This window comes from Macrobrachium nipponense, chromosome 19 (assembly GCF_015104395.2).
Source record: "Macrobrachium nipponense isolate FS-2020 chromosome 19, ASM1510439v2, whole genome shotgun sequence".
Classification (NCBI taxonomy): domain Eukaryota; kingdom Metazoa; phylum Arthropoda; class Malacostraca; order Decapoda; family Palaemonidae; genus Macrobrachium; species Macrobrachium nipponense.
In genome coordinates this window covers 60,962,275-61,106,453 of record NC_061088.1, presented here as the reverse complement: position 1 = coordinate 61,106,453, position 144,179 = coordinate 60,962,275, and positions in this window count along the sequence as shown.

Genomic DNA, 144,179 nt, shown 5'->3' with positions numbered 1-144,179 from the left:
CAAATTATGTTGACAATGGACTACCTACAGAAGACAGAAAAGTAAATGCAAAAACTTCACAATTCTACTTCGAACTTTTTGACAAAGCAATGAAGAACAAATTACTACAGCCTTAACCTTTATCTTGTTCCACTATCTAGAGTTAATAAGTTACTTTAGCAATGTATCGTTCTTCTTTAATGAAAAATTGGATACTTTCTTCAGATAACACGGTGAGCACGCGTGTGCTTGTGTATGGTTCTCGTTGCGGAATCCTGATGAAAACTTCTTCCGTTGACCTAAAGCAATGAAGTGTATTTAAGTGGTTGTCAGTCTGTTCGGAGTAGCATTTAAGAGAGATATAACGAGAATAACAACAAACTTCAATGATAAGGCCATCTTAATACAGTAAAATGACAAATTTTTAATCGGCAGTGTATTGACTAACGATGAGGGTACCCGGGTGGAGATGCGGGGGAGAGAGGATGCTCAGTTTCACCAATCTACACTACCCATTATTGTCCATAAATTTTTCGGTGCAACAACAGTAGTCAACGTTTAGATTTTGATCCGCTTCAATTTTCTATCATCTTTAATGATATGGGAGCACTCATTATAACGGAAAATAAGAGGGCTTCGGCAAAAAAAGATATATATATATATATATATATATATATATATATATATATATATATATATAATATATACAATATATACACACATATATATATACATATATATATAGTTTGGTACGTATGCCATCCCTTGTCGGCACTTGGTAGCATTCTTCGTTTCACCTGTTGTAACACTAGATCATAGCGGAAAATTAAACAAAGTGGATTCTATACTAATAGATCTGTAAAAATTTCATTTTCTGATATTTTCGAGTAGCAGGAAGGACTATTAAAACGCTAAATATTTTCCAGATAATCAAATTCCTAAATTAAGAATTAATCTTCGAAATTATTTATCAATCGACGACTAAATTCACCACTGACAATATAACGAACGATTTGATAGCTTCATAAATTAACAATTTCGAGCATAAACTAAAATCTAGAATTTACATAAAAAAAAGCAAACTTCAAAATCTCGAAGAGAAAAATTAATGTGAAAGGATTGTTTCTTTTCCTGTCAGTTAAGCGTTTGAAAATAAATTAATATTTCTTCGTCAGGCGATTCTGAATTTAAAACAAACTTTCTTCGAGGATAACAAGCAAAGTAAGTCTGTTTTTCCGGTGGCCGTTTGGCACTACATAAAAGAAATTAATGCATACTGCGAGACTACACTGCAATAATTTCATAACCATGAAACCCAAGCACAAATGAAAACTTATAATAAATAAAACTATAAACCCATAATAAAAAAACCAGATCCGCTCGTCTTCTGTCTTTGAAAGTCAACATTGCAGAGCAGAAGAAACATAGAAGCGTATAGCTGTTCTTTCGGAAACCGCACGAACAAGCCTGTTGAATGAATAAGCACAGTAAAATTGCCCGTCTTTTCCGTCTACATCATACGTCAACTGCAACCTTTAATAAAAATGTTCCCCCCTTTTGTTCGCTCTTTACAATACTAGGCAGATGTTGTCTACATTTCACATATTCGTTTTTTTTTTTTTTTACATAAAATCTCAATTTTATATTTCTGAGCCATGGTTACTTATGTCTCCTTCATATGAGACAAAATTTCACATTCAGAAAAACTGATCGAATGATGAAATCTGACTGTCTCTCTAAAATTATTTTGATGAATGAATTGTAAGTGATCATGCAAACATTCTTCTTCAACTGTCGTTGGATTTATATTCCATGAATTGAGAACAGATGAAGTATTGCTGAAATTTTTAAAACTTGAGCGTTGGGAGTTATATACATAAATATACTTATACGTACGTATATATGTGTGTCTCCCAAATTTTCAAAATATCAACAATTCTTACTCTAATAGGGAGGTAATAAGGAGCAAAATCTGACCAATGTTGCCCACGGAAGTGCCAGTGGTTTCAAACATAATATTAGGCTCCAAGGAGGAACAGGAGCACTTGGTGAAGGGTTGCAGACCCGTTGGTGGACGTGGCTCCTATAAGACACAATACCTCTTCTCTCGAGGCTATCAGCAACCCCGTTTTCAATGCTTTAGGATACCTGAAAAGGAAAAATAATAGCACTCTATCCACTCCAGATGGTTAGAAAATCATATACATATAGTATATATAGTGTGTGTGTGTTTATGTAATGTAAATACTTCCGCTGACAAAATTTTTCAAATTTTGTTCCTTAATACCACCTCATAGCAGTCATCAGTAAACATACAGTTCTGATAACTGGCGATAGCGCTAAGACAGCGCTTAAGCTTTCCTAAGCCACTTCCACCGACTCGTGTTATTACTGTCCAGGCAGCAATGACCTTTAGCTTACTGACATAACTGTTCACTGCAGAAGGGGTTCATCAATGATTCAAGGGGAAAGTATGTCTACAAAGCGACCACGGTCTTTTTTCCTCCAAGGTGCAATTAACCAAAGTCGCTGCCGAAAGTGAATGGAGCCGTGCTCGGTATGTATGCAAGGTCAGGAATCTCAGCTCGACAGCCACCAGTTTCCCGAGTTACAAATGGAAACCACTTTATTATGCATGCATGACTTGTTTATATTTACAAACAGTAAGCCACAAAAGGGATTTTGACGTAGGAAAAATCTATTTCTGGGTGATTGGCACGTGTCGCCCTATGAAATATCCTTAAGATCATTATTTCTAGGTAAAATTAATCTAAAATTACCAGAGAAAAATAAAATTAAGAAAATGTCAGTAAAACTGACCTCGCTACTCTATAAAAAGAAGTGTCGGTATGGGAATAGAGGCGAGTGGGATCACTACCACGAGTCATTTACCATTTAGACCTTCCAACATAAAATCCCCACCAGAGAGAGCTGATACTAAAGGGTGATGCGGCCGCTACTACTACTACTACCGACGCCACGGACAGCAGCGCCCCTAGCGGTCATCCTTAATCTATGAACATCTTGTCCTGTAGGGTGGGTAAAAGAAAACAGGGTGGGTTTCATAGGGCGACACGAGCCAATCACCCAGAAATAGATTTTTCCTACGTCAAAATCCCTTTTCTGGGCTCAGCTCGTGTCGGCCTATGAAATAGTAACAGAGAAACAGACAAGATGGGAATAAGGAAAAATGAAACCCAATAGTAAAAAAGGTAATATAATATAAGTGAATCAGGGACATTACAGTATACAAACAAAAGTACTTAAAGCTAACTTATACTAAACAATGGCATGGTAAAGAAAGCAATAAATACAAAGTACTTAAAATTAACTTATATTAGACATGGTGATACATAATAGTGTAATGGCAAGAACAATATAGAATGATTCACTTAATTAAGATATTTACAAAATATACAAACTCATTGTGTTCTACCCTAGCATAAAAATAAGGGTAGAAACACTGAAGTACATTATATGTACATAACGTGGATGTCCCTAGCAAAAAAATAAGGGACAATCCACCAATATGATTCTAGCGGCTAAGGCTAGAGTATCCCGAGTAGCATGGCAATAGGGTGAGGCATGTTGGACGAGGTAGGTAGAAAGGAGACCTGGATCTATACTACAACTACTGTGCAGTATCAGGAGAAACAATGTTTCCCGCTGCTACTGCAGAAAATTTTAAAGATTCCAAGGACTTCAGGTAATGACGTTTAAAGACTGTCGGTGATTTCCATCCAGTATACTTTTTAAGATCCTCAAAGTTCATATGTTGGAAGTAATTAATTGAGGTGGCTACTCCTCTGATGTCATGTGCTTTTGGAAATGAATCAGGGTTGGCTTGTTTAATGAAGTAAAGGATCTGTTGTCTGATTCCTTTCACTGATAAAGTGCCACCTTTTTCTCTCATAAAGAGAGAACCTGAGGATCTAGAGGATGTACGAGATAGAAAGGCTCTTAAAGTTGATACTGGGCAGAGAGAAGGATCTTGCGGAAGTGGGATGACTTTCCAAGGAGCCCACCTTGCAAGGGGATCCTCATTTTTTGCTAAAAAGCTACGATCCGGGGAAAGTAGAACTTCTCCTGAGGGGAGAAATTCCACATGACCCGCATCTCTGGATAGAGCCGACAGTTCTGAAATTCTGGCTCCTGAAGCCAGGCTTAACAAAAATAACGTCTTTCTAAGGAGCATCATGAATGTGCAAGACGAGTTGTCAGTATCTGAGGCTAGTTTGAGGACATCATTTAAGAACCATGAAACTGCAGTAGGCCTTTGAGAAGGTCTGAGTCTAGCACAGGCTTTGGGAATAGACGTAAAGTAAGATTCTGTTAGGTCTATTTGGAAACCCAACTGAAAGATTGGGAATCCGTTGAGGTCGGAGACCCAATTCCAGAAGCAGAGGATACCAGTTTGCTTTTTGGCCAGTCTGAGTCAATCAGAGCTACTAGTCCCTTGAAGTCCTCAGCTTGCTCAAGACTTTCAAAAGAAGATTCACTGGAGGAAATATATAGATTTTCCTCCATTGATTCCAGTCTAACGACAGGGCGTCCGTGGCATAGGCCAGAGGGTCCAGGTTGGGGGCCACATAGCAAGGGAGCTTGTGGTTCGCTTGTGAGGCGAAGAGATCTACTTGGAGGCCTGGGACTCTCTGGCATATCCACTGGAATGACCTGTCGTCTAGGGACCATTCTGATTCCAGAGGGACTGACCGGGACAAAGCGTCTGCTATCACATTTCTTACCCCTGCCAGGTGAGTGGCGGACAGATGCCATCTGTGCTTGTCTGCTAGCGCAAAGATGGCTATCATGACATGATTCACGTGTTTGGATTTGGACCCTCCCCTGTTGATGCAATGTACTACCACTGCACTGTCCAAAACTAGTCTTAGATGAGACTTCTTCGGGGGAAGGAGTCTCTTCAGGGTAAGAAATACTGCCATTGCTTCCAGGACGTTTATGTGGAGCTGGCGGAACTGAACTGACCAAGTCCCCTGAACTTGCTTGAATTGAGAATATCCCCCCCAACCGGACAGGGAGGCATCCATGTGAATGGTTAACACTGGAAGGGGATATTGAAGGGGTACCAACTTGGCAAGATTCTTCACTTTTGTCCATGGACGGAGCTGATTGCGAAGGATCTGTGGAATTACTGACAACTTGTCCCGAGATTTGACGTTTTGCTCTTGATCGCCAAACTCGATTTATATCTTTCAGCCTTGCTTTCAGGAGGATGTCTGTCACTGAGGCAAACTGAAGAGAACCCAGGATTCTTTCCTGGTTTCTCCTTGATGTTTGTTTGCATTTGAGAAATTGTCTCACAGACTTGGCTATTTCTTTTCTTTTGACCACTGGAATTGACAGATTGTGGGAAGACAAATCCCATTGGATTCCTAGCCACTGAAAACGAGACTCCGGAGTGAGTCTGGATTTTGTTTTGTTTATCTGAAACCCTAGATGTTCCAGAAATTGTACTACCTTCTTCGTGGCTTTGAGACATTCCTCGACCGTTGGTGCCCAGATCAACCAATCGTCGAGGTATGCTGCTACCATTATCCCCTGAGTTCTCAACTGTTGAACTACCACTTCTGCTACTTTCGTGAATACCCTGGGGGCTACATTCAGACCGAAGGGCATCACTTTGAATGAGAACTTCTGATTTCCTAGTTTGAAGCCTAGGAATGGACGGAAGTGTCTGGCTATAGGGATATGATAGTATGCGTCTGTAAGATCGATAGAGGTTGTGACGGCCCCACGGGGAAGTAAGGTCCGTACCTGCGAGATGGTGAGCATTTTGAACTTGTCGCAACGAATGAAAGAGTTTAGCTTTGACAAGTCTAAGATTACCCTTCTTTTTGTTGAGCCTTTCTTTGGCACGCTGAATAAGCGACCTTGAAATTTTAGATGCTTGACTCTCGCAATAGCTCCTTTCTGAAGGAGTTCCTCCGCATAATCTGTCAACTCCTTTGATGGTACTTGATAGAATGATTTGATTGGAGGAGGATCTTTGATCCAACTCCAACCCAATCCTTTGGACACGATGCTCTGTGCCCATTTGCTGAACCCCCCACCTGTGACGGAAGAGGAACAGACCTCCCTACCTACCTGGGAGCCTCAACTGTTGTTGAGCGGGTTGACCTCCGCTCCCTCCTCTGAAGTGCTTGCCTCTTGCAGCTCTTCCTGTGCCACGCTGGCAAAAGTGGCCCCTCGCCCTGCTACCCCTAGAGAACCTGTTAAAGGTTGGGTAGGCCTGGCTTTCATACATTGAATTGAAGGCCGGCGAGACTGCATAAGAGGTGGAAGGTTGACTTTGAGGAGACAACAGGAGAATGGGCTGTGTCTGCTTCGATGTTGACGGCTGTCCCTGTTGTGTAACTGGGACGGCCTGAACGAAATGCTGCTGCTGCTGTTGTTTCTGGTAAGGTTGGAACCTTCTACCTGTCTTCTTTAGTTTCTTACTAGCAGCAGGGGCGGTCTCTTGTTTCCTCTTGGAAGAGATGCCCCATCTGGCTCTAAGGCTCTGGTTAAGCCTAGCAGCCTCGTGGTGCACCTCATTCACGAGGCCTCTGGGAAGAGGTCCGCACCCCACATGCTGGAAGCTACGAGTCTATTAGGCTCAGGCCTGATAGTTGCCTCCTGCAAGACATGCTTTCGGCAGTTCCTTCAGGCTAAGAAGAAGTCAAAAGCATCGGCTTGGACCGTCTGGAGCTGGGATTTAGCCAGTATCTTGAACAACGGTTCTGTAGCGTAGGACAGGGCAGCCATCTCCGTAATGATAAGGGAGTTAAGAGACCTCCCAAATCTTGTACGGGCATCAAACTCTGCCTGAATAAGGGTATCAGAGCGGAGATGTAGATTCCGCTTCCCTCAACTGTGGCATGGGCTCGTCTTTAAGGACTGCCTGAAGAGTTGCTTCTACTACCTTAGTAGCGAACGGAAGAGAAGCCTCCTCCTCCGTAGCGAAGATAGTAAAGGGACTCTTGAATGCCTGGAGTTTGGTGTTGGTACAGTCCCAATCCTCCAGGCAGTGAACCCATTCCCGCTGTGCATGATCCCTACTATATAGCACAGTCTCTCGGGAGATCTTATCCTCTCTATTGAGAGCAGTGACGGTCAGCCTAGCATACCCTATGAAAGGCTGAGTCAGTCCGGGAGGGTAGAACTCGAAGTCCTCAATCCTTCGAGTTCCACACTCCGGGATAGAAATCATGCCGTCCTTGAAGGGGGCATAAGCGGCCACTCTCCATGGGTTATCCATAGAGAAGGCTGGTAGGGATTCATAAGGAGGTAACTGTAAAAGACCAGTACCTGCTACAGGGGAGCTTGGCTGAGGGGCCTGGTTGAGGCCAGCAAAGCGGTCGTCATGCTCTCTAACTCGGTTAGAGAGGTCTTGGATAGACTGACCAGACTGGTTAATTGTGTTTAACAGCTGTGCAAACATTTGCTCAAACTTGGAGCCAAGAGAGCCAACCATCTCTCCCACTTGCTGCATTACTACTGCTGTGAAAGTGGTGGGATCAAAAGAGCTCGGTCCCGCCACCCCAACAGGAGTTACCGGAGTAGATCCGGTAGATGCCGGAGAAGGCGTTGGCTCAGCCGGAGCGCGAGCCTTCTCCTTAGAAGCCTTGCTTCTAGAGCTCTTAGAATAGGAAGAGCTAGGCTTCGCTTTCACTGCGTCTGCGTAGGAAGTCGTAGACTTCCTAGCTGAAGAAGACGACGACTTCTTAGAAGTCGTCTTATGTAGGGTCTTCTGTTCTCTCTGTCCCTTCACCTTTGGGGGTACAGAGAGAGCGGGAGAGCGAGCAGGGATCTCAGATCCCGTGAAGCCTTGGAAGGAAGAGGAAGAAGGAACAGGGGAAGAAGATCCAGGAGCACCCAAGGAAAGACCTTGGGCGCCCGACACACCTACCTCAACCAACAAATCCTCTGCCCCTACCGCCATAGGTACGATATTCAGGTCCAGGTTGGCCACATCTGGGACCGGCTCCTGCGCAGAGACGGACCCGAACGCTTGCTGCACCTCCTGCTGAATAGAGGCTATGAGTGGGGCTGCCGAGATGGGGTCCACATATCCCGTCGCCTTGCCTCCGGGGAAGATCTGGACGGCCAGCTTCTTATCGAGCATATAAGGCTGGCCTTTGGCGGCGTTCTTCCCGAAGCCGCCCACCCAAGCCTTCAGGGTTGCAAGGGCGACTTCCTTCACGGCGGCAGCCTGGAAGAGAAGGCGATATGAAGCTTCTAGCGGCGGTAGCTTAAAACTAAGGGTTAGTGGATGATAAGACGAAGAAAAGTCCAGGAGTAAACTTACCCCACCCAAAAGCTGACTCACGAGGTCATAGCAGATGGTGCAAGCCTCCGGGTGCCAAACGATCAGTCCGTTGTGGTTGGTGGCACACGGGGCGTGGGTCCTACACTCTTCATGGGCGCAGGGGTCGTACAACGTCGCGTTGCAACCTGGGACCTGGCAGTTGGTAGCCTGTAAGTGGAGAGATACATGAGTATCAGGTGCACACTTACAGCCTAACAAATACTCCGCTGCATGCCGGAGCATGTAAGTTAGATTAAACCAGAGCCCTGCCGTAATATGTGTGGTTAACTAGGCGGTTGGAGGAGGTCGGAGGCTACGCGGAGACAGAACAAAAATTCCACCAGAGTGTGAGGAGCATGAAACCAACCACGACGGAGAACGACGGGGAGATAGTCATAAAAATAAACTAAAACTAAAAGTCACCGTAACAGTAAGGGTATATCCGTATATAATGAGGTATAAAACTTTCCGTCTACTAGAGGAGTGCCCGGGTAAGGAGCGAGCTCTCCTCCGGTAGCGAAAAACAGGATATAGTAGGCAAGCAACAGACCACTAGTAAATTCCCACCCCGCCCACTGGCGGAGCCAGGCGGACCTATAACCGAAGGGGCCCCCGGCTTCAGCGGAGGCTCCGTCCGTTAAGGTAGGGGAAGGGTAGGACTGAGGCAATGGTGGGGGGTTCCCGGCGAAAACACGGCGTTCACCAATTAGTTTAAATTTAGAGCCATCAGACAAAATAACTTTCATTTTTTCAAGATAATCAGCCTTGTCCAGAATCACTATTCCTTTCCAACTTTGTTGATATTTACAAAAACGAAGACAAGATCAATCGCTTTCTTAGGAAGCTTAAACAGGAAAAAGTTATTTCTGATGATGTCTACCAAGAACTATTTGTTACCGGGTCTTCCTTTGGCATTCTTTATGGGCTTCCAAAAATACACAAAGACGGTATACCATTGAGACCGATAATGTCCGCATACAATAGCCCGACATATAATATTTCCAAATTCTTGGTCAAAATACTCAATGAATATGCTTACTCTAAATATTCGTTAAAGAATGGTTATGTATTTCAGCAAGAAATTATTTTACAGGATGGTGATTTGTATATGGCTAGTTTGGACGTTGAATCATTGTTCACTAACGTCCCTGTTTCTCAGACAATTGAAATCATTTTGGATAAAGTTTTTAGTAATGATGAGACCTTCTGTGGTTTTAATAGGCAACTTTTTAAAACATTTTTGGAACTTGCTGTGCAAGATGCCACCTTTGTTTTTAATGGGCAGCTCTTTCTGCAGGCAGAGGGGGTTGCCATGGGTTCTCCTTTGGGACCGTTGTTTGCAAATTTTTTTATGGGACATTTGGAGGAGAATTTTCTTAATGATTGTCCTGGGAATTTTAAGCCACTTTTTTATAGACGATATGTTTGACGATACTTTGCCTTATTTAAATTTTCGTGGCAATGCCAGCTTTTTTTAGATTACATAAATGAAGCCCATCCTAACATTAAATTTACGTTGGAAAATGAGAAAGATGACTCCCTGGCCTTTTTGGATATAAAAATAACTAGAGATAACCACCTTTTCAACACAAGTGTTTTTAGAAAGAGTACCTTCACTGGCTCGGAAACAACTTTTTAAGCTCGTGTTTCCGTAATTTTAAGATTAATGCTATATCTACTTTGGTTTTTTAGGGCCCTTCGGTACACATCTGATTGGCTCTCCTTTCATCTTGAAATCGAGTTTCTTTTAGAATATTTTGTAAGAACTCGTTTCCCTTTCCCAAAAAGCTGGTTTTTAACATTATTAGTAAATTGCTAACGAGGTATCTGTCAGCACCCACCCTTAATTTTAATGTACCTAAATTAACTATGTATGCACCCATCCCATTTATTCATTCAGACATTTTACGTGTAAAAGTCAGAAATATTATTGAAAAGGAATTTGGTTTTTTGAAACTTAATCTTATTCCCATGAATCCACAAAAAAAATTGGTTGGAGGTTTTTTAATTACAAGGACAAATTACAGGATTTCATGAAGTCCAATATCATATATAAATTTGAATGCCCAAGATGTCTTGGTATTTATGTTGGTTCTTCACGGAGACTGTTACAAGTCCGTTATTAACAGCCATTTGGGATTATTAAGTTATAGAACTGGGTCCAGAATCTCTAATCCCGAGTTCTCTAATATAAGAATTCATGCAAAGAGTTGTAAGGTTACTATCGAAAAGAAACATTTTTCTATAATTGGCACCACAAAACAAACTACCCATCTAACTACCCTTGAGTCATTGTTTTATTAAGCACCTTTCACCTAGTTTAAACTCCAACACCTCGTCATCTCCTCTCTCTCTGGCGTGAGGTTTACGTTGTATGCAGACCTTACTGTTTTTTAGTCACTCAGCTCTTTCCTTATTTATGAATAGGTAGTTTTCTTCTCATTCCCTATTTTAGCGTTCTGATTATTTTTTAAATTTTTTAAAATTTTATTGTAATTTTAAGTTTATTTAATTTCTATTGTAATTTTTTTAAGTTTATTTTAATGTTGAATTTCAATTGCAGACTGATGATGTGTTGTTGACAACATGAAACGTTTCTTAATAATAAAACACGTGTACATGACTGTCGTCTGATTGGACACCTCTTCCCTTTATATTCATGGTTTTCCTGATGTGGATATATATATATATATATATATATATATATATATATATATCTATATAGATATAGATTTTATAGGATATATATATATCTATATATTTATATATATATATATATATAGCTATAATATAATTTAAAATTTATTTTATATTAATATCCTATAATATCTATGTACTATCTATATATAATATTATCTGATATATATATATATTATATATAATATATGTATATGATATTATATATATAATATATATAAATAAATAATATATATATATATATATATAATATATGAACAAGAATGGCAGGTATATATTACACAATTATTTATAGTGAATGAGTTCAACCATTAAGTACAGAAAACATGTAGCAAAATGGCAATTTACTACTGGTCTTTCACTGCAATCTTTACATTTTCGATTTACCCATTTTGTGCATGTAAGTTAAGTTAGATCTTTATTACAGAATATGCTCTAAGACTATGTCTGTCTTGGATACCTCTATTTGGCCAATAAGATATAAAAATACTATATGGCCACTATGATATAAAAAAAATATATAAATAGATTTTGGGGGTTATACAATTTCTTATTGAATAGAATTAAATTTAAGTTTTATTTCAGAGAATATCAAGTAATACGATCATGAAAGGTTAAAAAAATTTCTGAGCAATTAGTTCTATACAAAATATTTTTAGGATCATCCTCTTCACACCGTATACTTGTCTATGAGACCGGAACGGGACAATTGAATATGCAATATTGCACCCAAACTCACGTACACATCTTAGTAAAGACAGGGCAAATTCCAGATGAGGAATTCTCGAAATCGTGGATAAACACGCTCAGCGTATGCGACTCCGGGAGATGTTTACAGACATTATTTTGAGAGGCCAGTCAATATTTATTCTTGCAATCCTCACTTCATACATAAAATACTAAGAAAAATTGTTTCAAGAATACGCTTACAATTCCAGAAAATATGGAAAATTTGCAGGAAAGTAAAATGAAGTAAATAAAACCAACTGACACATTCCTGAAGAGCCAGACACATCCACGCGAGTAAGGCATTAACATACGCATTCCAGTATAAAAAACGGTCATCCTCTAAGTATCTTTCTTAACAATATAAATGTTAGTGAAGCCAGCTAACCCAAAGGCAAAAGACTTACTTTCTTTTTAATGTTTTCGGTCTCCGACAATATCGTTTTTTTTTCTCTACCATATATAATAGAAATTTATTTAACAATTTAATGACGAATCACACAAAAAAGATGATGCTTTCAAAGATCATGAATTTTACGTTTTTTTAACAATTCTTATCAAATTTCCCTTTCGTTAAAATGGGGAACGCAAAACTCTAACCTTGCTGTCGAAAAATATATAGAATTATATGTTCTAGTACCTTTTTCAATACCACAATATTATAATTCAAACAATCATTCTAGTTTAAAGCCCACAGTAAAACGTTAAAAATATCAAGGTAAACCTCACCACAGGATCAGTAATAGGGTTTCATTCGAAAAAAAATCCAGTAAATTGCTACCATTAGGAAGTTTGTCTATAAATACTTGAGGCAAGATTGATCATAAATTAAAGACAAGGATAAACTGAATTATAAAATTTCATACGAAGCATAATTAAGTAGAGGGTACAGAAAATGTTAGGCTTATCCAATTTTTCCTGGTTTCCCTTATATGTTCCGATCGGGCTCAAGTGATGGACTGACACTAGAGCCTTCCACAAAACACAGATGGAAAAGCAGAAACAATTTCAGTTGATGTACCAGAATTCTGGTTGCTACCTCTCGTCACCCCTTTATCTCTCTCTCTCTCTCTCTCTCTCTCTCTCTCTCTCTCTCTCTCTCTCTCCTGAGTCCGTGACCTAGGATCTATACAGTGCATCCAGTGAAGAGATAGGATATGCATCCAGTGCAGAGAGAGAGAGAGAGAGAGAGAGAGAGAGAGAGAGAGAGAGAGAGAGAGAGAGAGCCAATTAAGCGACCGAAATGGCAGGCACTGAAATAAAGACCATCAAATGGCTGCTTTTATTCTCTTCATTAAAACAAGAATGAGACAAACTTGCTTGCAATTCCACAAGAGATAAAGGTGTTGCATTCATGATTTTGAATACTTCTTGGAGCTTCCATTTCACTCGAGGTCTGTAATAACTGGTTTACATTCCCTTAAAAAAATATCAACACGTTAGACAATGGCTCCATTTAGAAAACCGGAGACTATGTCTTTTAGTGAAACAATGGAATAATCCGAAGACTGTTTGTTTGTTTGTTTGTTTGTATGGTGCTTTTACGTTGCATGGAACCAGCGGTTATTCAGCAACGGGACCAACGGCTTTACGTGACTTCCGAACCACGTCGAGAGTGAACTTCTATCACCAGAAATACACATCTCTCACTCCTCAATGGAATGGCCGAGAATCGAACCCTCGACCACTGAGGTGGGACGCCAACACCATACCAACCACGCAACTGAGAGTAAATTAGGACAGGTAACAAAAAATACATCTTTAATACGTGAACATCTTGCTAAGTTATCAATATAAAAAATATCTGGCCAGAGTTATAAAATGAATACAAACACAAGGTAAAGAAAGATTCTCAAAACTTACACAATATGCCCTTTCCAGCAGTCCTTTTTTATTTAATAGGAGTAGCCACAGAACTTAGGATACTCCCTTGTAGATGCATTTGATAAAAAGAATGAAACCGCCAGCTTCAGCTACGTCCCCCTAGAGCCCCGTCCACACGGTCGAACTTTTCCCGACAGACTTTGTTCGATGTGACGTCAGAAGCGGGAAAAGTTGTTTTCGAAATTCATTTTTCAAGCCCTTGTCATCTTTATTCAAACAGCGCCGAGAACCAATCCACATTTCATGTAGGAAATGTGAAGGGTGTCTGCCATTACCACTTGTATTCCTTTTGTCTCCCAACCAACCGAGTAGTAGTTGGTGTTCAACTGAAGATTACCAGCAAGAATTTCTACTGCTTCTGACACAATTCGCAGAAACTAACGAAATGAACAGTGGGTAAGAAATAAAGGAGTAAAAGGATTTGGGGGTTTTAAAAAAGAAGAAAAGACAGAAGAAGAAGGAAAAGATGTATGATTAAATAAATGAGTAGCAATGACAGGTCAATAAAAAATGAGCTAGAATACGAATTGGAGGGAAAAAAGAATGAAGAAAATGTGAGGACTGCTCGGGTACAAGGATGAAGACGAAATAGGGATTGACAAAGATATAGGAAATGAGGAAGAGTAGGTAGTAAGTCAAGAAAAGGAATAGTAAAGCGTGATAGAAAAAACAGAGCAAATGAAAAAGACGAGGAATTCTGACGTTTTTTAAGCATGTTTGAAGAATGAATAGAAGAAAGGAAAGGGAAGAGAACGTAAAGATAGAATGAGAATAGATCAAGAAAAAGTGGTAAAAGAGGGGGAGATGATAGAAAATGAGATGAAATGGGTTGAGGGATGGCGAAATGAGAAGAAAGAAAAACAATAGAACTAAAGGAGCGAAAGAAAAATCCCGTAATCAGAAAATGTGAAAATGAGAGTCGCAAGAAAGAGAGAAGGGAGTAATCAATAGAGAATGTAAAATAAAAAGCCTGAATATGGGAGGGAGGAGGAGGAGAAAGAAAAATAAGCGAAGTCGAAGAAAAAACAGGGATGAAAGAGAATAAAAGCGGGAAACGGAAGGAGGCGAAGGATGAAACGACGAAGAAAGAAGAGAGTGAGTTAAGTAGACAGAAATAGAGCGTGAATGGAAGAGGAAAAATTGAGTCATTGGCATTAATTCATAACAATGGTAGACTGCCCATCTGCTCTTCCATTCTTTATTCTCTATCGCTTCTTTTGTGCTATGTTCTTTTTCTTCTTTCTCTCTCCATTCATTTCTGCCTTCGCCTCCTCCCTTTCCCCATCTTTACTTTTATTAATTTCTTTCTTTTGGCGGTATTTCACGAGACAATTTTTGTGTGAACGATTTTTACTTTACTATTTAGTAACTGCTAAAACCTCCCAAATAACTTCCTTAATACAAGAGACTTACGGCAAAGACCAATAGTATAGTTAACTGTAGGCCACTCGTTGCTCTTACCACGGCAATGGGAAAATGCACTTGAATGTTGAAAAATGGTATTTGTGGATAACTTTTTTATCAAAAAGCTTAAAGCAGTTCAATTTTGCTGGCATCAACGGGGTTTGATAATGATAAATAGCTAACTAGCTCCTATATACCTAGTTTAAAATATCAAGACATACCTCGGGAAAATATCCAAACATAGTCTGCTCATTACCAACATGTTTTCCTTGCTGAGGGTAGGTAGAATAAGGCATTTATCAGCATTTTAGTTCACTTTCCTGTGTTTGCTGACGAGAAAGCAAAAGTTACTTGGTGGACTATCAGGGAAGTGCGGGCGTCTTTACCTAATCTTTTCCTTCCGAGTGTTTTATAATTTCTATAAATCCATCTTGACTGTCCTCCTCAAGTTGTTGCGCCCCACGGTGTTTTGGCAAACTGGCAGATTCTTTATTTGCTTTAAAAGGTGCCGGCCCCACCTTGCTAGTATGACTAGTTGCTTCCGTCGCTTCTTTCCATGACATACTGTCACGTTTATTTATTCTTTGAAAAGAATTTTTGTAAATAAAGTAAATACTGTTGTTAGTTTGTTTGTATGGTGTTTTTACGTCGCATGGAACCAGCGGTTATCCAGCAACGGGACCAACGGCTTTACGTGACTTCCGACCACGTCGAGAGTGAACTAAAATCACCAGAAATACACATTTCTCACTCCTCAATGGAATGGCCGAGAATCAAACTCGCGACCACCGAGGTGGCACGAAAACACCAATACCAACCACGCCACTGAGGCGCTAATACTGTTGTTGATGGTATTGTGGTTTATTGCCCTGTTGGTTTTTACAACTTACTGTTATTATGAGTATTTATTAGTTTTGCTATTAATTTTATGCTGCTAATTCTGAGTCTCTCAGGAAACATTGAGCTGAACATTGGGCCTGTTACTCATTGCAGTAATAAAAAATTGCAAAGTACTCCACTCAAATATTCGGGGCTTAAGATCAAATTCCCTTGATCTCTAGAGTTGTGCTCATAACTACAATTTGATGTTTTTATCTGAGTCTATTGTAAGTAGTAACAAGTCAAAAGTTGTGTTTTTAATTCAGGGGTTTGAATGCACTGACTTTATTGTCGTAACGTCCCATATGCGCAAGGTATGATTGGATATACTAAGTCTAGACAACCTATTATCATCAGAAAAATTTGTAGTGTAGTTGCCCTGAAGTTCTTGTTTTGAAATTTTCAGTAAGTTCTACAAAGTTTACATATTTGCTGTTTACTGCAATCCAGATCGACGATTCTATTTATGACTCTCATGGAAAAGATCAGTATGGTTCAGTGCCAGGATTCAAAAGCCTCATTTGTCATTTGCGGAAAGTGTAATGCAAAGCAGAGCGAGTGGCTAAATTCAAATTCCACACATCAACATGGCCTATTGAGTTCTGTGCATTTTCTAATGTTGTCCAGCCAGCTGAGAAACCCACCCATATTTCTGTAATAGATTAGACCTCATATTCACAGATGCTCCAACTGCTGTCAAGTCCAAGGTCTGCAAACATATAGGCACTTCTGACCGTTGTGCCACTGAGATGGACATATCTGTCAGTCAGTATATTCTTGATGCCGCCAATGAAAAAATGCTCTGGCTGAAATTTGAAGCCAATTGGGATGGCATTATTGAAGCTTGTCATACCTAATATTTCAAATGCCAGATGTTATATTGGATCCTGATCCCAAGAGGAAGTTAAATGAAATGGTGTTGGTTAATAAGGTATGCCCCTAGGAAGGTCATCATATTTAAGACAAATTACCAGCCATAGTTTGATAATACATGTAGAAGAGCTTACCATAACATACACCAAATTCAACACATAGATACAAAACCATTAACATAAAAATTACTCTAGATCTGACGAGTTTCGCCGTGCTGCAAACAGAACTTACCTACAGCCCATAGAAATTAAATAATTCTTTGAAGAGGAAACGTGAAGGAATTACTCAGCCTCATCTTTGGTGAACCAAATTGGCATAATCTATTTTTGGGTCAGGTTCATCTTCTATTCCACCACTAATAACTGATGATGGTAGACTGGGTATTGGCCCTAAGGAGAAAGGTGAACTGCTTCATCTAGTTTTTGAAGCTAGGTAGACTGGGTATTGGCCCTAGGGAGAAAGGTGAACTGCTTCATCGAGTTTTTGAAGCTAAGAGACCTGCTGAGGATGTACCTCTCCCTGATACTTCTCATCTGAACCAATTCTTACAAAATTTTCATTTCGCTCCAAGGATGTTAAAAAAAATTCTGGATAAACTTGATAGCTGGGGTGGAGAAGATCTTGAATTTTTTTCTAGTGTATTGTCTCCCAAGATTAGTTAGATTCCATTGATTTTTATGTCGATGTAGTATCTTTGTGGATGAGAGCAAGCTTAGTAATATAGTGTTTATGCCAAAGAGTAGAATATCTGCAGACTACAGTAACACAGGTCAATTTCTATGGTCCCTGTACTCTCCAAAGTTCCTGAAAAAATTTATCTTTAAGCCACTAAATAAGTATGGGGAATCTCAAGGATTGTTATCCGATAGCTAATATGCATATCTGAAGCAGTCAGGTACCTGCTCTTTTAAACTTGCCATGCCATTTGCAGGAGAACCTTCATAAATTTTTTCAGTGTAGAGTAATTCAAATAAATTTCAGTGCTGCTTTCGATTTAGTAAATCATATGATACTCATATAAAAACTTCAAAATCTTGGAGTGGGTGGATATGTTTTAGGCTTACTTCAAGGTTTCCTTAAAGGTAGGCAACAAGCAAGTTGCTGTTGATGTGATCTTTAGTGAACAAAGACCTATTGTGTCTGGCGTTCTGCAAGGTAATGTTCTTGGTCCAGTGTTATTCTTAACGTATACAATTGATATGGTTGTTGGCCTGGAAAACAAGATTGTTCAGTATGCCGATGAAGTATCACTTGTGGGTGTAGTGAAGGCTCCACAGAAATGAAGCTGCTCTCAGCCTTAATCGAGATATGGACCGGATCAGCGAATGGTGTAGTCGGTGGGGTATGAGGCTGAAGTCAGTAAAATGAAAACAATATTGATTAGCAGATTTCATACAGATTTTCCACCCCCAATCCTCCCATTCAGGTGGATGGGACTTTGCTGAATGTCCGAAGCTTTAACTACTCTAGATTAAATTCCATCTTACTTTTGCGAAACATCTAACGAAAGTTTCAGCAGATCCTGCACACGAAAGTTAAGTAAGGCTTCATATATTTATAACAGTGATAAAATTAATGCCACCTGTTTTAGGTCATTTGTCTGCTTCTGCCAGAGACTATCTCTTTTAGACATAGTGGTTCATGGTGGTAGTTTCTGTTTCCCAATATTAGCAGTTATGACTTGGGCTATCGACGGATAGTCTCTTGTTTGTCAACTTTTCACAAGTTGTATTTTAACAGAGATCTTTCGCATTCAATTGACCGTTGATCCCTTTTCCTGCTGAAAGCAACACGACTCGATGAACAGTAACACACTGATATGCAGTCAAACTTCTCAATTCCAGAAGTCCTTTACTGGTCACACCACTGGACTGTGGAACAGCCTCCCAGAGGATGTCGTGCAATTGGAACTTCAGAAGTTCAAGTGAAGACGCAATGCATTACTCCCTTATTGCAATTCAACTTGTATTTTAATACTTTACTTACATTTTCATTTATTTATTAATTTGTTGTCCCATTACCTTCTGTGGGCTTTTTCCATATGAACAGGGTTCATCCTCTGAATAATATTAATCAAGCGAAGTCATCGTCATATAGCGCAATTTTTATTAATCATGTAACTCCGTGTACTGTTATAATAAAAGATTTAAAATTAAAATAAATAAATAAATCTGAGAAAAGTTGCAGAAATAACCACCACCCTCTCCGGTTGCCCTGTCCCGTGAGAAAATCAAATATGAAATATGTAGGTCATCTCGATGGCATACACCAAACGGTAACACAAGCTCTCATATGAGGCACAGCCCTCTTAAAAGGAAACCTGTCTAAACTACTCCGTAAATGCAACGAAACATAAACTGAATCTAAGGCTTTATGTTACGAGGTCTGGGATGAAGACCAACAACCAGCGCCCCCGAGGAGGTCTCTACTGAAACGAACCTTAATTCAAGGGAATGACGGTGGATTAATATTTTTTTATTTGATTTGTCAACATTTTAGACTTTAACTTGTATTATATGAAGGTATGAATGTTTTCTATTAATGCAAAATGGCTCACGTCCCCAGTCTAAGTAATTTAATGCAATTTACATTCATACGGAGATTCATGCAGAAAATGAGAATAGTGCATTATAGAAAGCATCTGGCAGAATCTTAGTTCTTCCCATTTACAAAATTTTCGTACGTGTTACCGAGGTTCCAACCTCGGTACCGTTTTAAAAGGGAAAATATGTTGGTAGCAATGACCGTGTAGCAGCAGGGCACTGAGGTGACATTCGTTTTTTTTTCTCTCTCTCACACACACACACACACACACACCACACACACAATTACCTAAGGTAACCAAATCAGACTCGTGAACTACAAAAATACATTTATTTAAGAACTAAGTATTAACTAAATAAATCAGGTTCTTAACAAAGTGATTAACTGAAAAGTTAAATTCAAATCCAAATAACTCAAATATCCCTGGGGATCGAACTAAACCCGTCCACCCTTTCTCTACAATAACTAACATTAGCTAGTCATAAAACTAGAAAAAGTCATAGCACAGTCTTATAAGTAACACCATAACCACGGAACTATTTGTTAAGTTCCCATTTCTAAATAAGTTCTCATTTGGTCCATAACAGCCAGATCCATAACTAACAAAAAAATAAAAAATAAAATAAATCAAAATGACATAAATCAAAAGGTCAAATAGAATAGGGCATCTTTAAATAGAATAGGGCATCTTTAAAACAAATGCAAAGTAAAGCCACACTTGGCCTTAAAAGTAAGTATGCTTACCCATTCAAGCACTAATCACACACTAATCAAAAATACATTAAAAGGAGCCATCTTGACCCTTTGCCGACTTCGTATAGTTCTCCATCTTAGGTATCTTACTCTCCCATTATGTAGGGGAACAGCTCGCACGCACGCAAGCACGAATTCACTCACAAGATAATCCCAAACCAATCACGTCACCAATTCGTCACAAGTTCATGACGTTATATACAGATCATAGTCACACCTATAAATCTACCCAAAACCAGATTCTAAAGCATATCTGCTTCCACTCACGCACGGACACTGGACGTGGTCTGAGCTTTGTCACTTTAGACCACTGTTTCACACAGAGTCAAAATGATGACTCCTACGTTTCAAAGAATGTCATTGCTCATCACATCCGCTTATCAATAGGAAAAAAAAAGACAATTCAAATATAACGAATCATATTCATCATTTCATATGCTTCAAGAATATTTGTAGGACATTTACTTTAACAAATCCAGAATGACAGAATTTAATTTTAAAAAATATTCAATGACCAAATTTGCACTACCTCTACTTTCTAAAGGTCAATTACAGAGAAAATTTAACTCCTCTAATTAAGGAATAAATTTCCAGAGAAAATTATTTACCACTAAATTCCGAAAACTGTGACTTCATTTAAGCCAATCAGTCACGTTAATGACTGCAGCATTTTCCTCTCTTTTACGTGGCGCGAATGGGAAATGTTGCCTGGTTTTAGTGTATGATGAGAGAGAGAGAGAGAGAGAGAGAGAGAGAGAGAGAGAGAGAGAGAGAGAGAGAGAGAGAGAGAGAGAGAGAGTATTTTTTTATGTCCAAAGATAAAGCACAACGCCGAAGAACTGGTAAAATTCTTTGCCGTTTGCCCGTTCCAGTATATTTCTGGCTTGACTCAATACATTTTCTCCTTTAGTACATTCCGTTCCTGATTTTCTATGACCATTTACCCACCTAAGAACTAAACGACGAATTTGTCTCAACACCTAAATACCGGACACTAACTCAGACTACACCGAAGGAAAGATAAAACATGAGAAAAACTCAGAATGAAGCGCCTTTGTGTTCTGGAAAATTTCAACTCGCCGATCGATTCTCGGAAGCGTAACATAAGAAAGGTCACTGCCAATGTCACCCATGTTGGAGCAGGTAAACGATACATACCACAACACTATACATAACCTGATTTGAAGAATACACTTCAAAACCAAGATTGAAATTTATGTGGCAAATCTGTAAGATGGGTATATGGTTAATATTTGGATATAAAACTAAACCCATCTATGAGACAAAAAAAAATCATCAAAAATATTTCAGTTTAGGACTTCTTAATTTTACCAAACACAGGTGGAATTGGCTCAAAAGAGTTTCTGTTCGAAAGACAAAATTCTCATTTCCTCTTTTGAAGTTTGGAGAATTGAAATAGGTCAATAAAATGCAAAATGGCCCAAACGATCTCTGTAAAACGAATGAGTGGCCTCTTGAATGACTTTAAACCTGGAAAAACTTTTTTGCCTCTCAATCGACAGATACCAATCATTTGAACTATGGCTCACTGTTGAACCGAATAAAAGATTTTCAGTCCATAGAGGAGAACAAAAGAAAAGGAATTCCATTATTGATCAAATCAAACTATCATCAGTATTCTGGGGCATGAAGAAGACTTACAAATAAAACATGACTTACTATCACCCTTCCAAACCAAATAAAATAAGAGATTAACTCAGACGAAAGGCGATATTCTGTTGCATTATCTAACGCACTCTGTTCTGCCAACTCTGCCAGCTCTACCGTTTCCTTTCTGTATTTCAAGATAAATTCCCCCAAACTTACTTGTATTTGCTTTCAGTATGTCCCTTGGGTAAGGAAATCCAATTAGAAGTACTTCAACTTTATCTTTTCGTGGATGTAACCCGTGAATAGAATATAATTCTTGAAGGGCTGAAGGAAGTTAGAAACAAAAACTTGAGAATCGTTTGACTGGCATTAATAATGGGGACAACGTTCCATTAGAATTTTTTATATTGAAAACTCTATCTAACCGTAGAAAATAGTTCGTTCTTCCTTTGGCGACGTCCCTCATTTAGCGTAAAACCTTCCACCTGATCATCTACAAATTAAATGATTGGATTCATAATCCTAAACCTACTCTCACCGGAGTCATTCTTGATTAATATCAGAGATCCTTAACGTACAGAAGACCCACCTAGAAAAATACCTGGGAAGCGGCCTTCAATACGCTATTCACTGATTTAAAAGAAAATCTAATGAGGTTATATTTTAGTTTATTTTTAGAATAAAACCTTCATGTGTATAAAATCCCGTCCAACACCATTCTGCTGAAACTTACAGAAAAACGGTAGTATTTGGTTTTAAAACGTAATATGATACCTGGGAACAAAAGACTGCTCAGATCAAACCTCTTTAGCGTAAACAAACCCCAACCGTCAACACCACACACAACTGAATGCTCCATGACTGGAAATTCTTGAAAACTTTAAATGCATCCCGATAAAGGCCTCTAAATAATAAAATATTTTAAAAATTAATACTGTCGAGCCTTACATTCTTGCCAGCCAACAACACAATGGAAAGAGACGCAGGAGTAAGATGATAATACAGATAATGCTAAGAGATACATTTGTAGTTCAGTACAGCGCCCCACAAGTATAGGGAGAAATATCGTCACTCTGTGGCCACTGGCATCAATAAAATGTACATAGTTGGTCCCTGACAGTATATAATAGCAACAGAGGAACTTGGTGAAATACGAAAACAAAACATGACATACAGAGAAACGCTGTATCCTGGATGACCTTGCTGGAAGGCTATAAAAAAAAAAAAAATCAGAAACCTTTGCTATCGGAGCACATAACCTTCGAAATCTTTAGGAAACCTCGTCCATCATATATGTAAAAGGTTTTACATTTTACATATTATATATATATATATATATATATATATATATAAACTACTGTCGATATATGTAAAATGTTTTACATAGGATTCATGTTTATAAAAAATACGGACATGCTAGATAATATATGTTTGAGGATATTTGTGGATACCTTGATGGTGTTATTATGGACAACAGCTTTATGCTAAGGCCCAGGATGGATAACCCATGATTGAAAATGTCTGTCCTTTATTCCACCGAAGTCTTGAACATGCTACAAAATGCTGAAGCTTGAGACAGTAACCTATAGATGTTGTGACGGAAATTTTAATATAAATAATTGAGAAGGTTAATGCCACGAAGGTAAGTGAAACGGAGAAATACTGCGAGGCCTTTCGACTCAATGTCCTTTACTTAGCAGCGTGCTAAGTAAACGACATTGAGTCAAAAGGCCTCGCAGTACTCTTTTGTTTCATTTCCTTCGAGGCTTTTGTCTTTATTTATTAACTCATCACGTTCCAAATCAAATTTTCGTGATTGTTATATATATATATATATATATATATATATATATATATATATATATATATATGTATGTATGTACATACAAACACATAAACGTAATATATACGTACATATAAACTTCGTTTCTTAAAGCTTTCTTTGTTTATCAGAAATGATAATATTCGGGACGGTGGGATTCAGGATAGTGTCGCTCTTGAAATCAATCTGGGTTAAGTCTTGATCTCTATGTATCAGGAGTATTTGTACATATCTCTAAGGGAATTTTTGCTATTTCCTACCTTCTACCGTAATCTGTACCAAATCCGTATTAAATCCCTACCGAAACTTTAATACCCTAACAAAACCCGTGCATTGTCCTTACCTTCAAGGATCCGGGAGTGCTTTTTCTCCCCCGCCCCCACCAACCTCCCCCCATTTTTTTTAAAACCTCGATCTCATCAATGTTATGATCTGACATTATCAGGAATACCCGGGAGAAAAAAGGGACGGTGGGACCCGGGTGAAGAACGAGAGGGAAAAAATTCTAAGATGGCGTATAATATTTTCATACCTTTACGATGAGGAAAATGCACCAACAACACACGCAAGAGCATTTATTCCTCCACTTTCAAGGGTGATAAAAAGAACAATCTCAAAGTACAAACTTCTGAGACAAGACAATCCATCACTGTGTAACAGCATACGAGATGACCCAATTTACATATAAATACAGCACCTTTGTCTCCACAGTGATACAAACCAATTGGAGCACTGGGAAAAAATCGTCCTATTGTACGCACGAAAAAAAAACAAAAAAAGCCTGTCGTATGGGAATATTATAAATCCTGCTGCTTTCACTGCCTTTTAGCTGTGGGTATTAACTTTACAAAGAATCCTTTATAGCAAAATCATTATGTACATAAATTTATACAAGTACGCACGCACGCGCATACACACACAAACACACACTATATATATATATATATATATATATATATATATATATATATATACATATATATATATATATATATATATATATAGATAGATAGATAGATAGATATAGATATAGATATAGATATAGATATAGATATAGATATTGAGCAAACATTTTTTTCGTGAAATCATCATCAATTACATCCCGCCCAAACGAAGCACCCTACTCGCTGAAGAACTAATTATTTATTACACCAAATACCTGGAGCAAATACTAAGCGATTTGCTTTCGTCACAATACATCAACTCTCGTCACCATGGACACAGACTTTTGTGTGAAGGAATCATGGAAAACTTATCCCAAAAAATTGTCTTCCTTTCAACATCTGATTCTGCCAAGTGAAGAAACCGAACAACTGAATCCCAAAAGATTTCCATTCAAGGATCTATCGAATGGAAGGATGGACGAAGGTAGGGTACACAGGAAATGGGATAGGATTAATCCCTCTAGAATTAGTCCTGTACGAAAGGGGAAACTTTTAACGAAGACTCTTATAAAAGGATATGAAACGCGTCTTTTGACACCAGTAATAAGACATTTCCTTGTCATTAGAAATATACCAAGAGTACGAAAACGTCATGCATAAATCTAGGACGATCAATTAAATATCCCTGACTTAAAGTTCAAATTAAAGAGCACACATCTCTAACAACTATCTCTGATAGAAGAGAGCCGAGTACAATAGTGAGATTAACGAAAAAGACCAAATCACTAACTCAATCACTGAATTCGATACCAGTTCTTTGCTAATCTTTCGAGATGATCGGGCCAGGTCCAACTAAATTAGGGACCAGAAGTTAATTAATGCAACAACTCAGGCAGAACAAAGTCCTGTTTCGCCAGTAACTCACTTGATTAACTAATTAAGATAACTAACTCTCTGAAGGTCACTTTAGGACTGAGGGTGGAAATATATTTATAAATTTAAGGGAACTACTAAAATTCTTTATAAACATATTTATAAATTTAAGGGAACTACTAAAATACGTTGCTGACAAGTACAACCGTACCTTGTTTCCGTTGGTCACCTCCGCCCTCCCCCCCTCCACCCTTGTACTTCCCTCTTTCTTTTTCCCCTTGAAGTCCATGCATTGCATACAGTGTAAGTTACAGCATAAGGATGATGCAAAAGTATATAATGAACTCATACGCAAATTCACGAAAACTACTAGCCATCAAATTTGTTCACATCACATCAAAATGCTGCAGATCGCCGACATTTTTCAGTTTCTCCTCAAGATACCTGAAAGTTCAAAACTGAACAACGCTGAGAAATTAATATAGGGAAGAGACTAAAACTCACATTTATCAGCCAAGGATTGAATTTGGGGTTATATTACAACGATTTATGTTACACAGTTTATACTGATAGCTAATACCTTTTTTTAGAGGGCGCGTTTTTCCGCTTAAAATTCGAATATTTCAACAAATAGAAAAGGAAATTATCCGTGCCGTCTTATAATATGAATTGGCAAATAATCATCAGCAAAGTCATCCTCTCTACAAACGTCACGTATACTCACGTCTCTTCATAGTCTTTAAATCAACAATAAAAGAGGGTATCTAATTACAACTTACTAAATGTAATTGGGAAAATTCGCACCATAACACCTAGAGAATCATTGCTAAACCCCATTACTGAAAAGTAATATATATTCTATCTCCACTTGGTTGAAATACATGGGGAAAACTGCACTTAAAAGAATCATTTCCAATATATACTAAAATTTCAAGGGCCAAAAGCCTCTCTTTAAATAGATATCAATCAGAAATGAACATTTATTTTGATGTGGCCTCGTTTTAAAGTTAATCCCTCTTAAATTTCAATACCTCCTGTAAGAGCCTACATTACCAATGAGAAACTTTATCTAAATATTATATCTGTCATATTTAATGTTACAAATGGGAAAAGTAGAGAACTCAAAACGTATAATTAACTTATTTACATTTTTTTAAAGTAAGACATAAGGATCATACTTTAAAGACAAACAGGGGACAATCTATGACACTTTACTCGTACTTTCAAGATTCCTGATTTCTCCAACATGTTTAACCTATAGAGAAGATTAATCTCTCTCTCTCTCTCTCTCTCTCTCTCGAATGCATACATACATATAGTTCGTAAAATCTTGGGCTTAATGTCCTTGGAATATACCCCAGTAACAAGGCAGAGGATGACGCGTGAAAAGAAAAAGATGGCGAATGAGAATGTCTACTGTAAATGCAGGGTCTTAAAGTCATATCTATAAGAAAAAGGCTACAGTCCTTTCGTTGTTAATTTGGATGAGTGAGAAAATATCTTGTGGAACAGATCCAAAATGCAGTTAAAATGCAAAAGGAATCTTTTTATTCACAGTGAAGTTAAAGGGAAAAATTCAAATACAGGGGATACAATCAGGAAAAAAAGAGAAAACGGGAATTAAAACAGAAAATGAGGTAAACCTACTATCCATTTCAGACCAGATGTGGTACAATGTTTATAGCACCCCGCCTTAATTTATAATGCTATAGGAGTTAGTCAAATTTATATACTTCAGGAGTTTACTCTTATGGTTTTAAGGTGTAGTCAGTCAGAACCCACACACCTGAGCACAGGTTCGGATAAGTCGACTTACCGCCCTTCCCTTCATCAATTCCCTCCTTCCCCCACCAACAAGCTCCGCCCCCCCCCCCCCCCCCCGTAAACCCATCTTCTATCACACATCCCTCCCTTCCCTTCTCTTTCCCCTTCAATTCTCCCACCCCCTTCTGTCTCTCATATGAATTACACAACACACAGAAACATATAAATACATATTTTGTACATTATTATATCGCGTGATTTTGCCACATTACAACTCAAAAGTGTATATCCCAACAATGAGCTGAGTGGTTTTTGCTCATGAGCTTCATTATGATGTTCAACCTCATTCTACCGTGTTGCCTAAGAACTGTCTAGGAAAATTATATTTTCTGATGTTAGATTATAAGTGTATGGTCGCTTTTCTGTGCCCGTTGTTCGACTGTTCGTATAATGCCATGAAATAGATTGGCCAATGGGGATAATTATTCTGCAGTTAGATGGTGTCAGTAAAATTGTAAAATAATTAATATTAGTTATAGAATGAATAGATGATACACAAAAGAATTCATAATTTTAACCACCATCACTGTCAAGGAATAGCTTATCCTCATCATCGCAGTCAGAAGCGAGAATGACGGTTTCCTGGATAGTGTCAGAGGACCAACAATCCTCCTCAAACTTTGTGGCTCCCCGAACGGCACCTTCCCAAATGTAAAGTAGATTAGCGTAACAAAACCCCTTACTTAGGACCACTTGGGTTTGATGATAGATGTGATATTGATTGATATCACTATAATTTCACTAAAAATTGTCATTGTTGTGAAATTTGTTGCGTAAGGCTAGACATAAAAAGTGTTATGGATAATAATTACCTGTTAAGACTTCATTTCAGTGCGCCAGCTTTCCTCTCTTGGTTGAACATCTTAAAAAGTCGGAGTGCAATAACTCGTGTGGACCCATTTGCGCATCTAAGCAAATTGGCCATGGGGGGCAGTGTGATTGTAGCACACTTTTAGTACCCAGCCACAAACCACCATCTGCGATCGCATGCCAGTGAACATTTAAAGTAATTGCTCAAATACTGTATCAAAACTGCCAACCGGGCCAAAACAGTCATGTCCATCAACCACCGATTCATTACTACACCCAACATTTCTTAAACTATTAAACAAAATCAGTATAGAATAACTATGTGTAAGACTTTGAATCTCCATGTGTGCAATTTAGAGAGAGAGAGAGAGAGAGAGAGAGAGAGAATATGATTGGGTGGGAGCATGCTGGTGGGGGAAAGAGGGAACTGATGAAGGGGAGGGCGGTAAGTCGATTTATCTGAACCTGCTCATGTGTTTAAGTTATGGCTGACAACTTAAAAGTATATAAATTTGACTAAGGCCCCGTCCACACTGAGGAGCTTTGCTCGACGAACTTTGTTCGATGAGACGTCAGAAGCGGGAAACGTCAGAGCATTGTAAATTACGGCGGCTTGTGGTAAACATTGTGTTGCAATGCCATTACTGTCCGCTGTGCCTTGAAGATATTCCCGAAAAACGATGCCCCATCGGGTCTGAAATGGATAGTAAGTGCGTTTTGCTGATAATAAAAGGGCTTACTTTCTGAATGGCGTGTATTGTTGCCAGCTTCTTCTTTTTTTTAACCTTTGCCATTTTTCGTTCAATCGCACAAGTTTACCATATATATGCATATGAATACACATAGGCGAGACAAGAATCTTCACCTTGTCCTCGTCACATTAAATAGAGAGAATTTCTGAAGGTGTCTTGCTCCTATCAGTGTCCAGAACGCTGGGAACGGCAAATCCTAGATAACAAGAGACAGACGCTGCCTTGTCTATTCTGTTCCTTTAGACCTTTTGATACCAGCAAAAGAACAGTACCTTACTAATGATATATGATTGTAGCAAGGCTCCACTGGTCACTTCCCCGTAAGTTGTGGACAAACCAAAACCAATACCTACATACAACACGTGAGGCTTTGTTGTTAATAAAAATGAAATTGGAGACGAATAAATTATTCGTCATTCATTCCAGTCTGGCCTTATTTTACACATACCAAATTGAACACCCGAGGACAATTAGCACTAATTGCAGATTAATTACAGTGAGTGACTGCATGTAGCTCCATGGGGCCCTTGATGGGGATACGGAAATAAATTTCCAAATCAACGATTCACTTTCTCTCACGTTCAAAATAGAGAAATAGTTTTTATAGGTCATAATTCTGCCGTCAAAAATAAACAGAAGCGACAAGTTAACACATTATGCTGATGCACAAATAACGCTGAAAGTCTTGCTAAAGCCTGCCGTCCCCGACCAACACCTCGCGCTGCAATGTTGACGAGACCATTATAGCTCGCGCAAAGGTGAACATCTCCCACAATCTGCGTTTGCGAAACAACACAGAAGGTTCAAAAGTTTTAACAATTATGAGCTTTAAAGTATAGCACCACAGAGGAGAAATCCGATACGACAGGAATTCATAAAACCTTGAAGGAAATTAGATAGCAAGTCAAGTAAATAGATATACACACACATTGTAATTTATACAAACGTGATATTTCTGTATTTACATACATTAGGCCAAAAATATATTTTTGACGAATCAATCTAACCTAATATCATCTTAAAGGACCTCATTAATGAAGAAAGAATGGCAAACTTAAGAGTTTCTAATTCGTTAAGCATCAAGTTGAGGCAAAAGTTAAGTCATACACATACTCTACGGAAATAAGAATTACTTTTCACTTTTAGCAACGTGCACATCTATGCATCATCCTAATATCGAACTTGGTTATAGCCTCTTCAGCAATGTAAGAGAAACTACAATAATATGGTAAATAGGAAAAACACAAAGACCTATTGACAATAAATGAACAAATAAATATATTCACATTTCACAAAAAATCTTGGCATCTCTGATATCCTATGAGGTTATCTTCATCTACAATCATTTAAAATTTCTGAAATGTTCTCGCCAACTAAACGGTATTTCCTACTTAAATTGACATACCTGGAACTGTGTACCAGAATGTGCTTAATTTATCAGGGAATATCAAAGAGGGCTCATAATGGGGAACAGGTTTCTTCGAAAATAAAGTTATAACTATTCTGTTTAATGACCTCCAATGTTGCTATTAATTCTCAAATACGTTTGGGAACTTCTAACATAAACAAATATGTATCTTGTAACACATTTAGGCCTCCCTCCCTCCCCCTCCTTTACCAGTTGGTTCCAGACGGAAATGAGGAAGCCAAACTCTTGAGTTTTCTGAATAGACGACAAGAAGGTTGAAACCGTTTCTATGCATCGGAGACATTGTTGGAGTCATTACAAATAACAACAGATTTTACATTTTTTCTTATCCGCAAGTTATATAAGATTAGTTTTTAAGAGATATTAACAGTTTTACAATACAAGTGAAACATGACTTAACATACAGACAGGCCGAGAGAGATTGTCTTTGTGTGTAAAATTAATTGAGGTAAAGGCGAGTTATATCTCTAGTGTCTAGTATCTTCTTAGATGAAGTTATATGAAAAGTCAGATAGAGGACAGAAGTAGGAGCAAAACTGTTGGATTTAAAAAAAAGGACTGGATGGAATGCGGAATATCTTGTTTGCAAATGTTGGGTAACTGAGATAATAATAATAATAATAATAAAAAAAACTCTTGGAGCTGTTGCGAGATTTTAGGAAGAGAAAGGTTATGGGGGTAATGGAAACCAAGAGGACACAGAAATGGAGTCATGGAGCAAATACAATGAATCATATTAAGATAAGATTGGAGGCACGTCAAACATGATGCAATTCTCATAAACAAATACAATAATAAAGATACTATGGTGTACACAATAGACCAAGAAAAGACTTGCAGCGTCTAAGGAAGCTAAGGGTAGTCTGTATGAGTGGACTGTTAAGCCAATTATCTCAATGGAATTCAATTAAGGATGCTTAATTAAAATGAAAGAAAATAGGTTGAAGACTTTTCGACGAATTTTTGGCGCAGTTCACGTGCAGCACGAAGAGAAGAAAGGGCAAGTAATGCTCGGGTAAGTAGAAGCCAAATGTGTCTGAAAATACTACAGAAGTAGTTCAACCAATTCTTAGGATTAGGAGAAAGGAAGAAAAGGACCTAAAAAGAACTGAAAAAAATTATGTGGAAAAGGTACTAGCAAAAGTGAGCGAAGCAAAAAGATAGGGAAAGATTTCTACTGTTGAAAACCCTCTGGACATTTCCCATTAAAGTTCCCGAAATTTTTTCATTAGCTTCTAATTACTTCCTCGGCTACCATCCGGAATGAAGAAAAAAAAGTCATTTAAAATACGCTTTTACCAAAATGCACTAAAAAGTTAAAATAATAAATTTTTTGAAAAACCATCAGGATTTTCTTAAAATGAATCATGTCTGCAAAAATACAAGCGTGGACGCCAAATATGGAAGGAACTGCTACAAGAAATATACATATTTTTTTTCTCGAGTAGCATGTCCTTCCATGTTTGGACCCTCGCTTTCAATTTTGGAGACATGTTTAATTTTAAGGAAATCCTGGTGTCTCAAAAAATAAATGTTGACATTTTTAGTGCATTTTAATAAAAGCGTGTTTTCAAAAACTTTTTTATATTTCTTTAGTCTTAACAGAAATTGTAACCGATTTATGATTGAAGCTAACGAAGCTGTCGAGTTATTTACCAACTCAAAGAAGTTGTGAAAAATCCGAAGTGTCATACATATCCTGTGATTTGACCAAGACAAACAAACAGACACAAAAGCAAGCTAAATAAAAGCGTATAAAAAGGACTTAGAGAAAATGATCAACAACATTTAGTGTTTCTGGCATATGAAGCTTCTTTAAATGACCACTCTCTCCAAAATTTATTTTCGGCAACAATGAAACCTGAAATACCCTTCACTTTCCACGTCCTAATTAATGCAATGATTTGGAAGCCCACATTCGAACTTCTAAAAATCCCAAAAATAACAAAATAAAAGAAATAATCAGCTGTTGCAAAGGTTGGACAGTCTACTTCACCAGTAAGTCTTAAAACAGCTGTGTTGATGAATTCTTAGAAAAAGAAAATTAATGCTGTGGCTCTTCACTTCAATTAAGCAATGTCTAGCTATATATGATGAAGCCAGAAAAGCATCATACACTCAATATACTTATATTCAGAAGACATAAATTTCACGACGAAGAACAACCAAACAATATTTCTGAATCTTTATTTTTTGACGTTTCTGTACCAATCTAGTACCATTTTAAAAAAATCAGCCGAGATGAGTAAAAGACAAAGATATGATAAAGGTATATACTATATTACAATCACAAAAATGCATTAATGATATAAAAAAAAAAAATATTTAATTAAAAATGCTAGGAAGCATATTTACATTATGTACAAAGGAAATCAACTGTTATTAATGTTTAAAGCTTGTTTATTTAATCTAATGTTTCATTCCTGGACTTTGTCAATATTTCGAAATCCTTTATGATTATGGTAACATCACATATATTTTGGTAGAGGTCTCTCATTGCTGACAGCAGAGGTCTTACTTGTGGTACAATTGTCCGTGAACTGACAGCTTTTAAATGGTCTATTCGAAAGGAAAGACTCTTTATACTTGAACCGATATATTCCAAACTGCATTTGGAACACGTAAATTTGTCTACAATCGACGTAAACTTCCACTCGTAAGTTTCCGTTTACAACAGAAGTATGTTTTATTTTAAAGTGTTTATATAATACCGGTTTGAAGTCAGTTTGTGGCAGATATAACTGGTTCACGTTCATGATCTTATATATGTAAGGAAATGTAAAATATATTTCTTTCATGCCACTATTTTGATTAGTTAGTTTAAACTTGATATAAAAAAAATCTATGCACGTAACCACAAAAAAGTATTTATAATAAGGTGGTGGTGACAAAAGAAACTCAGTTTTACATTTCTCGAGTAATTAGAAAAAGCACCTAGCAAGGGTGCCTCTTCTCTTGGCCAGACTTCCCTTGAATCCTCCCGTCAATATCTCAACCCCGCTATTTCACGCGAATCCACGGACACTAGTAACAAATTACAAACTGTGGTTTTTCAATACTATGATAGAAAATCTACTTAATAATACAGTTCAAACTAAAAATTATACAAAGTTCACTGGAACATGATTAAAAATAATATTGTAACCTAATATCTCAGTTATTTATAAATAAATAATAGTGATAAGTTGCAAAACATTTCACAAATGTGTTCTCATGTGTTCTGGGCATATTCCGAGGTCTATGTTTGAAACACACATCAGGCATTCCTGTCAGTGTAAGTTTTAGTAATTATCCAAGTAAACGTCCATGTGGTCAAAACAAAAGGTCTCTTGCCTATGTCCAGATTTCGTCATTAGAATAATTTACAGTACGCACACAATTCTTTCAAATTAGTAATACAAAGCTTATGGTATTCAGTCATTTTCTTTAAAACACAAGTTTCCATATTCTACTTCGAAAAAATCATATAAACAATTATGCCTCTATTAATATAACTATTAGCCTACATATTGCCATTAAAACCATTAATTCAAAAAATTATTGAAAAAAAAATATCTGCCTGTTAATGAAATATTGATGAACAGTTGGAGAATTACTTGATCGCTCGATTTGTACAAGTGTAGCGATGTTATTTGTATTATTTTCTCATACTAAGAACATTTGAACCAAGTCCGGTAAAGGTAGGTTTTCTGTATATTGATATGTTTCCTTTAAGAATTATCTTTTTTCAATAAGTAGATCAAAGAATCGTATTAAGCTTTCCATCGTAAATTTTATTTTCTTGCGCTAAGCATTAAGATAGTTAGAAAACAGACAAATGTGTTCTTTTCAAAAACCAAGTGTGGTATCAACATACCGTTTACATATTGTAGGTTTAAATTCTTTTGGGTAATTAAGTCACTGTGTAATGAAACATAAAGACATTAGCAAAGCTGATACAGAGTTACCCAAGGATAGACCTTCAATGTTTCAATGCCTGTTTTTAAAAATGAATTAATTATCCTCATTTGCTGATTTCAACTAGTGATCAAACTCTTTCTTTGATAGGTTTCGTTGTGAGATATCATTTTCACAGAGAGGATCAGTCATCATTTAGGTAGTTTCTTTTACAGAGATTTTGGTAAGGAGCGAGATTCTATGTCAAAGTTAGTCATGAATGATGTTTCCGGCAGTTATACATCATTATGTAATCAAAGAACTCCTACGAATTTTTCAAGCTGTACTCATTTACAGACAAGTGGCTGAGATGAGGAATACCGAATTTAGATCATTTGTAATGTGGCGCATCTGTCGAAAATAAAATAGGTCGAATTGGAACGTTTTGTTTATGGATCTTATGCAGACAATACATTACACCTGGAGAGGTAGTACCTGTTATATAAATTTGTTTACGTTTGTCTTATGTAGTAACGTTTTCATCTTTCAGTTTTTTACGGCTTCTGTTTATTCTGTCTTGTACTGATCGTAAGGGTAGCTTTCAGATATAGCGTAGTGGCCTATAATATTTTCCATTTTTTTTTTAAATAATCAATCTTACTCACTATTACTACTCCTCTAACTTTATTTGCCTTGTGACATGTAAAAGTTCATTTTTACCCAGTTTTTAGGAGTTTCTTTACCTTTTTCTCAGAATACGTTTTGAACATTTTCCTTTTTACACATTTTCAAAAATTTGAAAGCAATATCTTTTGGACATGTGCTAAAATTTGTATTAGCCACGTTGCTGAAAGCCAACTATTCTAATTTGTAATAGTAACGCAAAAGTTAAAAATATCTGAGTTTTGACCAAAAGCAAGGAGATATTTTTCTTTGCAAGACAATGCGTAATCGGACGGATTAATGACAACCTTATCAGGATGACGTACAAAAATTGAAGGGAAGGAGAAAAGAAGTCACAAACTTTAGATGATTTACATAACCGTCCTAAAATATTGCTGCATATGAAAATAAATGGATACTTTCAACAACGGAATACTAAATAAGAAGGACCTTAAGTCATTGGCCTTTCCAAGAGGCATATAAAGGAGGCCTAATTCATTTCTATTAGTCTTAGACCGTTAATCTACCACTTACCTTGAATGACTAGTGGGCAGTGATAAACAACGCTTACCTGCAATCAAAGAAAAGGATATGAGAAGAAGTTCAGTTAATTACTCTTCTTTGCAGAAATATGTATCAAAAAAGGTTTATAGCCACACAATTAATATGGAATGAACGAAATACAAAAAATACAAAATAAAAAGTAAGAGTATATCATGAACATATAAAAAAAAATACAGACAACATATGCACCACTGCCTTGGGTCTTACATCACTTTAAAGCCCTCATTTCTAAAAAAAAATAATAAAGACTTCAAAATAAGAAACTCATTAAGTTCAATCGGCAACCAGTACAAGTCAGTTAATAATTATGCAAATAAATGACAAAAAAAAGTTATAATATCCACATCAATACTCTTCAATGTTAACTTGCACGCTATTGCCAGTCTTCATGACACACAAGATTCTTGTTTGAAACAGTCAGAAGCATTAATAATAGAGATGAAACGAGAGATAAGAAATCAACAAGATGGCAGGTCACTGCTTCAAATATTGATTTCAAATATGATTACACTTGAAACTATAAAAAGATAAAAAAAAAAAAAAAAAAAAAAAAAAAAACATCCTCATGGCCGTTACCCAAAATTCACACGAACAAACAACCAAAATCACGGTGAAGGTACTTGACTCGCTTCTGGACAAGAGATTTCTTTTATAGGCGATTACTGACAAAGGACCCTCATCGTGAGCGAGGACGTTCAACAAGTGCTTGTGATGGCTGCTATCGAAGTGCTTAACCCAAAACCCTTTTTTGCTTGTTGCAACTTCTTAGTTGCGTGCAAAGTTCCCTCGGTGTTCGGTGCTTCTAGGTCATCGTGAAGCATATCATGGTCTTACCACAACTGAAGGTTATTCCCTACGCGAACGTCGACCAAACCGACATGAAGACGCTTTTATCATGTCCACACCGAAACAGGCAACCAAAGGAGAGAGAATGTCTTTCAATACACGTGACAATTTATTCAAAATCACTGAAATACAGAAACTAAGTTTTTTTTTCTTTTTTGTAAATGAATAAATAAAAATTTTTTACAAAATCGGAAATTTCTAACTTTCTTAGGCGAAGTATTCACGATCAGGTTTGCCCTGTCTGTCCATCTGTCAGTTCATCAAATCTGAAAACTGGCGTTAACACTTACATGTGGACGACAGTTTGTGGATGGAGTCAGTCCACTCACCAGAACGGATGAACTGATGGAATGACCCAAAGTTCTTCTGACCGACTGACAGGTGATCTCATGAGTGGTCGGGTAACCAACGATGTTATGACAGCTGGATTTCGCCTGGGAAGGATGTCAGCCGCCCGGACCACAATATGAATAGGACCACAATATGAATAAACTATGTATAGGCCCATTCATTTCATTGTTAGACCCTGTAGCGCTATTTGTAGACCGTCATGCGTCCAAATCATATAATGAATTAAAAAATATATTCCTATGTGATACAAACAATTTGGTATAGGCCTAGGCTATTGTCCTGCCTTTTGAGAAAAAGTGTTACTATAGTAGATTCACATCAACCGTGCATTGGACGTCTAGGCCAGTCCCTTACGACGCTCCTGACTGGCTCTTGATAAGCCAATGACAGGGCTGGAAACTCTCACTCTCTCTCAAGAGTTCACATAGGCAGGATGTATGTTCCACCTCTCCTGAAAGACGTATCCCTCAGGAGACATGGAACATACACCCTGCCTATATGAACTCTCTCGAGAGACTGAGAGTTTCCAGCCCTGTCATTGGCTTATCAAGAGCCAATCATGAGCGTCGTAAGGGAAGGGGCTAGACGTTAGATACACGGGTGATGTAAATCTACTATAGTGAAAGTAGGCTTCACGGTTCATTTCATATATAACTGATTCACCCCCCCCCCCTTATTATTCATTAAGATTGTATGAAAATAGACATCTCTCTTTAAAAGGCGATGAGTCTATCACGCCTTTTTGTTCTTTCCTATTATTAAGCGAATTGCTGCAGCAACCTGTTTGTATTGCTCCACCTCCTGAACAGCCAGCGCAGTTTCCAGCGGTGGCATGTACTGTAGCATTGCTACGACTAGAGTAAGGCGAGAACTGAGGACAATGACAGAGTTTACAGTCCGACTGACAGTTCTACTCTTTCCATGTGGACGCTCATTCGTAGGACGGTTGCGGGTAAACCGACAGGTAAGCCTGAGCGTAAATACCCGGCCTTCGGAGAAAGAAGTAAAAGAATGCAACAAACTGTTAGTATTATTTCCCTTTCCCTTATACACCAACTCTCTCTGTCTCTCCGAGTACGAGAGAGAGAGAGAGAGAGAGAGAGAGAGAGAGAGAGAGAGAGAGAGAGAGAGAGAGAGAGCGTTGCTCAGGTGCTCATTATCTCTAAAATAGATACTTAAAAAAAAAAAAAAAAAAAAAACATTCCATCGCCAACAAGAAAAATATTGAAAAACTCATTCAAGCGGACGTGAACGCAAATTAGATATAGCCCTGTCAATATAATATTCCAGAGCAGACTTTATATCATTTACTGGCGGCTCTTTCTATTTCCAGATATTAGTAACCTTCTGTCTAGGTTAGCCATGTGGTATTCCACAGATACAATCATTTATTGGCAATTTTTCTTTACTGAATTCAAAGGATCTCGTTTAAATAGGATACAATGTTTCAAACGTGGTAAGGAATAATTTAAGCAAGTCTAATATACCCAAATTTTATATATAAATAAATATGATTTCAATTGGTAACATTTTATTATGGTAAATTGGATTGTACTGGATTATGGAGTTCAGGCCATTCCAGCCAGTCACTGGAACCCATAAAGTGGTCATCCAGTGGTTTCATAACGTGTTAAGTCCTGTTCGTTATATAAAAGATTGTTAGCAGGGGCTCAATGCATGCTGACCGCTGATTGGCTGAGAGGAATTCGCGCTGTTGATTGGCTGGCGAGATGTCCTCAACCAGAAGCTTAAGGCAGATGCTTTCGCTACTGCAGCCTTATTGAGCAGCGGGGCTGCTGTGGGGCATCACTATCTGCTATTACCCGGCAGGATTCTGCGACCCTCCGGGCAACTAATCAGAATATTCGCCCCATCCTATCTATGATATCTAGCTGACTATTTTCATATTCCGACAGCAGCTGCAAAGAAAATTCATCTTTCATGATACCGGAATATTCTAATTTTTTTTCTTAAATCAATCACATGAAGCGGAGTATTTTTTGGAGCCGAAAGTTGATTTGAATTGCCGAAAATGTACGTATTTTAGAACTAACAAAATTTGGAGCAGCGTACATAAATTAGACACTAAACATAAGTCATCATTGAAATAAAAAATATTTTAAAGAAGCCAAGCCATAATACAAACGTAAACTATATCAGCTAATGATTTTATACGCGCACGTGTATGTGAGTAAAACATACAACCACAAAAAATCTTTTCAAGAGTAATATCAAATGAAACTTGGGCAACAGCATAAAATGTTAATATACAGTATTAAAACGATTATAAAGTGCAATGAGATATTGGATCATATATTAGGAAATCTTATAGAAATAATATACAATATAAAAAATTTTGGCTCGAAATTTTAAACACATTTGGGCGATGATGGGGAAAAGGAAGCCAATACAATTATGTAAATCGTACTATTTATTTTTAGACTTCCCTCGCAACCTGATCATTGCCCTTGGCGCAAAGAACTTTCAAAAAAACGAACGTCACTGCTACGTCAAAAAATCAAACGTCACTGCCATATGAAAAATGCAAATGTCACTATGTCAAAAATATAAAATCATATACCCCTCTGTTGATTTTCAAATGATTAAACTAAATCCCATTCATAATATAATCATGATACGGAGGATCAATCATGATCGTAAGAATATATAACGTTCAAAAGCATCTCAGTTCTCAGTACATTCTTCCACACGATACCTATCCAACATCTACGAACTTATGCTAGAACAACGAAGAGAAAATTATATATATATATATATATATATATATATAATATATATATTATATATATCTATATATATATATATATTACGTATTATTCATAGATTTATTCATACCAACTGAATCTTAATTATAAAGTAATCCAGACACAAATTAAAAAGTACAAATATGACAAAATGGATGCAACTGAAAAGGTCCACAAATAAATTCATGAATGAATCCTTTTATGATGAAAAGCGCCCACTCACTCTCTCGAGAATTAGTTTCCTTCTACGAAAGTAACTTAAAGAAGAGTTTCTCGTTTTCATGATCGTTGCAATTCAATAATCTTTCCACATTCGCGTAATGAGCAATGAAAATAAGTGTAAATTCTCCAGGTGTATAATCAGCCTCCGATGGTTTGTGGGAGGAATGAACACTGGCTGATACCTTAATCCTTTTATCTTTTAATCTAACATAGTTTCCCTGAACATTACGACCAAACAATGACTGTAGCAAAACTACCGATACGCTTACGGCACAAGACGGAAAATAGTAGTGTATTATATATGAAGGGTTACTTACCATCATAAATAATATCAAAGGGATTCAAACTGTAATATGTATTTTGTTATGCCCATTTTTCAAGTCATTAAATTATGCAAGAAACGAGTCAACATTATTCGAAAGAAATTCCTTACATTCCTCTGTATACATTTAACATACAGACGGGTTCACTAACATAAATTTTGCAATTATTTCATATTCCTAGAAAAAGAAATTTTTTTTAATCAATCAATGTCCAATAAAACCTTTTAAGTCTTCAAATGTTTCTACAGCAAATATATACTAATTTTGTCATTTCCACAGCTATTTTATAAAACTAAAAATATTAATAAAAGTCTAAGCTGTATCTGGAGAAGAAACTGCTTATTCCTCGTAAGCAAGTACTACACAGCGCTTTAAATTCTTTAAGCACCAGCTTACAACATTTTGACACCAGTATAGGATTTCTCAAGGGTTACCAAACTACGAAGCCTTGTACTAACATTTATGTTCTCTTAGCAAACAATTATCATATTCCGTAATTTGACCAAATGCTATTTCTAACCGATTTTCTTACAAAATATATAAACACAGATACGATTGTTTGAGGAATTTAATGGCACTTGAATTGCTAAAACTCCTTTCATTCCTAAATGTAGGATTACTCCTAGCTGTCTTTATACCATAACCTCAGAAATTTGCTGAAAGTCAGTAACAATTATTGAAAAATTCATAATTTTGTTCCTCCAATGCAATTAGGAAGTAGATTTTCTTACTTGGCGTATAGAGTAAAAACTCAATAACACATTGTGACTTGCACAGTACTGAGATTACTAATTTGAAGATCATCTACTGTTCCTCTCTAGATCAAAATTTTCCAACCTTCCATTGTATCCTTAAGCGTAACCTTCAGAAATAGCAATGCAAGGACAGTTCCGATGCTGACGACAGCTGGCGCCAATACCTTGAAAAAGCCTCCGGCATTGAGACAGAGCAACACAAATGCCACAGGGTATATTTGTATCCGTAGGGGGTTTAGTGTGTCATCTCGAAGAAACTCGCTCTGCATCCTCCCCATTCATTCCCGCGTCTTTACGCAAACCCATTATTTCATGAGTAGTGCATCCCACATTTCAAAGTGTGACGGGCACACTTTCTCCTTATATCTGTCTCTAGTTGACTCTCCTTCCGTTGAGTTTTTGTAGCTATGTTACTATTGCGTAATCACGTTCTTTACCGTATGCTCCGACTGGAGCACCATTCATGAAGAGATTAGATTTTAGGGTCATTCATGAATAACTGCTATCAACTCAATATATTCGATCTAAATAGAATCTCTGTATATCACTCTCCAACCAACGCCTGTAATTACCACTGAGATAAAATAGTAAAGGTAAGTTTTTCCGTAGTTTATCAATTGGATTATCAACAATTTACTTCTAATAAACTATCAATAATTGATTTCAGATTTTAATCGTCAGATCCTATTCAGAATTTTAGGTTTATCTTCAGAAACTGAAACTTTTGTCCGGTTTACAAAAATACTTTACAAAATATAACTTTAGGGTTTATGCAATGCACTGAAAGTCAACTCGGAGTCGGCATCGCTTTTCATGGTGGCACAAGTCATTTACAGGTTGATCTTGGGAGAGAGAGAGAGAGGGAAAAAAAAAAAAAAAAAAAAAAAAAAAAAAAAGGGGGGGGGGGGGGGGTTGGAGAAAAAAATTCTATTACGTGCAAAATAAAACCTTCATCTCAATTATATCTTTCATTCCGTAATTAATTTTTTGTTCCAACACCTCGTTATATGATTCGATGTTTTGATAAATATATTTTTGTTTTGTTTTGTTTTTTAGTATCAAAGAATTTGTGCTAATCGTATTCCTGTTTGTTCATATTTAAATTACCGTTAAATGATAGCTGCTGTCCTAATCTAGATAAGAACTATACAGAAATCGGAAAAGCAAGCTCAAGATACCTTGAGGAAACCAAGAACTTCAGAGCAAATGAAGGACCTGTGAGAAGGCGCACTGCTGAGTCTGGCATAAATGGATTACAACAATCAAGTTTGGAGAGAGGAAACGACTTTGGGATGGTGTTAATTTAGTTTGAATCAAATAAATTAGGTTAGAATGGCGTCTCTGAAGCTATGTTGGTATGAATTACATTACCATTGGAGGATTAATCACAAAAGGAAAATCTCACCGGATAACTTAACTTTGCCATAATGGAGAAAGAAGAGAAAATAGAACAAGTGGGAAACTGTAAATAGACTATGCACTGGTATCGACAAACGCCACAAATTATAAGAAATTTGGACGCACATGAAAAAGGGTTTTAAAGGTTGAAATCAAGGTTGCCAATAAGCATCAGGGGAAAGGAAAAAGGCTCAGTACATTTAGGCATAATGTCCTGGTGACCAAACATCCATATCTATGGTCAGCAGCCAAACACCCTGTCCACCCACCCAAAACCTGAGACATCAAACCAATAACTAAACGGACAATCAGGTCTAATGCTGGTAAGGAACTGATAAGGGCTTAATATGAGTGTAGAATTTAGTCGAAAGCTGCCAGAGATACCAATGAACTACCACGATCCTAATGGACAAAAATAGGCATAAAGAAGAAAGATAGCTTATAATGATAACATTTAAACATTGAAGGATACTGGGATTATTGACCACAACAATACTACTTTTGCCTGCCACGAAAGCATTACATTGCAGGGATGATTAAAAAACTGTCCACCAAAAATTACTCTTTATATACGTATGTATGCATATACGTGTGTATATTATATATATATATATATATATATATATATATATATATATATATATATATATATATATGCACAAGCACACAACTGGTTAAGGAAAGAGGTCAGCAAGGAAAGGGAGACCGCAAAAGGAGCAGATACACAGAGAGTGGCTAATTAGTGTTTTCTAGGCATATGGCTTGAAATATGTTCGTAATGACCTTCGGCTATCCTCTTCACTACCTTATGAGGGATAAATGACAGAAGAATCCGGGAGTCTTGAAGAGGTACATTAATATTCATAAAAAATTTAAGTAAAACATAGACGTGCGTAAATATGATATAAAAGAAATGCACAGTTATATAAACAACAATCTTTCAGAGTTTGTACTTACGAAACTCTTCGCAACTGTTTCGAATAAAATTTGCCAGATATCAGGGAATACTTCAGTTTCCATGAACAATAAAATTCATTGTGCAAGGCCTAACAACTATCACTGAACTCATTTCAGCTCAACTGAGTCATCCAGTTGATACCTTTAAAGTTGTATAGCTATTAAAGGTATATGAAAATTCAACAAAAGGCATCTGTCCTACTGCTACTACATTTATCACACACGTCTATAGTGTAACTGTTGCCAGTTATTCCATTCCATTGGTTTGATACAAACACAATGACATTCTGCAACCAAGAGACAACTGGCTCCCGTGAAGGCATTCGGATTTCATTTTCTATTCAGGCAATCACGGTTCATGTGTAAAGATAATGATGCTGGAGGAGTTTCAGTGCTTTTCCGGAAGACGCTATTGTCACACTTGACAATCTCCCCCAATTATGTTACTGATGAGTCGTTAAGACGGTCAGTAATTCGAAATCTCCCTTCCATTTCACAGATACATTTTTCCACGGCGACCATTTTCCCATTCACATGGTAATTCCAAGCTAAGATCTCAAACCTTGTACGATGAAGCAAAATCCGTCTTGTAAGATGATGGGTATTGTGAGGCAAAAAGACTCTCTGAACTAGTTCCTTCACAAAAAATCAGTCTAAAGTTGTAAAGAAATGCAAGGGAAAAAATCACAGCTAGATACATTTGCAGAATAAAAACATTTTTCGCTACGTGGACCTTCAGTTTATTCACAAAAATATGAGGAATACCAAAGTATTTCCTAGGCCTCAAATATTACCAATTTCAGGAGCAATTTCCATTGATGTATAATACCAAACCATTCCTAACGCCTAAAATACTGAGTTTCACTGATTTCCCAAGAAATTAATGTTGCATAACATTACATTAATACAAATCATTAATACCAATGACTGTTTTAAAAATCCCTTTTGAGGATGATGAATGTTTAAAATAAAGCTAATGCATATAAAACTCACAGAAAGTAATCATAGAAATCACGTAAATATCACTTCAGGTTATTTGTGAAACAGCATTTTTGAGCCCAAGCTTCGATTTCTTAGTGTACTGATGTTTTATCTGACGATTACATATCCACGGATGCCCCACTCTCCTCTCAAACTGCAAACTGATCGAGCATCAATGGATGCACTTGTATTAGTGTTTTGTTTGTTTGTTTGTTTGTTTGCATGGTGTTTTAACGTTGCAGTGATTATTCAGCAACGGGACCAACGGCTTTACGTGACTTCCGAACCACGTCGAGACTGAACTTCTATCACCAGAAATACACATCTCTAACCCCTCAGTGGAATGCCCTAGAATCGAACTCGTGGCCAACGAGGTGGCAGGCCAAGACCATACCGATCACATCATTGAGGCGCTATTGTATTAGTGTTGAAGTGATACGCTATAGTTTATGCTAAAAAAACTATGACTCTTTAATTAAAGCTTTTATATCATCTGATGAACTAATAACTATGTCACGTTAATAAAATAAATGGCGTTTTACTCCGAAAAGCAAATATTAGGACGTGAGATTCCCATAAATCCCTAACAAGGGACATAGATCCATTCACTTCATCACTTTAGCTTTAGGCCTCCCTCCAATACTACTCCAAAATTTCCCCGACACACACTAGCCCTTCCCCAGCGCCATTCCCTCCCTCCCTCCCCACGCAATATTCGAAATGCGGTTCCTCTCCCTTTCTCTGGCTCCCAATTCCTCCGGTCACCCAACAACCGTTAGCTTTCTCTCTCCGTTGTAAATCAGATACCGAATAAGAGGGAAAAAGCCAGATGATTTGGACGACTACCCTAATATCCAGCCAAACTTAATCCCGCGTAAGGCAAAATTGTAAAAGGAACGAATTACAAAAAGAAAGCCTGCACCTAATGCCTTCTAAATCTTACGGATGAGGAAAAGCATCCACAGCATCCAAGCCCAACAAAGCTCTATTACCGACGCCTCGACCCCGTTATCCGAGTTGGACGTCCTTGGCCTGATATACGTGACCTTGCCAGTGACCCCAAGGTCATTCGTCGCTAAAAGGAACTAAGGCTGGCGCGCCGCTGCCGCCGGTAAAATATGATTCAATTTCAATATTTCATTGCTAGATTCACAAAGTGCAGTATAATCTTCTTTCCCTTTCCAGCTAAATGATGTCAAAAGAATAACTGAAGGATTTATTTCTAAGCACTGTGACAAAACAGACGTTTGCTCCTACAGTGAACAAGAGAAGGAATTATTTCACTGACAGTAAGACCTGTGGTCCAGTAAAATGCCAACCCCACCTTTATGTCTAAGATAATAGGTATCCGTGACATATTCGTCGTATTTCAAATTCCATGAATTTTGCCGTGAGTATTCTTTGCTATGAAGTGTTTATTGAATTACATATTTTTCAATTATAGAAAAATCCATAAAGACCTCCATCACGGCTAAAGCAATAAAAAGATTTCAAATATAAAGTATCTACATGTTCAGGATGAACCTAAGCGCTACCTTTGAAGCAATGTCGCACTGACTGGTAACAATCTAAAATATAAAAATATTCAGGCAATTTCATATAAGGATCATTTGCCCCTCAAAGGAAGCTAAGAGTTATTATGAAGGTAAAAACTGCCACAATACATAAATGTTCCTCGCTTAGGCATTCTTAAATCATGACTTCTGTTCTATGAACATTTGAACAAATAATTTATATGCACACACACACACATATGGAAACATGTAAGTATGCTAGCAAACGTATACAATCATCTGTAAAATTTTACTGTGCAGAAGGAAACCACAATAATCTATCTAGTCCTACTTAACGTTCAGTTGCTCAATTGCGGTTAACAAAGTCTGCAAAAACTTTTAAATAAGTTCCATTAGAGCTTGATCACGAAAAGGTAAGTCCAGCAACGGACCAGACTGCAATTAAAATCAGTGATATAAATAAAATCAACGCGAGGAAAGATTTAATTACAATTCCGTAACAAATATTTCATATAGAACCGCACAGGGTACACGAAGAGAAGAGAATCTAAAGTTAAAATATATTTATTACTTAGCAAAAATACACAAACACAAACACTACATGTATATGTGTGCGTGTGTGTGCGTGTGTGTGTGTGTGTGTGAACTCAAACCCCCAAGCAGGTAATACCAGCCAGCCCATCTGTAGCAGTGATAGTAATATTTCTCTGGAGCTATCCCTTGTTAAGGAAAAGGGCTCTATACATGCAAAAATACGTATATACTTGTCTATCTATTTATCTATATGTAAATGTAAACGTAACTAAAACTATAAACTTTTATGTGTGTAAACTTGTGCTCTACAGAAATCTGAACCGCTAGACCGATCTGGACAAGTCCCGCAAAGACCCAGCCGTGAGATAACATTTTGGACTGGTATGAAACGTGGAGGGCCATGAACGTAGCTTCGTACACTTTCTCGCTCAGTGTCGGGCAAAGTACAGGGATTGAAATTGTGGCAACGAGGAAAATGTTCCTGCATACCCTTTGAATCCTTTCATCAAGTAAAGTCTGTGCACCATAATTGAAAATACTGTTATTTCCTGTGATTAATAGTTCTGTCTAGAATTCATTGCACCATAACAAATTAAATGATTACATTCTTCTACTGCTAATATTATTAATCTTTTTTCCTTCGTAATTTAAATGTTTTTCAAATAAATATGTTCAAATTGCAGTTACTTTCCACTATCACAAATGAGAAATTATCACCTACAATATGAACCATTCCATCCTCCATTAACACTCATTGTTTTATCCTACATGTCTAAATCTGTCCTTTCTCTAACTACCTGCATCAGTCAATTCATAAAGCTAAAACATCTATGGATACATAGCACAACCTTGTCTCAAGCCAACTTTTAAACAAGTCCAGTCATTCTGTCCTCCAGATATTCAATTAACATTCTCTCCATGTCCACTCTTTCTCAAATCTCTTTTTAGGTCTACGTAAGTCACATACACCTTTCACCTTTTACTTTCAACCTCCCCACATACCTATTTCATAACAGACATTTGATTCAAACATTCTCACCCTTGTCTAAACTTGCATTGCTTTTTCCTACCAATCTGTATCCCAAAAAAAGTTACACATCCCAGTCAACCACTTAATCACATTACCATCACTGCACTGCACCATCTCACTGTGAATCCCATCATCTCTTGGTATCTTGTCATTCTTGTCCTCAATGGTCACCTTCAGAAACCTCCTAAATCTTATACTTTAACTTTTCACTCTTGCACGATTCAGCGCTGCCTCTCTTATTTCTTACACATTCAACAAATCTCCGCATCGTTGGATGTGGAGAGCCTTTTCACCAACGTGGCTATACTTGAAACAATACGGATGACCATTGACAGAGTCTACAGAGACACTTCTACCCCGACACTGAATATTCCATAGGAGCCACATTTGCCCTTGTTGGTCGATGACAGCAGCCTCCTTAGTGTAGATTTTGAGCAGGCACTGTACAGCGCCTGCTCACAATCTGCACTATAGGGGTCTCTTTCATTGATCAACGAGGGCACATGTGAATGCAGATCGATGTAGTATCTGGGTTCTCACCCTGCTGTGCTGTTTGCTTACTTTTATATGAGAGTTGTCAGGCAGCTTACCTTCAATAAGATCCCCAGACCAACGGTGTACATTCACGGTTGTTGACGAAAATGAACTGGAGACACTTAGGTGCACCTCTGAAGAGAAAATGGTTCTCTATTTCGTATGACTGTAGTGTGGATAACACCAAATCCTTTTTGGAAATTTGTGCCTCCAGCACTCCTCAAGTTCCATGTAAGCCAATCAGCATTAGGTTCTGCCTTAACAGCAGTAGTGAAAGACCAGAGAAATTAAAATCCTTGGTCATAAATACCTCTGTTCATTGTGCCCTCTTACACTGGTCTTGAAATACCACTTCCGATGAGTTCAAACACGTCACCAAAATTTGCATTTTACAAAAGCGCAGATCCCCATGTTATAAGTGTCGCGTTTTTCACGAAAGCGTTTTTTTTTTTTTTTTTTTTCCTCCACCTATAGAGCATCTAAAATTTGTATCATAAGCAAGTTAGCCAGACTTTACCACCTGTTTTCCCCTGCTTACTACCAATGGTACAAGCACTTGAAAGGTTGAAATAAATATGTGAAAATCTCCGAAATCTTCCAAATTATGTACAGAAAGTCCTGAAACAGACCATCTTTGGAAAAATGAAAGCAGGTTTCGGTTAGACAGATACTTAGTGTTCTTGTCACAATCTTCTAGTCAGTTAAGAGAGAGGATTCGATTAGAAGAAGACAAGTGTCATTGCTATGTTGCACAACATGAAGCCAAAGGAAGCAAGAAGTACAGAAAGACAGATGAAGTCCATCATTAAACTTGCCTTGAACTTTCCTTCTTTATTGTCTGAGCATCAGCTTGGTGACTTAAAGGAATAATGGAGGGCCCTCATTTGGAAAAAGAAGACAATGCACTCCATGTTTTCTCAGGAAGGTACCAGAATTTTGGCATAATTTAAGGAATATCTTAGATGGAAATGTTCAGTCCAAGTTTGGTTTATTGTCTGACTTTGTGTGTGGCGCCTTGTATTGCCATACTCTTCAGCCTGTGTTGATGGAATATTTTCCCAATTAAATCTGGTTAAGATGAAAGAAACGCCGCACTTTTGATTGCATATTTTGTTGCGCTTCTTGAACATGGTTCCAATTCTGAATCGGCGCTTTCATAATACGACCCCCCTAAAATCCTGGTTGACAACGGTTGTCAGTAGAACATGTTCCCCTACTGGGGCTACACAAATACCAAGTATAAGAAAACACAGCCCTGAATAACATCGTCAGCGTCAACGTTGAACCAACAGATGCAGACAAATCTGTCGACCTTATGATCCACTATAAGGATCAGAAGACTGTCCTGCACCTAATGAGGAACAGCCCCGTCACTAGCGATGATCCCATGAAGAGGAGAGGAATGGCTTATCAAATATCGTGCCCTGAGAATGGATGCTGCAATTCGTACACTAGTAAGACTATGACTTGCCTCTCCAAGAGGGTCACCATTCACCTACGCAAAGAGGTGGTATGCAAAGACACAAAAGGGAACATGGTAGTGCCCCCAACACCAGATTATAAGGAGCACGAAAATCTTGGATGTCAACAACCACCACTGCTGAACGTGAGCTAGGAGACCCTTCTCCTACCACTGTAAAGAGAACAGCAAGGCGTGCCCCTTGGATAACCCTTCAGACAGCATGCCTTACAATCAGAACTCCTGGGAACTGGCACCAGCCAATCAGTGCCTTCGTTGGTCAGCCAGACTCTCCTGGATAAGTCAAGTCACTCTACTCACAGCCAAACAGAGCCCTCTCTTGTTCTGACAACCAATCAAGATCACCTAAAACTTCTGCATGCCCACACAAAGTTTTAAATATGACATAAATACCTGTTTGGTCAGTGGTAGAGAGTATTGCCAAAACAAGGAAAACTGACAGCTGTTATATAACTTACCTGCTGCCACAAAGAAATACATTAGAAATAGAGAATACACACTCGACTGCATCCAGACAGCCTTATTTTTCAATGACGTTTGTTTGAAAGAGGATCTTCTTCCGAAATTATTATTATTATTACTAATAATAATAATAATAATAATAAGAATAATAATAATAATAATATAACTAATAATAATAAATAACTTTATTAGAAGTAATGGCTACTTCAGCAGCGTTACACTTGTAGAGATTCTTCTCTATTTTGCGAATAGCGGCTTTTTCAGTGCTACTTAAACAGGCTAGTAGAGCGCCTATAGAGGTCATGGTAAAATACAGGGTCAAAATAGGTGTATATATTTGAATTTTACAGATAAACTATGATACCATAGTCATCAAAGTCATTAACGATTTTCTCTCTCTCTCTCTCTCTCTCTCTCTCTCTCTCTCTCTCTCTCTCTCTCTCTCTCTCTCTCTCTCTTAAAGCGAGCTTTCGTCTGGAGCTGCCAGACATCCTCGGGCTGGGAAGCTGAGGGTGGACTGATCTTGGTGCGGTGTCCGTCCTCCTTATATCTGTGGTTGACAGCAGGGGGTCTGCCCCATGCTTGTCTCCTATTGGCTGGTGGCGGTGAGTCTTGTTTTCATTGGCTGCCTGAGCCAGGTCTCAAGCCACTTTCTTCGGGCCGATGGTTGCGTTGCAGCATATCCTGCAGCCGCCTGGACCTCCTAAGCGGCGCTGTAACATTGATGGGCGTTGCGCTACGCTGTGGGACGTCACGGCTACTTTGATTTCCATCGGCTGCAGGAGTACCTCGTTCGGGGGCGTTGTCATCCATAGAGTTGTCATGATCGGTGGTGTCATTGTTGGTGGCAGGTCTTCTCATACTCGTAGGGAGGAGAAATTCTTCCTGCGTCGTATTCAGAGTAGGTTTTATTTGCTGGATGAGTAGCGCCTCCAGCAGGCGCAACCGACGGGCATCAGGGGCCTTCCCGATGATCTTCGTGTTCTTTATGATGACATCTCGGGAGATGGCCTCGTGATGTTTGGTGCGGGCGTGATTCTTTATAGCCCCCTCTTGGGCGTGGCACGAGAGTCTCTTCGACAGTCGCATGGTAGTCATACCTACGTAGGCGCCGCTGCATTCGCGGACTGGGCATGTATATTGGTACACTACATGCGTCTGCTTCAGGGGTTCTCGTACCTGTGGAGAGGGGTTATTTTTCATAATAAGATCGCGCGTCCTCCGATTCTAGTAATATATGATTAGGTCGATATTCTTGGTGTCGTCAGTCGGGGATACATTATCGGAAATAATTTTCTTAATGGCGTCCTCTTCTTCACGGTAATGGGAACTCATGAAGGCTTTGTAGTACAGCTTGATATTATCCTGGGGGCGGGGCTGCGGGCTCTCACTACCGTACCATTTCTCCAGGGCTGTGCGGACTTCCTTGCTGATTAATTTATTTGAGTACCCATTATTCACAAGTACTTGGGAGGCGCGGTCGGCTCCCCTTCCTCGACGTCCTTGTAAGCAAGACGGAAGACGGTCTCCGTACTTCAGTCTACACAAAGAAAACCAATTTAGGACTTTGCCTCAACGGAGACAGCGAGTGCCCCGCCAGATTCAAAAGCACCACCGTCAGGGCCTTCGTCAGGAGGGCCCTCTCCCACTGCTCAACCTGGCAGGACACTCACCAGGAACTCGACCGCGCCTCCCAAGTACTTGTGAATAATGGGTACTCAAATAAATTAATCAGCAAGGAAGTCCGCACAGCCCTGGAGAAATGGTACGGTAGTGAGAGCCCGCAGCCCCGCCCCCAGGATAATATCAAGCTGTACTACAAAGCCTTCATGAGTTCCCATTACCGTGAAGAAGAGGACGCCATTAAGAAAATTATTTCCGATAATGTATCCCCGACTGACGACACCAAGAATATCGACCTAATCATATATTACCAGAATCGGAGGACGCGCGATCTTATTATGAAAAATAACCCCTCTCCACAGGTACGAGAACCCCTGAAGCAGACGCATGTAGTGTACCAATATACATGCCCAGTCCGCGAATGCAGCGGCGCCTACGTAGGTATGACTACCATGCGACTGTCGAAGAGACTCTCGTGCCACGCCCAAGAGGGGGCTATAAAGAATCACGCCCGCACCAAACATCACGAGGCCATCTCCCGAGATGTCATCATAAAGAACACGAAGATCATCGGGAAGGCCCCTGATGCCCGTCGGTTGCGCCTGCTGGAGGCGCTACTCATCCAGCAAATAAAACCTACTCTGAATACGACGCAGGAAGAATTTCTCCTCCCTACGAGTATGAGAAGACCTGCCACCAACAATGACACCACCGATCATGACAACTCTATGGATGACAACGCCCCCGAACGAGGTACTCCTGCAGCCGATGGAAATCAAAGTAGCCGTGACGTCCCACAGCGTAGCGCAACGCCCATCAATGTTACAGCGCCGCTTAGGAGGTCCAGGCGGCTGCAGGATATGCTGCAACGCAACCATCGGCCCGAAGAAAGTGGCTTGAGACCTGGCTCAGGCAGCCAATGAAAACAAGACTCACCGCCACCAGCCAATAGGAGACAAGCATGGGGCAGACCCCCTGCTGTCAACCACAGATATAAGGAGGACGGACACCGCACCAAGATCAGTCCACCCTCAGCTTCCCAGCCCGAGGATGTCTGGCAGCTCCAGACGAAAGCTCGCTTTAAGAAAGAGAGAGAGAGAGAGAGAGAGAGAGAGAGAAAATCGTTAATGACTTTGATGACTATGGTATCATAGTTTATCTGTAAAATTCAAATATATACACCTATTTTGACCCTGTATTTTACCATGACCTCTATAGGCGCTCTACTAGCCTGTTTAAGTAGCACTGAAAAAGCCGCTATTCGCAAAATAGAGAAGAATCTCTACAAGTGTAACGCTGCTGAAGTAGCCATTACTTTTAATAAAGTATGCTTGAGAGAGGGTCTGCTTCCTAAGTACAATAATAATAATAATAATAATAATAATAATAAGTAGTAGTAGTAGTAGTAGTAGTAGTAGTAGTAGTAGTAGTAGTAGTAGTAGAGGCTGTACTCAAAATATGTGAGTTGAACGGCAATGGCAAAATAAAGTAGGTTATATGTGTGTGTGTGAGTGTGTGTGTGTGTGTGTGTAAAGCCATTTCCAAGGGTACCTTAAGGGAAAAGCAACATAACATCCATAACCACAATTACACTATATGATGAGTCAGAAATGAATACCCTGTGCAATAAAACTTCCAAAACGTTAACTGTTTTATACACTTATGCACAAGATTGTCAGCAGCACACTGTATCTGCCTAGTGACAGTGCATACACTTACTGCACTATCCACTTCCATGTTCTTTGCCATATGGTGCCTCCTTATTGTTAAGCCCTGTTTTTTTATGTACCTCTTTTTCCATTTATTTAGCCAGTGCAGTGGCTTCCACTTCTTAAACATACCACTTCTGAATTATGTTAATTTCATCTACCTTGCATCATGAATTCTTTCATGAACTAGCTATATGAAAACCTTTGATCCTTCCTTTCACCTACAAAGCTTTGCATTACTTTTTAACATACCTTTACACATTTCTAATTCACATTCATATTCCATGATGGGTAATGGCTGAACAATCCCTTCATACATTTCCAACTTGGCTTTCTTAGACAACTGAAGTCTCTTCTCAATCTTTAGCATACATACTGCAGCTTTTCTTCCGTCACCTACTCTGTGATTCACTACTCACATTTTCTAAACATCACTTCTAAATATTAACACAAATCAATCGTATAACATTCACTGCTCCTTCTCTTTGGTTTCAATTTACCTGCATAACCTTACTCTTTTTCTCATTTCCTCTTAACAGTTTCCTCATGCAAGAGCTTTTACACTCTTTACTAGTTTCTGCCGTTTTCTTCTATACCCTCAATCAGAAGTATATCACCTACAAAACTTTACCCTTCAGAACTCCAATCACGGATCATGTCCTTATCCAATAACTTCACACCTACATCTGCGTACTATCTCTGCACTCTTCCTTCACTCCACCCATAATGCGACTGAATAGCAATGAACACCTGACACACTCTTCTTTCAGGCCCACTTATACACTGTCATAATTGCTATCAACAACTTATGCTCTATACCATATTTCCTTAATAACCTTAACATTAGAATTAGCAATTCCATGATCAATTTTCCTGTGTCTTTGAATGCCACATACATCTTTTACCATCCACTTCCAGGCTTCTTACTTGTATGTTTCATAAACAAACAAACGATGCACAAACTCTCTTCCTTATTTAAACCAAAACTTCTTCACCTAACACTCTTTCTGCCATATCTTATTTCTCCTACCACACACCTACACGGATATACTAAGCGACTTTCATGTTCCTATCACCTCTGTCACCTTCACATCAGCTTTGTGGCTATTAAAACTTCTTGTGTCTCTTGATTCTTCAACCTCTTGATTGACCTTATTACGTCCTCAGCAGTCACTTCCACAAGTATTCTCAACTCTTTCCAGCCTTTTCCACTCTTATGTTAATGAACCTTGATTCTCTTCTTTCCTTCTATATTTAACATATCTTCAAAGTACCCATTCCACAGACTCAGAGCTTTGATCACTTTTGACAGCTTCTCCTCTCCATTTGCATCTTTTGTTGATGTCCATTTGTTTATAAACCTGTCTCACTGCGTTTACATCCAATTCACTGTAGAACAGCTTTTCATTCGGTCACTATCTTAATAAGCCTCCCATATATCCATGATCCTTGCTGTCCATGCAACTACATCTCAAACAATTACCTTTTTACCCTTCACTAAACTATCAATTTCCTCATTACCCTACATGATGCTTATATTCCCTCTTCCAAGCCATCTGCACCAAGAAATACTTCTTACTGACCCTATGACGACATCATGGAATTTACGAACCATTCATCCACTCTCCCCACCTGTATGTGACTAGGCCTAACAAAGGTTCACTTATTTTCTCCTTATATGTTCCTATTCCCGTCTTTCTTGTCTTTATTACAGTTTCAGTGATAATCTCACCGCTTTCTCTCCGATTCACAGATAAAAACTTTTGCTTCAACCAAATCATGATTACAAACAGCTCCAGCCGTTAATTTTCTAATCATTACATCAATCAACTTACTCTACCATCCAATCTACGTTAACACATAATCTAGCATTCATTTACTCAAAGGAAACCATACATGACGAGAATGCCATCTCTTTTTCTGTTATCTTTAACCTAGTCCACTGCCCTTTCATTTTCGCCAAACCCAGCCACGTGCAGATCGTATTCTAAAAAGAATTTCTTTCGTACTGGACCTAATACACTCATAATAATCATATCATACTTTTTTCTCTCGTCACTTGTACTCTTGAACTCCCATACTCGTATTCTTTCACCCAACCTCAAGAGTCGTCCTAACTCTGTAACAACTACTGCCTCCGCTGATCTACATCCGACCCCGAACACAATCACTCTTCATTTTCCCCAATTCTACCCCCTTCCATTTGTCTTCCCAAAATGCCAAAATAGCCCACTTTCTATAAATAAATCCGTATCACACATGTTTTTCCTTCCGCACCATAACCATGAATATTCAAAAACCCCAAACAGTATTTCATTCCTCCTTGTTTTTTTTCTCCTTTTTTGCAATTTCAGTAAATCAACCTCATAATATGTTAATTCAAAATTACGAAAAATGTCCAGTGAAAGTGGAAAAACGTAACATCCAAGTTAGATGAAAAACGTAAGTTCTCAATGATGACCTACGTCTGTGATAATCAAGATAAATGTTATTTCATCGAGGTTATGCAGTTGCTCAGACCTTAACGCTGAACATGGGCCAGGAAAAAAGAACTGTAGAACCAAAGACTCGACCTTAATCTTTCTTCTAACGGTTATGGAGCTTTCCCAACATAAACATCTGGTCACACATTCAATATCAGACGACATATGGAATATTCTGCCGTGGCAGACACCATTATTCATCCAGACGCTGTTTCTTTCTGTTTAATATATAAAACTCTTATAAGAAACGTCTTCCTAGAAGCAAAGGAAACTTCAGAACATTCAATTGAAGGACAAATAAATTATCAAAATGAAATATGAGAAGACTGGGAAAAGATATAACCGAACGGATACAAAGACAAACAGACGCGTGCGGATGTACGGGACAGTAAGGTCAGAATAACAAAAACATACTCGGTGGTATTATGAAAGTTATTTGACCCTACCGTAAAAGACTTAAACCGTAAATAAATGAAGGCAGAACTCACCATAAGTGAGAAACTTTATTAATTATATCATCAAAACGTATTTCTCAAGAGAAGTGGAATTTAACTCGCAAAGAAGGGTGATGCTTCCATTCATTAGGAAAACAAACTTTTCTCTCTGGTTAACACCAATTGATTATATATATATATATATATATATATATATATATATATATATATCTATATATATATAGATATATATATATATATATATATATATATATATTATATATATATATATATATATATATATTGCAAATGTGTTGGGGAAGAGCAACAAAACTATGAAAATATCTTACAATAAATCTGTTGCATTCTCACTATATTAGAAGATACTGGATATTTTAATGCTGCTAGAATTATTGAGAGAGAGAGAGAGAGAGAGAGAGAGAGAGAGAGAGAGAGAGAGAGAGGAGCAGAGAATGAGAGAGAGAGAGAGAGAGAGAGAGAGAGAGAGAGAGAGCTGTACTTGTTGGAACCTCTGTGAAGCATATTTATGTCGGAAAATGTAATAAACCTATCCAGCCTGTATAATGGACTTAAAATATATTTGAGAGCAATTAATGCTGTCATTAATTGCTCTCAAAGGAAATTAAGGCGTGAGAGAGATCAGGAATACTGAGATAACCGACATGCAAATGATAAGTGTCATTGAGTGCGTTCTAATTCAGCATACCTCAGTGTATTGTACTAGGAATTAAACAGGTGATTACTATATATACACGGAATATCTCAATCTTCACTAACTAATTATTCACTCAAAGTGTACGATGGTGAATCCTTAGAAATCAACCAAAGGAATTATAATTATGACTTGCGCTCTGTCTCCAAAACTTGTGCAATATTTCTGTTATTTTTGTTCTCACTCGCAATTATGGGGAACTTCGTCTTGCAGCAAATTGGATATGCTAGCCTAGAGAAGAGCACTCGTTTGTGTACAAGTACTATCGTTATCATTCTGATCTTACAGAGATCTTCTACAGCTATCTCCAACAATGAAACAGCTGGTCAATATAAGTTCTGCTTCTCATGTCTTCCTACCTAAACCTTTTGAATCGATTTCTATCAAGGCTATCAAGGATTATAAGATATATCAATCGCTTATTTCAGTTCCTCTTCCTTCTTCATACTCTTTCCTCTGTTCGCTTTCCCTAACCATCTGCTTATTCCTTTCCGATGTAAGCTTAATTTATGCATAGTCACTGAAATGGCCATTGGATCATTGGCATCACTAAAGGCAAAAGATAGAGATGAGGAGAGAGAGAGAGAGAGAGAGAGAGAGAGAGAGAGAGAGAGAGAGAGAGAGAGAGAGAGAGAGAGAATGGCATCTTTGGTCTCCCAAAGTAATCAAATTTTGGTGTTACACTTAACAATTCCTTACAGGTGCGAAATTTTACACCATGAGAATGGGACAGAAAACAGAACCTAAAAAGCTTTTCAAGCTGTGCCCAGTTTGCTGGGTGAGACAAATTTCGATCCCAAAAATTCAACACCCAAAATATGAACTGAATCAGTAACACGAATTCTGGAATAATAATAATAATAATAATAATAATAATAATAATAATAATAATAATAATAATAATAATAATAATAATAATAATAATAATAATAATAATAATAATAATATAAAAAAAAAGGGAGAGAAAAAGGATTTTAAAACATCGAGGAACTGCTGACTAGAAATGAATTTTGATGATAAACTACGGAAATTTACAGGTTAACGCCAGCAGCTGAAGAGTAATTATTCAACAATTCGTATGTGAATGCTAAGTGATGAATCTGTGCGATAGTCTGGGTGTCTCCGTCCTTTCATAACGGCATTTGGGATCGACAGTACAGCTTTAAGCATATATTTATAATATTTGTTAATCTGCGTGTGTGAGCCTGTTAGTTTGGGTGAACTGTCTTCATTGGATGTCATCAGATTAAGTGAACACGGTCTTCCGCACCTACAGAAGCGTAGATACCAAGCCAAAGGAGCACCAAAATGTTAATCAAAGTGAAAAAAAAACCCACATTCAAACTTCATTAGCTTCTTGACGAGCATAAACTTAAACTACAAAATAAGATACTATTTAGTCTTCTTACCTTGTCATTTGTATTTATTCTCATTTTGTAGCGTGTAATATGGTATGAAAAAAAAAATGCGACGAGCAGCCTAAGAATTTGAGACATTAAGACAAGTTTGTAAATATGCACATAACTCGTCCTTCTCGGACAGGAGCTGAACACTCAAAAATATCAGTTAATCATAGTTCATCTTCGAAGAGAGATTTCATGAATTCAATCAGAGAATCAGTAGCACTGGATAACTAATTAAGCTGATGTGTAAGTGTATATATAAGAATATATATATATATATATATATATATATATATATATATATATATATATATATATATAGAAAGGCAAATACCAATACCACGGAGGAAAATGAACAACGGAATGGTTGCTAAGCTTTTTTTTTTTACACAACGGTCCTTTACTAGCAGTCTCCTAGTGAAGGACCGTTGTGTCAAAAGGTCTATTAACCACTCCGTTGTTTCATCTTTTATTATTAGCATTTGCCTTTATTTATACATTTATCACGTTCCATCCCTTCGTCATTGGGTTACACACACACACACACACACACACACACACACACACATTTATATATATATATATATATATATATATATATATATATATATATATATATATGATATATATATATATTATTATACACATATTATTGTGTGTGTGAGCATTTGATGAAGGCAGTAGAGAGATATGGTCCACCCAAACCTCATATCTTCTACAATGACTTCGTGATCTTTCAGAACTGACTCTTGCTATTAGATTGAAGTAGATTAAGAGCATTTCAAGATCGATGTCCTCGTGTTACACAGCGAAAAGGGACAAGACGACCACGCCTACTATGGTCGTGGAGTTGTCTCCTCTTGCTTGTATGATGCCCTCCACAAAACACAATACTTTTGAAAAAATAAATAAATAACAACAGAAGTAAGAAATGGAGGTCTATGGGCCGTCCGTAATAAGCCAAGACAATAAGGCAACACCCAAAATGCACCTAGTACGATGCTTGTATTTAATCATTAAGGAATTCAAGGGGATTATCAGTTTTAATGAATGGGTGTAAAGCCTTTAGTTAGTAGAAGGTAGTGGGTGACCACAGGTTAGAAAACAGTCCAGGAAAGAGAAGCTCCACACAGTTAAAATCAGACATGCTAGGTATGTTAAGCCGTCTCATACGACGAATAAAAAGAAAGAAAAGGAGGGACGGGTGAACATATCACTGACCATTGTCTCTAATTCTTCTTTGGTGTATATATGGGATAGGAGTAGGATCAATGTCACAACAGCAAGGAGTAGAGAAATCTCCATGTTGAGCATACAACGAAAAAGCGTATACTTCCACAAACATTGTATACCCGCATATAATATGTAATATATTTTAGTTATGTGTTTATGAAAAACCATATTTGCATACATATAAATGAAACTGTATGTGCAAAATAGACGAAAATCTCAAGAGAATGGACCTTTTGTAAATTAAGAGAGAGAGAAAAAAAATCGTGAACTCCAGAGATGAATGCTTAATTTCCATCCTTAGAATTAAACTGGCTGAATAAGTTATCCTACGAGAAAGAAAGATTAATGATATGAGACTTGCAGCCTCTAACAAGTCACCTCCTCGAATAAGCCCAATAACATGCTTCCACTGAGGGGCAATAAAGCCTAAATTACGATGCCTTTAATATTTTTCCAACAGGGTGGAGTTATTGGAGGCGATAAAGGACATCCAATCCTTCCAGGTTTTTTTTTTCTCTCTCTCTCTTGAAAAGACAGTATCCCTATGGCTATGGAGCATATCTCCTACTTACTTATAAGGATAGAACACACAAACTTAAAACTTTATCGGGGGAAAAAATGATATTCACAAAAGTTATGCAATACTTCCCACAATTTTTTCATTAAACCCAACTGATCATCAGAATAGCGTAGATAAAAAGGCGAATTCAAAGCTGGAAATGAAATATGAAAGAATAACAGGGACGGACTGTCGCGGCTGCTTCTCAACTTTAAGGAGAAAGGAAAACAAAAGAAAGACAACATCTGATAAGAAAAAATATGAAATGCTTTACAAGTCCACATATCGAATTATCTGGTGAAAATTTGATTAAAGTAAGAGGAACCTCGATACTTTAGTCCTGATTTCCACTAAAAGGAATTGCACGCTAATTTGAAGATGAATCTGACTTGACCAAGGTTGTAGAGCAAATATCAACTCTTAAAAGTACTAGATAGATTATTTCAAAGTATTAGATAATTCCTATGAATAATATGTCAAAAAAAGTTAAAACACTGTTTAATTATTCGGTGCATCAACCTGAATACTAGAGAGAGAGAGAGAGAGAGAGAGAGAGAGAGAGAGAGAGAGAAAGAGAGAGAATCCGACTTGTAAGCTGAGGCAAAATAATTTACTCTCATGAACTATCTCCACCCTCAACAAGACCTTACAACGACTTAAAAAGTCTCATCATTTTTCATTTTCTTTCGAAAAAATTTGCCCAGCAACGAGTAACAATCGCACACCATTCGGTACCATTCATTCTATTTCAATAAAAAAAAAATAGCACTTCAATCATTTACTTTTATCTAAGTGAATAAACTTTGAAAAAAAAAAAAAAAAAGTGAATAAACTTTGAAAAAAAAATAAAATAAAAAACTCAAAGTCGTCCAAAACGCAGATTGTAGACAATGCTTTTCTCCTACAAGGTAATTATGAAGGTATCGCACAGGTTATGATAAAAGTAGTAAGTATATAAACAAAAACCATGAACATTAAAAGCATGAGAGAATAATTGCAGCTAATTTATCTTTAGAATTTCAACACTGCAAAGAACCAAAGTATGTCCTCGTTCCAAGTTTAACAATATTGCTACCACTACCCAAAAGTCCCCTAAAAGTGGCATTTGCTACGATATTCTCCAAGCAGACCACAACCACCCCAAGGCAATAAACAGAAAAATCCCAGAATGCTCCACACACGCAACGCAGAGCAATCAAAGTAGCGGCAAGCTCATATAACTCCAGGAGGAGTTGGAAGAGGCAAAAGTTTCTCTATATCAGCTGCTTTAGATTTCTAAAGGGAAAAATAAAAACACAAAATACATGAAGGCCGAGGAAAAATTTATTTTATATACAACATATAAATCATTCAGCCAGGTTGCATGTATACATCAATATTAAAGCAAAACGTGAAGATACATCAATCACTTTCCTGCTGTTCTGCTGAAACGCTTCCACCTTCACCTTAATCGCACTTACTACAGAGATTTAGAAGCACGTCTGTTATCAGGAAAGACAGAGACGCTAATTTCTTTTGATATTTCCAAAATCCTCTGTACCCGAGTAATTTACAATAATAAATGAAATTTAAAATTTCCAATATTAGCGTTTGCTAATCATATTTGGGTAAGATGGTCAATCTTTCCATTTGCAGCCATTAACGATTAATCTTCGATAAAAGCCATAAGACAGGTGAAATGGGTTTTTCCTTAGCGATGAGCAAAATCACCATGAAAGCTTAATGAAGAAACGATATTTTCCCTAATAACACAAGGACTAAGAGCTATGATTTATGCTCTTCATGTGAAGGAAGTGCCTTAGTTAATATCTATTTCGCCATGCCGATCTGCATTTCACTGTAAAAACTCTTGAATCTAATCTGCAGTGAGTCGGAGAGGCGAAATCTCATTAGCATCCGATATAGAGAAAATAATATATTCCAAACGGCCGAATGAACGCGGCGCCACAACACAACACACAAAAGGAAATCCAAAAGGAAATAAAGCATTGATGATGAATGATGATGATGATAATAAATTATAAATCACATTACTCTTCCATACTGTTAATTATCGACATACAAGGGAACTGAATCACTACAAAATTAATTCATGCTAAAATGCACTTTCATTTTAGTAATAAACTACAACAACATAAAAGAACACAAGTGTTTAAATGCCAGTACATAGCTGCGATATACGTCCAGTTTTCACAGTGTACATTTTAGTGAAGCAAAGAACACAGTTCTGGTGTTCTACTTCGTCTTCTCTCTCTCTCTCTCTCTCTCTCTCTCTCTCTCTCTCTCTCTCTCTCACCTGCTACCCATAACGGTGGACTAATAACTAAAGTGGGTACTAATTCAAAGATCGATGGAGACATTTTGCCACATTCTGGGGAACTGCCCATATCATCCCTCCTCGCCCGATTCTGGAATCGAACACTAAAAAAACTCTATAGAAAGTAAAACACACGGAAAAGGAGAGAGAAAATTGATATTCAATCACGGTAACCTTTTAATTTCCTCATATCCATGTTTCATTTTACAATATAGCCATTTACTGAAGAAATGTGCTAAGTTATTACCAATGAGCCATATTTTCCCCCAACAGTGCAAATACAATAATGACTTAAGGTTGTACGTTATGTTCACAGAAAGTGTAAAAATAAGTAGGTGGAGAATGTAATAAGAGCATCATAATTATGCTTTTCTTCGGTAAGTTTAAAGGTATTGTAGGTGAGGTCCTAACGACTACCTAACACTTTCCCCAAAATAAATTATCATTGAAAAGTAGACGACATTCATACCTATACTTTCTTGTGGGCGATCTCCTTGTGGCAGTGAAACTGAATACTATAATGCAATTTGATTCTGATATTGTGCAATGGAGTCTCCATTCACAGAAAGTGCTTTCTTTTTCGAGTTATTCTATCTGGATTTCGCAGCCAGTGGTAATACAGTTATATTGAAAGAAAGTACATGTTATTTTTAGAGGTAATTTTGTGGTAATTGGCTATCAGAAGGTGTGTAACTGGCTTTCAGAAATGCATAACTTGTGAAGTTTGACCTGGGTTATTAATAATTTTTTTCTCACAGCCGGTATGAGAAAAGGTCACTGTCTTTACTGGGTAAGGTTGTTTCTATTTGGCTCATGCTATGATTTTCCACCACTCATTTTCCCTTTTTGTTTTACAGTAAAACCCATGCATTTCTTGTTTCAAGTATTTATCGATGACTAATAGCAGTGATCCGTTTGTATCTTGAAATACTGCATCCCAAGCAAAGTGGGTGAGTACAAATTACGTGCAAATGTGTGTGATTGTTTATGATCGTGATCACATGAATCACCGAATCACAGTATGAAACCTAAGTGACAAGAGATTTGAAAACAATCTTTAAAGATAACCAAACGATAGTAAGCACGGTAACTGGCTCTCACTGACTATACTCTGCTTTTTTTCCATCTGTCCATCTGCCTGTGGTGTTTGCGCATGGTAACACTGCGTCCCGGGCTTTAAATAATATCCTATTTCGAATATTATCGGTGTAATTCGCATACAGTAAGTTATTAAAACACTTTTAGGTTGCAAATGTACACCAAGATATCCTTTTATTTACCTAAAACTTACACATAGCGTAACTATTTAAGGCCCGGGACGCAGTGTTACCATGCGCGACCACCACAGGCGGATGGACAGATGGAAAAAAACAGAGTATAAGTGCGAATATACCCTTACACCGATAAACTTGAATAGTATGATACTTTTATCAGACTTTTGTATGTGCAGTCAGCTTTCCTCTATATTTCCTTTACATGCCCTTAAAGGGGTTAGTTCCCGGTGTTAATTTTCATGTTCTCGGTAATTTGGGGGGGATGAGGGTCCAATCTTGCACTCGCACTGATCTCAAGGCTTAAGACCTGTCTAAAGTGAAGACGTTTCTAATGTTTTTCGATCTGTTATTGCTAAAGCAAGAATAAAGGATATAAAATGTCTTTGAAAAGGACAATAAAATTATACATGAAAATAAATTTCTCAAAAAAATTTGAATTTGATCCTTTTAATAGTCAAGTACCATGACCTTGCCGTTGTTACGGATATAAAGCTAAAAATAAAAATACGATTGTAATCTTATTAACGGTTTACTACCGACCATGAAAGATATTAAAGCGAAGTTATGCAAAGTAATCGCTGACAAAAAACAGAAAAACATCATGCTTAGAAGCAGGAATCATCACCTTTTCACTAATAACAAATAGACTTAAAATTAAAGGCATGAAACAAAACTTTACTGGAGTTTTAATGCCATGGCCTTTAAGAGCAGTTCACCCTATGCTGAAGGATACAGAGTGACTGTGACATCATATATTCATAATAATCCTGTTCTACAACTAACTGAGCACCACAAACAAGATCTCGTAATCGCATCAACATCCGCAAGAGGCGCAATCCTTTGATGTTTAACCAAGGGAGAAACTAATCAGACGCAACTCTGGAATCGATTTCCACGACTCTCTCTCTCTCTCTCTCTCTCTCTCTCTCTCAGCAACATAATGTACTCGACTGAGACTTCTCCTCTCCTGTTCGACAAATGATCTCATTTCACCCTCACAAGGTGATTAACTTAATTTAATTTTGTCGCTTTATGGAAATTATAATTTCTAATTCTGTTACAAAGTTAAATTGTTCGTTACTCTGACCACTGAAATGTAAACCTTTCATTCGCTTACACATGCAATCCCTTCAGGGATACATTCTTGCCACTAGGCATGGGGCCTGGCTACCCATAATGATCCTTCCGATAGGGGATTATGGGGCTTAACCAGGTTTCTTACGGGGATTATCTCACTTCGTGCAAGGTAGCTAAAATTAAGTGTTGACTCTTTTTATGTGGATATACCGTAATATTCACTATTCGCCCCATATACCTGTACATGTATCTTCTCCTCATTTCCTATGACCACTTTAATGGGCATGCGGCCGCCTTGAGTATTTACTAGCGAAGTCTTGAATGTGGTTGATACCAAGAATACAGTGCACTTTCTCGATTCCTAGAGAAGGGATAATACACAAAGTTCTTGATCCATAACCTTTGATTCTACCTTGATTCGCTGCATTACTCTCAGCCTTGATGTAGTAAACAGCATTTGACAGAGTAAATTACCTGAAGCTCTTCCTGAGGCTACATAAAAGAGGCACACCTCTATATTTAATTGGCATTTTATATTGCTGGTTCTCCACACAGCAATTCTGTGTCAAATGGGGTAACGTACTGTCGCACACCTTCGGCTCCCTAAACGGGCTTCGGCAAGGGGGCATTCTCTCTCCATATCTGTTTAATACGTTCACAGATGCCTTGAATGTCAATCTGAACTCACTCACAATCGGATGCACTGTCAATGAAGCAACTATAAACCTATGTTACCCCGACGATATGGTTCTGATTTCCCCATCAGTGCAAGGTCTCCAACGACTCATCGACACTTGCCGCCAATATGCAGAGGATTTTGATATCCTATACAACGAAACCAAGACCCAGTGGATGTCGCTGCTCCCGAGATCGCTTAAGCAAATGGCAGAACCACAAATTTTCCTCGGAAGTCATTGGCTGGAATTCGTGCACAAATTTCCGTATTTGGGTCACAATATCACGGACGACCTAAAAGATACTGCAGACATAGAAAAGAGTCGTCGTAAACTATGTGCAACTGGCAACATGATTGCAAGGAGGTTTGCCTTATGTCACCGAGACTTGAAACTGCTGCTCTTCCGGTCGTATTGCTACGAACTACACCAGGGAGACTATGAGACGTATCACACTTCCTATAATTGTACAACTGCTTCTTGTAAATACCCATGGAGCTGTCGCTAACCCAAAGCAAAGAGCTTTGAACTGGTAAGTCGTCTGGTGGCAACCATACATCAGGAACTTTCTTACATTGTGTTGATTGGTATGCGAAGGTAGGCATCCTCCAGTTCGAATGTGATCATAAAAGTCTCCCTCTCTTATAGAATTCAAAACTGAATGGTGTCTACACACATATCTGTTCAGTGCGAGAAGTCTATTACAGATCTCCAACCTCCCAATGTTTTCTCTACCACTAAGAGGTGGCTACAGAACCCCAGTAACTTTGACTGAGCTACTTAGACCATCCCTTTATTGCCACATTGTCTGTACCTTTGCTCAGTGTTTTATCTTTGATGGAGCTGGCCTAAACGACAGGAACAAGATCAGTTCTAAAGAAAGTAGGGGCCTCTGACCTTCGAATGAGAGCGAATGAGAGCTTGTATCTGTCTTTCAGGACTGATACCACCCAATCCTCTGTGTGTTTGCCACACTGTCCAAAGGTCTGCTAGGCAACCTATCACTAACGGCTGTCTCGGTCTGTACCATATCCTTTTGGCATCTAGGTCTGATGTCTCTTGGTTGGGGTATGTGATGTCCTCCCCCATCAACTTTGCTGTGTCTGAAATTCTACTTTCTCCCTCTCTTCTCCAACTCAGGTGCCACCTCTATATCACTGTGCTGCCTTTGACCAGGGCAAGGGTGGGGGTGATGGGTGGCAGAGGGTCAAGGACCAAAGCAGAGCGCCTCACCTCACTGAAGGAAGAGGACCTAAGCAGAGAGTCTCAGCTCACTGAAGGTAAAGGACCAAAGTAGTCTCAACTCACTGAATGCTGCCCCCCAACCAAGGAGTGCACAAGCACTCTCTCTCCTTAGAATCCCTATCCCAATAAGAATATCAACTGCTCCATCTACTGTCCCAACTATTCCGATATGGATGGGGCATCCTGTCCTGGCTCTTCTCATGACAATGATGATTCCTTAAAGACCGCTTATCTCTATTCTCTGCCTATCCTCTCCCCATCATGATGAAGACAATCTTTTCCGTTGCTTGATCTGGTAATTGCTGTGTATCAATGGGGAGCAGTCTCCATGGGAAGAGGAGTGAGAAGCGGGGGAGCGACTCATGGTGCTTCTCTTGCCCAATGGTGAGCAATCATGCCTGGCATGACCTACCCCTAAGGTGATCCTCTCCTAATTCCCCTCTACCATTTGGTAACTTGATGGAGAACGTGATCTCTTACAAGGCCTGGAGCAATCCTTCCCATGGGCCTTTTCCTTCAGTGAAGATGAGTCAGGAGTAGGGAGGGGAGTTTCACACCCTACCTCTGCGGCAGCAGGTGGGTCACTGGAGTCTGCTGTTAGGATGGGGGAAGGTTCGATTCCCACGTGGCCCACCATGCTGGTCTGCTGCTGTTGATACTTCTCAAACCTTCTTCCATTTTCAGCATCTCTATTATAAGTTCCATACTATGATAGCTGAAATCTACTGTTATAGGCAATGGTGGTTTCTCGGCTATTTCCATAACAGGGGCCAACATAGGGACAAGGGAAAGAAGGGAGAGGGAGAAGAGGCAAAAGCCCCAAAGTAAGCTCCCTGGAAAATGCTTCCTTCTTCCGCTTCCTCCTCCTCCTCCTCTTCTCGTGTGATCTCCACTGGAGGTGAGAGCTAACCCTCACAATCAGAACATTTGAAAACTTCAAACACTTATTTTCCCTGCAGGAAATGCACACACAGTGCAAGTCAACCACAAGAGGCAACATAAATTTATTTCAACAAAGTTCAGATTTAGTCTTCATACTTCACAATCACTCAGAACAATAACCAACCACATTTCACACTTATGGTCCTAATTTCTCACTAAGGACTTTACTAGTGCTTTCAAAATCACATACTCATTTTGAGTAATAAACACGCCACACTAATTGTGAAAGCAATATGTGAATGTACAAATGTTGCCAGGACCCAGCAGCATCTCTCTCTCTCTCTCTCTCTCTCTCTCTCTCTCTCTCTCTCTCTCTCTCTCTCTCTCTCTCTCTCTCACTATATTTGAAAGGCAAAATTTTTGTAACTTTGTAAAAACATATATATCCATATAATATATATATATAATATAATAATATTATATATCTATATATATATATATATATATATATATATATAATAATAATAGTAAGATATATATATATATGGTGAAAATGTCTTACTGAATTAGTGAAGCAGCCTCCAGTCTTCAAAGAAATTTACGGCTCCAAAAACCAAGAGTAAATAAGGAACTTCTACTCTTGCGAAGGACAGAAAAACGTTGTTAAGGACCTACACAGTAGCAAAATAATGAAGAGCCTCCCTTTACTTGTAATTCCAAAGGAAGTCGGAGCAAAATGAACTGGCTGCAGACACACGAAAGAAAAAAAAAAAACTGCTCGAACAAAAGATCGTCTCTAGCGTCCCTCCTTTCCTTAAACCTACTGGACCTCGATTTCCCTGTCTCGAGATCTTTTGTCTTTGTCTGCAGTTCCCGCTGAAGCGTCTAATTATTCTTCTTAAATCTTTCCTTGTGACAAAGACTATCATCTTGACATTTTTCGTAAACTAGAAAATTATCTCGTCTTCTCAAAAAGCCGTACAATACTTTTTTCTTATTTCTAAGAACCTCCTCTCTCTCTGTCTCTCTGTCTCTGTCTCACACACACACACACACACACCTTCCCTTTAATGTTCCAGTCCCACTGTAATTATTTTCAATAGTCTGAATTCTAACAACCTTAGAAACCTTTGCCTTTAATAGAATGCGGAAAAATCCATTCAAAGGACTAATTGCTTCCGGAGCCTGTAATTACATCAGCCTCTTTAACGTAACATCAACATTCTTGATGCACCATTATTTGTTTCCCAGACAACGAACTCTGTACTTATTTAGACTATCACTAGCAATATACTTGACATACGGAAGAACAAAAAAACCTGGAGATGGAAACACCACGTTAATGAGAGAGAGAGAGAGAGAGAGAGAGAGAGAGAGAGAGAGAGAGAATCAACTTACCTTTACCAGAATTAGATGTTCAGAAGTTGATAAAATATTTTCAACAAATTAGTTGAATATGAAAAGAACGAGAAAGAAAAGTGGTAGTTCATGAAGAGAGAGAGAGAGAGAGAGAGAGAGAGAGAGAGAGAGAGAGAGAGAGAGAGAGAGAGAGAGAGAGAGAGAGGTGGAAATATTAACGTCGAATGATAGGTTAAAGAACGGACCTCCAATTACCCATGGATAAGTACTTTCTGAAAACGATGCAGGCTTATGTTGATGGAGTATTTTGAAAAGTTGCTGAATTTAGAAGAAAAGCAGTTCCGAATAATGAAAAAGTGAGAAGGATTAATCTATACTTCCTTAGCATTTAACGTATTTATTTCACGGTTGAAGAATGGAAACGTTAGGAGTCGGTAGTATTATTTGCGAACTGCAGTGGTATTTTGGCTACAATGTAACTGAATCTGACCACTATGAATCAGGCAAGTCTGGATGAGGGAAAGGTTCCCGATTAGTGGGGGGAGATATAATGACTCCTTTGTATGAGGAGCAACTTCACAGATGAGACCGTAATAATTACAGAGGTAAATATACCATTACCAAGCATAATGGGATATATTAACGTTTTATTGATAAGAAAACAAAAAGGAAAGAAGTCGATAGATGAGTTACGAAGGTTTATAAAGAAAGAGGGCGATCTGATAAAGAGCCAATTATAAAATAGTTATGATAAACAGGGAAAAGGACAATTGTACAGAAAGCAAACAAAAGTGACAGAAATGTAATGCGGAGGGAGTTGAATATGTAGAAGTTGTATATCTGTATGAAATTAGAGGATGCTTATGGTTGACACACATAAAATGTGGAGCGTGTTGATAATACAAGGCATAGTAGGTAATTTCTTGAGAGCAACTAGGAGTTTATGACGAAAGTGGAGCATGTTTTATAATATACAGATGAGGAGTTACTGGTCTGGAACAGTAGCAGGATATGCCCTCTTGACTGTTTAATGTTCTTATCTTCCGAGTGCTATATAATTGCAGATGATACTCATTAAATTGATAATAGCGACGACTTACAGCATACGAGGGTGAAAAAGTTGAAAGTCCATTTAAGAGGAGAAAGCTGAAAGTGAATGTTGGCAACAGAGAGTTTACCAAGAATAAAGGATTTATGAATCTTGGCACAGCTCGTGTAAAACTAAAGCGGTTAACTTGCATAGGTATTTGAGAGGCGGTAAATCCCGGACTATGCGAAGCAACAAGAGTATCAGGATCTATGTAAAAAGAATGAAAGAGATAAAAGTGTTTTTATGGATGGTATTAAAGGTAAGTGACGTGTAGATGTTTACATGAATGTAGATGTTTACATGAATGTCAGAAAAGGATGGAATTTGTTAAAAGGTCTATGAAGCATAAATGACATAAACGGAACTGTATAAGTGAGAAATCTTGATATAGAAAAAAGTCTTAAATAAGGGTACCACAATTGAAAAGATGAATCATAGTGTTTATGAAATGCAGGAAGCAGTAACGACAATGAACCAGTAGTATGATCAACAAAAGCATTGTAATCACTCAATTTGGCATATTTTAATCTATTTAATCAATTTCATTTTCATTTAGTATCAATTAGTAATCAACCGAATTATTGCTGCATTACTAAAAGACTCAATATTTTTCTTTTCAAATCACCTACAAAATCACTCACGCAATTCATAACATTTGTCCCTTTATATACTTAGTCCATTATATATATATAAATATATATATACACACACATATATATATATATATATATATATATATATATATATATATATATACACATTTACATATTAGGTCTTCGATGAAAATTACAATTAATTTCTCTGTAACGCCTGATACACTGCAATTTCCTTTAAGAGTGTTTTACGTCTTTCAGTACCAAAAAACAGAAATATATCAAAACTGTACAAACCTGATTCTCTCTCTCTCTCTCTCTCTCTCTCTCACTCTCTCTCTCTCTCTCTTAATGCTAATCTTCTTGAGGTATGAACTGGAAAGCTAAATCAAGATACACGACCAACGCGCTTTCATGAATAACGTACGGAATCCCTTGCATCGTTTTTCCATTCGAGACCTTGAAACAGAAAGCCTCGACCATTTTTTCGTTTCCGTTGCCCTTCGGAGTTCATCCTAAATGATTCTGTACACAAAGGAATTAGATTTGAGATATTTCAGTGTATTTATCCTCAGAAATATCTAGAGACAGTTTCCTTCTGTCGAACATCTTCATATCTCTTATTTCCTTGAACACCTTCTATCAGCTACCAACCTGCCACACGGATTTAGTAAGATTTCGTCCTAAGCAAATTATGCACTAATCCGAACACACCCTTCCTAATAGAATACAAATGTCTACTTTTTATGAAACCAAGGTTTTTGGATCAAAAATACTTTAAATTACTCTTAATCTTGTTTTAATAAGCAACTTATCTATAGCAAGCCATTCTTGTTTTACATTTTCACATTTCATTTGTAATGCAGAGTAAAGTTCGTCATCTAGAAATTAAAGAGATCAACTACAGCAATCAAATATACAAGTTTTATATCACAGAATTCTTGAAAAATATCTTTATTTTTCAGAGAGAGATTAATTCATCCGGAGGTGCGGATTACTTAATCTTCCCTTCCCTAAGCGGATTCAGACATTACTGGTAACAGTTACTGAAAGCTATAATGTCTAATGTGACTGCAATTACTGGATAACATGAGCCAGATCCAGCAAAGATTGCAGTATCTTAAACATTTTGGTTCAACCTGGAAAGATACACAGGTACTTACATTTAAATATGAGCACTGGCTGATTAGTAACTGTTGAAATTAAGCGAGGGGATAATTCCATGAATCGGAGACCCTGAGAGAGCGCGAATGACGAACACACCATGCAACCTCGGTTCTAGGATTGGGCTGAAGTTGAGGAGCGAAGGTTTCCAGTAATAAATGAAGTCCCAGTAACTATAAGACTTAGCCCTTCTTTGATTTTGCGAGATAGGACTATGAAAAGAGCGGGTAGAGATGAGAAGAGATGAATGAAGATAAAGCTCCAAATTATACGAGTGGCGGTATTTCACCGAAGCATTTCAAGTCGCACGGCAATGGAGGTAATGATGATAAAATGATAATGGCAATGGTGGTGGTGGTGTTGGTGGTGGTGGTGGTGGTGGTGGTGATGATGATGAAAATTATGTTTAAAAGCGTTCGAGATATGGTGGATGATCCTTACTCTCTTCCCTATCAGGCTAGCATGACAGGGAAGGCTATTTAAAACTTCACAGCTTCTGTAAAATCATACCACATCCAAAGGTCGTTCAATTTATACATAAATACTAGAGCACATAGCCGAGACAATACTATGCATAAGCAGTAATAAAAACTGACTCATCAACATTACTCCTACATGTGCATACGACATGATATCTCTTTTTGAAAACTTTTAGCATGTCTAGAGAGAGAGAGAGAGAGAGAGAGAGAGAGAGAGAGAGAGAGAGAGAGAGAGAGAGAACTTGATTCGTTACTGTAAAATCACAGGATCACGAGAGTTAGAGAGAAATCCAACCGAGCAGTCTCCTCTTCATTCTATCCGTTCTTTCATCTGTCCGTCTGTGTGCAGTCTACTCGAATCCTCTCTAGGGAATTGCAGCTCTTCCCTTAAAAGTCGTCGACTTTCTCCTTTCACCATCTCAGATGTCCAGTAACTACCTCAAATAGTCTATGTCTACCATTCACAGAAGAAGATTCTCTCTCTCTCTCTCTCTCTCTCTCTCTCTCTCCACAGGGACAACCGGAAACGCTAAATATGAAAATAGGATCAAATAACTTTGGTATGCAAGGTCATCAACTTGCAGAACTTGGCATTATTGCTGAATGTGCTGCACGTTCTCCAAAGGCGTTTTATCCTTCAACCTTTGATAACGAATGACCTTTCAAGACCTCTCCTTTACATGTTGTGGAACAACGATATTAATTCTTTTAAGTTTACAGTTTCTCAAGGATAAATCTTATTGCATTATATATATATATATATATATATATATATATATATATATATATATATATATATATATATATATATATATATATATATATAATAAAGCAATAAAAATTTATCCATGAGAAATCTCTTTGAGTAAAAAGAAAATAATTTCCTTGTTCCACAACATTTATAGGAGAGGACTTGAAAGGTTATTCGTCATCAAAGGCTGAAGGATAAAACGACTCTGGAGACGTGCAGCATATTCAGAAATACGGAATATATATATATATATATATATATATATATATATTTATATATATATATATATATATATATATATATATATAATATATATATATATATATATGAATGAAGTCCTTAAACTTCAAATGCTTTCACCGAACGCCTTTTTCACTGTTTTACAGGGGAAAGGGAGGTAAGAAGAAAACCATCAAGTTATCGTCAAGCCTATGGATAAGGTTGATAGCCCCATCCCTTTTTCCTTGACAATAACTGACACTGGTACTTTTACACAGCTGGGTCGATCATCGGACTGCAGGCCTTGATCAAGCTCTGGTTTTGTAAACAGGAGCCCAGTGCTCTGCAGCTTAGATGCAGGCACCCTATACTATACTATACTATACTATCCTATACTATACTATACATACTATACTATATATATTTTATATATATATATATATATATATATATATATATATATATATATATATATATATATATATATATATAACCTAAGCTTACCTGGAGTAACAGAGCATCCATCTTTGTGCCACTCAGATAACTAGAATAGGATAAAGTAGGATATAGCTAAAACAGTGTAAATTAAGGGAAAAGCAACGTTTCACTTAATAAATTGCTATTAGTAAATAAAGAAATCAGAAGATATGTACACAGGAGCCAAATCACTAGCTCTATGGCACCGTAATTATGTTATGTAACAAAGCAAGTCGAGCCACTATCAAGGCTAGCTGATATTGAGAGAACCTCTAAAATACATTAAGGGGAATAGGATATTGCTATTTCTGTACATAGTATATAAAATAAATCTTCAGTCTTCCATCCAGTCGAACTTGCTCAATGTTGGCAGTTGAGGGAAGACTGGCACCATGGAAAACCCAGTCGAGTACACAGCAAGCACGGTCACCTCATTAGCAATGCTGGGACGAACTATAACTTCGATTACTAAAGCAAATAATGTTAAATGGGAAGTGCTGAAGGCAGAGAAAGTAAATTACTCAAGTAGTTCATGGTATGTATAATGAATTAACAATTAGGTTTACTTTCATAAGAATTTACACCAATTGAAGGAGTAGCAAGGGGGAGTGATTACATATAAAGAGGGCAGCAATGAAGTAATTAAGAAAATATGCGCTGAAAAAATTTCCAAATCCAAATGTACCTTAGACCGTAGGACGATGGTGTCTTGAATGTAAAAGCCAGACTTTAATTAAGGGACTTTAGGTTGAATACGGATTGTCTGCACCACAAAAGTAACTCGATAACGGGAAAGGGGAAATGAGGGGGGGGGGGGGGGGGGGGAGGGGGGGGGACGTGCAAATGGCCTGCCAGCAAGGTCTGTCTCAGATGCTGGCTGGGTCATGCATGACCTGACCTAGAATAGGGCGAGCGGCTCTGACCTCTTCCTTATATGCAGCACGTTTCTTGCCCTTGCCTTTGGCGCTTGACCACTAATTTTGCCCGTTCGTTGGGATCCACTAGGAGTCCAAGGACTGAGGGTCTAATGTGGAAGAGAAATCAAAATAACGGCACAAAGAAGGAAAACAGAGTACAAAGGAGGCTAGTGTTTGGCAGTAGAGAGGGAAGAGCCTCAAGACGAGAATGGTGGCCGTAGTTAATCGCTAATGGGCCTAGGAGCGGCATCTCTTCTCCAGTTTTTCCCAGCTGGTGTGACCGGTTTGAATTCTGACAATAAGACCAACTGGAAATTGAATTATTTTAATCAGAGAGCTTAATACAGGCATGCAGTTCACGATGTCTGTAGCAATATATGTGTGTGTGTGTGTGTGTGTGTGTGTGTGTGTGTGTATGTATGTATATGTATGTATGTATGATATATATATATATATATATATATATATATATATATATATATATATATATATATATATATGAAGCAGTTCGACTAATCTTCATATGTTACCGGAAAACACGCATTGGTCGCAAATCTTCTTGTGCATAGTAATTATTGCTGTGTCGAATCCTTTAAACATTTTGTTTCAATACTCTTTGAAAATTTATCCGCATCTTCATGGACTTTGTATAAACTACAGTAGACTGAAATGCTAAATAAGGGGCGGTTTCCACCTCTCAAATAGTGTAATCGTGCTATGGACTATTGTCAGGAACAGAGCTTGGTCGCTCATCGTGAACTTACTGTAATAAAAAGACTTGAGCTTCTGAATTTAATGCTTGTGCTCCCACAGTGAGTGCGCAAAATTGGTCTGACAATGCGTCCGACTTCATTCTATTGGGGCGCCATGTCACACTTCCCAGAACCAAAGGTCTTCCAATTACAGAGATGCAAATTTGACTCTTACCCACATAAGCACCTTACTATGCCTATATCAATGGTAGGTTCTGCGCTTGCCTGGGTTCCCAACAAGCACAAACCCTGAGGCTTAACCTAAGCTACACCAACCAACCAGCCACCTGGCTGCAATGATACGTTCTATTTTTTACAAAAATGAAACATAATCTGTGGAACTCTTAGCTAATAAACAACCTTTACTTTGGTTTCCTCCCTTTGCATTTAAGCATATTTACTGTAATAATAATGATAGTAATAATGGCCGTCAAAAGCAGTTTGAAGCCCTACAACTACATAAGAGAAAATCCTACACCCAGTAACAGCCTGTGATAACACAGCATTACAAAACCAACTAACCTGAGGTAATAAAACCATCTAAGAACTGTCCGATGTTGAATAAGTTGCTAAAATATGTTATCCTAATTCTTTCGTCAACGTAATCCAGTTTTCACAGAATTTCTATATTACTTCTACTTTAAAGTCTGAAGCTCTATTCTCTCTCTCATAATATCATATGTTCTATTGGATACAGACAATAAATCTCTCATACATGTCAGAAAGAATACCAAAAGTCCAGTTAATATACTGTAAATTAAAATAAAACCATTACGAAGGATAAAGTAAAAAGAAAATAAAACAAAAAACTGCAATAAAAAGGAAATTAGGAGAGTGAAACAAGCGTTGTTGTTTGGAGAGAAAAAAAAAATGGAAATTACAATGAGAGGCGAAGGGAAAAAGAATCCATAGAGAGCAGACACCATTTTATCCGTGACGGCAGCCGTAAGAGAAACGATTATTACAGCTGAAGAAATGTTTACCGCAATCCTAACCACAACAAAGGCCAAGGAAGGGGAGAGATGAGGAAGCATCTAGACAAAGAACGATTACGGTAAACCGTTCTTGGGCTTCCCTGAGCTATTCGCCGAAACATATCTCCTCCACGTCATCATCGTCTTTGTTTTGTCCTTTACAGATTCTCAAGTGGTCGCATAGTTTTTCTATCATCTAAGTAGTAGCCACCTTCACTGAACCATTTACAAATAATAAAAGTGCAATACTTTAAATATGAAACTTTAATAACTCGACAAAAAGAAAAAATCAGGTTAAGACTCCTTAGGATTTACGAGCCCATGATGTTAGTCATTCTTCCTGTCACAGGAGCGGTTAATAATAATAATAATAATAATAATAATAATAATAATAATAATAATAATAATAATAATAATAATAATAATAATAATAATAATAATATGTGGCGCCGTGGAGGAGTGGGTTAGGTCGTCAATAGACTTAAGTCAAGTTAAGCAACATTGGCTCTGGTCAGTCGTTGGATGGGTGACCGCTCTCCTCGGCGTTGATTCCTTGGGAAAGGATCTTTACCATAATTTCCTCAGTCTACTCAGCTGTAAATGAGTACCTATCCCTGATGGGGTAGGGTCCAGCTATGGGTTAAATAGCAAAACTCAGCAATGATGGAAAGAAATGAAGGATTAAACGACAACGACGTAAATGGAACCTCTGGCAACAGAGGAGCTTCGTCCGGCAACCAGGTATTCAACCCAATTGAAGGGGAAGACGGTCAGGTACTTGGAGGTCGTCATCCAGCAACTGATCACCACAACGACAATAATCAACAGCCTGAGATTGGAGCTACAGAGGCAAAAAGGAAGAAATGGACAAGAGAAGAAAATAAGGAAATATGGAGATGCTACATCAGAAGCAACCCGACGGAGAGAGGATATAGAAGAAGATTGGTCAACATCTGGAATGAGAGGAATAACACCCCTCAAACAGAGCAGAGGCTGGCAGACCAAGTAAGGAACATAAAGAAAAAGAACTGGCTCTCCCCAACAGAAAGAGAAGAACTGGAAAGGGAAATGTCACACGACAACGAATTACACGAGGACGAACTGAGAGACGATGCCACAGAAGACGACAGGGAGGATGAGGTATCAAACAACGACACACGAAGAAACACCGACGAAGTAACAGAGAGGACGGAATGGGTAGAAAAGATTGTTAGACAATGGATGGAGCCAGATACAGAGAGAACAAAGATCCCCTCCATGAAAGCCTACAACACCAAGAAATTAAGGGAGAAAACAAGTGAGGTCAATGAAATACTGGGCATAATACAGACCACCAGTATCACAGAAACAAATAACTTGACATATGCAGGAGCAAGATTAGTAGCAGAACTGATGGGAATTCGAACACCAACACCACCAGCACAACCAACCCAACAGAAACCAAAACAGCAACCTCCTTGGAAAAGGCGCCTGGAAAAGCAAATCATGGTGATGAGATCTGACTTGAGTAAACTGAAGAAATGGCAGAAAAAGGCTAAGAAGCAAGAAAACAAGGGAGGAACTCGACGAGAAATACAAAGTACAAGAGAGGGGATTAAACAACACAATAGAAGATGTAAAACAGAGGCTAAGGCCAAAGCACATAAGATCCAACGGTACATGAACAGGAATAAGGGATACCAACAGAACAAACTATTCGGAACCAACCAGAAAAGACTATACAGCCAACTAAGAGGGGAAGACAACCACCCAGAGAAATTCCTGAAGCCGAACCAAGTAAGAGACTCTGGGAAAAACATATGGAGCAATCCGGTATCACACAACAAACATGCAACATGGCTCCAGGAAGTCAAGGAAGAAGAAACAGGGAGAATAAAACAAAGATTCACAGAGATCACGACAGACACAGTCAGACACCAACTAAAGAAAATGCCAAACTGGAAAGCCCCAGGTCCCGATGAAGTCCATGGATACTGGCTCAAAACTTCAAGGCCCCTTACACCCACGAATAGCAGAACAACCTCCAGCATTGTATCTCAAATCACCAAGCACCCAAATGGATGACCACAGGAAGAACATCCTTAGTACAAAAAGACAAGAGTAAGGGAAATATAGCCAGTAACTACAGGCCTATCACCTGCCTACCAATAATGTGGAAGTTACTAACAGGTATCATCAGTGAAAGGCTATACAACTACCTAGAGGAGACAAACACCATCCCCCACCAACAGAAAGGCTGCAGAAGGAAGTGTAGGGGCACAAAAGACCAGCTCCTGATAGACAAAATGGTAATGAAGAACAGTAGGAGAAGGAAAACCAACCTAAGCATGGCATGGATAGACTATAAGAAAGCCTTCGACATGATACCACACACATGGCTAATAGAATGCCTGAAAATATATGGGGCAGAGGAAAATACCATCAGCTTCCTCAAAAATACAATGCGCAACTGGAATACAATACTTACAAGCTCTGGAATAAGACTAGCAGAGGTTAATATCAGGAGAGGGATCTTCCAGGGCGACTCACTGTCCCACTACTCTTCGTAGTAGCCATGATTCCCATGACAAAAGTACTGCAGAAGATGGATGCCGGGTACCAACTCAAGAAAAGAGGCAACAGAATCAACCATCTGATGTTCATGGACGACATCAAGCTGTATGGTAAGAGCATCAAGGAAATAGATACCCTAATCCAGACTGTAAGGATTGTATGCTGGGGACATCAGGATGGAGTTTGGAATAGAAAATGCGCCTTAGTCAACATACAAAAGCCAAAGTAACGAGAACTGAAGGGATAAAGCTACCAGATGGGAGCAACATCAAACACATAGATGAGACAGGATACAAATACCTGGGAATAATGGAAGGAGGAGATATAAAACACCAAGAGATGAAGGACACGATCAGGAAAGAATATATGCAGAGACTCAAGGCGATACTCAAGTCAAAACTCAACGCCGGAAATATGATAAAAGCCATAAAACACATGGGCAGTGCCAGTAATCAGATACAGCGCAGGAATAGTGGAATGGACGAAGGCAGAACTCCGCACCATAGATCAGAAAACCAGGAAACATATGACAATACACAAAGCACTACACCCAAGAGCAAATACGGACAGACTATACATAACACGAAAGGAAGGAGGGAGAGGACTACTAAGTATAGAGGACTGCGTCAACATCGAAAACAGAGCGCTGGGGCAATATCTGAAAACCAGTGAAGACGAGTGGCTAAAGAGTGCATGGGAAGAAGGACTAATAAAAGCAGACGAAGACCCAGAAATATACAGAGACAGGAGAAAGACAGAAAGAACAGAGGACTGGCACAACAAACCAATGCACGGACAATACATGAGACAGACTAAAGAACTAGCCAGCGATGACAATTGGCAATGGCTACAGAGGGAGAGCTAAAGAAGGAAACTGAAAGGAATGATAACAGCGGCACAAGATCAGGCCCTAAGAACCAGATATGTTCAAAGTACGATAGATGGAATAACAATCTCTCCATATGTAGGAAGTGCAATACGAAAAGTGAAACCATAAACCACATAGCAAGTGAATGCCCGGCACTTGCACAGAACCAGTACAAAAAGAGGTATGATTCAGTAGCAAAAGCCCTCCACTGGAGCCTGTGCAAGAAACATCAGCTACCTTACAGTAATAAGTGGGACGAGCACGAACCTGAAGGAGTGATAGAAAACGATCAGGCAAAGATCCTCTGGGACTATGGTATCAGAACGGATAGGGTGATACGTGCAAACAGACCAGACGTGACGTTGATTGACAAGGTCAAGAAGAAAGTATCACTCATTGATGTCGCAATACCATGGGACACCAGAGTTGAAGAGAAAGAGGGAAAAATTGGATAAGTATCAAGATCTGAAAATAGAAATAAGAAGGATATGGGATATGCCAGTGGAAATCGTACCCATAATCATAGGAGCACTAGGCACGATCCCAAGATCCCTGAAAAGGAATCTAGAAAAACTAGAGGCTGAAGTAGCTCCAGGACTCATGCAGAAGAGTGTGATCCTAGAAACGGCACACATAGTAAGAAGAGTGATGGACTCCTAAGGAGGCTGGATGCAACCCGGAACCCCACACTATAAATACCACCCAGTCGAATTGGAGGACTGTGATAGAGCAAAAAAAAAAAAAAAAAAAAAAATAATAATAATAATAATAATAATAATAATAATGAACTAAGGAACCTCCGTAACGAGGCTATAATATTGACAATTAAAAGCCACAGTATAGTTCAAATATATTATTGTAATTTTTAGCACTGTACACTATATTTTAACACTACTGTGGCTTTTAATTGTCAACAACAACAACAACAATAATAATAATAATAATAATAATAATAATAATAATAATAATAATAATAATAATAATAATAACTTAAGAAAATGTACCAAAAACGTATTCTCTCTCTCTCTCTCTCTCAATCACACACACACACACACACACACACACACAAACGAGTGATTTAGACATCATCACATTTAGAAATGAGTAATTCTGAATAATTCCGAGTATCTCCCAAAGTTCTTTTTCTATCTTCTCACTGATCTCCCTCCGGTTCCCGATTATCACAAAAATCTCTTTTTTTCATTTAGACTTTTCCAGACTGAATGTGATCAACGAAAGTATCGATAATTACGATGTTGAAGAAAATACAAACAATTACTGCGATTGACCTTTTATCATTCACATCACATTACTACAATTTGGCCACCGAGGAATATAAATAAATGAATTAGGCAACAGCTGAAACCAAAATGTGAAAAGTTAAAATGAACAAGATCCGTACAACCACAGAGTTGACGCTGAAGATGACACTTAAAGGTTTCCTCTACGATGTCGCCTGGGAACCTATTCTTCGACAACCTCATAATTAAACAAAGGTGAACTCAAAGTTACTTTTACATCATTGGGAACAAAGATGCTTAAAAACCACCCTTGATAAGTCAAATATGACGACAATGAATGCAATTGTAAGCGACATTTTTCACGTATATGGTCATTACATAATGTTGAAGCTACATGGCCTTCTGACTTGTTCCGTAGCATGTAAGCAATTTATAATAACGCAAAACCTGCAATATGGATTTACTTTTCTATGCACTTTAATCTTTTCAACTGCCCTGGATATTTTTACTACTTAGCATCCTTGTCACTTCCCTCTTGTTCAAAGCGTTTGTTATGAGTTTCAACTAAAAGTTTGGGTGACATTGTTCTTATCAAACACACATCGCTTGAAAAAGCTTCTTTGTCCTGAGGTATCACAAATTCCATCATCTTTCTTGTGTATTCACTTGAATCTTTTGAGATCCTTGAGCGGCTTGTTTTTACTAGTATCTTTCTGAGGACTATTTCGTTCCTTACAATATTCATGACCCTTGCCATTATACGTTCTGCCAGACAAGGACACATCAAGTGATTTTTTAAAGATATTTAACTCGGGCACCGTGCCAGTATTCCTTCGGATATGGTGATTATGCTTTGGGAGCCTGCCAAGCTGCAAAAATGTTTCAGAGCAATGCACCGGTCACAAAGGTCATCAAGGGCATTTTCAAGTGCAAATTTCTTTTACGAGTGGCTTACATCTCCGGCATTTTCGAATATTTTCAATAACCTTTTCATTACCTAATTTTCGATGAAATTTCTTTAAAGAAGCTAAAATTCTCAGTAAAGCTTGGTTCCGAAGCCTTGCTGTAAATTTTCGCGAATAATTTATATTAGACCCTCCTTCCCATGAATCAACAACATCAAGTGTTAATCATGGTACCAAGGCTTGAACTACACATTGTCCTATTGTTACAGCTTTGCATCCTAATTCCTTTTAAATCACACGAACTACCTACCTTTTAGACTGTCAATATACAAGTTTACAACCGCAGTTTCCCAAAAGCACTGACCATGAAATGGATACTTGAATATAATGGTGACTGATTAACATTCCCTAAGGAACATCTATTAGCCAGGTTTTAGTAAAACAGGTGAACTGGAATTCCAACCACTTTTTCATAGCTATAGATATCATACAATCTCACTTGAAAAAAAGTGACAGGAGCGGCTTGTTTAAACAATATTCCTGAAGCTGAAACGACATCGTGACAATAACAACAGCTATTCTGCAAGTCGAAAAAAAAATAAATAAACTCGTCTAATAAAGAGGAAAAAAAAAAGGACATTAGTAAGCATGACTTTTTCATAAACCTCGAACATAAATAAAAGCTTGTCAGCCGCCGTAAGATCTCGTTTCTTGTCGGTCGCTTGGAATATGCATGAAAGCACAAACGTATTGCGGCAAATACAAAGGCAATCTATTTCACTGAATAAACTATGATATCTATTACTCAAATGAAAAGTGACTGACTGACTGAATTACTTTCAACATCCAACGTTTGATTTCATCATCTTAAAATAAAGAAGCGCCATATAACAAGCGACAAATCTGAATATTCCTTCATTCTAGCCAATAAAGTCCATAAATAAAATGAAAAGTTCATGAACGCCCTCTCTCTATAAAACATCTCAACAGGCACTACATAATACGACCCCCGAGAGGTGGAGGACTCTTCAACTCCAACCAGTCCAATTACTGCACAAGGTCAAGAGACTAAACAACCCTTAAAAAATCGAAATATATCCATATAATGAACGTCATTCTGAAACTGTTGCTCTCCAGAAAAAAAAAAAAAAAAACTTATATTGAAAAGGAGGTCCCGGTAACCAAATTTTTTTTCTTGCAGTATTCACTATGAAAAACAAATTATTTTTAAATGAACTCTCTCTACCATATCAGTCCCCTTATCCCGGGGGTGGCCACATAATTCATTTTGTTAAATCTTCAGCTGAGTTTTATCTTCTATTTTATGGATCACTTCATTTGCCTAGCATATTTATATTTGAACCCTGAAATCATATTTATGTGGGTTATTGTAGAAACTAAACTCATCTATAATTATTATTTTTGTTACTATCTATAAGTAACATATAATTCGTGATTTTGAAAACATGATAATTCTATCATTCAATAACAATTTGGTAAAATATATATCCCTCGGATTGTCATTGTGCTCCATTCCCCTCCATCCTTCCTCTGCTAATGACACTGACTCATTACCTCAAAGGCTCTCTCTCTCTCTCTCTCTCTCTCTCTCTCTCTCTCTCTCTCTCTCTCTCTCTCTCTCTCTCTCATTAGTGGAACTAGACGTGGTCGGTTTTGCTCGTTTCATTCTCCACAACACATAAGTCAGTCGACACACCAAAATTTATTTTCTAAAGAACAGCCAACCGTAACAAGAACAGCAGACAGAAAACTTTTTCTCTTGTTAAAGGAGGAAAGTTCCTAATGAGCTGAGAAACAATGTTCCTGAGGATTCCCAGGTCATAACTCAGCAACTTATCGACAGGAGGTAACCCATTCACAGCTGCAAAAACTATGATTTTCCTATTCCCCTCAGACGCTTTACTTGACGATGTTATTGTAACATGGATCTGAGTTTACATATACAGATACTCTAACACAAAGGATCTAGACTTGATAAAATTGGTTTTCAGACGACTGTGTAAAATTATGTGAACCTATACATACCATAATATATATATATATATATTATATATATATATATATATATATATATATATATATATATAAAATCATATATATATATATATATATATATAATATATATATATATATATATATATGATGCACAACACGTACAAAACACGGAAACGCGACGCCAGAGGTAATTTCTAATGTCCTGATTTCGAGAAGAAATTCACACTCATGGTGCCAACAAAATCAATTTAATGACTAATCTACTAATCATCCTTCCTAGCAAAATTAGATGATTAAATCTAAGACGCAAGCCAAGCTACGGGGCCAAGCAAGAAAAATTCTTCGTTTTCGTTATGAAGCCTTTTCACTTTTCCTTCTTACTCTGAATAATCACATATACCTGCTAATCCACCAAAGGCGAACGATTACTTGCTCTGTGTGTGTGTGTGTGTGTGTGTGTGTGTGTGTGTGTGAGAGAGAGAGAGAGAGAGAGAGAGAGAGAGAGAGAGAGAGAGAGAGAGAGAGAGATTGTTTAAACAACACGACTTACGAGCACTAAAATGAAAATCGTCAAAGGGCAGCTTTTGTTTCCCTTATAGAACCCACGAGTATCAACTACATTCCTGACTTGTATAAGACTGTTATTTTTAATTACAGAGGAGATACAGATCTTTGATACCTGAAATTTATTACTCTTCTTTTCAAATTAGAATAACGTTTGGGATATCGAGAGGAGAAACTAACATCATTTCTTAATAAATATGGACGATAACCAAGAGGAAAAACTGAACATTTGGGTATAAATTTTTATCTGTTCTTTAATAGATAACGGTCCACAACCAACCTTTTAGTGTTCGATTAGGTTGCAAAGAATAACATTTGAAAACTTTGCCAACCCATCAAATCAGGAGGCCAATATACAATATATCAATAACTGTAAGAACAAAAGCCAATTTAATAAATAACATTAGGGCATACAGCACAGCTAAACACACAGTTTAATAGTGAGACTTACAAAGCAGAGTTTTTTCATGGGGTTCCTATTCTAAAAAGATATTTCTATACGTTAAAGAATTCTATCCTTCTAAAGATCCTATTGCATGTGGACCTGTTGTCATCATGATAATATATATATATATATATATATATATATATATATATATATATATATATATATATATATATATATATATATATAAAAGTCGCCATATTGAGCAGATCAAATATCGTCCCTGGTGCACCATTCGTTCTTCTCTATTCTTGGGAAATCTATGGGGGGTCCTTTACATATACTACAAAACATCGGTTATCTGTAAAGGATCTGGCTTTTCACTCACTCCGAGAGTAAGAACTGAAGTGTAGAATAAAATACTTCCGTCTTATTCCAAAGGAAAAAAAAGACTCGCAAACAAATGAAACAACCAACCTCACTTATTTGCTCGCACCAATTCTGGGATATACACAGAGTAGGGCAACGCACGGTGCAACATGGTATTTGATAAGAGTATACAATAATAACCATATGCAACATGATTGCAAGGAGGTTTGCCTTCTGTCACCGAGACGTGAAACTGCTGCTATTCCGCTCGTACTGCTACAGTATCTATGGGTGTTCCCTCTGGACGAACTATACCCGAGAGACCATGAGACGCATCACTGTTGTGCACAATGACATTCTGAGACGCCTCACAAACACTCCCCGCTACCACTCCGCCACACAGATGTTCATTGAAAACCACCTGGACAATTTAAAAATCATTGTTCGGCGAACAATGTCCAGTCTGGTAACCCGAGTGAGAAACAGCAGCAACTCGCTCATACAAAGCATCCTAAGGAGTGAAGCAAGAAGAAGATCTAAATTGTGGAAAAGATAGGAAAATGAGGCCTTTGTCCCCTAAAGGACTTAATCTCTGTATTGGCAAGATGTCATCTGCAGTTTTTGTCATTATTACATTTATTGCTGATATTTTAATTTTTCATTATTACTGTGATTCCTATCAAGTTAAAGTTTTATTTACATTTAATTTATGTATTAAGCCCTCTGGACCTGACTACTGTAACCACCTAAGGTCTCCAGTTGAAATTTGAGTTATATAATATGTGCACCAACTGTTATTACTCGCAATATTATTACTGTTGTTACCAGTATGATGATTACTAGCTTTTATGCTACCTCAGCTATATTATGGATAAGTGCCGATTATTCATTTTCTTTTTCTATTTTATCATATCTCATGTATCTATATTGTGTATGTTACTGTCTGTATCTTGTATACTCAATGTATATGGCCCCGAGCTGAAATAAAACATATTATTATTATTATTATTATTATTATTATTATTATTATTATTATTATTATTATTATTATTATTATTATTATATTTGTCCAGGCAGAAAAAAATTAATTACTTGGCAATCAGCCTCAATTCAAAGAAGCCGAAAATCAGTTCTGTGCAATATTGTTAAATAAATTAAACAAGGAATTTACTCCCAAAACTTATTTCTATCTCTCCCGATCTCTAATCACGTGTTGTCAGTCATAAAATCTACTCTTCATAGTGTTGCTTGTTGGCTGAAATGGACTGTCTGAATATCATCACTAAATTGGAAGCATGTTAAAGATCAGTACCTAAATAAAAGTAATGAAAAATATAAGCATCTACCAAAACTACTTCTTAAAAAAGTCCCACAAAGTCAATAATGACCAACATACAAGGACACCAAATGCTGAAATGAGTCGAAACGAGGCAAAAGTATCCTTGGGTTGGTACACTATACAGTAAATCGAGTATAGCTCCTTACACAAGCATCACCACTCAAAATCACTTTCCACAGGAAACCCTACTGACCTGGATAAAGTTTACCCCTCAAAGGAACTGAGATACTTCAATCCCGTAATTATTCTCAATTACTAACAGCCGATGATACATATCGGGGGGGAGAGAGAGAGAGAGAGAGAGAGAGAGAGAGAGAGAGAGAGAGAGAGAGAGAGAGAATTATGCAACTTTTTGGGGGGAGCAAGCTAGCAATTCAAGAAAAGGCCTCTGTTGTGTTGGATGCTTCTCCATTGCACTACAAAACGAAAGTGTAAATTTATCTGGCTACGATTATACCAGTTTTCATAAGGAATGGAACCTTGACGAACATTTATTCGGTATGGATGTTTCCGATAACATACTCAACATTCAGCATCATCTTCAGTCAATACCTTATTTTGGGTGACTCATGTCCGCGAAGGTATTACCATAATCTTAAGCTTCTTGGTAAGTTTCGCGGAATGTATAAATATTATAAGATTGGAATACACGTAAGCAGTACACTACGTGGCAAGTGGCTTAGTGTTGAAATACGAGCAACATGACAAATTTTAAATGCAATTTGGTTTTTTCCTAACATGCAAACTTGAGGCCTTTACATAACAATTACCTTCAGCGCAAGCTGGAGCAGGCAATTCTACACAACAAGGTTGTTCCGTAGTTTCACCACCTGTGGGAGAGCTGGTGGGCCAGGTAAGAAATAGTCTTATCTCCAGAAAGGAGTAGTCTATTAACCCTTAATGGACAGACATGCTCACGAGTAGCAATAATAGGTTTTGGTGGACAACGAAGTCACTCAACATGAGTAACAATATTACACACCATCAAATTGGGGGAATCAGGCCATTACTTCTATAGGCCATAAATTCACTAATGACAACTTGTAGACTGGCCAAAATCGACTGGGCGGCTCATGGGCTCATGAGAGAGTTAGTTGGGATCTTGACTTCAAGGGAGCATGTACTGCCTATCTGTCTCACATGATGTCTTTTTATAAATTTGCTCATAAATATAGCAAGGGGTTGCTGTTGGTTTTAGTTCTTCATCTTTTATGATAGCATGTCCATTAGAATTGTAAATTTGCAACTAAAAGTGCAAAGACATATTACAAAAGACATGTATAATCCCAAAAAGTTACTGCTTCTTTGTTCACTGTAAATTTTACAACATATATGCTAAGAATTTGTTATTGGTGTTACTTCTTATCTGTTTTGATATTGTGTGAGCTGTAATTATAATTTTACAAAATAAAGTAAAATAATTTTTTAGAAAAAACATGTATAATTTTGTAAAATATATAATTATCTTGTAAAAAGAGGCCCCACAAGGGGTTGTAAATAGTTATTTTCAACTTCTCATGGAAGGTAGAGAAATTTTTTAACTTTTTTTTCTTACAACATATGCATTTGTATATCTTCCACTTTTCATTTATATGTTTTTTTCTTAAATTGGCCAACCTCAAAGTTTACCCGGTCTGGGGTGTTGCATATTCATTTTTAACCCCGGCTCCAAAGGGTTAAGGTTAGCATTTCTTTGTTGGGGAGTGAAGTGATAACCTCAGCAACTGTTGCAGACCAATGATCAATCCAAGAGGCTGCTTGGAACGCTGCCATAGCAGTTGCTTCCAAAGTTGCTAACTCCTGATGCAAGAGGGAGCTGTTTTCTGCTCCAAATTTCTTCAACGACCGACATGGACTAATACGCACCAAGTCTGGGCCGATCTCTGCAGTCGGGATTAACCTCTCTGAAGGTTTATAAAACTTATCCTGATGAGGGAGTGGTGGAGGAAGCAGCTGGCTCAAAGTGAGTTCTCTCTTACAGAGACAAGAGAATTCACCTGACCCAGGGCTGATTCTGCAAGCTACAACAATGGCAATCCTATTGATGGAGAGGATTCCCTTCGAGGTCTGACCAGGGCTTCAAGGCCTAAAGGAACAATCCCATTGTCAGCCAAGGTCTTGTTGCCAAGACTGTTATACTGATGAATCAATTTAACAATTTGGATGTAGGATTTCTACAGTTTGGGAGTATCCTCATCCTTGGCGAGACGACCCTCCATGCCTCCCAAGTCGTGGTCCTCACGAGTTGCACTCTCTGCTGGTGAGCTTTATTGACCTGCCGTAGACCGAAGCCTCGGCAGGAGAGGAAGGTCATGTGCATTTGTCAGGCTGAAATGACGATTGCTGTACGGGTCTGGGAGAACTCCTGTCATGCAAAGGTGAACGGGGTTGTATCTGGGAGAGGACGTATACCCTTGCAAAAGTGTGCAGGAACTATCCTGAGGAGGGCAGAATCGCTCACACGAACATGAGTGAGAGCTGCCCCTGGGAGAACAGTCTTGCCTCCTAGGGCAAGGGCAAGGTCTGTCCCAACGAGGTGCAGGACTTGTCCTGGAGGCTGAGGCCTCTATTAGTACATCTGATGTCCTGGTTGGGGATTCGGGGTGGGAGCGACTTTTGCACGTTGCACACCCATTCTTTCTTTATAGTCCACCCTGGCGCCTGGTCTGGAGACCACAAATGCTTAATATAGCAGTGGATGTCTGACTAAGATCAAGGGGGCATGGGTTGTAGAGACCCGTATGCGAGGATCAGCAGGGGCTTGGGTAAGCCTACAGGTTGGAACCTTGGAGCTCTGTACAGAAGGAAATATACCATGCATTGGTATAAGAGCCCTGGGTGCCTGAGACTTGGGTCCCCTGTCCTGAGACAGGAAGTTGGCCAATCTGTGCCTCTGATGTCCTGAAACTTCCGAGACATGGATCCCCTGTCGTGGACAACTAAGAGTTGTATTCTGCACCTTGGATGTCTGGGAACACCTAAGACGTATGTTCCTCATCCTGAGACAGGGGGGCGTTAATAGAGAGATATATCATGAGAAAGTCTGTGAGCCTTTTCATGGACTAGATCCGCACCCATTCTTCCTTTCGGGTCTGTCCACCTAACAGAACTTTTAGAAGGAGAAGGGGTTTTCTTGCGATCTACTTCACTGCCTTCTCCCTCTTTGGATCTGTCAGCCAAACGGAAACCTCAGAAGAAGAAGCAGATGGAGATGAAGGTTACTGGTGACGTCGAAAGAGAATGAGGTCTCTTCTTCGATTTCATCTCTGTTTTGTACCTTTTCATTAATTCTGCCAGAAGATCATTACTATCAGGAGACAATGGAGGGCACGTCGATGCTGATGGGATTGGATGGATAACCAAAGGTGTCGTGACAGTAGTCATGATGTCCTCAGATCTTGTAACTGAAACCATAGTCTCAGTTACTAACACTGTAGAGATGGTGGCTGGTTGGCGGCACTAAGATGTGTGATCAAGACCCTCACTGATGGTTGCCCTGGAATACCTAGGGAAGGGCAGAGGTTCCTCAGATCTTGAAAGGTCCTGATCTCCCCTAGACCTGAGAAAGATAGTATTTTAGTGGCTAACTCCCTTTAACCAGGGGGGAATACTCCCCACGAGAAAATGGAACAAGCCCTTGGGAGACTGAGACCAGTCCCCTCTCCCCAATGTGAACTTCCCATTGCCAAAGCACCAGGGGAGTGTGGATGAGTGAATTCTCCCCTAGAAGAGCAGCAGACTGGAATCGCATGGTAAGAGACAAGGAGCTGCTACCTGTCCTCCTCAGAGGGGAATATGGGAATATCCCTCCAAGAACGAAGAGCAGTCTTCTTGGATTTCCTCTTCCCGGCGAACCTCATCCACAGTTCCGGGGAACACTCTCAATACTCGGGACAAGTATCATTTATGGAACACACATTTGTGGCATTTACCGCAAACATAGCCGATCAACACCAAAGGGTGAAAGAGTCGCTCTCCCACACCCAGGCAAAATCTAGGTTTAGGCTTGAATGATTCTTGGCTTTGCATATTCAAAAACAAGAACAGATATACCACAATTCTTCAATCACCAAAAAGAAAGGATAAAACCAGGTTAAGATGAAAGTAGAACGGACAGAAGCAATCGGGCAGAGGAAGTCTATCCTACGTCCGTTCTAGACAGGGCTATAAGGCAAGTGGTTACACGACTCAGCGAAGGGAGGGGTGAGGGTACCCCTCACATCTCCCAACGGTAGTCCAACTACCAAAATACCTCGTTGTGTAGAATAGCCTGCTCCAGCTTGCCTGAAGGTAATTCCTATGTAAAGACCGATGGCTTGTATTCGTGTAAGAATAAATGTCAGATTCAATACAACTTAAGAGAATTCTTCGCTCATTAGCAAAGATTCTAAAGGAACCAAATAGCTTTTACCATTGGACATTTGAAGTCTTATAAGAACATTTATAAGATTTCAAGATGCACTGCATTGTAACGTGCGCAGTCATGGTAATGGCTCTCGTTTTCACTTGAAAGAACTTGTGTAACTTTGACGTCGGCAATAAAATGACACGGCACACATCACCTCCACCTGACACCCCCTCAACACATGAAGCATATCTTAATCTCCAGGGAGAAAATAAAAAACAAGACGGCATTTACAAACATAATGAAATCGAATCATGCTCTAATTCTCTAGACGTGGACCTTTACCGAGAATTAAGACCAATCTTACCACAAATTTATAGGATTGCAATTTCACAAACAGTCCAACATTTCAACATCCCTTCCTCTCTAAAAACACGTTAATTATTCTCCACCGTTGATGCATTCACGTAATACTTGGCATACGGAAATAAATTATAGTTAACATACTTAAATGTAACAGTCACTCGTAAGCGACAATTAACCTTAAAAAATTCATTCCCACTTAAGCCCCAAATAAGCTTTCTTGATACTTAAAAATAACAGCATTTAGCTAAAATTGTGGGAGAAAAATAATCAAATGCGAAACTGCCTGAACATTAGAAAGCAGTACCCTGTTGAAGAAACAAAATGATGAACTGCGAAAAATACAAGTTGAAATTCTGTTAAGATTAAAAGCTGGTTGAAAAAACGCAAAATCCTTCGGAATAAACAACTGCCATTAATACAAGTTGAAATTCTGTTAAGATTAAAGCTCGTTGAAATAACGTAAAATCCTTCAGAATAAACATTCTTGATTTCATTCCTATGAAATAAATTGTATTGAGGCTACTATTGTCTAATAAATGATTGATTGATTGTGTATTATATCTGGCGTCACAACATCTGGGTAATTGACACCGAAATAAATTAAATATAAAAAACAAAATTTTTGATAAATTTCATATAAAAAGATCTATAAATATATTATATAAAATTTTTTTTCATATATATAAGTTCTTATATAGACAATCTATGTATAATTCAAATTTGGTTAAGGAGGCCCGCCTCCCTCATAAAAATATATAACTGCTCTATATTACAATCCTTTCCAAGAATTGTAGCAAGGATAAAATTACCTACTCTGTCACGACCCCAAGACAGTAACCTATGTCTCAAATTCAAGAATCTGGGACATTCAACCAGCAAATGTCTCCCAGTTAAGGGCACAGTACTGTTCTCGCAAAACGGAGGATTTTCACGAGACATCAAGAACCCATGGGTGAGTCTTGTATGTCCAATCCTCAATCGGCACAACATCGTTTCTTGTCTCCTTGGCATATACGGATATGACCAAGGAGACACTGATGACGTGATACTACGCATTTTTTTATTATTTAAAATATCCTCCCACTGGGACTGCCAACATTTTTTAACTCTCTGACCTACTAGAGGATACAAATCCCGATATGGTAGTAGGCATCTTGTGGGTTCTGCAGACTTTGCAAGTTGGTCAGCTTTCTCATTCCCAGCCACCCCAACATGGGAAGGCACCCAACAGAACTTTATTTCTTTCCCTCTTCTTTTTAGTAAAAGCTGCCATTCCAATATATCTAAAATCAGAGGGTTTAAAGGGTTAAAAATTTCCAGTGACTGAAGAACACTTCTTGAGTCACAATATATAATAAAATTATTTTCATTCCGAATTAAAACTTCCTTTAAAGCTTTTAAAATTCCATATAATTCTGCTGTAAATATCGATGCAACAGATGATAACCTGCCACTTCTCTCTACATCAGGGAAGGCTACACCAAAGCCGACGCCAGCATCTGACTTTGAGCCATCCGTGAAAACTGCAATGGAGTCATCATGTTGCACGGAATGTTCTAAAAATATTGACCGCATGGCCTCACTGGACAATTCTGTCTTGGTAAAATTAAAATATCTACAAAATTTTACCTCTGGAAAGTTCCAGGGGGGACTAACTGAATATTTTGCTGGTAAAATCTCGATTCTTGGCATATTTAATTCACGGACAATAAAATTTACTCTAAAAGCAAATGGATGAGGTTGCTTGGGGTGATTTTCATAAAACTGCCAATGCCTTTCATTTTTCATACAAATGCTGGTTAAAGACCTAGGTAGCCTCTGGAATCTATACCAGCTCCGAACCAGCAAGCATTTATTAGACACTAGCTGTGTGCTTGCGTGTATGGGTTCTGTAACACTGCTGCAAAATATTGCATCTCAGCCTGTTGGATTATTTCTTCCATTCGACTTTGTACCACTGACTGACAGGCCTTCAACGATGCTATATGCGCAGATTATAAACCTCCCCCCCCTCTTTTTTTTGGCAATCTTAATCTAATATACTAATGCAAGTTTCACTTTTCGTTCCTGATAAATCAGAAATCATAAAATAAACAAAACATCAGAGGAAACAATAATGAGCTTCAGCAAATATGAACTAATTAATATACCCATAAGATCACGGTTAAACTATTAATTTACTAAGATTTTCCGTAAACACAAGGGAAAGTGGGGGGAGGTTAATAATTATATATACTATTTTATCTAAGAACGATCTCGTAAGAAGTGTCATAATGATATAACTTATGTTGTCACTTTTCATTTCACTGTATCAGAACAATTACCCGAGTGTTTATTTTCGATCGTAAAAGTTCAAACGTTACAATTAAAAAAATGCAAAATTTCCTTGTATCTCAAACCATCTACCACAATAATAGCATATATATATATATATATATATATATATATATATATATATATATATATATATACATAAGATATATATATATATAATATATATATATATATATATAATATATATATATATATAATATATATATATATATATATATATATATAATATATATATATATATATATATTATATATATATATAAACTGGAACGAAAATATAACATTTTATCTGAAGACCAAGAGCTGGGACCTATGACTTCATCCTGTGCTGAACAGGAAACTGAGAGTAAAAATGTTACAAGGTGTAACAGGAGGAAAACCTCGCAGTTGCACTATGAATCAATTGTTAGGAGAGGGTGGAAAATAAAATGGAAAAATGAGTATATGAACGGAGGTATAGTAAAGGTATAGTAAAAGTCCTTTAAAGGCCAAGCAGCTATGTGAAAAAGGTTTGGTCACTCAACAACTCCACTGTGAACAGTAGACACACGATACCTTTCTTCAGAGTTGTCCCTTTCAAAAGGAATTGCAGTCAGAGCAACAAAAAAGGGTTATTGAGAATAACAGCAACGCCATTCTCCGACTTCATCTGACAGATCCTGATACACTGACGCTAGGTGTCAATAAGTTTGTCTTTTTCTATAGAGACTTATAGAGAGGAGAAGAGAGGATGACGAGATAGAGAGAGAGAGAGAGAGAGAGAGAGAGAGAGAGAGAGAGAGAGAGAGAGAGAAGCCCCCTCATAACCAGAAAGAACCCAGGAACATAGAAGATAAGATTGCAGATAATTTCTTCCACAAGAGGGATATCACTATTATCAGCTAAAAACATTACAAGAAATGTGAACATATCTTTGAGAAAGTCGTTCAGGCAACTTTTCTTGCTCAGGGAGATGAACATCTACACTCATGCACAAACAAAAACACTTGCAGAGCGCTTAGGACTGTTCTTCATAGAATTACAGTCGGATTGTAATTAAATACCATTAGATTACTAGTGAAAATGTGCCTTTCATGTCAGAAATTAAGCGATTTTTCACTTCGTTTATAGCAGTCCAATATTCAATGCCGAGAGCTACTGAAACGAACAGTGTAAAATGGAGCTGATGATATAACTGTGTAAAATACAAACAGGAAATTAATCAATACTAAAAATAAGAACACACGATCAAGATAAAGTGAAAATTTAAATTCTCTTGAAATTATTTTTCAAATATAATTTACATTTTAATTCCTGTGATCTTTTATAAATTCTCTTGAAATTATTTTTCAAATATAATTTACATTTTAATTCCTGTATTCTTTTAAAGTATTTTTTGAAATGCCTGAAAATTGAAGACATTTTCAGCCCGGCCGACATTAACAATGCCTATCATTTTTTTAATATATAAACAACAGTTAATAAACTTAATTTCACAAACGGCAGGAAATGGAGATAAAAACCGAGACGTGAGACATGAAGAGTAGGTACATTCGGTTTACGGGGTCTTGTCTCCACCCACAAAAGCAGATTTTTATGCAAATCTTTTTGTCTACAGCTAAATTCCTCTCAATCTCAGTGAGACAGCTTTGAGTCAGATAATTCACTAAATCGTCATTTTGAAATGGAAGGCCGCAACCTTGCAAACTGAAATACTTTGCATCAAATTCCTCGTAAAAAGTTGCTGAAGTGGATCAATTTACATATAACTAGATAAACAAACACAGTACTTTGTAAACATGTGCACGTAAATACACGTGGCTAGACAAGTGAAATGTGTTAGTAATGAAAATGTGCAAAAGCGTAAAACTGCGATTTTATTACATCATTGCAGACTGAAAATAAAAAGAACACGGGAATTCGATGAATTCTATAAAAGAATAACTGAATTCCTCGTCCTAAAAATTACACGATCCACATCAGCCTTCTGAGAAGTAAAAGTCTTGGGGTATCTAACGTGTCTTCCTCCTCTATTTATCATAATATTCCACCTTAAGGGAACAATAAAGGATATTTACGATGCTGAAAGCACTTTTCCAGCAATGGTCCGCTGTGGGGTCAACAAGGGACATCATATCATTCGAGGATCTGCTTTTTTTACGAAAATATATTTTTGGGGCAAACGGATTCGTAACTTTTTCTACATAAAAAATCAATAAAAGTTAACATGAATGCTATTAAACAGATGAAATGATTAGATTTTTTTTTCAATTACAGCATTTTAAACGCAAAACAGAGAAAAAACGATACGACTTATGGATAATATGCTATTTTGTACGAGTGATCGAAAAGAATAACTTCACCAGTAACAGAGACTTTAGGGCTACAAACGTATATACCTCCATTTGAATGTTTCAGGTTAATGAAACCACAGTAACACAACAGGAGAAAAACAGGCGAGATAAAGTCTCTGTTCAATTCCAAATTAAAGAAATACAAAAAATCTTTTAAACCGCAAAGGAGGAGAGCGAGAATCTAAAGTGGAGTCGAGACCTAATAAGAATTTTCCAAGACTTGACGAGAAACTTCTTTTTCAGAGGCCGGACATAAAAGGGCTCTTAACAGTCTTAATTATCCTGAGAACGTTGCGCCTGAAAAGAATAAAACAGCTTACGTCAAACGCCTTGGTTCGTCCGTTATCTAAAGAAAATTAAAGGTAATTTACTTTCACGCTTACAGCACTAAATACGAAATGCAGGGAAAGAGAACTTTTGTCTCGATGTGTTTGTCGGTCTTTCTCTGAAAATCTCCGAGTCGATATCATGCCGCGTCTCCGAAACAGGATTTATAACAAAGCAAACCATAACAAATAAAAAAATGAAAACAGTACATGAAGAAAATCAGGGCCTCTGAACTTTCTGTATTACACGTGTGGTTACAAAGTTACAAACATTCTCAAAGCACAAAAGTTTGGTCAAAGACTGATAAACATGCATTTACGGAAGTTTGGTTCTCTGGTGCGACAGGCAACCATATGACTTTTGGAGGAGTTGAGGTTTTGCTGGTCAGCATGAAGGAGTTAGCCTTGCAATATTGTAAATAAATTAACTATCCCTTACTTACTAGCAATGATATTGTGAAACCCCTAAAAACTTAAGGCATTAGGAAATATTAGTGTTAGTATCAAATTCCTGTGCATTACATAAATGTAAATATAAATGTCTATTTGTTAATCCAAGATGCTAACTTTATCTGGATATTCGGTCCCGAAACTATTAGCAGCCTCTTTCTCCGAAAGAAAGAGCGTCGTTAAGCAAGGCTCCTTATCTCAAAGACGTTTTTCTCAAACACGTCCTCCCTAGAACACCGAAAAAAACTCATTTTGGGAGAAAAAACTGACAAACTACCCATTCGTATAATACAGAATCATTTACCTGCAATATCAAGCCCAAGGCAAGTTTTAAGCATTTTGCAAAAATAATAATAATAATAATAATAATAATAATAATAATAATAATAATAATAATAATAATAATAATAATAATAAAATAATAATAATAATATGCAGGAGCAAGATTAGTAGCAGAACTGATGGGGATTCGAACACCAACCCCACCACCCAGCACAACCAACCCAACAGAAACCAAACAGCAACCTCCTTGGAAAAGGCGCCTGGAAAAGCAAATCATGGTGATGAGATCTGACTTGAGTAAACTGAAAGAGATGGCAGAAAAAAGGCTAAGAAGCAAGAAAACAAGGGAGGAACTCAACGAGAAATACAAAGTACAAGAGAGGGGACTAAACAACACAATAGAAGATGTAAAACAGAGGCTTAAGGCCAAAGCACATAAGATCCAACGGTACACGAACAGGAATAAGGGATACCAACAGAACAAACTATTCGGAACCAACCAGAAAAGACTATACAGCCAACTAAGAGGGGAAGACAACCACCCAGAAATTCCTGAAGCTGAACCAAGTAAGAGACTCTGGGAAAACATATGGAGCAATCCGGTATCACACAACAAACATGCAACATGGCTCCAGGAAGTCAAGGAAGAAGAAACAGGGAGAATAAAACAAAGATTCACAGAGTTCACGACAGACACAGTCAGACACCAACTAAAGAAAATGCCAAACTGGAAAGCCCCAGGTCCCGATGAAGTCCATGGATACTGGCTGAAAAACTTCAAGGCCCTACACCCACGAATAGCAGAACAACTCCAGCATTATATCTCAAATCACCAAGCACCCAAATGGATGACCACAGGAAGAACATCCTTAGTACAAAAAGACAAGAGTAAGGGAAATATAGCCAGTAACTACAGGCCTATCACCTGCCTACCAATAATGTGGAAGTTACTAACAGGTATCATCAGTGAAAGGCTATATAACTACCTAGAGGAGACAAACACCATCCCCCACCAACAGAAAGGCTGCAGAAGGAAGTGTAGGGGCACAAAAGACCAGCTCCTGATAGACAAAATGGTAATGAAGAACAGTAGGAGAAGGAAAACCAACCTAAGCATGGCATGGATAAACTATAAGAAAGCCTTCGACATGATACCACACACATGGCTAATAGAATGCCTGAAAATATATGGGGCAGAGGAAAACACCATCAGCTTCCTCAAAAATACAAAGCGCAACTGGAATACAATACTTACAAGCTCTGGAATAAGACTAGCAGAGGTTAATATCAGGAGAGGGATCTTCCAGGGCGACTCACTGTCCCCACTACTCTTCGTAGTAGCCATGATTCCCATGACAAAAGTACTACAGAAGATGGATGCCGGGTACCAACTCAAGAAAAGAGGCAACAGAATCAACCATCTGATGTTCATGGACGACATCAAGCTGTATGGTAAGAGCATCAAGGAAATAGATACCCTAATCCAGACTGTAAGGATTGTATCTGGGGACATCAGGATGGAGTTTGGAATAGAAAAATGCGCCTTAGTCAACATACAAAAAGCCAAAATAACGAGAACTGAAGGGATAAAGCTACCAGATGGGAGCAACATCAAACACATAGATGAGACAGGATACAAATACCTGGGAATAATGGAAGGAGGGGATATAAAACACCAAGAGATGAAGGACACGATCAGGAAAGAATATATGCAGAGACTCAAGGCGATACTCAAGTCAAAACTCAACGCCGGAAATATGATAAAAGCCATAAACACATGGGCAGTGCCAGTAATCAGATACAGCGCAGGAATAGTGGAATGGACGAAGGCAAAACTCCGCACCATAGATCAGAAAACCAGGAAACATATGACAATACACAAAGCACTACACCTAAGAGCAAATACGGACAGACTGTACATAACACGAAAGGAAGGAGGGAGAGGACTACTAAGTATAGAGGACTGCGTCAACATTGAGAACAGAGCACTGGGGCAATATCTGAAAACCAGTGAAGACGAGTGGCTCAAGAGTGCATGGGAAGAAGGACTAATAAAAGTAGACGAAGACCCAGAAATATACAGAGACAGGAGAAAGACAGACAGAACAGAGGACTGGCACAACAAACCAATGCACGGACAATACATGAGACAGACTAAAGAACTAGCCAGCGATGACAATTGGCAATGGCTACAGAGGGGAGAGCTAAAGAAGGAAACTGAAGGAATGATAACAGCGACACAAGATCAGGCCCTAAGAACCAGATATGTCCAAAGAACGATAGATGGAAATAACATCTCTCCCATATGTAGGAAGTGCAATATGAAAAATGAAACCATAAACCACATAGTAAGTGAATGCTCGGCACTTGCACAGAACCAGTACAAAAAGAGGCATGATTCAGTGGCAAAAGCCCTCCACTGGAGCCTGTGCAAGAAACATCAGCTACCTTGCAGTAATAAGTGGTACGAGCACCAACCTGAGGGAGTGATAGAAAACGATCACGCAAAGATCCTCTGGGACTATGGTATCAGAACGGATAGGGTGATACCTGCAAACAGACCAGACGTGACGTTGATTGACAAAGTCAAGAAGAAAGTATCACTCATTCATGTCGCAATACCATGGGACACCAGAGTTGAAGAGAAAGAGAGGGAAAAAATGGATAAGTATCAAGATCTGAAAATAGAAATAAGAAGGATATGGGATATGCCAGTGGAAATCGTACCCATAATCATAGGAGCACTAGGCACGATCCCAAGATCCCTGAAAAGGAATCTAGAAAAACTAGAGGCTGAAGTAGCTCCAGGACTCATGCAGAAGAGTGTGATCCTAGAAACGGCACACATAGTAAGAAAAGTGATGGACTCCTAAGGAGGCAGGATGCAACCCGGAACCCCACACTATAAATACCACCCAGTCGAATTGGAGGACTGTGATAGAGTAAAAAAAAAAATAACAATAATAATAATAATAATTTTTTCAACTGTCTATAACAAATTGCCAGATTTCTTACAATTTCAGATAAAACTTCTCCAACCGATTTTATCTCCATAAAATTCCCTGATATCTATTCTTCCAAAACAATTTGTTCATGTATTATTTTTAATCAGGTTTACCAATTTTCGCCTCATTTCTCAATTCCTCTTTACTCTTCCGAGTCACAGCAGAAACTCGCTGATTTATACCAACATTTCCTGTCTCCTGACCTTATTTTCTAGACAGACTTGCCGCCCTTTTACCCAAAAACCTATTTTCTGCTTCACCTGCTTATCTTTATGAACCATGATAAAAAAAAAATCTGATCAAAAAATTTGTGTAATCGCACTGGCATAATGTTTGCAACCAGGATATCAACTGCCTATAAACTGTTCTAAACGAAACCTGCCAAACACTAACATACACAGTAATATATATATATATTATATATATATATATATATATATGTATATGTATATGTATATATATATATATATATATATATATATATATATATATATATACATGAATAATGATACGATGAAAGGAAAAGAAAACTGACAGAAGAACAAGAGATCCTATGTTTGTGCATTATGGATGATGTACACGAGTTAAGAAAATGGCTGACAATTATAAAAAGTAGCTATAGTAAAAAGTCTAGTGTAGGCAAAATGATTGAATAATTGTTCTGAGATACTTTGGCATACATGGAAGATGACGAATGGCTGTGAAGTGTGCGCAGTTTAACAGAATTATGTAGGAGTAAGATGGCATAAAAAGTAATGGTAAACGGAGGGTAACGAAAACTAACGGGGGCTGACGAGTTTTCTGTGTATTTATATGAAACGGATAACGCTTAATATTTTCTGCACAAGAAGTTCATTCACAGTTCAGAAATATAAAGCATGAATGAGGTTATGGTTTTTTCCCTTCTTTCTTTCTTTCTTCCAGCTACCCCCACCAAACCGTATGCTGGCTATAGCATATTCATGCGCCATTACAAAAATGTAAGAAGATTAACTTATGTAAATTAATTTTCAGGAAAACACGCCAGGCACCCGGAGAAGGTAACAGAACTCTTCAATACAATGAAAAATCAACACGACAGTCACCTCACGGAAGATCAAACTCGAGTAAGTCCCTTTGCACTGGCAAGGAAAATACTGCGCCAAAAGAAGGCAGAGAGAGAGAGAGAGAGAGAGAGAGAGAGAGAGAGAGAGAGAGAGAGAGAGAGAGAGAGAGAGAGAGAGAGAGAGAGAGAGAGAATTCTTCATCGGGAGATCAAACCAAAGGGTAGTGTACACTGTCATCTTAACATTCCTCAGATCTACTGACTGTGAAGGGTTAATATTCGATTGTAAACTATAAATTTCATAAGTAATTATATCCTCTCAGCGCAATAACCTTATTCAATTTGTAGTCTTTAAAAACTGAACACTAGTATTGGCCAGTAAATCTCGCATACCGTAACTCTGCAAAACTCTGTGCATCTTACTATAATGGGTGTAATGCCTGTCCATCCGTCTGTCATTCAGTCACGGCCAAACAGCTCGTCCGATGGGCATGAAACTTGGCAGGGTTATAGTGGAGGCCCCTAAGATGGTTTATAATGAGGTTTCATCCCCCCCCCCCCCCAAAGGGGATCGGGGTGAGAGGTGATTCCCTGAAACGGAGCTGGTTTTGCCCGTGAAATGAGGTTGGTTATGCTCGTAGACTTAGTTACTTTATGAATTTTCATACATATTTTCTGTATACTTATGTTTGCTACTATTAATAATACAAATATTACTCAAAAAAACGACCAGCGTCACAAGAGAATTAAAGGTCGTGGTGAACATCCACTCGAGGTTTTCGTAATTTCAAACAATCTTTGTGGAAAAGATCAGGTCGTCATAGAGCTTATTTTCAGCACAGTATTCGCTCATCTCTGGTGAAAATAAGTAACCTTATAACATCAATAACTATGCAGGTTCGTTACGAGGACGAAAAAATGAAAAACTACGTACCGAGTACTTTTGTGTCATGGTTTCACATTTTCAAGAGCACCTTAAAAAGAGTAAAATTTACACGAAAGTTCTCGGTTGTTTGTTTTCCATTTCCTCCTCTTTGAGGCGAACCTGCAAATTTGGTATCACGTGAAAATTCCGTGCTTCCTCTGCAACGCTATTTTATACCCTTTTTCAAATTCAGTTAAGAACATCGGCAACGTCACGTACAGACTGATCATCGGAATTTATATATATGGTAACTTTTACCTAATATTGCGATTATGCGTAACGTGAATAATTAAATCATAAAAATTAATTTTTTTATCAATTAAAATAAATTATTGTTGAAAAATGAAACTATGGTGATTAATTACTCAATTGCCACCATTCAATCCATTAATAACACTCTTCCGTATGACTGCATATAACTGATATTAAGTTTCAAGCTTAATGCACAAATAGTAAAACTAGATTCTCGTTGAACGCAGTATTATCGATTCACTGTAATTTCATCGCAGTAATTACATCGTGGTAATTTCATCGTATGGTAATTACATCTCATACATTTTCACTGCATTGTAATTACATCGTAATATATCACATCGTCAGTGATTTCATCGTAAGGTTTCTTTCAGTCATAATTGTGCTTAGTGATACAGTTGGCTCTAAAACTTTTAGTTCTGACAAAAGCTTATTGTAACTATCTTCAGTTTTGTTATTCATTAAAACGAAAACAAGAGGCAAAACGTCACCATTCATGATGCCATGTATTGTGTATAGTTGTTTAAATAAAGGGGGTACTCTTTTGAAAGTCCCATCTGCATACCAGGTGCTTGCACTAGATAATACCTGAAGATTTCTCCGTGTCGAAAATAAAATAATCCGGTCTGATCCATCACTACTGTCGAACAGAGGAAATGGCTGATTTGACTGTGTAAACATCCTGGATTTGCAGCAATTTGTTCTGCGCTATTTCTAGCATTTCGTATATTTCTTTTCACGTCCTGAGGTGGTGGTAGCTGACCCCATTCCGTCTTGGCTGACCCACAACTGCTTGGGATACTCCAAAGTACGACTGGGTTGCGATGCAATGTGGTGATTCATTAGTTGTGATTGCTTATTCTTTAGTTAAGTTGATCACTTTGGCAGCTTCAACACGAGCAATATCTCCTGCGTGATTGTGTTCTCCCAATCGTTTTGTAATGGAATCTTCATTTGTATGACCTCTTGCATGGCACTTTGTTTTATAAAACTGGTCACATTTCCAAATAGTTTTTTCGCCACTTGTTCGTTCTTTCACAAATAGATGAATGTTATCAATGAGCTTTTACTTATTCCCTATGCTTACGACGTACTGCAGAGGCATCTTGATGGGTTTAGTTTTAATTATTTACAAAAACCGAAAACGTTTACCACTCAGAAAAAAGTTGCCTACAAAAACCGAAAATTTTTATGAACAATTTCTATTTATATATATATATATATATATTTATATATATATATATATATATATATATATACACATATATATACTATATATATATATACATATATATACATATATATATACATATATATATATATATATATATATATATATATATATTATATATAATATATATATAGGAAAAGTCAACAAGCAGGCTATTTGCTAATGGTTAGATAGTTAGATACTTTGATCTCATCACCAACTATTGCAGTAATACTTGGACGTTTTACAGGAAAACAAGTTAATTATATTTTATTGTTCAATTACTTTTTGGCATTGTGTGGTGAAAGAAACCTTACGATGAATTACTGACGATGTAATTACAATGCGGTGAAAATGTATGAGATGTAATTACCATGCAATGAAATTACCACGAAGTAATTACTGCGATGAAATTACCAGACACCGTATTATCAGTAATTTCCCATCTTAATTTTGAAAATATAGTTCTCTTATTATTTTTATTGTTATAATTTATTATTATTATTACCATTATTATTATTCAGGTAGAAGATCCTCTTTTAAACAGGTACTGTTAAAAGATATTGCTGCATCACCCGAATTGCTTTTGAAGAGAGTTTTCTCTATCTTCTTTGTGATAGCTTCCTCTTTGGTACTACAATTAACAAGTAGCGTTCCAATTCCAGGCATACGAGGGGTAGTGAAATGTGGAGAGTAATGTCCATAGGGTTTACGTAAACAACTATATGACAATGCTAACGTTCCTCTCGATTTCGACCGAGCATGATCACAGCAAAGGATCAAAGTAGAATTATGGTGTTTGCGGGATCTACTCCATATAGAGTCGTAGGTCAGCGGTGGGTCGGCTGCTGCCTTCTGAATTATTATTGGTCGTTTCTCTGGATCTCGCCCCTCATTTACTAGAGGGATTTTTACTCGAGCCATTTTCTCTACGCTGCAGGTGGTTTCCCTGTTGCAACCGTGCGGACCTTCCAGGTAGGGGGCCTACGTCGAGTGGCGGGGCGTGACGTAGTGTGCTCTCATCAGTGACGTCACTGTGTCGCGAATTTTATTGTCTGCTGGGCCGCTCGTCTCATCTGGTGTTCCTGCATTGGTGTTGCTGTTCAGGCTAGTATTGTTATTGAGGATATTTCTTCTTAAATTGGTAATTGGTGGGGAGGAAGAGTATCTCCTGTGGAGTATTTAACGAAGGCCTTCCTTTTTGGATGAGGAGGGATTCTAACAGGAGGAGGTGTCGTTGGCCGTAAGCCTTTCCGATTATCCTTGTGTTTTGGACAATACCGTCGTGGGAGATGGCTTGATGGTGTGCTGTCCTGCTATGGTTCCTAAAAGCTCCCTCCTGCGCGTGGCAGGAGATCCTTTATGACAGATACATAGTAGTCATTCTGATATAAGAGCCAAGGCATCCACAGACGGGGCATGTGAATTAGTAGACTACATTCAACTGTTTTAGGGGGTCTCTTGTTGGCGGGGTCGGATTTTTTTCATTAGGTACTTTGTTCGTTGGTTTTGCTTCTATTTCTTTTCCATTTTCGGTGGGGGTCACGTTACCTTACATTATTTTCTTTATTATGTCTCCTCCTCTCGGTGTCTAGGAACTATACCAGGACAGCACACTATCAAGCCATTTTCCGAGACGATATTGTCGAAAAGACAAGGATAATCGGAAGGGCTCCCAACCAACGACGCCTCGTGCTCCTAGAAGCCCTCCTCATCCAAAAAGGACGGCCCTCATTAAATACCACACAGGAGGTAATCTTCATCCCCACCAATTTAAGAAAAAATATCTTTAATACAACACCAATGCAGGAAAACCAGATGCGACAAGCAGTTCAGCAGCCAATGAAAATTCGCGACAGTGATGTCACTGAGGAGGGCAATTTTATCAGTAAATCAAAATTCGAGCAGCCGTGACGTCACGCTACGTCACGCCCCGCCACTCGACGCCAACCCCCTACCTCGAAGGTCCGCAAGGTTGCAACAGCGAAATCACCTGCAGCGTAGAGAAAATGGCTCGAGTGAAAATCCCTCTAGCCAATGAGGGGCGAGATCCAGAGAAACGACCAATAATAATATAGCAGGGAGCAGCCGACCCACTGCTGACTCAAGTCTCTATATGGAGTAGATCCAGCAAACACATTATTCTACATTGATCCTTCACTGTGATTATGTTCGATCGACATCGACAGAAACGTTAGCATTATCATATTTATATTAATAAGTTTTTAATATGATTATGCTAAGTGTTACAAGTAAAATCTACGGTCATTAATCTCCATATTCATCCCCCCCCCCCCCGGGCCTGGAATTGGAACGCTACTTGTTAATGGTAGTACCAGGAGAAAGCTATCATAACGAAGATTGAGAAAACTCTACAAAACCAATTCGGCTGATGCAGCAATATCTTTTAGTAGTACCTATTATTATTTTATTATTATTATTATTATTATTATTATTATTATTATTATTATTATTATTATTATTATTATTATTATTATTAATTTTCCTTCTGTACTCAAGTTGGCTATTAAAATGCCAAATGGGGGATTCATTTCAAAATTGTGGTATTTGTCAAACAGAATATATTATACAAAATGCAGTATAAATTGGATCTTAAACCTAATCGACGAGATACTAAATCATTCTGGATTCCTCTTGCTCAAGGGCACTGCCCCCCCCCCCCCTTTCTCTCTCTCTCTCTCTCTCTCTCTCTCTCTCTCTCTTCTTCTTCTTCTCTTCTTCTTCTTCTTCTTCTTCTTGCAACGCTTCGCCCTTAAACTCAGAAGGACATCGTTGACCAGATGTTGTGGAACTGAAATTCTTGCGGGAGTCCTACAGTATCTATAGTCTGTTGCAACAGCATGGGGGCCTTAGCGACGAATTCTGATTAGCTAACTGGCTCAGCTGCTGTTCCCCTGTTGGCGGATGCCTAAAGATCAGCGGTGGGTTCTATGCAGACGCTGCATAAGTCGCCCAGATTATCCTAAGGGAAGGGCGCCTCTCCGTGCAGGGCTCTGATTGGTTGGAGAAGCTGGTTGCATGGCGTCACTACTTGTCGAATTGCCATTGGCTAGTTGCTGTTGCGTGACGTTATGCCTGGTGTAGTCTGGTGTTTCTTGATCTTGGGTGTCTTGTTCGCTGGTCGTATCCTGTGTGGTATTATTTAGTAATACCACGTCGTCGAGGTTTAGGCTTCTCCGTATGCTAATGGGGAGTAGGAAGGCCTCTTGAGTAGTATTCAAAGAGGGCCTCTTACAGACGGAGAAGCCTAAACCAAGACGACGTGGTATTACTAAATAATAACACACCGGATATGACCACTGAACAAGACAGCCAAGACCAAGAAATACCAGACTACACTAGGCATAACGTAACGCTGCAGAAACTGGCCAATGACGATTTGGCAAGTAGTGGCGTTATGTAACCGCCTCCAACAACTAATCAGAATCCTGCACGGAGAGGCGCCCTTCCCTTACGACGCTCTGGGTGACTTCTGCAGCGTCTGCATTAGACCCACCTTTCATCTTGAGGTATCCGCCAAACAGGGGATGTATCAGCAGCAGAGTCAGTTAGCCAATCAGAATTCGACGCTAAGGCCCCCTTGCTGTGCAACAGACTCATATACTGTAGGACTCCCGCAAAAATTTCAGTCCCACAACACCTGTCGGATGATGTCCTTCTGGGTTTGAGGATAAAACGTTGCAAGAAGGCGAAAAGATGAGAGTGGGAGAGGGTGGGTGAGAGAGAGAGAGAAGAGAGAAGGAGGAGGAGAGAGAGAGAGAGATAGAGAGAGTGAGAGGGGTGTGGAAGAGAGAGAGAGAGAGAGAGAGAGAGAGAGAGAGAGAGAGAGAGAGAGAGAGAGCAGACGCCCGTCAGCAAGAAGAATCCAAATGAGTCACTCACTATCTTTTGTCGATTAGGCTTAAGATCCACTTTGTACTGCATTTTTTATGTTTTCAACTTGACAAATACCACGTTTTTGACATGACTAGCCAATTTGAGTTCAGAAGAAGGCTTAGTAATAAGAAGAATAGAGAAACTTCTATACAAAATAAACGCGGCTGAAATAGCCATTATTTTCAATAAAACCTGTATTGATGTAGGTCTACTTCCAGCGTATTCTTATTGTTATTATTATTAACCATAAGCCTGTCCCAAGCACTTGTCTTTTTTTTTATCGTCACTGAAAATGAAGCAAGCCTTATTTCATATGAAGCTAAAACAACCTAGTGTGTAAGAAATATAAATTCGAAAAGGAATCAAGTAGGGAAACAAGTCTGCCGAGTAATTCTTCTTTACAACAATTATGAAATTGACATAACTACAGCAAAACCTTACAATGACAACAAAATCATTATCTCCAATGCACTACATTTATTATACATACATACATACATACATACATACATACTACATACATACAACTAACCTACATATATATATATATATATATATATATATATATATTATCTATAAATATTATAATATATATATATATATGTGTGTGTGTGTGTGTGTGTATTTGATATATATATATATATATATATATATATATATATATATATATATATATATATATATATATAAGAATATACTCAATCTTCCTTCAATCGAAGTCTTTATGTTTGTTTTGTTTCCACAAACAAACGTTTATATTTACATTACAACATACACAAACACGCACACAAAATCAGAAGCAAGCCAGTGTACATTCAGTGATGATTACGAACATTCACGATGAATGAAAATTTACTACAATTGACCTAACTACAAATTTCATTCTGGACTTAATCCATGCAAGTGTGATCAGTCCTGAAAATGCGTAAATTATTTTAACTCTTAAAAAAGAAATCGGTAATTCCAGTTCTGTGATTATCTCTTTTCTTCTGATGTTAATTTCTACAATTATCTTTCTCCCTTTATTTTCCCTGGCACTTGAAATCCTTTTAAGAGGCCAAAGGGTCTATCGTTTCCTGTATGGTGACGCCCCACCCCTCTTTCCTTCCGTTCCATTTCTCTCGTGTTCTTCAAACCTAGACTAAAAATTTTAAGGTATAACAGACGAACCAAGGAAGCAAATATGAATGAGGTCTAACATGAATACGGTTTATTAGTTTTCATAATAAAATTCCTTTCTTCAGTAATACCATGGTACAAAACAAAACACACACTAAGTTTCCATAAATAAATTAAAACTATTTGGCTTTTTGCAATAGAAACAAAAGCACTAAAACATGCACATAATCAGTTAACTGGAAAAGGACCCATTTCTGGCAGCCCGGCCCTAATGCTATTCAAATGCTAGTATCTCCAAAAGTATTAAAGATAAAAGAAAAGTCCTTTCATCAGAGAAAACCTTACATTTTTAAATTTCATCCTTTATAAGATTTGTTTTCAGAAATATACATTCACATTTAATAGAGGTTTTAATTATTGTAATACAATTTTCGCATTCTAATATCTTCAAAAGTATTGAACATAACAGAAACATTCTTTCGGCAGATAAAACCATATATCTTTCGATTTCATCCCTTATAAGATTTCTGTAAGACTATTTTGAAATCTAAGTAACGATAATAATTATGTAGCAGAGAGTTCAGAGATACCCAGTTTATAACCCTCTGATGGTTTCACTTGAAGCTTCGCGGGTTAACGCCTTTAGGGCGTCCTACTGGTAAAAACTTTTTTTTTCTGTACATCAAAGAAATGGAATCGAAGAGAAAAATAACAAGCACTAACGAAAATAATTTGACTTCAGGGTAAGGAATCCAAGGATGTCCCTGAGAGACTTTATACACTTGGAAGCTGTATAAATTTTACTAAAATAAACACAAAGATGAATATTACTATTATTATTAGCATTAAAATAAACACGATGATGATGATGATTATTATTATCATTATCATTATTATTATTAATAAATACCTTTACTGATAATGTCTTATCATGGGGCGTCATCAATTTTGATGAACCACTACTGGCTTCCCAAACACATTTTACTCCAAAAATAGCACATCATTACCGATCGCACTTAATGGACGAAGGCTGGCAGAGGAGTGAGTGACACTAATTGAGAGAGAGAGAGAGAGAGAGAGAGAGAGAGAGAGAGAGAGAGAGAGAGAGAGAGAGAGAGAGTTAAAATTATGGAAAAATTACCGTTAAAATATTAATTGTGAAAAGTGACCTGCTATTCCAGTTTTTGGCATAAATTCATCCAAAGCTAAAATTATGGACAATAACCGCTCTTGTCCGATAAATAATTGAATATTCTTGTTCAACAGCAAGTGAAAACGATGCCCAAAACAACCATTTTGATAGATACACGAGATATTTCGAAGATACTTAACCCGCAATACGTATTTCACGTTTGGATTTCTTAAAATTACTTTCACTATTGCATAAACCCTGCACAATAAAAACATATCTGTTGTTACCATAAAGATTGGTAATGTTTACGTTTCACACCTCCTTCTCTAATTTTGCTTGTATATCATTCTCCCATCAGGACGATAACAGCTTCCCTAGATCTTTGCCATTAAGATCAAACAATTAGAAGCGATAGTTTAACAACAACAGATTTACAACTATGAACATGGTCGGAAAAAGTTCATGATGGTTACTTGCTATAAACTCGATTTCAATAAGGACCTACCACTTTCACCCTTACAGCCTGGACCTGGGAGTGCTGGTGAGCGCTACTTGTTCTGCAGCACATCACCCTCACATCCTGTCGATGTGCCATGACATCACACAATCCAGAGCAAATCTATGAAATTTTCTTGGGAGTTTTGGCGAAACCAATGCTCTTCCTCCAGAGAAGCTGTAATACTAATGTAATTTTTAAGTGCCATCCACTATTGCCTTGGTTTCACAGAGTTATCCATCTAGCAACCATGTGTTTCTCTGATCAATGGCTTACCTCCTTATGGTATTTGAACTGCATTTCCAGCTACTACCCTTAGCTATGTTTCGTCTCTTTTCACATAAGGATATGTATTGCAGAGGCATACTTAACCTGCTAATTACCTCTCAGACTTGTTCCACTGGAATTTATGCGCATTTATTTCATTAATAGTGACATTTAAGCAATATATTTTAAGAAGCCTGCCCATACTAATGCTAAAATATACTTAATGTAAGACTCAGCTTTTAACTTCCTTCCTACAGAAGGAGGGGGGGTGGGGGTTGCGATTAATTTCATATTGGACAATCAGCACAGCATAAGAACAATATCACTACTGATCAGAGAAACAGTGCCATTAGTAACTATGTTAAAGCATTGCTTTACCCAATTCAATAGTCTAAAGCAAAAAATTTTATTCAGAAACAATTTTATCTAGAGAAATTTGATAGAAACTGCATCTTATCAATCTACCGAGAGCAATAACCTTAATAGCAGTATAAGTTTATTCAAGGCAGACCCACTCAGCAGAATTATGTAACATATTGACTTAATTATATAACGGCTGCAAACAACATTTACCCTTTTTACTTGTTTTTATTTTACCCAGGTCTTGAAGCCACATGTACACATATGTCTGGTATGTACTGATCCAATCAAAAAAGTTCCCCGGAAGAGGCGCAATAGAAGGCGAAACTGTTGGGACAAATTAAGAACTAACTCTCTCTCTCTCTCTCTCTCTCTCTCTCTCTCTCTCATATATATATATATATATATATATAGATATATATATATATATATATATATATATATATATATATATATATATATATATATGAATAAATCTTGACATATATCTTAACATATATATATATATATAAATATATATCTATATATATAAAATATATCTTTAATGTTTAAATAAATAATATATTATATAAATATATTATATATATAGTTACTATAAATATGACTAAATCTTGAACATATTATACTTAACATATATATATATATATATATATATATATATATAAATGGATGTATGTGTGTATTTGCCAGCAAAACTCTGAAATACATTGAACAATTTCAACTGGACTAGGTATACATATGACTTACTATCTAGAAATCAGCACTGTGGGGGTAAGACATCACTAGGACCAAAAAACATCAAAGGGTGTTGCGGGTGAGAAGGGCTTCCCTGAAACGGGCTGGTTCTGCACGTAGAATTAGTAACTAAACAAACTTTACGAATCTATCATACCTAATTTTGGTTACATATGACTTACTCTCTGGAAAAGAATACTGTGGGGGCTAGACATCAATGGCACCAAAGGGGGTGGGGGGTTGGGATGGAGGTGACAGAGAGCGAGTGAGAGAAAGAATGAATAAGAGAGAGAGAGAGAGAGAGAGAGAGAGAGAGAGAGAGAGAGAGAGAGAGAGAGAGAGAGAGAGAGAGAGAGAGAGAGAGAGAGTTTATCGGTTGACATTCCGTTATCATGCGTCCTCGTGTAAGTGAAATTTACAGATAACGTTTTACAACTAAGTTGTAAATATGCATAATCATCTCAGTTTTTATAAAAAAAAAAAGTTGGCCCTACAATTACACGGCTAACTTCCGTCAGTTAAGATTCTATCAAACCCCTTCAGCTCAATTAAAGTGAAACCAACTAAGGCATCCACTCCCCAGTGGAGACCAAACCTTGTGCATGACCGTGACCAAGCCAATGAGGATTCGAATGTTGACAAAGAGAACGACCCAGAATATACAAACCAACATCACCGGCAGAGACGAAGAAACTCCTGCAAAAGTACAGATTTAAGAAGCGAGAAAAGGAAAAGCTTAATGTAAGACTTGTGAGGAACCTCATTTGTAATAAAAGTCCTGGTAACACAATTCAATAGCTTCGACCTATTCAACGGCTGACTTGGAATACTCCTATGCATTCCAGTAAAATATTTTGTGGAAAATATTATATAAATGAAGTTAAGAAGAATTAAAGATTAAAAGAAAAGATGCCACAATACAAGTCAGTGTGTGCGAGATCGTATGCAAGGATAAAAAAACAATGCAAAATTGGTTTTAAAAAATAAAACTTTATAGCATCGTATCAGTCCAACATTAAAATATTTCTTCATTTCCCTTCGAGAAATTTGCAGTCACCAGACCCAACCACATCTGACCTTTGAACTTATCAATATCCAATGACATTTGTAACAGTTTAATAATATCGGATGCGCCCTTGACTTACAAGCTCTCACAACGAGAGGTATATTACATAATATGCCACTCTAATAAAAATGGAATTCACAGACAAGGATGTTCTATTCAGGGAATCAATATCTCCGACAATGAGATATATCTACTGGAGTTTCCAGAATCCAATAATATAACGTTCTTTTAGCAGCAGGTCATTCCATGACCACAGCACACACAAACACTTTCTACTTCAGACATGAAAGTAAGTCGTACATCATCTCCATTCATGAAAACCTTGCAGATATGAGCAATGAAACATCCTACTTGCGCAGTTTCAAAACCATAAAAATTGCAACTGCAGCTTCAGTATCTATGATCGTCTCAGTCTCTTCACTAGCGCTTTCATTTTGCAAATCCAGATGTTTCCTGATTCACTTTTTAGTAGAACCTCGATTGTTTCGAGTTCATTGCCTTCATTAGAACGATTCTTACAAAGTTGGAGGAAATACGTACATAGTGTTTCCAGCAGGATCTAGCTTTTTGGAAAAAAAAAAACTATTGAAATAGCTTTTTGTTTATCCGTCCGCCCTTAGACCTTAAAAACTATTGGTGCTAGAGGGCTCCAAATTGGTATATTGATTATCCACCCTCCAATCATCAAACATACCAAATTACAGCCCTCTAGCCTCAGCAGTTTTTATTTAATTCACGGTTAAAGTCAGCCATGGTCGTGCGTCTGGCACCGCTTTAAGTGCCAACACAGGACACCACCAGGCTGAAAGTTTCATGGGCCTTGGCTAAGAATTTCATACAGCATTATACCCTGTTCAGAAAACTCGATTGCGCCGAGGAAATTTCATTTTTTATTCTATCTGTCCGTCATTAAAATATAACGATTGCCATGTCATTAAAACTGAACGGATACTCAAAATCTGTGTACATCGAACTATGTAGTCTTATTCCCGTTATATTCTGAATTTAGCTACTTAAAAGCAAATGTAATAAATATTTAACTCAACGACGAAAAGGTCATTTACTCTTCTACTGTGCCATTAAATTATCGTCTTTAATACTTACTAATACAGGAAGCACTATAGTCGCTCGACTTCCTCAAATATCGAAAATAAAACTAAGATTCCGCCATCTTTCACGGGTAGGGCAAGGAGGGGCAAGATGGCCCCGTGAGGAAGAGGCCTCCCAAAGGTTAGCTGCGCCATGTGCACTCAGGCGTGTGACGAAATCTTGTAAATATCTGGGCCGTGTTGGCAGTTTGGGAACATGACTTTTTGGTTTTAGCCACTTTTCATACAAGTTTTGTTTGATTTTGATTTTACCAGCATTTTACGAAAAGATTGTTGCTGGTGTTTAGACCCTCTGGTTTTTCATACATATTTTGAGGATTTAAGAGTAAAATGAGATTGATTTAAATCCTTCATTTCACAATGCAAGAAGACCACGTTTGATTTTTATCAATATAGGCTTTGGGGTAAAAGGCTCCAGCCAATGGGGCAAGAAGCCTAGTGGTAGGTTTTTTTACCCCGCAGGAAGGAGTTTTTCCTCATTTATAAATTTAAACACCTAGCACTATAGTCTCAGATGAAATGATCTAATATTTCAGAATCACCATGGTTGTCATTATGTAAGAAAAACAGAGCGTGCATCCTATGGAGAAAATGCTCTCACGTCTGCTCTTCAACAAATTAGTGAAGGACAGTCCTTAAAATCTGTATCTAAGAGTACAGCATTCCTTATAAATTCTAAGGTGACCCGAGATGGTAATGTAAAATATACTGGAAATACTCAACTAGAGAGTTTTAGGCCTGAGTTTAACGCACGATCATTAAGCAAAACACAAGAAATGGAAAAGGCACTGTTTGGCATAACAACAGTAGATGCAAGACGAATTCCGTATGAAATTACAGAGAAAAAGAACGTTCCATACCTTTTCTGTAAATATTTCCAAGTGTCTAGGAAAGACAGGCTAAATGCTTTCTTAAAGAGAAACTCTCACTTATCCATACAAAAACCGGAGGCAACGATATAGGAGGAGCAGTTGGTTTCAATCCTTCCCAGGTGTCTTCTTTTTTTTTAAGGTATACCGTCAGGTTTTATTGGGCAACAATTATGGCCCAAGGAATGTGCGGAATATGGACGAAACTTGAGTCGGAAACGTACAGATGCACATACATATTTAGCAGCAAAGGGAGTCAAAGTGGTAGGACGTCCTACAGGTAGAGAATGAGGTCAGACAACATCAGCGTTAAGTGAAACGAACGCAAGTGGGGCATCCCTTCCTCCAATGTTCATATTTCAGTGGCAGCCCATCCGGATCTACTGCCCAGTGCACAAAAAATAGATGGAATGAAGCTGATTGTTTCTTAGAGTGCTTTCAGCAATTTTTTTTTCATATGTTAAGCCTTCTCAATAAAACAAACATTGCAATATGGGATGGACATAATACTCACAAAATATTAGCTGCTATACTTTTTGCACGAGAAACTGGAATTGTTTTGAAAATTTCATCACCTCATTGCACACAAAAAATGCAGCTTCAGGTAGTTTCTTATTTCAAATCTTAGAAGGCTGCCTACAGTAGAGCAGCAGAGGCACAGATGGTCACAAACACAGGAAGGCGAATCAACCAATACGAAATTGTAGGCATATTTGCTACTGCATTCAGCAAAAATAAATAAATAAATAAATAAATAAATAAATAAATAAATAAATAAATAAATAAACAACAACTCTATTGGAGGGCTCTTATCTCAGAACAATAGGTTTATGGCTATTTAATCCTGATATCTTTTCAGATAAAAGATGTTGTTGCAAAAGTAACAACTGAAGAACTATTGTCTTAGTCTGGAAGTCTTACGCCTGTAGAAAAGAATGTTCTAATTTAAACTAAAAACTATTTAGTGCTGATCCATAAAATGAAATAAAGAGCCCAAGACCTGACTTTGAGGAAGCCTCTCAAAGTGCTCCATAATTCAAAACCTGGAACGTCCACTGTAGCTAAAGTAAAAGAGATGCTAAAAGACCTGTACAATACACCAAAGTCCAGACAAAAGCATATTAGGAAAGGAATGATAGGAAAGGCTGAAATAATCACTCTGTAGTTTGCGGACACGTGTTTGCAAAAACCAGCCATCTGAAGAATGGCTGATGTTTTTGTCATTTGGAAATTCGTCACATGAAGATTGCACTCCAGGGACTATTTCTTTTATTTTCCAAAACTATCATTTAAAAAAGAATTACTTTTTGATGTCAAATTCTAACACAAGAAATTAAACCAATTTTGATAACTCGTGATGGGATTCGGTCTCCATAAAAATAGTCATTAATCCAATTACCTGAAAATCAGTTTAGACGGCAAACTAAATATTATCCAGTGATCTATTTATTATATTCAAAAAGAATTTAATTACTTTTTTCAGTATTTTAGAGTTAATTATCATTAAGCCAGAAAGGATTTTTGTATTTCAAGGTCTTTATATTATGAAATATTAAAATATTGAAAGTTTAATTTGTGTACAACGACAGTCAATGAAGATTTTTTGCATATAATGATCATTTCTATGAAACCTCTTTCAGGGTATTCTGACGGGTAAAAGTACTCCCCATCGGCTTTTTGCCAAGGCGCACTTTCAAAAAAAAAAAAAAAAAATCTTATTTAATATTTGCACTAAAAGAAAGTAAGATAGGTTTATAACCAACGACGCATAAGTAGGACATTCTTTAAAGTTTAAGAAGAAACTTAACTTCTTCGACACCATAACTTTTCATGCAAGAAAAGTTTTTCCTTAATTAAGGAAGGCTCGCTACCCCACTCTACCCTACTCAGAAGCGATACCTCTCAATGAATTCGTACCACCACAAAAGGCCACAGTGATTGCATAACCCAATGAAAATCTGCAAACTAGCCAGTGACGATCTCAATTATTTTAATATTAAACAATAAATAGTTGGCGATAATGGATTCCACTAACTAACCAATGACTTAAGGCATATATTACTCATTCGAAATGAAATTTTATTTTGGGCGAATATCTTTGGTTCACAACACGAACTGACAGGAAACCATTCAGATACATAGTCTTTTTCATTTTCATTCTTTCCTCCTTGCTGTTTTGCTTTCTTTATTCCAGGCTTCGGCCAACACATCCTAATGGACATGAATGCGGTTTGTCATAAACAGGTACTTTGTAATAAGGATTCTCTATGTAATTACAATTGGTGAAAAAATGTATCTAACAATTCTTGTGTTCTACGGGAATGGCAAACTGATAAAGAAGTAAAAAGAGAGTTTAAAAAAACAGACCTGTTCCATATAAGGAATGGAAAATCTCAAACTCCTTGACCATTTTTATTACCCAGAAAAAATGAAGTCGGGGTAATACGGATGAGGCAAATCTAAACAACCAGAAGATGATTACACCAAAATAAAAATAACTACGCAACGAGTTCAGTACCCGAGATGAAAGGAACTTAATTAAGATGATGACTGCTGCTTTTGCAACGTTTGATTCCAGTTTTTATTACAAACTGAACTCACTTGAGGAAAGAGGAAGAAGAGAATGATGCAACGAGAGTGGGTGTCAGGTTTCTCACCACCTACGTTATTATTATTAAATTACTCTCTGATACGTAATCAAATTTTTTTTTTAAATCTATTCTTTATCACGGAGATCCCAATAGGCATTCACTTGTTAAGGACTGTCTCTTTGTCGGATTGTTTTTCAGAATCTCAGTATAATTCCTTCTACGTAACACCGATAAAATACATTTATGCGTTTACAAAATTAACTGTAATTAACCTTAAATATAATTCTGCTTATGATTTCGTACGCCAAAACAAAATATCTTTTTAATATAAATAAAGAAGAAAGTAGGAAATAAAAAGTATATCTGTCACTTAAGGAAACATGAGGTACACTTTAATCTCATCCACAAAAAGTATGAGCACCTACAATTCTTAGCATTACTCTAGATAAGAAATTATTCGAAACATTTAATGCCTACCGAACTGAAAAATATGGAGAATGACACTGCATTAAATTTTAATCGTATTAAACCAACTTCCGCATGTGAATCGGCTAGCATTTGCTTGTACATATTAAAATCCACGTCCGTCCATTTCTCAGGCGAAAAGACCTATAATCTAACCGAAAAATCCTTTCTCTAGTAGTAAAACAATCAAGATCGTGAAATTACCCAACAATCAACTGAACCGCGACACATTCTGGCGGCTGGACTAACTTGCAGAGGAAATTGACAGCAGGATGATGCGATAAAGGTGACACAGGAAATGACTTCCCCGGTGAGCACCGCCCAAGGAAAAGGAACCATAAAATATATATGGAAAACTGCTCCCATTTCCCAGGGACCAGGACAGCCAGATAAAGCTATCACGTAAAACACATGGTAGAGAATGCCTCAGACATCAAGCATGAATATTACACAGTTAAAATTCTATCTTTTCTTTCAATAAACACAGTGGAAAATTAATTAGAGGCAAATGCCTCATATCTACTAAAAAAATGTTAATGGATGGTAGTATTTTCTAAACCCTGAAGTTCATTTTCTTATGTTTCTCGTTATTCTACAAAGCACCGAAACTTTCACATACCTACTTAAGTTTACGAATGCTCTGACTTCTCACATATATATCACGACTCTAGACGAGGACGTTCATGATATATCGGATCTAAAAATTAGGGCAGTAACAATTTCTACGACAGGAATTACAACACATCACAGGAAATATATCTATCACTCCATGAATAAGTTACCAGGATGTTACAAACAAAGTACCAATTAACACTTCATACCTTTTCGAAGAGAGACTGGCAATGGTGTCAGTCATCACACAACACATACCTGTAAAACAAAACAAACATGTCAAGAGACTTACAAAACTCCACCCCAGAGAGAGAGAGAGAGAGAGAGAGAGAGAGAGAGAGAGAGAGAGAGAGAGAGAGAGAGAGAAGCATAAATTTCCGAAACTGTAACTAAACACCCCATAAGAATTCTGCTGTTTATATTTATAAAACATTAGGACGAAAAACAAAATCAAATAATTTTCTGATTAATGAAACGCGTTTTAAAAGTATTAGTACCTTTTTTTTCAGCGTGCTTCAAAATGCTCTCTAAAGTGAAAAAAAAAAAAAAAGACTACCAAACGGTTTTTGGATGGAATACAAGACGAAAATCTACATGAAATCACGACGTTCTTTATAACGTAATAAATGGAAATCCAGATTCTAATCACTACAACAATCTCCCTCTAAGCGTAAATTAAGGAAGAGTCCGTTCCACAGTAAGATTACACAACTTCAAAGCATTTCTTAATCCTGCAAACATGCTTCACTAAATGAATATCATAGTTCCGCAGACATGCTTCTACAGAATTTCAATACCTCCAGCATCCTTATAAACAGCAATATCTTCAGTATACTACGGAAGTCTTTTATTTTTAATATATTTCTTATAAGTTGATCTAGTTCTGTCTTGTTCTGTTTTTTACTTTCTTGTCAGCATAACGTCACCATCCCACATGCACACATTAATAGTTCCACATATCGCAATGACGGATGACGCAGTGGTACCAGTTTACTAACTGTTCGACGATCTAATAATGATGATGCAACCTCTTCCGATAAACTTAGGAGGCAACTTCACTATTCCCTAATCTCGTTAGGGATCCTCCTCACTTCATGTCTTCCAAATACCTCAGGGTACAGTTATTTTAGATAAGGAAATTTGCAGAGGATAAGAACATTATTACAATCAAGTTAGAGAAGAAAATAAAAGTCTCCAATCAGATGGCTAAGTCATGCGAATGTAATATATATATATATATATATATATATATATATATATATATATATATATATATATATATATATATATGGGTAAGAACTGGAGACAATAATTACACAACACAGATTTAGTGTGAGAAAGTGGCAGATGTCAAATCTCTATTTTTATACATAAATAATTTTAATCATATGATTCATTGGGAGGGGACAAAATTTGTTTTATATTGTTACTGAATCTGCTGTGATTACCTATCACGTCGACTTATTGAATGTACTTCAAACTAGACACATTCGTTGTTACAGAGATTTGTAAAATTGTTTCTTTTTAAACACCTGTTGAACTGTTCTGTACCTGCTGCACTGGTTTCAACCGGACTTTGAATACTTGTGTTTCCAGTTTTTCAGCTTCTATGTTTACTTTGCTAGATATTCTCTGGGTTTTTGTAGCATTGTACCTAGAAAATGTATCGAAATAACACGAAAGCGTTTGGTACTCCTTTTATTTTTCCTGTGACCTTAGCTGAAATATTCACGTGTGTGTGTGTGTGTGTGTGTGTGTGTGTGTGTGGGTGTATATATATATATATATATATATATATATAGTATATATATATATATGTATATGTTATTTATAAATATATATATATGTAAATACATATATGTATAGTATATATATATATATGTATATATATATATTCTATATATATGCATACATATATATATAATATATATATATATATATATATCTATAATGTATGCATATATTATATATATGTATATATAGAGATAGTTCTATGTCTATATCTCTCTCTATATATCTATCTCTATTACATATATATATTAGGGCTCTGCCTTGTATGATAAGGCGCCCTATGAGGTAATGTTAGACTAGCGATAATCTATACGCTAAGTCGGTTGGTATTGCACTTCCATCTTCAATGAGTGTCTGGGGTTTTGTAAGATCACTTACGAAGTCGGTATTATCTTTACGACGATGTGTTAAACTCATGGTTCGGTGAGGTTCTTGTAGAAAACACAAGGTATAAAAATAGTATATTCTTCTGAAGTTTTACATGATGAAGATCAGGTATGATCGTACAAGTCTTCTATGACGATAGCTTGATCGCTTCTGCCAATGATGATGGCTAATCCTATTCCTCTACATGATAAAGCTTAGGTAAAGAGGTACAGGTCTTCTAATGACGATAGCTAACTCTGTTCTGCCTGTCTACCATCTCTGTTACAAGTTATGAAGGAACAGACAGTAGTTCGAACATATGAACATACATACAATGACATAGTTTCATACGAACACACAATCAAATGAGACACGCTACAGATCACGTAGGCGGTAGTTGTCTCAAGCAGGGAGCTTGGACTAATGTTTATAAACAATTGAATGACTACAGGTGACGGGCCCATGTCAACCCAACCCTTAGCCTACATACTTATTGTATACGTCATCTTTAGCGTCTCTAGTCTGATCACATTCCTGCAAGCAATCTGGTTGGCCTCTTTAGTTTTAGACTTTTATATATATGGACTAACATTCCATATTTTTATTATGTAAACACTTACATTAGCACGGTCAGCTACCAAAACCAGCTACTGATTTATTACTCAAACTTGACTTGCATTAGACTTATAGGAGTGGGTGATACAGACACTATGTGAATATATATATATATAAGTAAATAAAAATTCATGGTGTACATGAATTGATTCAAAGTAATAAAATATAAACAATGATATTGGTAAATAATAGTGATCACGTGATATATAATGATACAGTTTTTCACTTCATCTCATCAAGATACTTATGCTACAGAAAATACTAATGTACTCTGATAATTGCATAGAATGAAGATTAACATGATAAAAATCATATTTTAAACTGATAAAAAACAAAAATTTTCATATATGAATTGATAACATTATTAATGTTTATTCTGATTGATTCGTTGATTTTCATGCTAAATGTTATATATTTCTGATTCCATTAATTCATATACTAACTCATAAATAACTGCAGATAATGGTAAGATATAAGGTAACAGATTGATTATAGGCTACCTGATTTGTTTATACATATGTATATGGATTCATAAAATTATGATTAATATATGTGCACTTTAAATAGATTCCTAATGCGTACACGCAAAAATATATTTAGATTCTGTTATTTATGATCATTTATATAAGAGATTCCTATTGCGTACACGCAAAGATATATTTCGACTCTGTTATTTATGATCAATTATATATAGGATACATGATACTTTATATATATAGGATACATGACACTTCATATATATAGGATACATGACCGAGGTTATACTACTTCACTTTTAACTAGCTTTCGAACAACTTTTCGTCCATTACACAGTTCCAGACAACCACCTATAGCCAATTGAAACGGCCTTTTTCAATGGTTAAAACAAGGGGAAAATTTGCCTGGGCGGGTCCAACGTTCCATTTTGCGCTCATACTTATTCTCTGCATCCTAAGCTACACGATTACGTTCGCGATGAATAAAAAAACATCCCCAGCACGAGTCCTTCGCCAGCAAAGTAGAGTTGAATATCCTTCGGGTCGTAATTGTCGGAAGTATGTCCCTTTTTGTAGTCGAATTCCGACAGCCGCTGGAGCGTTCCGCATTAAAACGAGATTAACGACGAGATACGGTGTCGGTCGAAGAAGTCCATGAAATTCCTTTCACATTGTAGGCGGTTGTTACTCGACTGTAGTCGTCCGCTGCGACGAACGATTTTTTGAAGTTGCGATGTGAAACTCTCGTACTGCAGGATACTGTAACCAGGTTCCATTAATCAGCCTGCAAGTGAAATTATACTTGTCACAAGGGCAAAGTAAATTCAGACAACATCCAAATACAGGGGAGGGGAGAGAGCCATTTAGACCAGACGTAACCCACATGAATTCGCTGATATTTTGGAATTCAAAAGAATCCGCTGTACAAACTTTTTTATCCATGGCATTAACAATGAGTGAACCTATCCAGGTCTATGATGACTCGTAAAAATATCCATAATTATAAAAAATAAATAGATATCAATACGAATCTCAAAGAAAATTCGATATTACTGGTAGTAAGTTACTAGACAAAGAAGTGGAAAATGGAGCTATTTGTAAGATTGCCAGGCAGCATAAGAGTCAAAGAGAATATTAATCATGATTCTATGTGCCCTAACAAAAGTTTCATATTCAATTTTCTCGTGCGCATCCTCTGAGGTTAATTTTTTTAAAAAACTTTATTAATAGGTAGGAGATGCAACGAAAAAAACCCACTATGTAACTAATTTCTAAATAAACTTTGGGTTTTTCAAGAAAATGTGACATTTTCCCATGAATGTTTACTTGGATTGTAATAAGCTAATGTTGCAAGTAAATAATCCATATCCATATCGTGATACTTCTAAATGTCTATGAGGTTCAGAAAAGATTAATTCATTTTGATGTTATAGAAACTCTATTTCCTTATTTTGTTTATTAATTTTAAAATGATTGCAAGTCCTTAACTAATTGCATTACACACACGGATAAGAATATGTTATGTGGCCTGTCATGTGACCTATGAACCACCTGTGAAGTTCATGAGCTAAGCATTCCTTTCTCCAGTCAATCTGCTGTTGCAAGCAGACGACACACAGATGAAGCCTGTGTAAGCAGATTATTGAGGTTAAAAGGAACAAATGCTGATACGGCAATGATGACGTCGTCACTTGGCAGGAGATTGCTCTCAGCCAGCTAAGAGTTACGTTACTTGCTGTAAGAGATACGACTTTAGGATAATGTTTTTGTTTTTTTTAATACTCGACCCACATGAGAGGAATGTCTGAAAAAAAAACAGTACCAAAATTTAACAATTTATAGTAGTTTCATGTTGGAAATTGTGGGGTTGGTTAAATAAAATATTCCTTATTCAAACTATATGAAAAAAAGGATTCCATACAAATTCATATATATTATTAGCCCTGTATAAGATTCATATAGGATTATTTCATAGATAACATTTTCACTTCTAGACTTCCTGACTTTAAAATCTCTTTTTATTTTATTTTATTTTTTTTATTTTATTTATTATTAGTTTATTTAATTATTTATTTATTTAATTTTTTTTTTCATTGACTACGAAATAAATAAATCAAACCGGGACAGACAATATGTCAGTAGGTTTTTGGATATGTGTTTGAACTTTTAGCTTATTTGTCATTACTAAAGCGTTAAGTTAGAGTTCAAATCTTTACGCATATATATTTAGATATTAATTAACCTATGGTTACGTTTTGCTTATTGATTTTATCGTGATTCCTTTTTTATTATAATTTGTAACCCTTCCGACTTCTTACGGAGTGTATTATATTGACTCCACTTGTATCCATATTTATTTTATTTTTTATATTTATATTTATTTATTTATATATTTTTTATTTTATATATTTGATAAATTAATGGTTGGCTTGAATATGTGGAAAAGTGTTCTAGCGACGTACCGTATAAGGCTACTTGCGGCATCAATTCTATAGATACAAGATATATATAGATAAAGGTATTTAAAACCGCTAGAACCGCTATAATCAGTTCGGATCCAACATCACGAGTTGTAACTCGTAAGACATTGACACTTCCTATTTATTATTATCCGTTATTCTACCAAACCGATTGACTCTGGTGATAAAATATATTATTGGTTTTCTTAATGGAAAGGAATTCACACAACGTTTTAAGGAGATTATTATTGATTTACACCACCCGAGTCAGATTATCATGTGTTGAATTCCATGTTTACTGATTTAGCACCTCATAAATATTCCTAACGCACTCAATTGCGATGTTTGTTTTTAGTGCTATAATTCTATATAACGTGTCAAGGAACTATTAACACTAAGAAGTGTTTATTCCCTCTGTCAGACTCGTAACTCTGTTAATAATTCTAAGTAATATTCTTTCAAGGATTGATTTGGCACAGGATAGGCCCCACCCCTAAAAACTGACAGGTGTCTTAGTGTGTCCCTTGTTTTTCATGACACGTGTTACAATCAGTTATGTGCTTTTTTTATATCTGTAAGCATTGTAGGCCCAGTAAAATAGTGATTTGGCTTTCTGTAACATAGTAGGGAACCCTGGATGACGGAATGCAACCAGTTTATGACGATTGGTATGAAAGAGATTATTACTAAATACCTGGTCGTTAGTCATCTGCTGTGTTCTTCGGGTTTACCTCGTCACAGACCTATATATATTACATTTTTGATTACATGTTATTCTGATACACATACTTTAAATATACTTTTGCTTTAGGGTTTCTGCTCGAAGTGTGTATTGTTTTTGCTTAGCCGCTGACCCTGTTTCCGTTTCGAAGTGTTTATTGTTTGGGTTATGTCTGTTGACGCTTGCTTTGTTCAGTTTGTAACAGTTCTGCGCTCCGACCCAGATATTCAATGCTCGCGATCCTCTTGGGTTAAGGAATTTTCTTGTTTAGATACGGTTTTCAACAATAGGCAACGGATGTTTCTATATCTTTTTAGTCCAATTAATGGTTCTTTGCTGTATGGTGCGGGATTGCGGGATAATGCGTCAGCTATGATATTTGCTTTCCAGGTAGATATCTTATCTTGGCTCCAAAGACCTGAATGATCATTTGTCACCGAGTTCCTTTTTTTTGGACTGTGATTAAAGCCTTTGAAAAACTCGGTAAAGGACTCATGTTCAGTAAGGACTTTATCAGGATAGCCATAGATTATGAACTTAAAATGTACTAGTGTTAAAGATACCTAGCCCTTCCTTGCCTATTACTGCATATTTACTTTCAGAGGGCTTTTAGTTTACGTGAATAAAAAGCTATAGGGAAGAAACTGTTTATCATATGACTGAAGTAATACCCCTCTTACCCCTTGTCTGAGGCGTCTGTTGCAATAAAAAAAAATTCCTTATTTAAAATCAGGGTGATTTTTAAGTTAGGTAAGCTGCATTATTCCGCTTTTAAGATATCGAACGCCTGTTGATGCTTTTCAGACCATAATAAATCTACGCTCTTCTTCGTAAGATCTGTTAAAGGAGCTGTCATGATTGAAGAGTTACATATTACATACGATTGTAATACCCACTACAGCGCAAAAGTGCTGTATCCCCCTTTTACGTTAATAAGTACCGGAAAGTTATGAATAGCCGACACCTTACCATGGACTACTTTTAAGACCTTGACCAGACACATAAAACCTAGATAAACATGTTCGGTTTTAAAAAACTCACATTTAGATATTTTACTCTGAGATTATTTGTCTTTGTCTCTGTAGCACTAGCTCTAGTTTATGTGAATGTACTTTTAAGGTATTAGAAAAGATTATAAGACCAACCAATAGGCATGTAGAGTATCCCTAAAAGTCTCCAAACACTATATTGTAATTGGGGCGCAACGTAAGCCAGAGGCATATGTAAAAATTGATAATGTCCCTGAGTGTGCTGACGGTATATGAGTCTTGAAAAAACGGTATGAGGTACAATCACTTAGGTAATGGTATCAGGTAAAAGCCTTTAAGTAAGTCCAAGTTGGTGAAAAAAAAAAAAAAAAAAATTTTATTCTAACCTAACAGAGATAAGATGTCGTCGGTACATCGCACTGGAAATTATCGGGAGTCGTTTCCTTGTTTAAGCGACAGTAATCTGCGCAGATACGCCAAGTCCGATCTTTATGGCATGACGTTTGTTTAGGGAAAAATTATATGGGCTTATTTGATTTCCTAATGGCTCCTATTACTAACATTTTTCAACTTCGTCATTTATCTCTATTTTGAAATTTCATTGGGGTTCTACACGAAGGTACGTATATAGCTTTATGTTTGTCCTTAGACCGTATTTTGTTTTCAATGACATCCGTTTTCTCCCAGAGATCACTCGCTAATGGAGAAACTTCCTGTATTCAGGTGAAAGATAAAAAAAATTTCTGCTGAATCACCTCTGCTTGAATGACTTTACGGATATTACGTTAGATAATTATCTCCCAGAGGGAGATTCATCCATATACTGGTTGGGCGTGATTAAAAATTAGCAACAATAAAAAATGCGATATTTATAACTTCCGTATCCAACGATATGTATACTTTTAGGGCATTGTTCGCGGAAATCGTTATATTTCAGTGTCGGGAAGGATTAAAATTTCATTTCCCAGCAAAGTCTTTTTACACGCACTAAGACATTCGAGGGTGCATGCTTCTCGAGATTTTGCGTGCAAAGTGCGACTGCGGTTGTGGGAGAATTCTGTTGGGTCATTTGAACAATGTTACGATTTATGAGACAAATGTATAGTTCCTTTATATAAGTTATTATTTGATTAACTGTCTCATTTTTGTTCAAACGGATTTTAATATGTTTGAAGGTTTATAGGACTTTTCCTTTGATAAACACGCCTTATTTTGCAGGATGTAAGATAATATTTTGTATACCCCTAGAAATGGATCTTACAATTACACTAGATACAGATCAATGTTTTTTATAACTATAGAGGTATCTGTAAACGCTCGCTTATCCGGACTTCTCATTAGGGAAGTTCGAACAACAGGACGGTGAGTCCGTAAATACAAGATATTGCGTAGTACTAAAAGAAATAAAACAAGATATTCTAATTTTTACGGCGCGTACAGTTGGGCTTAATCCACCAGTATTTATTATAACTTATGTATTAAAAAGAAACGAAAACCTGCTCTGATTACTTATACGGTCGTGTGTTTCATGGGAAAATCTCTTTTTAATTCAAAAAGATATTGGTTATGAACCCAAAACTCGCTTTCCTCCCCACTCTGCTAGAGTCGCTTATTGTGTGGAATTTGCTATGTGTTTGAACACTTCGGCAGTTTTTGACTAACCTTGACCGCTTGACTAGGTGACACAGTAACCGAGTTTGCTTGTTTGATTCTGAAAGGCTACTGTTTCTTATTTCTTTTGTGTAATATTAGATCCTTCTCTTTATTACCATCGGCAACGTATTGTGTGTTTTTAGCATTATGTTGCTGGTTACGTATACAGCAATGAATGACGAACTATTAGGAACTGAAGCGAATTACTAATAAGACAAGTTATCACTACTGCATACAATTTTAACTGTTTGTACTTCATTCTTTGCTAAAATTTGAAATAGTGAGGGATCCTGGTCAGCGCATTTAGCCTGATGAAAGTTTTTTACAGACATGTTATTCCTTGCAATCCAGCCGTATTTTTTAAAGTTAAGTTGAGTCATTGAGGTTCGATATTTTTATATAACTCAAAAAACTCAAGGCTAAAACTGCGATCGGGACTTGCAAAGGAGCATTTATTGTCATGACCCGAAATAGTGTTACCTCTAATTTATATAGATTTGTACGGGTGTTCCACTTGTTTTTTGTGTGTTTTCTAATCACTACGGTGCTTAACGACCCTATCCATGCATCTGTATAAATACAGACGTCCACTGCGTAAACGCACATTCACTGTTTAATATGATTTGTTACGTAAGGGATTAATAATCACCCCACCAAAATGATAAAAATTAACATAGTATATGATTATGATATTTCAGTAGAACTTCTGGAAACAGACACTCAAAGATAAAAACTCGCAGTAGCGAAATCTCAATGATGTAGATAATTTCTGTAAAAAAGTAAGATTAAAATAATTTGTCTCGTAACGTTCCGCCACAGGAATAACGAAATTCGACCTGCAAAAGGAAACACTCAAGTTACTCCAAATGAATAAAAATTGTACTTAGCTTGCTTTTGTGGGAAGTCACGGTGTTTCCGATAACGACACACGGCCTTGGTCCTCCTTCTCTATTTAGCGGACGACCTGGTTTGGCTTCAGTTTCCCCCGTGCGCGTTGTTTCGATGATTCGAGCCCTTGAAAATCCGATGCTGCAGACGCGTTCGGTTTGTTTCTTGGAGTGCCGGAAACGCTCACTAACGATGTTTTCTTGAATGATTCTAATGAGAGACGAAGCTTGCGTTGTCGTAGGAAAAAGGACACGTCGGTTTTGTTTCTTGAAGTTATTCACTAACGATGATACTAAGTTGCTTGACGAATCTTGTTGTTTTCTGAAGTCGCTCACTAATGATGATACTAGGTTGCTTGAAGAATCTGCTGCTTCCGTCGTCGTTGACTTCTTATGATACATGATTTATTATTCTGGTTTTTCTTCGTAGGACGTTGTAGAGTTCTTCTGGTCCGCTGGCCACCAATTATTAGGGCTTGTGCCTTGTATGATAAGGCGCCCTATGAGGTAATGTTAGACTAGCGATAATCTATACGCTAAGTCGGTTGGTATTGCACTTCCATCTTCAATGGAGTGTCTGGGGTTTTGTAGATCACTTACGAAGTCGGTATTATCTTTACGACGATGTGTTAAACTCATGGTTCGGTGAGGTTCTTGTAGAAAACACAAGGTATAAAAATAGTATATTCTTCTGAAGTTTTACATGATGAAGATCAGGTATGATCGTACAACGTCCTTCTCTTATGACTGATAGCTTGATCGCTTCTGCCAATGATGATGGCTAATCCTATTCCTCTACATGATAAAGCTTAGGTAAAGAGGTACAGGTCTTCTAATGACGATAGCTAACTCTGTTCTGCCTGTCTACCATCTCTGTTACAAGTTATGAAGGAACAGACAGTAGTTCGAACATATGAACATACATACAATGACATAGTTTCATACGAACACACAATCAAATGAGACACGCTACAGATCACGTAGGCGGTAGTTGTCTCAAGCAGGGAGCTTGGACTAATGTTTATAAACAATTGAATGACTACAGGTGACGGCATGTCAACTTAGCCTACATACTTATTGTATACGTCCCCCCCCATCTTTTAGCGTCTCTAGTCTGATCACATTCCTGCAAGCCATCTGTTGGCCTCTTTAGTTTTAGACTTTTATATATATGGACTAACATTCCATATTTTTATTATGTAAACACTTACATTAATATTGTAAAATGAATTAAGTGGTTCATGTTATGGGCCCTGTTCAGTTTTGCATTTTTAATATTAATGTAATTCGTTTATCTTTGCTTTTGGTTTCTGTTGTCAGTTATTAACGTAAGTTTGTAATATCTTTTGACTTTCGTTTATTTTTGTTTTGCTGTTAACCATTATTGTTGGACCCTTCCATCGGTTTGTATGTTTTTCTTCTGTTTTTCATATTTGCGAGCGTGTGTGGGTGTGTCCAGCGGTTACCAGTGGGCAGTAGGAGTTTTCTTCGATGTCGGGGCATCCGAAGGACTTTTAATCTGCGTACGGTCTCCCGACAGAAACATTCTTGGACGCTCAAGACATTTACGGCAGTATTGGCAACTTTATTGACTTCCGTGTGAAGGGAGAGAGAGACTTGGTGTTTCTCCTGTTTGGCCTGAATGAGACGTAGCGCTCAGACGTCTTAGTTCAGTGGTCGTAAGAGACGATCATTTTTGTGTGCCGTTGCACTGCCTTTGCCTCTCTCTGTTCCAATGTATCCTTGAGGTCGTCATCCGGCGCTTCAGCTGCGGAGAAGTGTAAGCCTCCATTAACATATTTCTTTATTATTAGCCTCGTGATCAATGTCGTGTTGGTGGGCTATTGCTGACGTTCCTAGACTGACACGTAGGGTTATGGAAGTATTTCATCGCTGGTCTGCAGTATCGACGTGTTAACTATTGGATCACCAGTCTTCGTTATTTATTTATGATGACGAAAGTGTGTATTTGTGGTTTATTGTTAGGTGTAGGGCATTATTGTATTTAGTTAGGTTTAAGGATTCTTTCTCTCGGTAACCTTTCCTGTCGTGTGTTTGTGGTAATTTGTCGTCTTAGTATGTTTGTGGATTCACACCTTCCCCTATAGTTTTCTCTCCTCCTGTTGGTATGATCGTTAGCTAGGATATTGTGTTTATTGTTTGTAAGGTGTGTGGTCCTTTCCTTTTCAGGTGATTACGTAATCATAGTGGTCCCCTTTTGTATATAAATATATTTATTTATGGTTATACACAGTTTATTTTTGGCCTTCCTGTTAACATTTGAGTTTCATTTTTGCTGTTCCATAGGCTCTCTCTCCACTTAAATGGAAGTTAATAGTTTTAAGGTGGATGTTGTGAAAGAACTAGTAACGTGAGTCGTTACAATATATATATATATATACATATAATATATATATCTATATCTATATCTATATCTAGATATATATCTCTATCTACATCTAAATATATATCTCTATCTACATCTAAATATATATCTCTATCTACATCTAAATATATATCTCTTCTACATCTAAATATATATCTCTATCTACATCTAGATATATATCTCTATCTATATCTAGATAGTAGATATATATCTCAATCTACATCTAGATATATATCTCTATCTATATCTAGATATATATCTCTATCTATATCTAGATATATATCTCTATCTATATCTAGATATATATCTCTATCTATATCTAGATATCTATATATATATATCTCTATCTATATCTAGATATCCTATATATATTATATCTCTATCTATAACCTATCTATGTCTATCTATATCTATAGTATCTATATATATATATATACTATATATATGCTCTATAATATGTATATATATATATTAATAATATTATATATATATGTCATATCACATTACCGCGATTCATATACATACATCGAACTACAAATGTCCTTTGGTTCGCGCCCGTGAGCTGACAAATCTCTTATCGACAAAAATATTCCCCTTCAGTTAAACATATATGAAAATATATTAATTCCGAGATAGAGCGGATTAGATATTAAAGGACATTTGTAGCTCGATGTATGTATATGAATCACGGTAATGTGATATGACCTATATAATGCTACGTGCGGACAAAAGCACTACAACGTTGCCGAGGTCGAGGGGGGTTGATGCAGTCTCCAAAACTACGAATACCTGAGAGCGACAGGCATTTGTAGGTGGGAGGGGGCATAAACTTAAGCCTCTTGCGGTGGCGGGGTGGGTCAAAGCTTCACTGTCTTCCTGGATTTGTAGGTGTCGATGGTTTGCGCCCGTGAGCCGACAAATCTCATATCAACAAAAAAAAATTCCCCTTCGGTTAAACATATATGAAAATGTATTAATTCCAAAGTAGAGCGAATTAGATATTAAAGTACATTTGTAGCTCGATGTATATATATATATATATATATAATATATAATATATATATATATATTATATATATAATATATAATATATATATATATTTTTTTTACAATTTCTGGCTCACACAAATTATGAACCTTGGAGAGTCTCCCGAGGTCATAAAAGAAGTTGGAAACTAATACTCCTTACCAGAAGTTTATCCTGGCCAGGCTTCTGGAGCGCAACATACCAGCGACTTTTACCAAGCTTCCCGACCCTTCAACTACATAGGCATGTCACTCGGGAGACCAAGGTTCGTTTCCGGTGTGAGCAGAAAAGTTACTTCTGTGGAACACGTGACCATGTATTCATTATTTCCATCATATCTCACGGTGAAGTGATAATTAGGATGACATAGTAGCGACGAATTCGCTGATGGGTTCGAAGTTGGGTCAAATTCGTTGGTATGTTGATTGGGCCTCAGAAGACTGCCCGGGAAAAACCTAAGTTACGTAGTTAGTAGGTTCCTACTTATTTCATGACCTTGATAGGTCCGCCTCTATCACTTGTTTATTATTATTTCCAAGTGTGTGTGTGTATACATATATGTTTGTGCATATGCTTATATACATATATGCGTATATGTATATATACATATATATGTAATATATATATATATATATATATATATATTATATATATATAATATGTTGTGTGTGTGTACACTCCACGAAGGAAAAAGAAACGGAGGATAAAATCACTGACTTAATTACATATTAGTTACCTTATAAATATTTTCTATGTTTGTGTTTAGTATTTCTTTTAAATGTTCACCTTGCAAAAACTTTTATTGTGTACTAAAACTAAATGTTAAGTTATCTTTTGGTGGCTAATCACCTTTGTTATAACTTTTATAACATTTTTTGGTGGCCAGTCACCTTTTTTTTGTATAATCTTTTAATTGTTTTGTTGAGTTGTTGGGCCTAATCTTTTGTAAAACCTCTTAACCGCGTTTTGACAGGTCTACTAATTTTCCAATTGCGTTGGATTCCAGGTACATGTTTTGTTCCTTTGTGATCACCATCTATCATTTATTTAAGTTTTCTTTGTAAACTTACTTTTATATTTCTTCAGTCTGCTAAGTAAAGGACAAGAAGTCGAAAGGCCTTGCAGAACTCTATCGTTTCTCTTTCCTTCGTGGATTTTGTCTTTATCTATATATTCATCACAATCCATATTTTCGTAATTCAGTTATACATGAACATATTAATATAAATACATATATAATATATATATATATATATATGTGTGTGTGTGTGTGTGCATGTGTGTATATATATATTATGTATATACACGTATGTACACACATACATATACACACAAATGTATATGTATATTTCTACGGCATGTAGTACAATAAAAAAAAATGTTCTCGAACAACGAAAGAGGCATCTGAGAATCTGACATCCGGAAAGATAACGGATAATTCGGTTTCCTTTCAAGTACTTTAAGTTTTGTAATATTATGAAAATATATCAGTGTTTTGATAGGTTTTCTGTCTAACACTTGAAGAAATATAGAGCAAAACTATTCTAATCAATGTAAATGAACCACCATGTATTCCATATCATTATTTCTGCCTACTTTCCTTTCATATAAGGTAAGTATTCATGGCTACGAATGTGTTCCTTCCTATCCATTTTATTATACAAGTACATCCATTCACTGCATACACCCGTGCCTCTGCATATCTTATTCCACATAAAAGGACAATGGATCAAGTATGCACGGTTTTAACATGTAACCATTCGCTGCATAGATTTATATTCTATAATCATATGTTATCAGTATTCGTCATCCAAAAAGATATTATAACCCTTACCCTCTTGTAGGGAACCCGAAAATAGACCCTACATGATAATACGATTCCTATGAGAAGGGTCTCAGGGACACAAAAGGAATGAAAGGAAAAAGCCAATATTACCTAGAAAGAAAACTCATTTTGGGTTTCACAAAAACTCAGCGTGATGGGGAGGAGGAGGAGGAGGAGGAGGAGGAGGAGGTAGGAGGAGGAGGAGGAGGGGAGGAAGAATATGGGAGAGGGTATGGAAAAGATAAAGACAAGTTAATTAGGGGAATTTGATACGTACACTACGCGCAATTTGTTGGACTTAATAGACACACCAAGTACAATTATGAGATCTGACCACACACATCACGTTCAAAGCGGAAGACTGCATATATACATCAAGTACAAGTATGATACTTGTACAAACAACGCACACACACACACACAAACACACACACTCAGCACAAACGGAACAGCAAATACAAATACCAAGTGCAAATTAGCGGATTAAACACAAACACTACGTACAGGTAAAAGGATCAAATACGCCGGACAACTATACTCTGTTTTTTTTTTTTCATCTGTCCATCCGCCTGTGGTGTTTTTGTATGGTAACACTGCGTCCCGGGCTTTAAATAGTTACGCTGTGTGTAAGTTTTAGGTAAATAAAAGGATACCTGGGTGTACATTTGCAACTGAAAAGTGTTTTAATAATTTACTATATGCGAATTACACCGTTAATATTCGAAATAGGATATTATTATAATCGTTGAATGAAAGCTAATGTAACTATCTAAAGCCCGGGACGCAGTGTTACCATACAAAAACACCACAGGCGGATGGACAGATAAAAAAAAACAGAGTATAGGACGTGTGAATAAACGCAAACAAACATAAAAATTGAGGACTAAATACTCCAAACCTGTTCAGATTCGATACCCGAGTTATTAAGTAACAATTCGCCTCACTGAATCACAATCATTGATTTTTAATTATATTTCTCAAAACTCATCTAGATTGACCTAATCTACTTAGAAAATGGAGAGAGGGGATGCACTCTCCCACATAAGAACGTCACGCAAAGGGAAACCATGGGGAATTTCGAGTATTCACGCTTTCCTAAATGAGAAAATGTCGTCATTCAAGTTGAAACAGATTCTCTCTCTCTCTCTCTCTCTCTCTCTCTCTCTCTCATTTCGAGTATTCGATTTTTCTTTAATGAGAAAATGTTAGTCGTTCCACTTGAAACAGATTCTCTCTCTCTCTCTCTCTCTCTCTCCTCTACTCTCTCTCCTCTCCCTCCTCCCCTTTCTTCATTATTTTCGAGTAATTCGATTTTTTTTCTTTAATGGAAAAAAAAATGTTTAGTTCGTTTCACTTGAAACAAAGATTCCCCCTCCCCTCCTCATTCGTCCTTCTCTATCTCTCTCTCTCCCCTCTTCAAATCCTCCCTCTCCTCCTCTTCCTCTACTTTTTCCGAGGTATCGATCTTTCCTTAAATGAGAAAAAATGTTTTTTTAGTTTCGTTGAAGAAAACTTTGAAAACAGATTCTCTCTCTCTCTCTCCTCTCTCTCTCTCTCTCTCTCTCTCTCCAATCTCTCTCCCTTTCTCCTCTCTTACTTTTCCGATAATTCGATCCTTTCTTAAATGGAAGGGAAATGTTAAGTCCGTTTGAAACTGAAAAACAGAAATTCCCTCCCCTTCTTTCCTCCTCTCTCCTTCCTCTCCTCTCTCTCCCTCTCCTTCCTCCCCCCCTCCTCTCTCTCCCTTCCCTCCCCCCCCTTCTCTCAAGCTCGATTATATGTGTAACCTGGTAACTGAGCCATTAAAAAAATAACGCCTAAAGGAGTCGGATAAACATAAATCAAATAAAACCCTCACTGTCAAGGGCTCATTATCTCCCCTTCAAAACATAAACGCACCCATAGTGCACAGAAGAGCCTTCAAGTCTCCAAAACCAAGAGAAATCAAAGTTTTGTAGAAAGAGAACGAAGGAATGTTATGCCGTCGCGTGCATGTGAATGCACACTTCACAAGAGGTAAATGAACAGCAGTACTAGGTTACCAACAACAACAGACAGTCCAGCCTTTCAACATGTCATCCTGCTAATGAATGAATTTCACGGAAGCTTGAAAATTCAGGAACAATCTCTAAACTCAAAGGAAAGTTTAATGCTGTTCTACATTAGTGGTCTCTAGATATTTAGACCCCCTCCTAAAGAAAGCATGCTCATTTATAAAATACACATATAAAAGATTACAATGGAAAGTCCTTTCCAGGTCCTAATCATACACAATATACTTTTGTAAGAACATACGTAATTCATTCACCAAATCTTAACCCCTAGTCAATGACCAAATCATAAATAACAAATAAGCAAACAATAGTTTTGAATATTCTATTTCTTTCCTTTTATATTTTACTTTTAAACCCGTATTTCTTTTAGGTGTCCAAAAGGTCTTACGGCTACTACAGTCAAGTCCCACCTCTCTTCAGCTCTGGGCTACAAGAGAAAATTAAGTTGCTTGTCTCATTGGCTTTTGCCCATAAAAACAAGACAAAATTCCTTGCAAACCACAGTGCTATCAATTGAACTTACGGCCTATGACGCATTTATCAATAATTATATCGATACATTTATCAATGATTATCGAGTACATTTCAACAACAACAACGAAACTTAAACGTCTTTCCTTTACTACCGATTTCCTTATGATAGGAATTCCATTAAAACCAATTTTTTACACTTGCTTTGGGCACTACACGTAAATGGGTAAGCAATAGTTGGAAATGTTCCCCAGCTCTGATGTTCTTAATAATCACCCAATTTGTAATATTATGCAAAAATTAAGAAAAGAAAGAACACTAAATCAAATACTAAAGTTAAAACAGGTAGAAAATTAATTCAAGAGATATAGACTGGGACTGGATACCTTAGCTGTAGGTCAATCCAGATGCTAAGAAATGGAAAGGAAAGAGACTGACTGGATGGGGGTGATGTGCATATTTTTTTCAGGAAGAGCAGACGAAACTTGTATCAGAGTAAACATTTTGACTGATTGCCGGTAAAACGTCAATTATTTCTAAAATTTCTCTCTCTCTCTCTCTCTCTCTCTCTCTCTCTCTCTCTCTCTCTCTCTCTCTCTCTCCAACCCAGCTGCGACCACCAACTTGCCTATAACCATGTACCCAATCTGCCTAGGTCAACATAGGCATACTACACTTTTCAAGAGGCGAGTCTTTTCCTCGTCTCAAGCACAAACTTAAGGTTAACTGTATTTGGTATTAGAACAGATAGGGTGATACGTGCTAATAGGACAAGTGTAACGTTGATTGACAAAATGAAGAAGAAAGTATCACTCATTGATGTAGCAATGCCATGGGACAACAGAGTAGATGAAAGAGAAAGAGAAAAAATTTATAAGTACCAAGACCTAAACATAGAAATAAGAAGGACATGGGATATGCCTGTGGAAATTGTACCCATAATCATAGGAACACTAGGCACGATCCCCAAGATCCCTGAAAATGAACCTGGAAAAACTAGTTGCCGAAGTAGCTCCTGGACTCATGCTGAAGAGTGTGCTACTAGAAACAGAGCACATAGTGAAAATTGTAATGGACTCCTCAGGAGGCAAGATGAAACCCGGAACCCAACACTATAAAAAAAATAAAAAAAAAAAGTCAAATAGGATGACTGTGAGAGACCAAATAAATAAAATTCATTATCATTATTAAAAAGATGGAATGTCGGGACGCTGATGATGATGTCAAGCAATTTTTTATCAAATGCTCTAGGTCAGTCCATAAAGGCACCAGGAGCACAACCATGTTCTTATTTATACCCTCAAGCGGGCTTAGTTTTTTTTTTTTTTTTTTTTTTTTTTTTCTTTTTTTTTTTTTTTTTTTTTTTTTTTGGGGGTTTTTTTTTTTTTTTTTTTTTTTTGGTTTTTTTTTTTTTTTTTTTTTTTTTTTTTTTGGGGGGGGGGGGCATTTTCTGACTGGCTTCAATCCCGCTTAAGGGTATGAGTGCTACATGCTTGTACCCCTGGCGTCCTTCGTCTTTTGTCAATGGTAATATAAACTAGCGAAACGCTAAGGAGAATAAACTCAATGGCCACTCTTTTTGATGAGGTTTGTTTGAAAGAGGGACGTCTTCGAGAATATTATTATTATTATTATTATTATTATAATTATTATTATTATTATTATTATTATTATTATATTAAGGAGACCCTAACTTTCACGTTTAATTACAGTAACAGCTTCATATGAGTAATATGCAGCGAAGGTACTGCATTCTATTAGCAATTTACTTATTGCTCAAGAAATCCTCAATGATGCAAATGCAAATATGTATTATAAATATATACACAAACGAGAGCTTTCGAAACCTTGCTCAATTCTCCTTCCCAAACTGGTTAAAAAGTCTTGAAAAACAAAATTTAAAACGTGTTGTTAACTTAAGAAAACAGGCCTCATTTGAAGATAGCCAGTTCAGGTAACACCATCGTCCTCCGTAGATGAACCAACAGTGTTACCTGGAAGAAAGAAGGAGAGGCAGCAGCTGCATCAGATGTGGTAAAAGGAATCAGCTGAATTAAAAATACTATACTTAAAACATTTAATATACTGTCTACACTGAGGTCATTCGTCAATTGATCGTCTCACGTGAAAGATTGGTTATACCCTTTATACAAAAGTTAAGCATAACTTTAGTATCTTAGTTTAACCAGACCACTGAGCTGATTAACAGCTCTCATAGGGCTGGTCCGAAGGATTAGATATTTTTACATGGCTAGGAACCAATTGGTTACCTAGCAACGGGACCTACAGCTTACTGTGGGATCTGAACCACATTACATCGAGAAATTAATTTCTAATCACCAGAAATAAATTCTTCTGATTCCATGTTGGCAGAGTGGGGAATCGCACTCAGGACTACCGAATCCAAAAGCGAGCATGTATCCCACTCGTCCAACGAGGAACTACCCTCCATACAACGGCCGCTTTTTGTAACAGCTCTTCCAACCATTGTTGGAAACATGACCATGAAATGAACTGGAACAGCTCGAAATTTATCTTTACAATATTACAAAAGTTCCAAAAGTGAAAAAAATTACATAGGCATTACAAACTTGAATGAATTACTAAAAGTTCCAAAAGTGAATGAATTACAATAGTTACAAAAGTGAATGAATTAGAATATAATTACAAAAGTGAATGTATTAAAATAGTTACAAAACTGAATGAATTACATAGAAGTTACACAACTGAATGAATTACATAGGAGATACAAAACTGAATGAATTACATAGGAGTTACAAAACCGAATGAATTACACTAGTTACAAAAGTGAATGAATTACATTAGTTACAAAAGTGAATGAATTACATAGGAGTTACAAAATTGAATGAACTGCAAGTCACAAAAGTTACAAAAGTGCATGAAAGAAAATACAAAGTCCACTGGTATATACTTATAGTAGTCGGGTGGGTCACAGCGGTTGGAATGGTGGGCTGGCCGTGTCTTGGCGCTGGTACGTCAAGTTACGGGGGCGGCGCGATCTTCTTGATCTCGTCGATGGGGTTGGCTGGAGGGGAGGGGGGGGGGGATATTATATGGGAGGTGGGGGAACCTCCCATTGGCTGGTGGGGGGGCACCAGCCAACACCCATCCTCCAGTCAATCCCACCGAAAAGACCAAAAAGATCGCGACGTCTCCGGGACAGGACGCAGCAGAACCAAGACGCCGCCAGTCGGAATTAAGGGCACCAGTCCGCCCGCTAACTGTAACCGACTCGTCTACTACAAGCTCGGGGCGACTCCATTCCCTTAGGTAGATCTCCTTGAGAGGCGATTCCTCCTCCTTGTGGGCGACTGCTCATCCTTGTGGGCGACTGCTCATCCTTGTGGAAGAAACATCATCCTCGGTGGTCGAATCCTTATCCTATTTTAGAATCCTCAGAAGCAATTTCTGGAGATCGACGAGAACCTCCTCAGCAGTAGATTTGGAACATCTGCTAAGCACAGCTCGTACATGCGCCTTGTCGTGGTGCATGAAGTTGAGCACGACTTTGTTCTTATATTTGACGAAGGCGAGACCATTTTCATTTTTCTGGAGGAGCTCCTGGAATTCAGCAGGTAACATGATACTGTGCAAGTTTTCATTGTGCGTTTGAAGGACCATAGACTGGACCACGCACAACCTACTGCTGTCCTCTTCTCCAGGAGGCTTTCTCCTCTTCTTGTTGCGGGTCTTTTTCGTGTCCACTTTATTGTTTTCTTCGTTATTAGTTAGAGGACATTTTTCCATTTCTTCTCTTTCCTCTTTATTGTCCTCTGTGACTTCCACGTCCTCCTGATTTACGTTCTTCCGTTCTAACTCTCCTACTTCGTTTGCTTCCAGAGAATGTCCTCCACTGTCTTGGGTCACCTCTGACTCCACTTCATTAACTTTGTCTGAATCGTCGTCTTCTTCCTTTTCCTCTTGAAAAGATCCTTCTATTTCCTCATTTTCTTCTGCCTCTCCAAGCCGTTCCTGTATCTGTTTCAAGGTATTCTTGAGTACTGTGACTTTTTCTTTCGTCATTTCAAGTAGTTCTGCGACTTTGTCAACAGTATTTGCTTCCATTTCCATTTCTGCCAATCTTTCTTTCAGTTTCTCCTTTTCTCCTGCTAACTCAGCGATCCAGTTTCTTAGTTCTTGAAGTTCTTCAGCCAGAAGGCGATTCTTCTCTCTCTCTTTCTCCCTATGTTCAACTAATGAGCTAATGTCGCATTCTTTTTCCACGAGTGAATCGTTTATTTTTTCCTTTTCTCCAGCTAATTCAGCGATCCACTTTTTCATCACTATTATCTCTTCTGCCAGGATCTCATTTTTCCTCCTTTCATCGTGAAGCACTTCCATCGAGGCGACAATTTGCAATTCCTTAAGAGCCAGATCCTTTTGAAGGTGTTGATTTCCATTTTGAAGCATTTGCACCTTCCTCTCCAGACCTAAATTCTCGTACGCCTCTCTTTCCAGACTGCTCTGGAGATCACAATTTCTGGCACGAAGAACATTTACTTCATCTTGAAACTCTTGCAGGTTTTCTTTGAGGTCTGAAAACAGCTGCTTCGTTTTCTCTCCTTCTTCTTCCTGATTCTTGACCTTCTCTTCGAGAACACCGCAATATACCTCGTTCTCGATTATTTCATTCTTCAATTCTCGAAGAACTTCTCTGTTCCTTGCACATTCTGTGATTTTGAGTTTCAGCTGTTCCTCTAGCTTTTCAACCTCCTTATTTCGCTGAACGATCACATCTTGAAATTTTTCATTCTCCTTCCTTAGGAACAGATTCTCAGAAATCAGCTCCTCGTTATCGTTCTCGGCTTTGCTCAGCCTCGTCTCATCTTCATCAATAATTTTGAGAAGCTCTTCGACGCGAAACTGTTCATCTGCTAAATCCTTGTCCAAATCTTCATTCCTTTCGGCTAGCAGTTCTTCATTATCACTACTGGTCTCAATTTCGTCGAGGAGACTTATGTTCATCAGGTAAGCTTCCTCTAACTCTTTCAGCAGTAACTCCTTCTCTTGGGCGAAAGATGATAGTATGGCGAAGTATTGTCCAACTACATAAGCAAGTAACCCTCCGAGAAGACAAACAACCAAGTTTTTTCCTAGAGTATATCCGACGTTGGCGGATCCAAACAACAACGGAGATCCAAACAACAACATCACTAATCCGAGTAAGATTAAAGCCAATGTGGTTTTAACTGTGAATACTATGTTATTCATGACTGAAAACATGGTTGCTCTTCTTGCAACCTCCTCGACAGCTTAGAAATGGAAAATGCCAGGGAAGCAACTCCGGAAATCCCGGAGAAGGTCTCGGCTCCGTGACATTCCTACCGAAGCCTTCGGGAGGACTCGGTGACGCTGACGGTATGGGATGATCGGCTCCTGAAGACCTGACGTCTTCAGAAATGTTTTAAATGGGGAGGACAGAAAAGCCGATCGCGCAAGTGACTATATATATAGCAAGGAATTTTTTTTATATTAGTCATACATGAAAATAACACAAAATAGAATTTAAGGAAAGAATACAGAAAAAATATGTAACTGCACCAAGTTCTTTTATGGAAGCCTGGAAAAGTGTGTGTGTGTGTGTGTGTGTGTGTGTGTGTGTGTGTGTGTGTGTGTGTGTGTACAGTCTATAAATAGAGATACATAACAGAGCATATGCATTTGACATACATATTTTATATATATATATATATATATATATATATATATATACATATATATATATATAGAGCAGATATATATACATGTATAATATATATATATATATATATACACATGCGTAATTGTAATAACCACAATACCCTAGTAACTTCTTGACTCCATATTTTAGATTTGCTTGTTTCTATAAAGGCGTAATTAAAGGGCGTAGGGCTGAAGATGTTGAGAGGGCATTGTGTGTTTATTATAAATGAACAGCTTTTGGACTAGTAGACTACTACACATACAATAGTGTGTGTGTGTGTGTGATATATATATGTATAATATATATATATATATATATATATATATATATATATATATATATATATATATATATACACACATACACATGTATATAAACAAATTGAACATAATCCTCCCTCATATATATGTGTGAGTGTGTGTGTGTGTGTAAATATATTTATATTCTTTTCATTAATTTTTTTGGGAAGATTTTTGTAAATTTCATGGTAATAAGTTGTATATGCCTCCTTGTTTTTTCAAAATGTATTGTTTTCTGGATCAATCATCTGCTGTCCACGTGTGTATCTTCCAAGGTATGGCTGCTGCCTAAAAATTCGCTCAGACGTTTCCTCGTTTCTGTAGATTGAAATCGACCTTATTGCTAATCTTGTAGTGTCAGTTTGGATATTAAGCCTACTTTGACTACGTTTTTCCTCTGTAAGATCAGTTGTGCCTGAGTAAAGAGTCGCACTAGACCGAAAGTGCTTGGCTATCTCGCTTTTCATATTTTTCCTTCGTGGAAAACCCTTATTTATACATTGCATCACGTTTTATATACTTCGTGATCAAGTTATTCATACGTGTGTGTGTGTGCGTATGTGTATTATTAATATTAATAATAATTAATAATAACAATAGAATAAGATTAAGAACCTATTACAGTAAACCATAAAATACCAACCTCCCAAGTATCAGATTTAGCAGTTAGAAATACTGAATTTCTCCCAGACATCATTGGCAAAGAGAGGCCGAATTTCGTTATCATCAGAATAGTATTGAAGTTCAAAACTTGTCGTGGACTTCTGTCATTTTCTTTTCACTTTTTATCAAGGTATGTTGTCTAAAAAGGATTGATTGATTGATTGATTGATTTATGGTTACTGAAACTGGCGTACAAATATTTTAAAATGGTAAAATAGAAAAAGAAAAAATGAAAAGCTTAGAAAAGTGCAACCTTCGCTTGTCCCTTTTTTGCTAAAAATAGTTGACGAGGCTTATCAAAGGTCATTTTTTTTATTTATAAAAAAATAATTCCCATTTCCCTTTAAGCAATGTTATTTATTCAGTATTCTCTCTCTCTCTCTCTCTCTCTCTCTCTACCTTTAAAAACTGCAGGGTTATCATAGGGTTATCATAAACCCGAAAAATTTTCTTGGCGTTGCCACAACATAAGGAAATCAGTTTTAAATAAGGAAAACATGTTTCAAACTATCACCATTGTTGCATTATTTGATTCAGTTAAAAGTGAAAATATATTCCTTAACTATGCTATTTAAATTTACAATTCATTATCTCCTGTGTCCCAAATCAGTCACTTTTTTTTATTTCTGTTTTCTTTTCTTCACCTGTTTTCCACAAGCAAAATCAAAGAGAATTGGTTCTATTTGTCATTGGCTGTTGATAAGCCAATCACAGGGATGGAAACTCTCAGTCTCTCTCGAGACTTCACATGTGTAGGATCTATGTTCCACCTCTCCTAAGGGATACGTCTTTCAAAAGTATCCCTCGGGAGAGGTGGAACATACACCTGCCTATGTGAACACTCTCGAAAGACAGAGTTTCCATCCCTGTGATTGGCTTATCAACAGCCAATCAGGAAGGTCGTAAGAGACGGGCCTAGACATCAAATGCACGGTTGATGTGAATCTACTATAGCTTGCAGTAACATGTGGTATGAACACCAACCTTTGGGAGTGATAGAAAACGATTAAGAAAAGATCCTCTGGGAGTTTTAGAGCGGCAGCCCGGACCGTTGAGATACAACGAACGAGATACCGACTTTAACCCTTACTGGTACTTAGGAGTGGACTTTGTAAAGTGTGAAACTGACCGTCTGCCGAAAACATATGGGTGGATTACTTAACAAGCACAAGATGAAACTAATATATAATATATCTGCAGACTCTACTGATTATAGAATGACCAGTGACAAACATTCTGGAGGGTGGGTTCCCCCTGACAGACGCACAGATAAGAGAGGGGGGGGGGGGGGGTAATTGGATCTAGATCCAACTTAGGAGACACAAAGTAAAATTTATACTACAATAGCACTGCACATCCTGGAGTACTGTGGTGGTAATGACAGACATTTGAGTGGGTGGTTACCCCCTGACAGACGCCCCACAACGAGTGGGGAGGGAGAGACAGGATCTGCATCCAACATTGGAGATACCAAGTAAAATTTGTACAACAATAGCACTTCATATCCTAGAATGCTGTGATGGTAATATTGGGAGTCATGTGTCCTTGCACTAGCGCTACGAGACATTGTGAGGTACTCTAATATTAAACGATTCTTTATAAAGAGAGGGAAAACGATTCCTTATTCACCATTACGGTTAGCTCCTGAAAAAGATGATAAAATTCACCTATATCACGAAATGCATCATTAACCAATCGTAGACTGAGTATCCAGCTATCCTCAGCAACAAAAGTTCTCCTTCCTTCAGGTTAAATCAGATAAGACTTTGTTACATCAGTTACTTAATTCCTTGACTAAATATTAACACGCACACATATAGTATACATATTCTATATACATATACATATATGTATGTATGTATGTATGTACATGCACATACATTTACAACATGAAGGAAGTAGTAAGGAAAGTCATCCTCAACCTTCAACAGTTTGCTGTTAATGCCAAAGGTTCGCAACACATCCGAAGCTGCATTTTCAATGGTAAAAATTATTTTGCCAACATTAACATCTAATATTTAAATATTTCCTGATGATCTAATATGACAACAGCCCTTAATGGAGTAAAATCTCTTCAAACTAAACTATATTCATAGACAGACATAAAAAAAACAGCAGAATTTCATAAAAACCTTAAAGTAACCCACCTATATGAAAGAAAGAACGAGGCTAATTTAAATACACAAAACAACGTCAGGAAACCGAACTAGCCACACTAGGATATGAACAACTGTA